At 33.5% G+C, this 144,179-nt stretch overlaps 2 protein-coding genes across 8 annotated transcripts; both read right to left on the reverse strand.

The window, feature by feature from the left end:
- Positions 1–478: 478 nt before the first annotated feature.
- LOC143222828 (activating transcription factor 3-like) lies at positions 479–75,373 on the reverse strand. 3 transcript variants are annotated; one of them, XR_013012515.1, is made up of 6 exons: positions 75,097–75,373; positions 19,803–20,378; positions 15,031–15,138; positions 14,605–14,835; positions 14,236–14,264; positions 479–13,722 (listed from the first exon to the last, which is right to left on the reverse strand). XR_013012515.1 is itself a non-coding variant. In XM_076449908.1 (4 exons), exons 2-4 carry the CDS (start codon positions 20,211–20,213, stop codon positions 14,671–14,673), a joined length of 684 nt encoding a protein of 227 aa, XP_076306023.1. In that variant the 5' UTR covers positions 20,214–20,378; positions 75,097–75,373; the 3' UTR covers positions 479–14,670. The 3 variants fall into 3 exon arrangements, 1 of the variants encoding a protein (XP_076306023.1); XR_013012516.1 differs by lacking the exon at positions 75,097–75,373 and adding an exon at positions 54,737–54,930; XM_076449908.1 differs by having other exon boundaries at positions 479–14,835.
- Positions 75,374–92,752: 17,379 nt separating this feature from the next.
- Positions 92,753–141,977, reverse strand: LOC143222829 (apoptosis-stimulating of p53 protein 1-like). Of its 5 annotated transcripts, XR_013012517.1 has the most exons (12): positions 141,789–141,973; positions 128,169–128,448; positions 114,216–114,409; positions 112,062–112,733; positions 109,447–109,904; positions 102,462–103,120; positions 101,314–101,522; positions 100,984–101,117; positions 100,094–100,260; positions 96,834–97,033; positions 94,055–94,195; positions 92,753–93,750 (listed from the first exon to the last, which is right to left on the reverse strand). XR_013012517.1 is itself a non-coding variant. In XM_076449913.1 (11 exons), exons 1-11 carry the CDS (start codon positions 141,807–141,809, stop codon positions 94,160–94,162), a joined length of 2,847 nt encoding a protein of 948 aa, XP_076306028.1. In that variant the 5' UTR covers positions 141,810–141,977; the 3' UTR covers positions 92,753–94,159. The 5 variants fall into 5 exon arrangements, 4 of the variants coding, with proteins under 4 accessions (XP_076306028.1, XP_076306027.1, XP_076306026.1 ...); XM_076449913.1 differs by having other exon boundaries at positions 92,753–94,195; positions 102,645–103,120; positions 141,789–141,977; XM_076449912.1 differs by having other exon boundaries at positions 92,753–94,195; positions 101,395–101,522; positions 141,789–141,977.
- Between the last annotated feature and the right edge of the window lie 2,202 nt (positions 141,978–144,179).

Consider the following 144,179-nt stretch of genomic DNA (forward strand, 5'->3'; position numbering starts at 1 on the left):
CAGTTAACAATATCCGACACCATAAGGGCTTGTCCGGTTCTTTGAACAAAACAATGGGATTGGTCGTTACCTTTAAAAACTGTTCAGAACGAAAAGTTTGGAACGTGTTCAGCGACCCTGATTCGTACCGTGGACATTTTTACCTGCAACTTGAACATTATAGATAGTTCGGCTTCTGCTAACGTTGACTTAGGTCAAATATAAAATTAATTTAAGAGCATACGGATTGATGGATGTTTTATAATTTTCACTGTCTACTATTATATTATTATTAAACGTTGACATTTTATGTAAACCAAACGTTAAAGGTAATCCACAGATATTCAATAAAAAAGAAAAAAATCGTAATTGATCAATGGCTTCGAAGTATTTACTGATGTTTGACGCTACATGTTAGTAAAACGAAGTAAGAGATCATCAACATAAGCTGAGCCATTAATTCGTAGTGTACCCAAAACAAATAACTACAATATTTCAGCTTGATAAATAAACAATTTTAATTTCTGACATTCCTACAGACAAACAAAACACCAGGACAGGCCTCCTACAGTTTTTACACTTTAAAAATAGTTCTAAGTAAAAGAACAAGAAGGAACCTAATATCCAGAAGAACAAAATCACTTTCACACATATATTAAATGTTTGAACAGAGTAATTAATAACAATTACTGATGTAACTTTAATAATCATACTATAGTTAGTTTATGAAAATGAAAACAAAAAATATAGTAAAACTCTTAGGTGTTCCTTAACTTTTATATTTTGTTTCATTTCACTAAAAATATATAAGAAGCATGGATACTTTCATAAAAAAGATAATTTCTAACTAGAAGTTGAAATAGAATAACAATGGTACTCTTGAATTATTCTAAATAATTCGTGTACTACGAAAAGAATAAAACATAAAATTCAATAAATATATTTTAATAAAGTTTTGTAGTATTTAAGCACCACAGTAAAACTGTGAGGATATATAACGCAGGAAGTTTTATATACGTTTTATTAATAAATATAAATATCAAAGAAAATAGAAATTACTCATTAAAAAAATTAAAATGAATATCATACAGCAGAATTGTTCCGTGTTTTAATTCTGTAAAAGTACAGTAATTTACAATTATTAAGAACAATTTTCGTAGTTTTTGAGACAAATTTTCCTGAGAGACCTTGTGTTTAGACATTAAATGAGTTAGTTTTAGGCATAATTCTATTTGCCATTTTGAATAAAATTAAAATTTCTGTAGCAGCTATTAACTGTATGCTAAATCACTGTTACATATGAAATGCATCATGGTATAGAATAATCATTATTTCAATAGTACGATAATATAAATAAAACTTGTTTTCGGCATAAGAGAAAATATTAATGTCTAGTTGCGATATCCATTTACTCTTTTTCGTTATCAAGCTATAATATGTACTGATATATTTAATGTTAGGGTTACTGACTGACTCTATGACATTATTAATTCTTTGCTTATGTACGCTTTCCATTTTAAGAGTAAATTCCCTGCAATATTTTAAAACTCGACATTTTTATGTATAAATACAGATCAATGTATTTTAATTGACATTAAATAGTACAATATTGCGACTACAGACCAAATGTTAGGAGAAAAATTCAAATGCACATTTATGTTTTCTCTGCAATATGACAGTAAGGTGGACTTTTCCGCATCAATGTAGTTAATGATATTTGTTAATTATAATACATTTTGTTCAATCGCTGTAAATATTATGTTAAACATTTACAAAGTTTACACTTAGATTTAATCTTGTAATGTCTCGACAATATAAAAGTTATAGAATAAGTCTTTTTTATGTCAATTTAAAAAAAATTCTATATTCTTACAACAGGGCCCTGGTTATATCGAAACTATACAACAGACCGAGAACGATCCTAGCAACTTCATTAAAACTATATGAATCTTTTGAGTTTTAATTTAACTTTTTTCATAAAAAGATAATAATTTCTTCTTTCTGGTTGTTTTAAAATCCCGATATTCAATTTATTTCTGCATTTATCCATACACACACACAAAGACAGAATTTAAAAAATAAAACAAAAAACATAGTAACATGGCACATTTTAGATTAATTCCGCGTAAACTAACAATGCAAAGTTATCTTTGTTTTGTATTATAACGTATAAACATTTAAAATACATGTATGTATATTACTAAGATTTTAAAACCTTAGCGTAAATTATTTGTTAGGTTACATATATATATTCTTTTTATTACTTTGATACTCAAAACACTTTAATTCAAAAATAGACTTAACAGCAAAAAGATTGTAAGAATTTTAAAAGTAATATAAGATATAGTTTAAAATAAACATGTGAGAATTATGACTGTGATTATTTTAGAAAACTTTTTAATCACAAGAAGAAATGAGAAATTGTATTTATCTTTAAATAAGCTTCCAGTACCAATGACATAAAGTTACGTGTATTAAATTGAAATAGTAGCTGAATAAATATATTATTACGTATCTTTTTAACTATGTTTCAATCAGCGCTGTGTTTTTGTATAGGAATTTAATTTTTCACCATTTAATAATCGAAATATTTTGTTTTTCCTGGCGTACTCGACAAGAAGTATGTATATGTTCAAGGCTATAAAAAGTTGAGATTTGCTGTGTATATATAAACTCCGAACACATTATTTTAAATTATATACGAAATGTTATCAAATTCGGTGAAATAACGTCAAACTACTTTTCGTTAGTACAAAACAATCTATACATCTCATTGTAATTGTAAAACAAGCGTATGGCACAAACTGACAAGAAAATATATATATCTTTATTACTGTCGCAATTTGAACAATTACTTTTAAAAATACCATAATCAGGAAGGTCAGGTTAATTATAGTTAAAAATGATAATTTTAAAATTCATTAAAATAAATATCAAGTAATAAATTTATAGTTTATGTAAGCAGCTCCTCATTAAACATATATATCTCAGATCCCATACAATACATGTATTTGGAATAAAGCAGTGTAAACGAATATCTGAAGCAAAAGTACCTGAACCATTGAGAACTTAGAAATAACACCTGTCGTTAAATGAAGGTTTTTACTGTGAGAATAGGAGAGAGCACGAAGAGGGACTTCCGTGTTCGTGTATACATATATATATATATATAGAGAGAGAGAGAGAGAGCACTTATGCTACAGCGGCTCAAATGTTCACAAACTTCATTCAGTGAGATTAACACATACTCATGTTAAATGAGTTAATATTATGTAAAATATATTTAGCCTAATAAACTAATGAAATGAAGATTCAGATATTGAGGCATTTTGGTTCTGATATCTAGGCTTATACGGTAAACTATCTGCCAGACAACCAGCGATTGGGGCCTGTAATTTATTCGGTATATGTTTTTTATTTATGAAATTAGAAGCATTCAGGTAGTATGTTTTATTGTAACGTATTAATCCTATAATTTCATACAGCTAAAGCTGGATTAGTTTTCACAATTTGCTTATGATATGTAATTTTGTATCCAAAAGCCTAATTATACATATATTTTACTATAGGATATATTATACATTTTCCACATAAATTTATTTACTCACTTTGTAATTAGAAAGTTAACACTATGAAAATTTTTAGAAAGCTTTTTAAGACACATGTAAAAGTTATATATACACACGTACAGAGAGTACAAATTGTACGTTTGTGACTATATTGATTTCTAATAATACTGATAGGTAAAGATAAAAAAAGACTAATGAATTCGTTTCTTAGATTATGTCAAACAATTCTCTATATTGTATTAGAGATTAACTGTCATAAAATTATACTAATATAAAGGAGAAGGAAGGCATTAGGTTTACATTTCAGTCAGAATTAAAAGATGTCGTGCAAAAACATTTGTGGGTTCCATTCATTACGTTATTTTACCTGCTAATACCTCTTAGTAAATATTTACTTTATTAAGCGGAAATCACACAGTTTGATTAAAGTTTATCACTGTGCATTTAAATACGGAATTATTTATCGTGTGAGTACGTTTGATTATCTAATTCCACACACACGCTCATATATCCAATTACGTAGGTATAGATGTGTTCTTTATGTTTGCAACAAATATTTCTATGAGACAATGTTCAAAGGTGTTAAAATAAAGCTGCACACTATTAGGTATACGATTGTTTTAGAAGAAAAAAAATAATTTTTCTCTTTATCTCATGTGAAATATAATGGCTTCCATTCTTAAACATGTTAAAAAAATTTAGCCTAATGCAAGTTGCAAGCTTAATATGGGTAATAAAATTTAAAGCTATAGCAATATAACAAAAATCATGTTACGGAATCGTTAGAAGTTCAAAATCTTGTATATTTAATAAAGCTTGAATGAGAGAACGATTTAAAGTAAATTACAACTTAATCATACTTGAATATTTTCACATTTTCAGCGTTTTGAAATTTTGTATTTCAAAATATATTAGTTATAGAATGAGCGGTAAAAATCAGGAATGCAATAAAGGTATACGATGGTAAAACTAAAATCGCTATCGTGCGAAAATAAGCAACAGATCGATTTCAACAAATAACTGTAGACTGTAATTCTTTCCATAAAAAGTGCTTTCCTTTTGTAATTACACACTTAAATTGGTATTCCCTAAACACTGGTATAAATTTGTACAATACTTCTCATAACTGGTGAACAAATTTCATTGATAAGAAATATTTTCTTAATATAGCTTCAGTGTGTGAACTAACGCGGTGTTACAATTGTCGCTAAATTAAACACATTTATATCCTGTAGAACAGAAACAATATATATTGTAATATACCTTTGGAGGTACGTGACTCGTACTCAACTTATATATATATATCCTTTTTTCCAAGTTTACACTGTAAAATATTGTCATGTGATAACTCCTATAATATCACAGATTTTTAGGGAATAGCCATAATAGCCATTAAACACTATGCAGTCTAACGTTATACAACCGTCGGGTTCCAAAGAATAGTTATTATTTTTTCATAAAGTAAACATTATTTATTTAACAGTGATTACGTCAAAAGAAGGGAATTTACTATATCATGTCATTATAAATGAAATCAAACTAATTGTATTAAAAGTATCGCAGTTATAATGAGAAAATTGGTTTCTCCATAAATTTTCCACGCATAAAAACGAAACACTTTTTTTCTGTCTTGGATCAAAAACCAGACACGGAAATGTGTTATTTAAAACAACAACAATTAATACTAAAGCTATTTTGCACATTTCTATACAAAACTCAGACTTCTTCCAAAGTGAAGAATAAGTGAAGTACGGAAGTTTACAGCACTTCCCTTGATGTTAACCTTTCTTTCGTACATAATTTTTGTCATACATTAACTTGAATTTGAATATTGGTTTCGTGAAATATTTAAGATGTGTCAAGATTTTAAGTAATAAGAAGAAACTAAACCAAAACTTTTAAAGCAAGAATGACTTTAAACAAATCCTGGTCGTTTTGCATCTATTAAATGTTTTCTCAGAGTAGTGAAACTCTACTTTGTGTTCTATATATATCACCACTAAATACATAAGCCTAGGATTGACATAAAGATTTTTGTAAGGTGTGCATTTACGATATTATCTCATGAGCTACTGCTCAATATATATCAGTGCACCAACCAATCAGTGATGGAGAATTTTCAAAATTAACTTGAAGCTCTTTAATTCTCGTATATGCGTTTGGAACATGACTTAACTACAAGTCGAACTTTAAAGTTTTGTAACAAATATCTCTACATATATTTCTATATACGAGTTACACTTGTACTTCGTGTGTATTCACATTTAATTCAGACTTTCAAATATGCTACTTATTTCTGACAATAGGTGCCAGCACATTCCTTTTTTTTTTTTTCTTTCTAACAATTTTAGCGCAATGTGTTATATGCACTCTGTCCAACACGAGAAATTGATCTCCAGATTTTAAATTTGTAAGTCCATAAATTTATCAGAGACATAATGAGGGACATTCGTTTAGTATTATTTATTATTTATGTGCTATATTCACTGATATCTACTATATTTTAGAGGGTATACTTCATCAACTGGTATTGCATTTTATTCATCCTAATTTGTACTTGAAGTTAAGCACAAAGTTAAACGATGGGCTATCTGTGCTCAGCCCATCACGGATATCAAAACCCGATTTCTAGCATTGTAATCAGCAGGCATACCACTGTGCCACTGGGAAACTTCATCTTAGTGCCACAGATACATATTTGACAAAACACCCCTGTCCTAACTGATCACTTTCTAAGAGATTGGTGATCAAGAGGAGAGGATCATAGAATAAGTCAACTGTTCTAATACCAACCACTAGAGTACAGTTACCTAGCTGGTTAGAACAAGTCGCATTCAAGGAATTCATCCCATTTATCTTATAAGATCTTCTTTATATATCTCATAAGGCATGTCATATCTTTGCAATAGACATATTTATACTCTAGTGAAGCTTTTTAAGTCTAAAATTATTTAATTTTTTTAAGTAAAAGTTTACAGTTGTAAACTCTTTGTTATCCAGAACAAAGCCACACAATGAACCACGTATGCTGTGTCCACCACAGGTATTAAACCCGGTTTTTAAAGTTATTAAACTTCAAAATTACCGTTCAGCCATTGAGAACTGACAAACTGGGAGAATTTCAATGAGTATTGGTGCGTTAATCTTAAATCCACTTTTCTTAATCACATGCAATCAGTACACTAGAACTATCCTGGATAACCAAACAATATTAATTGTAAAGTATTCTTCAATGAAAGTGTAAGAATTAGATTAATTGCTGTTGTTGTTATAGTGCACACCAAAGAATGGACTATTTGTACTCTGTGCACCGTGGAGAATCGAACCCTGTCTTTTAGTGTTTTAAAGTCGTAAACCGATCGCTTACCTACTGGGAGACCATAAGCTTACGTTATGTTTCAAACTTACGATATACATTAATGTAATGTATATTAAGCAGAAGAAATGTTGTTTAGATAAGTCTCTTGTAGATATGTATATATATATTATTCCCTGGGTTGGCGTTCTTTGTTTACAAATTCTAACAATGTCACAGTCATTATCTGTAAGTGTTAAACTTTATATTTGTTTCCGGGTTTTTCTACTATTCCCCTTTCCCATTTATGGAGAAATGAGTACTTTTTTTTCTCAGTAACTCCAATTTCAATATTCCATCTTTTCGACACATATAGGAACATAATTTTTTTGACATTATATTAATAACGCTTTTCGTATAAAAACAAATAAAATGTATTTAACAATAAAAACTATAAAAATATAACTTTCTAAAATAATACAAATAACAACGTTTCTTTATGCTCAATATATTTTCAAATGCTGCAGTAGTACATTTACTTAACATTAGCAAGGTTGAGTTATCTGTTAATATAACTTGAACAACACCTTAACAGTGATACTCAACATTACGAGTTTCCTGTGCAAGTGATAACTAAAAAAACGTATCACAATTTCAATATAAAACAAACTGTTTTTATAACATGCATATTTAAAAGTGAATAGCATCGATTTAGCCTCAGTTGTAAGATTTGTGCCTATCGTCGATTTTCTAAGAACTTGATCAATGATAGGCCTATAAAGTTTGAAACAAACATTCACCGAGTGCATTTTGACATGGTTAGATTACATTGGTCATTTACGAATTTTTAATTATACACTGTAATTACACGTTTTGTGAGAAAAAACAAGAGAGATAAATATTTACAAATAAAATGTGTTTTTGGTGAATATTTGTTTATGCTGAAAATCGTACTAAAAACAAGTTAGTATTAGGCCTGCGATTTAGCTGGCGTAATTTATTAACCATTACAACGCGTCTATCTTTGTTTGGAATTCCCCACCAAACTACTAAAGGGTTATCTTCAAAAGCCGTCTCAAATTTAGAAGTGATAGAATACAAGGAAGGCAACTAGTCAACACCTCCAACAACAAACTTTATAGAAGTATTCAATCAAAAGAGAATTCTAATGCTAAAACAATTTTGATGGAAAATTTTTCTTCTAATGCTAGCATCGCTTCACTTACTTTCACGGATGTAATATCTTTCAAGCGAAGCAATAAATTACTTAATTTGTTTGTTACAATAGTGAAAGATGTATTTTAAGTTCGCGACAGGGTGCTTTTATATTTTCTACATGACCTAGATCAAGCAATAAACATTACGAAATTCACTCCGTGTTTTTTTTGTTGTTGCTGTTCTTTTCCTTTTATCGTTAACCTGTGCACTCCATAAGTATGTGCCTATGATGTCGGTTGGTTGTCTGAAGCTTTATGGAGCAGGGCAACGTGACTATCTGCGCCGTATAGTCATCGTCTATTGTTCAATTTTACGGATTATCAAAAGAACAAAAAATGATAGATCTTATGGGCAAAATGAGAAAATCCATGAGAAGATATGCTGCACATTTCTACATTTAAACGCCTAAAATGTAACTTTTAGTCAACAAAATAATGTTCTCTATAATAGCAATAAACCTAAGCCTACACAATTACCAATCTGGTGTAGTTGTAATATGTATACAAGTATTTTTCACTGGTTATAATTGCGTTCACGTCGAGAGTGACAATTTGATAATTATAACACATATATGTATGGATATTATATAGTTTAATATTATTATTTTGATACGTTAACCAGTAACGTAGGAGGCGAGGGGCACACCCCTACTTTTTCCAGCTATCACACCAATAGTGCATCAAAATTAGAAACCTTACTTTCAGGAAAAACAGACGAATGCATAAAATCTTCTCCAGAGCTTAATAGGTTCTAGCAACTTTGATCTATAAACTTAAAATTTGTTTTAAGACAAACAATAAAATTTAGATATACAACAAAAGTATACAATAGTGCATTATTCAAATTGCAGAATTTCACTTAAACTTGAAATAAAACATAAATATCTACATATTTGAAGCATAAATGTAATCAAATTCTAGCTCTCTTCAAATGCTATTGCACTCAGCACAACTGATGTGCCGAAATGTATCAACTGTTCCAATTCTAACCTACTTCTAACTTTGAAGTCAACAGTACGAAAATGATCTAACTTATAGGCTTAGCCCGTCTACTAAGGGAAGAGAAGGGAGGCCTTTTTTTTTCCTAGTACTGAACATTTGTTTATCGTTTACGTCACAAGCATGTTTATTAAGGTCAAACGGGTAGGATTTGGCAGCACGTCGGTAGGCTACGATATATCTGTTAAAACAGGAGCAGGTGGCATGTAGAAACAAGTGAACAGTTTCACCAGCTTAAGTGTATTAATCAATAGCTTTCAAGTTAGCTCTATTTATGTACAACAACTACGTACATAAGTAATAGCTTCACAAAGTTGGTGCTGTCCTACAAATAACTGCCTTCTAGTTGCACATATTTGACTTATGATAGGTAGTTGATATATATAATAACTACAGAGCTTGGCAGCAAAATCGAGGTTACTCACAAACCTTTATGGATTATATACACTATATAATATTAAAACACAACTTATGCTAAATGGTATATAAAATCAAATTAGATTTGACATTGTTGATTTATTTTTAAAGAATGTTGGAAGGAAACTTGTGTGCTATATTTTATCATACATCGACTTGTAAATCTTTAAATCTGTTGCAATTTTTTAGGAGAAACAACTTAAATAACAATTAACATATTAAAAGTTGTGCCTAAGCCTAAACCTGGACTAGCTTAACAATAATAAACTTTCTTTATACATAAAAAATAATCATGATGCTCTATCATAAATAGTTCTCTTTCGCGCTTTTAGAGTAAAATATGTCATTCGACGAGGAAATGCAATGGGTGTTAGGGTTAGTAAAGTTGTTAGTTTACAGTTTCAAGTCGAAAGGAAGAGAAGAAGTGATCTAAAAAAGTAGAAATTTTAATCTATTGATACACTACCTGGACGTCACAACATTAGAATGGTATATTACTCTATATGTTAACAAGGAATTCGTAACAACAGGTTTGACAATTCGAGTAGGTACGTATTACAAGTGATACAATATTGTCCGTAATCAATAGTGAAATGCAACTATTACGAACATGCTACATATCAGTAATTTTATTGTTATTCAATAAAAATTATGACTCGTGTTATCTGGTTTCGAATAAGTGGCATAGGTTTAATACGTGTTATAAAATTATTTATGTTTACAGAATCACACTTATTCTCTTATTTATATATGCAAATTACAACACTGTTTACAATGAATTATTAATACAACGCTTAATAAATGATAAATATCCAACTAATTAGTTTTCCTGGTTCACGTTGTTTTGTTGAATTGGTGTGCTTTTGTTTGTTTTCTTATAACAAAGCCACATCGGGCTATCTGCTGAGTTCACCGAGGGGAATCAAACCCCTGATTTTAGTGTTGTAAATCTGTAGATTTACCGCTGTACGAGCGGGGGAGTTAAATTGGTTGATTATTGTGTGTGTGTTGGCCACTCAGATGGTTAAATACATAACTTACTGCCGTATATAAATATATTTGTTCTTCTAAAACTGTCTAAAATCGTTTGCTTGCATAAAAGTGACCTCTTCAGTAACAAACACAAATTCTGAGTGTCATTTCGAATATAAATTATAATTTAAGCCTAACTCACTTTATATTATTTGCTGCAAATTTTAAACTTATCCATGAGTTCTTCAAAACTGTTATTACATTGCTTACTATATAGGGCGTATTATGATAATTTTAAAACTAATTATAGTTAGTTGGTAGTTACGAAAAGACTGTCGCACTGCTAAATCGTTTAAGATTGCAACACCAGAATCGTGTTAAATGTGATAATGTAATCTATTTAATATGTTTGAACATTTTAAATAATAAAATAGGTAAATTTACCTAGTTTGCACAATCGTATAATATTAAATAAAATACTGAAAAGCGTTAGAGTAAGAATACCATAAAAACTGATCAAGAAAGTTGTTTTCCAGTCTGGGAATTCCTGTTGACTGTGGTTAGTACGCACAGCAGACTGAACAATACTGCCTAAAATCACTAAAGCTTCTTACGAACATACATATTGTGGTTGCAAGAAATCATGGCGCAGACTGTGCAAGTGTTGCCGAATAACTTATTGTGTGTATGCGCTGGTCACTGCAGCAGACGCGAAAACTCTCCTTTTTTTCAGAAGACTGCTAAGAATTACATTTAAGAAAACTGGTCAGCGATAATTATTCTGAAGATATGAACGCCATGATGTATTTCAACTTCATTGAAACTTGTTAAACGCGCCTGCCTTATAACTGCCAAATAACTGGCTTACGTGACAATTATTTATATAAATATGGGTGCAGGTGCCGACTTCTTTATGCTATAAGTCGTTCGATTATGGACCTGGAACAGGACTAATTGATTGCAGCTGGCTTATGGATATCGAATATGGTGACTTAATTTTGAGTAAGGTCTGGATTATTTGAGGCTTTGCTGTGCTTCTGTTCTTTAATGTACATCTTAGAAACATACAGCAGTGATTGGGGAAGGATATAATTTCACTGTCTGATAATGTTATCGTGTGATGTCAGAGATCTGGAACTGGTCTTTAAAAATTAAATGTACGCCGTATTGGATCTTTAGTTGCAGCTAGAGGAAGCGCCATAAAAAAAACTGTTAATATGTAAGAAAAAAACAAACAAACAGTAGCTTTAAAATACTATAACACAAATGTACTCGACTTATAGTTATACCAGATCATTTATTATGTCTCGAGCTCTTTATGATATAAGGTTTTGCAAAGGTTAAAAGTATGTATCAAAGAACGAGTGAACAACATCATACAGCTAATTTAAAAAAAAAAGCTTTATCGGTTACGTTTTTTAGCCATTATTGAGAGTAATACAATGAATAAACATTATTCCACTAATAAATCTCTTGTTGAGAAAATGAACAAGTGATTTTTGTTTGTTTGTATTGTAAGCAGGTGAACGAATGTCTTCTAATTTAGTCCAACGTCTGTATACTTGATCAAAACTTCAGAGAGTAATTTGTAAGATTGTTAGTTGCCTTTAGGTAATAGAATAACAAGCTTTTATATCTTTGTCGCCAGAAGGAATACATAGCAATTATTCTTACTCTAATGTTCTTATTATATTATTATTTTAACGCTTTTCAGTATTTTGTATAACATTATACAACTATTCAAATTAAATCAACTTATCTGTTTTATCAGTTCAAAAGTACGATACATTAAATGCTACATTTCCACACCATATTTATAGCAACAAACAAAAAACAAATAAAGTTTATGGAATTTTAACCCTTATTTTGTAGTCCTCATCCCCTGTCCCTAATTTCTCGTATAAGATTGTGACCTAAAAAGTAGAAATTTGTAATGGCACACATTACGTAATCAAAAAGTACACATTCAACAATACTTGTGCCAAATTTGTTGTTTTTATCACACTTTGAACGATTTTACCCGTAAAAGCTACATCATACAAACGTTACGATATTGGTAAGCTAGTTAAAAATTTGCTGATGCTTATAATACTGAAATCTTTGACGCCAGTTGTGCACATAACTGTATTATTATATACTATACATCGAATTAATAAAAATTATTTTTCTTTAAATGTGTATTTTATTAGCTTTTGTATAACAATAAATTAAAACATCAAAGAGGACGTGAATGCAAACAAGTAAATACGAAAAACGTAGATGGAAAAAGGTGAGTCGAAGAGGAATGTTTGTAACACACGTTTGTAGGCCTTAAGTAAAACTGAAATTATAGTGATTTCTAATCAGGAGGTTGTAGTTGTTAACAACTTATTCACACTTACTTACACATACACACATTCTTTTAAAATTTACACATAAAATACGTGTTAAAAACTTCAGGTCAGAAGGTTTCTTATAATTAAGAAATAGAGATAAACAAATTCAGACATGTGATTGTGTTTTCAAAACCAAATTATTGCTTAGTAATTATACAGTTAAATTTCTAATAAACTTCTTTTGCTGACATGAGTCGCTAAGATCGTTATTATTCACTAGAATACATAATGTGTCAAAGAAACTTGGAACCACACATCAGAAATTTTTATTTCATGTTGTGTACGAAATTGTCTGATTAAAATCAAACGTTGTACTGTAATATTTACATATTTTTTGGGCACGGGATTTTGATAACAATAACTTACTACAAAAACAAAACAATTAGAGCTCTGGATCACATGCAAGGAAAAAGTAATTCACCTTTCTGACTATTGTAGTGAGGATATTTTACAAAGCTTTAGTACGGATATGATATGTTTTTAATCGTCTTCTACAGGTGAGCCAATCAAGAAAAATAGAAGCTTTTTCGTGGGAATAAGGAATGATTATACAACTATTAAGCTATGTCTTAGTTTCGAGTCATGTCTGTTTATGTGTGGTCTGAAACAAGTAACTAGAATGGAAGAAGACTCAGTACCAGATGATCAAAAGGACATGAAACTCTAAACCAAATAAAATAAATGTTTGTTTAAGATGTAGATTCACGTGGCCCCACACGATAGGACGGCAGTACTAAACTATTTAAGTTAATTATACTTTCAAAGTTAACTTTTAATTATCTAAACTTAATACAAACAGTGTAAATTTAAACACATAACAATGACATCTCTTCGAAATTAAAACAGCCGGTTCAGTCTGTAATGTTGTTATTCGGGAAGTTGGTCCGATTCTTACTTATCTACAGGCCAAAAGATAAACATATATAAACCCACATCTATATGAACAGTACTCTATACCTATTTCCTTATGAAAAATATATACAACAAAGTATATTGTGTAACGTAAGCATAATCTTATGTCGAATAATATTAACTTCTTTGAAATTTCCTTAGTTTTCCAATCGTTGATAACTATTTTAGGAAATATTACTCCTGAATAAGTTATTTGGCAATTTTTGACGTTATAATAATCTTAAACCAGACCAGAAGGTGGGTTCAGGATGAAGTCCAAAGTGCCATCGGTATAGTAGGAAGAATAAACAGACGAATGCTTTTCTCTAGGTAATATAACTGGACGTATAACTATTTACTTCAAACCCAGTCTCATGCCGATCAGTTTTGCTAACCATTTATAGATTGTTGTTCAACGTTAATTCATGGATCAACTTTAAGATACTTAATTTGAATAGAACATAGCTTTAAAAATTTTACATACTCTTCAAGTTATGATATCTAATTAATCATTTTCTTACCAGAGGTCTCCTCGGGAAAGTAAAATCGTCTAGAAAGTACAAAATTAAATTATTTGAAAACCGATGTAATAGAGAAAACGTTAAAAATTATAAGCTAATTCTTAACTACTATACATACTAAAAATATAATTGATTTCATAAGATTCAAAAACATGCCCTAATATTTAGAAAATTCGTTAAATGCTTAAGGTTAGTAAAGAAACGTTAAAGAATAAAAAGGTACAAGGGCTCGATATTAAAATACATTATATATATATAGACCGTCAATATACAATATACATGGATGTGTTCATACAGTTGCATAATTTCTCTAAGGAAAATTAGATCCTTAAAGGTCATATATGAATAATATATATACAAAGTAATAACCTAGAGATGTTCTTCCAATGTCTCACTAATTATTTGAATATCGTATATATTCAACCAAGTCTCGTTTTATTGGTGATGTTGAGGGTATCCAACCTGTAATTGCACGTATGATCTCTGAGGAACAGAGCAATGATGACCGTGTAAAAGTTCCATTAGATGTCGCTTTTGTTCCTCAAGTTCCTGAATTTCCCTTCTAAGAGCAGAGTTATCGGTTTCTAGGTGATCCGATTCCTGTGGAGAGAAATAATACTTCTCAAAATGTATTGGAAAAGAATTACTTGATTTTTAATTTATATTTTTGCTACATAACAATTTGTTTTGAAATAAAATTTAACTAAACATATGGATAAGAATCATGAAGACAAGCTAGTCTTGAAGGTTTTTTCTTTCTTTCTTTCATGCAACTTCTGATACGTTAGTACTCACGATGGCCAACCACTGAGTTCGTTCTTTTTTTTTGTATCGACATTTCGTGGCAGCGACCTTGTTCCTCTCCCGTCGTCTTCTCCTTCTTTCTTCATCTTCTGGCGTTATCTATAAAATCGTTTGTTTTAAATCTAAAATCTGAAACGCTTAGAATCTATATACAAATAATATGAATATGTCAACAGTTTTCAGCTAACATAAAATTACAAATTAGTTGAAAACAAAGAAGTTAACCTGTTCAGTGCCGTAGACGAGATAACCCGTCCAAGCCGATCGGTAACACAGTGCCACGGACGAGTTAATTTGTTCTCAATAATACCTAACTTCAACGCTAGATGTCAGCACCACACTTGCATTTGACCCACTTACAAATTGCTTCACTTTCGATCCAAAATAGCCTCACGAAAAAAGTTACATAATGAAGAAGAAGCATTAGAGTTGTATTGTAGCAGCTGAAATACTTGGCAGTCAACAGGTTAAATAGCTAATCGTACATTAGTGAACGTGAAATCTATTTTATTTGTCACACTACTGCCCAATAGCTTCATTAGTTCTGTAATGAAAAGCTATTAACAAGTTTGTTTGTTTTGAGGTATAATTATCTTTTGAAATCGAGAGGGTTAATGAACCTACTTTTGAATCAAATACTAAATCATAAATGAAGCAGTATATATATATACGCACGCACACTCATATCGAGCAAAATTCAGAGATAAAAGCGTTTTAAAACGACGCTTTTGCAGGCTGTAGAGCTGTGATTTAAAGTTTCATGTTAAAGGTCTGTGATTCCTAAAATTATCATGTTTACAATACGACCTGTTTAATTTCTAATATTTTTGTGCGTAATGCTATTCAATATACTATTGATTTTAATTAAAGTAGCTGAAACGCCGCCCATGGGTGGCTGTCTAGGCCAGTAATTACTAATCGAAGTAATACCTCATTGGAAAAAAAATTAGAAAAAGTAAAAATTTTCTAAAAAAATATATATATTTTTAAAAGTACTGTATGGAAAAAGTGTTCGAATTGTGCTAATTAATTACACGGAACTCATTGCATCAAAATGATTTAATGTACAGATCTCAAAATTTTCACCAATTTTACTTATATAAACTGTGACGTTTTTATATATTAAAAGTGGTGCAACTTTTGCTGAAAACATAAGTTTTTTAAAAACTTCAGATTCTCAATATCACATTTAAAAATTACATCAATAAAGGTATGATCACATTCTCACATACAGTCCTAGTGGAAGTTGTGTTCTTGTTGTTTGTTTGTTTTTTAATTTCGCGCAAAGCTACACGAGGGCTATCTGCGCTAGCCGTCCCTGATTTAGCAGTGTAAGACTAGAGGGAAGACAGCTAGTCATCACCACCCATCGCCAACTCTTGGACTGCTTTTTAACCAACGAATAGTGGGATTGACTATCACATTATAATGTCCCCACCGCTGAAAGAGCGAGCATGTTTGGTGCGACGGAGATTCGAATTCGCCACCCTCTGATTACGAGTCGAGTGCCTTAACCACCTGGGCCTTTCCTGTTGCAAAGACAGTACTTTTGCTTAAAATTATATTCTATTATAAATAATTTTTTGTACATATCACGGTAATGTTTCTAACTGTTTGTATCTAGAATACCCAAAGGGTGAAAATTTTATGAACTTTTGTTTGTGGTGTCATTCAATAGATAACATCGGAGTTTTGGTTACATACATAGATACTGACATAAACGCTACGTCCGTTATAGTAAGGTGAAAAGAAAGATGAGTTGTATGACAGTAATCTAAGAAATAACAAAATTACACAAAAAAAAAAACAGAAAGATAGATTTTGGACAAAATAAATCTTGGGTGAAAGTCGTTTATTTCTTACAACTCAAAATTTCCCTTGCATATCAACCACTTCTTTAATTTTAAGAAAAAATACAAATTAATTGCATTTTTTGTCTTTAAAATTATTACATTTCATATTATCAGTTATAAATGAAATGTATTCATATTTCTCATTTTCACTGTGAATCAAACTCCAAAGCAGAAATCAAAGCGCTGCTATTGAATATAATAACTCCTTTCGAAAAAATTCTGAATAAATCTCTTAAATGATGGTGAAATACTGTAAACAAAGTCTTGTCAATTTCCTGTAGTAAACGGCATCCACGAAATAGCCTTAAATTAATAGTCTGAAATATTTTATCAGTTTTAACATGAAAACACAAGAAATATATATAGAGAGGTATAAAAAAGGTAGAAAAACCTTACCAATGTCTTTAAAATAACAGTTATTTTCATGATCACACAACAAAAATTATAATAACGACTCTGGCTAGGTACAGACGTGTTTAAGAAAACTATATTTTGAGCAATTGTTCATTTGAATGGTACTTTAGATCATAATGAGGCAGACAAGGTAAAAACTCTGATAGTTCGGATAGCTCTTACAGAACTATATTTCAGTTCTGTTTTGGGAAACGTGATAGCGTGTGAAGAACGAAAAGCCTAATCTAAAATTAAACACTAGTGAATAATGAAAATCTATATTACAAAATTGTATTGTATACTGAATCTAGAATTGTTAGTATTGTTAACATATTACTGGCAATAATAAAGTTGTAAACAACTCGGTTTTTAGAGTTTTCGAAATTTTTCACCTAGACAAAACAAGTAGGGGATATTTTCAACAATTTGTTTTGTTTGTTGTTAAGCACAAACCTACATAAAAGATATCTGTGTTGTATCCATATCAAGTACCGAAACCTCGTTTTTAGCGTTATAAGCCCTAACAACTAACAAACTAGGTCAAAGTTAAGATGTAAAATGGTTCTCTTACATATAATACCTATAAAGATAGGAAAACGCGCGACTTGGAGGAAATCTACTCACCGTTGTTTCATGACTTATAGGATAATAATGAGCACTCATGGTTTATGTGAGAAAAAAAGAAAAAAGTTTGTTTTATGTAATGTAAATCTGGTCTTTACTTAAGAAAAACTGTCCCTAAATCTATTTAATTTCTCTCATTAAAAAATTTTATCTGTAAAGTTAATTATTTTTTTATTGTGAAGAATTACCACTAAATAAAATCATCTCTGGCCCGGCATGGCCAAGTAGGTTAAGGCACTTGACTCGTAATTCGAGGATTGCGGGTTCGAATCTCCGTCACACCAAACATGCTCGCCTTTTCAGCCGTGGGTCGTTATAATGTGATAGTCGATCCCACCATTCGTTGGTAAAAGAGTAGCCCAAGAGTTGGCGGTGAGTGGTGATGACTAACTGTCTTCCCTCTAATCTTATACTGCTAAATTAGGGACGGCTAGCGCAGATAGCCCTCGCGTAGCTTTGCGCGAAATTCAAAACCCAAAAAAAACAACAAAATAATCTCTATACAAAATGATTTTTTCTTAAATACATAAACTCTATAACTAAGCCTAACGTGCATCATGTATGACTAACGTAGGAAAATAAGTAACATTCTTTGAGATAAAAATACATGTATTTCCACACAAATATAATTTCTGTTTGCCTTTTCAGTTCGTGGTTTACGTTGGGTATCAAATGTTATCAAACACAGAAACGGACAAGATCGGCAACCAAAGCATAGTTGTAGAGTTTTACAGAGAACAAAAGTTTATATATTAAACGACAATGCTAATCTATATTTTTAAAAAATAATAATTCGTAACAGATAATTACAACGTGGCCTGAATTATGTTTGAACTCAGCACAAAAGAATTCTGAAAGTGACACTTCCAACATAGTTGGCCCTTTGGAACACTTTTATGGGTTATTATATAGTAGAATGATTCAAATATATATTTTATGCCTTAATATGACTTTCAATGTTATATAACAGAACACACACACACATACGGAGAGAGAATGATGGAGAAATGATGACTAAGTTTGTATGTACTTTTACAAGAAAACTGATATTTTTAGTAAACAAGAATATAAACATGTTATACTAATTAAGAATAACCCCATTTATTGTATTTAAGTAGCAATACTAAGCACACTATAACCAAATCTATATACATAACCATTTGTGAATTTATATTGGAATTCGGTTCAGTTAGATATAAGATTTACCCCAATATATAATATATTTTCTGTTAAGTTAATAGAGTTAACACCATAGCACACTTAGCATAAAACTAATTTGCATAATCGTCTATAATTTCACTGATATGGTGTACTTTCTCTAAGTTAATTACGACTTGTTGACATGGAAAATTTGTTGATACACATTAAACTGAAAAATATTTACTTGGAACTGAGGATATTACTATAAGGTTTGTTGTTTTTAGAAATATACGTGAATTTGCAATCTACAATACGAATTACCATTACGTACATTCACCTAATTAGGAAAAAGGCTTAGGAACAGAGATTTGTCAGTCCTGGGTGTATTATTATTAGTACCGATTAATTTTAAGTTTGAAATATTATTTGTATACACAGAACACCTAGAGTAATAATTTTTTAAACTTGGAAAACTATGTGCAAAATGTTTAAAATCAATTTTTCAAAGTTATAAACGGTTGTGTAAACAACGAGATTGTATTTAGTTCAATTAGTAATATTATATCACATTAGTGGCGACATTACTATAATTGCTTGAAATGCGCTTTTGATATATCGTGGTAACGTAACATATTTTACTATAAGACTAAAAGCAAAATATATATTTTGCCTATTCGAAGATTTCATATATATATATATATTACACAGATAGTCAATATAGTACTCAGTTCTTAGCTTTATTTATCAACTTACGCTTTCTTGAGGTGGATCTCTGTATTCTGGCTGAACTTGACCTTTTCCTTGAGCCATTCTTTTGGTCTGGATGGTCACTCTAAGACCCTCCTTTATTAACTGTGAGCGAGTTGCTTGAACACTTGTTGGTGTATGTTGTCGTGGAGAAGATGTACTAGAATGTGGTGAATCCAGGGAAGGGGAACTCTGGGATACAAAATCATGGGGTGATGAAGGAGTTAAAGTGTGATATGACTGTTCATAAACTGAAGTGTGTGTGGTGGGATACTGAATCTCTGGTAAAGGGGCCATTTCTAGCAGGTCATGGTTAGGAGGGACGTCGAAGTGACTTCCCATGAAGTTTTCCTCCATGCAAGATTGATACAAGTTGTTCAGGTCTACACTCGAAGATGTTGGGTCGTAACCAAACATTGTGAATATTAAAATGCTGCACTTCTTGAACGTTCCAGTCTTGCTTGGTCACAAAGAGGAGAGGTGAATATCTGACTGGTAGTTGGTCAAGGATATGTCTTGCTGCTACAACCGCGGGTAACATCAGCTCCGTTTCAGGTTAGAATGGGTTCTTATTTCCGGTAACTGAGACCAAAGATCCATAAATATAACATGTAAAATGTTGATAAACCAGAACAAAAAACAGTAACCAGATACGTCAAATAATCTATAAGTATAATGACATATATGTGCATACTGACAAATAAAAGTAATAAAGTTTATTCCACAATAATTTATACACACATACATATATATATATAAAGACAACGTGTGAAAGTAATATTTCATATAAAAGTTAACTTCTTCACTTCCAGAACCAGTCAAGTTTACAATTTTTTACTTTTGGTAAAATGAGTTACATTTAACATATTTACTGCTCTTCCTATAATATCGAACAAAACCTGTATTGCATTTATTTAAAACCGAGGTATTGTATTATACTTTCAAAGATACGATTAAGTTTAAAATTTATTGGTTTGTTAAAGACCTGAAACAGAATTATCTCAAGACATGAAAATATTAATTGTAGTTTTTACACTTTTGTGTTTTTCTTGTTCCCTAACGGGACAGCAATAAGTCTATGGACTTTTAACACAAAGAAAATTCGAGGTTAGATTCCTTGCGGTGGACGCAGTAAATAGCTCATTGTAACTCCGCTCTAACACAGAAGAAACAAGAGTTTCTTTTCCAATAGGATTATAACTTTGAATAAATAATTTAAAATACGAATTTCATATCTTTTGTAGTATAAAAGTCTACGTTTATAACTAGCAATATATTAGTATCAAATTTTATAACAATGTTATATTAACTATAAACACTTCTTGATCAAACAATTTATAAGAATTTGAGATAACTTGCAAAAATCCCAGAAGAAAAGTCATTTCAATACAAAAAACGTAACTTATTTCTCACAAGGTTCCGTTCGTTTTATTTTCACAGATACGTCAAATAAAAATATAGTTTTTGTTATATGTAGAATTACGGAGCGCGTGCACTATTTAATCATGTTTCATAACCTTATTAAACGTTCCTCAATAAGTTTTTAGTTTAATTTTGGAAGCACAGAAAAGTTTTATTAAGATATCTTGAAGAATTATATAGACCAAAAAGTATGAAAATGTGTAATTTTAAAATAATTTACTTGCTACAGACGAAATTGTTAGAGAATCTTTACTTTCTATTTACTCTTCTCTACTGTAAAATATCCACATTAATTTATTATAAGACACAAAATATGATCCAAGTGGCGTAGTGGTTAATGAATCAGACTACAAGCCTGAGGTCTCGGATCGGGAGTTATAATATCATCAAAAATGCTTTATATATTAATGTGATAGTATGTTACAATAGTGACAGTTAATCAATTAATTAATAGTGTCTGGCTGCTTTCCTTCCATCTGGTCTACATGAGTGTATAAGATATTTAAGTGAACAAAGCAGTTATTCGAAAAACATGGTATCTATGAGTGAAACTTGAAGAATAACTTTATTCAATACATGAAATAACAAAAAATATCTGCTTTTTTTTTCATTTATTTTTCATACGATTTAGGTCATTAGATAAATGTCCGTAAGAAAGTATTCAAATTAGTCACTAGGTGTACATCATACCATACCAATAACTATGTATATATTCTTAATTTAAAACGTTAAGAAAAGCGTTTTGAGATTACGTTTAGTATAGTTTAATAGCGCTTTGCACCATGTACAAACATTATTTAAAAAAAAACAACAACAAACAAACATGGATAAGCAAATTGTGAGATACGATCCATTTCAGATACAGTTTTTTTTTTTAATATAGTAACCGTGTGTGTTTGTATTCACGATGTTAGTAAAATACGTTGATTCAATAAGTATTGATACAAAATGATAAAACCCCTATAACATGAACGCTTTTGAAAGGTGGACCTTTATTCTTTAGTGGCAAACTGAATATGCAGCAGTTTGTCACTGAAGAAGAAAGATTCATCTTCCAAAAGCGCTCGTATATAATTGTATACATCGGGATAAAAGAATAACAGTAAATTTACATTGTCCTGAGAAGACATAAATTAAAAACCTAAATGTTCGTCAATCTACTTTTGACTAACATAGATATAAGAACATTTATAATTTCTTTGACTTGACATGGACAGTAGTAGTCCTTTCGTCTGTCCTAATTGGGTTAATGAGATTTTTTTCAACGTCCTGTGAGCTGACAAAGCTGATTCTTCTCCGACTTGCTCATAACAACTATTATTCGTCTCTAAAATAGCTAAAACTTGGATCAAGGAAAACAACACTGTAACACAGAATAGATACATGTATATAACAACACGTGGGGTAATGAGAAATAACTTAAGACAACATACCCAAAAAAATGTTAGTTGAAAACAGGTAATTAAGATATGGCACAGAATAGCGTCATGTAAAATTAAACAATAACAACAATAAAAAAGAACTCATGAATATTTGTAATAATTAAGAAGGGAGAGTAAAAACTGGTCATGATTAGGTAAATTTTACTTTTCACCTTTTTTTTTCTTTTATCTCTAAATTTGTCTTTATTATCCCATGTCATGTAATCGCCAAAATTATAGTTCACACTAAACACACTTCTGAACTTTGTGTATAATTATAGGCATAGTCGCTTGCTTATACTAGTAAAAGTATAGATTATTTATTGTACAGGTGTTGCTGAGTATCATGGGATCCTTCTCGTGGTAATGATGTATTCTTTAGATCATTTATGTGTTTTTAAACGTTGTAACAAGTTTTATTTTGTCACAAACAGTGCAATAGTTCATTGTAACGCATGGAACTTCGATTTGTTCTGCAACGCAAGAAAAACAAATGTAAGCCATATAAAAGCACTGGATCAACATTTTTACAGACCAATAAAGTTAAAGCATGCATCACAGGGGCAAATAAAAGTAGAAAATTTCAATAAAAAACTTGTGTTTTACACCTTCTTTCTTCTTATGTTTGAAACAGATAGGTTTGGTTTGTTTTGAATTTCGTGAAAAGCAACACAAGAGCTATCTGCGCTAGCCGTCCCTAATTTAGCAGTGTAAGACTAGAGGGAAGGCAGCTAGTCATCACCACCCACCGCCAACCCTGGAGCTACTCTTTTACCAAAGAATAGTGGGATTGACCGAAATAATTTTAACGACCTCATGGCTGAAAGGGCGAGCATGTTTGGTGTGACAGAGATTCGAGAAACCCGAGTCGAGTGTCTTAACCACCTGGCCATGCCGGGCCTGTGTTTGAAACAGCACACACAGCTGTCTTCCATGAATTATACATTTTTAATAGCTGAAGGATCGTTAGTTTTGGAAAGGACTACTTCCTTAGTTTTTGACATTTTTCGCGACTTTATATATATACATTGTTAAAGCGTGGAAAGTACATTTTCTATATGAGTTAATTTCTATTCGTAAACCTAATGTATGAAATAAAATTAACATTAAAAATAGTAGCAGGTATAGGTGTCCAACCTCACATAAAAATACCATTCACCGTGTGCAGCTAACGGAGAAATAGTTACTCATAATCCAATTTTAAGACACCAGCTGGTGATTCAATGCACAGTTGAATAGAATCGGGGCACGAGCTTTATGTGCCAGCGCTTAGAGATGCCTGTAGTCCCAGTGAAACATTATAAACAATAAAATAAATAATAGTGGATGTGTTTTAAGTAAATGGAATTTTCTTTAATTAGTGGTTTATATTACCATAGTTATCTTGGATGTCATCATGCCGTATACAAATACACAGCAACTGAGGGGCTGAAATGCTAACTTCATGTAAAGCTATGTTAATTTATTTTACATTATTTAACTACTTTTCTGTGTCGTTAAACACTGTTTTTATAGCTCACTTTTCTGTATCATTGGATATTTTTTTTCGCCCACGATACACGTTCAGACGTTCTTGGTTTGAATATTTTCTCGGGTTTCACAGGGGCAGCTGCGAGTTCCTAATAAAACTTATTTCTTTTATTTTTTCATTATGTATAATAAAAAATAAACTGTAACGGCTAATTTATTCAAACGTTTAGGCGATTAACAAGAACATTCAGCAATATCAAAATGGCCGTCGAAACATAGGATTTTAAATTGTTTAAGTTAGTAGTGGATTTTGATTCACATGTGTTGGCTTTTCACTCTAGCTAGTATTCTCTGCTTAGTAATGAAATGTTGAATGAAGCGTCAGTAAATACGGAACGTCATGTTAATAATATGAATAAAATTATTATTTTTAAATTAGATTTTTTTAAAGACAAACAACTTAGTGCAACTTACGTCACAGTGCGCGTAGGTAGAACAACGTGTGACCCTTGGACCATAAATCAAGCACTCACACGCGCATCGTGCGTAAGTTGTAAGCAAGAAAGCATTTGTGACTCTGACGGAAGGAGTGCGTCAGCAGGGAAAACTACGTTAAAAGGAGGAATATATTATCAATGGTCAGGTCAGGCATAAACACATAATATAGGCCTAACAAAAGATATAATTAAGTACCTCTGTCATTATGATATCCTTCTGCTTCCAGAGATAAGCCAATCTGATTTCGCTTCATTTTCTTACTGAACTAATAATCTTTCTAGACGAAAAAATCGTGACGATTCAAGCCTACCTTACGACCTTTTTATATCTAATGAACATACCCCCTCATTCAACATAGTCCAGTTATTACTTACATCAATTAGAAAGATAGGATATTCCAAATCCTGAAAAACCATGACGTCTAGAAGTTAATTCACGTCTTTTGTGTGTTTGTGCGTGAAACAATCTATTATAGAGCGGGTGATTTGAAAGAATGGCATAATAACACGTTTTCGAAGAAGGAAATCATGTTTTAAAGCACACTGTCATTCCTTGAATTTTTTTCGAACAATAAGAAAATCATGATCCAAGGTTTAATGTTTCCAGACTAACAATGCACTCCATAGCGACTATAGACATTCTACTTACCACGAACCCATCGTAAGGCTGAGGCTCTACAACACTAAAGATTGAGTGGGCAGAACACAGATAACTTATTGTTTAGCTTTGTGGTTAACAATAAACAAACATACATCTCTAGAAAATGTTTCATTCATATTTTAAATTGTGAATCTCTTTAAAAAAACTAAAATATAGCTAATATCGATTTCTTACAAGTTCCCTTTAGAAAAACTGATTTTGGTTTGTTTTGAATTTCGCACAAAGCTACACGAAGGTTATCTACGCTAGTCGTCCCTATTTTACCAGTGTAAGACTGGTCATTACCACCCACTGCCAGCTCTTGGGTTAATCTTTTACCAACGAATAGTGGGATTGACCGTAAAATTATAACGCCCCCACGGCTGAAAGGGCGAGCATGTTTGGTGCGACCGGGATTCGAACTCGCGACCTTCAGATTAGGAGTCGAGTGCTTTAGCCACCTGACGATGTTAGACGAGCTGCTGTTAACTGTTTGTCTCTAAAATGTATTCAGTTTTAGTGATTCAAGAGTAAATAGACTTTTAAATTAAAAATGCTTTTAAAGCTATTGGAAAAAATATTTTAAAATGCATTTTATCAATTAATGCAGCTCGTAAGGGCTGAAAGCATCAAGAATGTGGGATTAATTTGGTATGAAAGTGGACATATTTTTACGATTTTTTATATTGGTAGTAACAATATGCTAAAGATCAGTTTACTTGAGGAATAAAAGTTTTACGTAACTACAAAAATTTTTTATTTTTTAAAAAAAAAGAGGTATGTACGTTGTAACATTGTTTCGGCTCACAGCTACGCAATGGACTACTTATTTACAACAGGGAATCGAATTTAGAAAACAAGTTTATGATATCACAGAATGACAGCTTTCTAAACAGTTGTACAGGAAGACGTTTGTAATGAATATATATATATTTTAGTAATTCATAACGAATTAATTCATACGTTAATAAGAACGATGTTTTAAGTCGTTTGGAACAAGTTTCTTTGTTGTCGATAGTGTTCAGTCTAATAGCTGTGACTACGTTCTACTGACTGACTTTACTTTATAACAAACTACCGTATAGAAAGGATAGGTTAGTATTAGATCATATATATTGAAAGCGATTCATAAACCATCCACAAAAGTTCTCTGATATCTCAGAGGACGTAACAGGTATGTGGTCGAACGGAATTGTTCTAATTCCAATTTATTCGGTCTTATTTTTTATGAAAATAACCAGATGTGGAAACTTATGAACCTTTGCTAACCTCGAACCCTTTTTTAATATTCTTATAATGGCATTAGGAGATTTACAAAGTTTTATCCCATCGGTTTTAAGGGTAACAAGATTATCGTTTCTAACCATAGTTTTGGATTGTTTTAGGACGTGGTTTCAAAGTTCACTGCTGTCTTAACATCATAATTCATGATGTTTCTTGTTTCCATGAAGACAATGAAATGCTGTATCTTTTTGGGCTCTCATCGTTTAATTATCTTCTCTTAAGAGCATCCTTCATAAGAACATCTGTGACATATAATTTGAATTTCTTTTCGGTGGCATTGCACATAAAATATACAGATGCTAAGCATGTAACGTGTATCACCATGACTTTCATCCGCGGCGACGCACCACTATGCAAGTTGTTCTTGTAAAGCATTGCGTCATCAAGTCCAAGTTTAAATGTTTCACCTTTTGTTAAGAACATGATGGTCTCAGTTTAAAATAATTAGTGAATGGCAATATGTCATTCGTCGCTAACTGATGCGTTTACTAACCTCTGGCCCCTCGGTGGGTCAGCTCTAAGTTTTAGAACTTATAATGCTGAAATCCAAGATTTGATTCCCCGCCGTGAACAGAGCGCAGATATCTATCGTGAAGCTTTGTTTTAAATAAACTTAACCTAACATTTGATTAAATATTTTTTATTATATTATTTTCTTTCTAAGACATTTGTATAACAATCGAAAATATATTAAAATAGCAGAATCAGTAGATGTTCTGAAGGAATATTGGAAAATATCGTTGTAGTCCTGAACATCCTCTACCCATTATTTGCAGACTTCACCCACGCACAGACTTGGGTAATTAAGTGTAATAGTTATTAAGAAACTCTTCATAACACGAATGATTTTTGCTTCGTGCTTAACGACACACATCAACGAAATGCTAGTGCATGTCGCTCCAACCGGAACCCTTGCGGGCTTTGTCGGCCTCGAGGCGGACGCTGCATTTGAACGCTAGTCTGCATGGCGCGTGGGCGCGCGTTGCCCTAGTGACGTAAATGATGACCCCTATACTATATATATATACACACATACATATATATGTGTGTGTGTTTGTAGGTATATATATATATATTACAAACAGACACACATTCAGGCGTGACGATACTGAGAATTTTCACTGTAGTTAAAAAAAAAAAGTTCCGGACGAAATGTCAAAACTACATCATCTCCAAATGAATTTACTGTAACGTAGAACTTGACGCTTTTTCGAAAATCAGCACTCCTATATACACGTAAATGCCAGAGCCTGGTTAGTCCTATCTTATATTTATTTTTTTTATCTACATTTACTTTCGATGCCAACAACATATTCAACGAGGTTGTCGCTAACACGTTTCAAATTTAAATATTTTAAATATTTGTTTTTATTATATCAGAATAAATATTTTAAACTGTAGTGCATGAAAAAGCTGCCTGGACTTTTGTCGCGATTGCTACCAAGTCAGAAACATTCTTTCAACGAAGAACGGTAGTCTATTCGTCGGCCGAGACACAGCATGTCTAGTGGAAACAAAAGTGTATTTGTGTATAGTACGTAATATATAATGTCTTGTAACTTCGTACTGTACTCTGTGTTCTTGTTTTTTTATAAGCATTATTGAATAAAATTGTGAGAGATTGATATAATGTATTCAACATAACTTAATTAAACAGAAGAAATATTTATTAGAGACTGTGGTCTTATTAGAGAGCGTGGTCTTATTACAGAGTGTGGTCTTAGTAGCTTTAAAGCAATTCTACTTTAATTCCGTGATTCAAATGTAGTATTTTCAAGCATTTATTCTTTTCGAATAGATCTTCTATCAGTATATGTAAAAACGGTCATCGTCAGAAGAAGAAGGTCGAAACGTTATTCGCTTCTCTACGTAAAAAAAATTCTCAACCCAAACGAGCCGTTTTTGCATATATATTTTCTTTACAAGTGGGTTTACTCGGCATCACAGATCTTCTATCTGCACATACTTATGTATCGTACAAGACTTATTTTAATAGTGTTATCAATAAAAGATATGTAGATAAGAGCAGAAATACTTGATATAACATATTAACTGCTAACTAGAAGTATCATGATAAAGATAGCTAAACGAAGCACTATATATAAAACCGACAGTTGAAGTTGGAACATTTTCATATTGAGAAAAATAAAATTTGTTTCTATAAAAGTTTATAGTTTATATGACAAAAGTAAAGCTTGTAAGCAGAAATTAAATATCATTTCTCCGTCAAAGCAAAGTTTGTAAATAGAAATTAAGCAATCTCATTGATCTACAGTAAAGCTTGACCCGGGTGTCACTTGGTTAGTACTGTATCTTACAGTCAGTGGTGTTGTGTGTATCCGGGTGTCACTTGGTTAGTACTGTATCTTAGTGTCAGAGGCGTAGTATGTATCCAGATTTCACTTAGTACTGTATCTTACAGTGTCAATGATGTAGCGTGTCTCTGTGCTTTTTTTAGTTAGTTGTGTACAGTACAGTGGTTAGTACTGTATCTTACAGTGTCAATGATGTAGCGTGTCTCTGTGCTTTTTTTTACTGTATCTTACAGTGTCAGTTGTAGTATGTATCCAGTACAGTACAGTGGTTAGTATTGTATCTTACAGTGTCAATGATGTAGTGTGTCTCTGTGCTTTCTTTAGCTAGTTGTTTACAGTGTTTCTATTTTTTCTATGTAAACTAAATTCGTTTTTAATTTCCAAACCGGTGATTCAGTTATTTTAAAATCTGATCAGAAAGTTATCACTATCCATGGTTTATAATATTCAAACTTACGTAAACGGGTGTTCACACAAGTTTTTCTAGGTAGGGACAAGTCTGTTATCGTTGAATGCAGGCCTTGAAGTTTGAATGCGATAATCTAGCTTATTATTTGTAATTTAGTCATTTATATTTAAACACTGTTATCTTATAATAAATTTTAATGAATTATTCAAAAACATTTTCTTCCAAAATTCCAGGAAAGGTGGAACAAATTGCCTCCTCCTGCGGACTCCCATACTTACGTAGTATGTCCTCGAGCAATCATTTTATAGTTTTCAGTTTAGTAAATTTGTATTTCTGGGTGTAATATACACTGTAGGAACACCACTCGGCACATAGATGGCAGTCGTCTATACGAACAGATTTTCGTATATCATGAGGATAAAGGACTGTTCTTAAATGTTACTGGACACATACTTCCTAGAAGGTCGAGGACCCATAAAGAGTTTGGCTGTACTGGGACGTTGTGGGGTGCGCCTTGCTTTTCCTTTAACAGACTAGAGCTTGGAGGCAAAATACTTTTGTCTAAAAGTAACAGGAAACAAACCTGTTATTCTATAATCTCAACTATTTCCCTTCTAGTTTATTTTTAAATCTTGATAAAAACTACCATTAGTGTTTCTTTTCCGATTCTCCTTTTAATCTTTTGAATTCAACCACTGAAAAAATTGATAAAAGGGCACGTACACCTGTAGACATTACTGTATATGCACTAATCTTTCTAACCCTGTCCCTCCCAAGTTTTTCAGTTGTGGTATTTATTTTTTGTATCGATGTGAAAAAAGAGAAGTGTTATAGAATGAATAATATGAAGGCTACATTCCAGGGGACATAGGGGTAAAAACAGAACGCCACATTGACTTATGAGAGTTTAAAAGTAAAGTACTCTTTGTCTCACGTACAAAAAATTTTTTGTTTGTTTTGAATTCCGCGCAAAGCTACTCGAGAGCTATCTGCGCTAGCCCTCCCTAATTTAGCAGTGTAAGACTAGAGGGAAGGCAACTAGTCATCACCACCCACCGCTAACTCTTGCGCTCCTCTTTTACCAATGAATAGTGGGATTGATCTAAACATTATGATCTCCTACGGCTGAAAGGGCGAGCATTTTCGGTACGACCAGGATTCGAACCCGCGACCTTCAGATTACGAGTCGAACGCCTTAACACGCTTGGCCATGTGGGGCCCCGTACAAAAAAAAAGGTAACAAATATTATAAATAAAATACCTGAAAGGTCCTGTAAATCAGGTAATTTGAATAATAGAAATGGCATTTAAAATCTTAAATTGTTAATTTTGTTATCCATATAAGCACATGTGGTTGTCGGTAACATTAAATTTCCGTGAAATTGTAATTTTTTTGCGTAGTTGAGCAAAACTGCTATGATAATAGGAACACAGTTTTTATATTTCAATAGTTTTCTTTGGGTGAGGGAGTCAGTAACAAAAGATTATAACAGCTTCGTGGAGTGTCTTGAGTATTTACCTTTGCAGGGAGATATTTTTCTTATAAATAGTATTAAGAAATTGAAGTTTTACGTTCATATTTTAAGCATTGTGTTTGTGGAACATCTAAGATAAGTACACAACATTTAAAAGTATGTATGAATTACAGTGAAGTACCTTTCTTACCAGTATTTATTGTTGGCTGGAGCTGGCTTAGTAGTTAACGTGTTGGATAACGAATCGAAGAGCCCAGAACTTGAGACATGACGTGGCTGAACATGTTTCGGACTTCCAACTTTAGACGCATTCAAAAGTATGTGTTTTCTTATAGCAAAGCTACAGCAGACTATCTGTTGGGTCTACTGAGGTGAATCGATCTCCTGAACGTAACGGGGGACATCACAAAAGTGAGAGCCAATTCTATTACTTAAATCAAACACCGAACATCTGTTGTGTCGATAAAGTAGTAGATGCGGCTGGATTCCTTAAACCCACTGTTTTTAAGAAAACATTATTTTCCATACTTCTATGTACATTGTTATCTGTCTTGAACAATTGTTTTGGGAGGTTTGAATTTTACCATTTTTGTCTCCGTATTGGATAACTATACAGTCCAACCAATATTTTCCTTAGGAATCTAACATTGTTTAAATACAATGTTATTAAGTACTATAACAACTGCAAAATTAAAATAATGTAAAAACAGCTAACTGTGAGATCGATAAAGTAACAGAATAAACTAAAGAATGCAGATGGTGTGGCATAGTTCAAAATATTTTAGACTTGGCTGCTAACAACATTAAATAGCATGCATAGCACGCGATGAGATCACAAGTGTAATGATAAAAAAACAAAACATCCCCTTATAATTCTATTATAAGAATTAAGATAATGTTCAACCCCAAATCATGCCATTCATGGTAAAAAAGAGCTTGCTATTAGGAAAAACTCTGAAGCAATGGATGATTTCTGTTGTACCCATAGCAGAGATAGAGTCATAATTTTAGCTTTTATAGATCTTTAAGCTTGCTGTAAACTGCAGCAACATTTATCGTACGGAACTTAAGTCGTATTTTTGAAGCGAGCAAGGGATTTATTTGTTAGTCATTCACGACTTTTGATAGAGAAATATTGAAAATAAACGGACTGTTAAGAAATTTATCTTAATTAAAACAACTTACTCTAAATATTTTTATTTTGACGGCTTAATCTACTTCTATTCACGTGGTTATCTACCTCCCTATGAACAAACTTAACCTCACAATATAATCTGTTTTATATACATATATACATACACATGTATATAAAATAAATTGGGGGGGGGTAATTCCTGAAGGTTATACTAGTGTGATAAGCAGACAATCATTAGAACCAACACTCAGCTCACGGGTTCTTAACGACATTCGTAATAAAAAAAAACAAATAAATAAACAAACAAAAATAATCATTATTAGCTTGAGTGAACAGTTCTTACAACACAAGAATCTTGAATTCAATACATGATACTCCGGAAAGATTAATGACTTGACAACAAGAAAGTGGCCTCTTCTTAACGAACCATTTACTTTAGTGAACCGAGCTTATTGTAAGTTCCGCATAGGAATCACCAGAAAAAAAAAAAGAAGAGACACGTTTACGTTTATTCTTTTCGGTATTATTTAAAATAAATAGAAGGACGCTAGATTCTTTTTGAAAGATGTAGAGGTATTATGTACTTAGTGTGGTTGAAAAAACAACACCAAACACCACGTGACAAAACTCGATATGAGAGACTTGCTGTGTTTTGGCGTAAGAAAGTGAATTAGGGTTAACCACAAACTGAGATAATAACTCAAGGCGCTAAGACATTACCATAAGGTACTTCTGGAAAAACAGTGTGATTAACACATACACATTAAAACAAAAACTAATCAACAAGTATTTCTGGCATATCGCACTAAATTATAGAAGTTTAGGCCCTTGATACATATGTAAGATAGTACCTTTGTGATTAAAAAATAGAAAACAAATAATGACAATAAATTTGAATTTACTGAGTACTATTTTATATTTCCAAGCCCAAAGTATTATTGTATTATGGTACATATATGCACATTAATTATATATATGAGGTATTATATGAATATTCACATTTATATGGAAATGTCAATGTATTTATTTGTCATATATATTGATTGACTTATGCGAGTTTGTACAGAGAACACAATCATCAGATCATGTCCCACTTTCTTTTTGAAGTGTTACAAATAATTTCTCTCTACTTTCTGAAAGAGGGAGGTGTGTTATTTTTCAGCTTAGATATTTTTATGTCAATTTTTTTTATGTAAAACTAGTTGTCTTGACAAATGATGTCTACAATAGGACCGTCTGAAACCCCCGTAGCACTGCAGCTGCCTTAATCTTGATACAACTTGCGTGAAATGTTTGAAAGATAAACAGGCACTTGGTTACTGGCAGTTAAGGAAGAAGAAGCAGTTTCGATTGTATTTCCCAAATACCTAAAGTTCTCTTCTTCCTCTTGCAGCTTCTCGTTTATATCTTCAATCTTTTCCCTTTTTTCTCTTCCTTCTGCTCACCATCACTTACATTTTCCTGTCATTCACTTGGAAAGCTCTTCTCTCCAACTTCTCCAGACACACTCTAACTTGCGTTTGTAATTCGTGTTCACTTTTAGCTGTTAGGAGACGAATACTAGCTCCATAGGAGTCCCTTACGGCACTCCTTATTCAAGATGTTGATGACAATGACGAACAGTAGGGGGCTAATGACTGATCCTTGGTTGAGTCTAATGTTTAGTTTGAAATTCTTCGTTTTCCATATATCGTTTTTATGAAGAGGCATGGTAATATCTGACTAACACTAACGTGGAAAAGAGAGCTATTTAATGTTAGGTATTGGAATTGTTGATTCTAACTTAACAGCAGCAGTTCTCTAAGAACCCGTTCAAGAAATACTTTGCTCTTTGTGACGTTTTTTGAGAGTAGACATATATGAAAATTAAGTTACTATAGGTTGTAATAAAATCGGTTTACGTGTGATTGTTGTAACAGATTTTGTCATGGATGATTGTTAAGTAGATCCATCAAGGAGCTACCAGAAGGATTCTGCAATCAAAGGCTTGAATTTTCTGTTGTGCCTTGCAAATTAGGACCAATGGCGAGAAAGTATCTGATAACAAACAGTTCAAATTCAGTGCCATCGTATCCGATACTCAAGCCTTAGGATCTGGGCACTGAGACAAACAAGTTGGAAACTTGTAGTTGAGTTGTGTTGCAAACAGATCTACATGACTAACATTGTACAATAACCTTTCTTGAGAGTCCATTTTCTGTTAAAGATATGGTTCTTCTTAGAAAGAGAACTTACTAGCGCATCCCACTTCCTTGGATTACATCAGAACTATAGACTAACCTGGAAGGAATTTTAACACTTACAGTGTATCTCAAAATAACACGTACAAATATAGAGAATGTGTACCTTCTTGTTTTCTAAAGTATGAAACTAAAGTTGCATTATCTGCCAGAATTAACACTAATTGATTTTGGAATGTCGACAAAATGATGTAGATGGTGCAATACTGCAAACATTCCAAAATTATTTAGATAAATGAATGTCTGAAAATCGATACACATTCCTAAAATGAAAAGTTTAGACGTAGTAAAGAGCCAACACAATCAGATACTGAAGACTGTTCATAGAACGAAAGCTGCTTTGTAAGATGTAAAAGTATACCCACTGTGGATGATAAAAAGTACCTCCGTATTCAGACAATTTACATCTATCCAGCATCAGCAGTACTCCTCAAAAATCAATTTTGTGATGAAATGGATTAGCGTAAGATCTCCAGTAAGCTAGCAGTGAATATTGAAGTGGGCATAATTGCTCCCTGCTCACGGATAGAAAATCTTCTGCTAAATATAGAGTTTCAAGTAACTAAAGAATAAGTTTGGTTGAAACCTGTTGTATCTATACAATAGACGGATAATATGTAGGATCTTACAAGTTGATTCAGAACAGGAAACTCAAATTAGAAAAGGTTTGATCTGATTTCTGTAGATTTACCAGAAATCGTAGATCCTGAAACAAATAAAGAGAATACCTGAGTTGCTGGATGACCTGGTACATGAAAGTAGGCACCCAAGAGATATGTAAAGATTACACAACCCCTAATGTCCCTAATTAAGGATGTTAACAACAAATATCGTAGTTCCATTGAACTAAGATATGTGCTGTTAACATTCATAATTCTGGGAATGAGTAAACTTATTGAATTAATTAAATATATTATTGGTCTTAACTTGCCATCTTTGTTCTTTATCAGATAAAATTTCCAATAAAGATAGTGGCTGTGAACCACTTTACTGCCTGTTTTTTTGTAGCAATGACTATTTCTTGTTGAAGAGCTCTACCATGTTTAGTTATTGAGTGGATAAAGAGAAAGGTGTTACAAGAGAAAACTATTCTATTGAATTTGAAAACTTTTGTAATCAAACGCAGTGGTGGACTTCCTCAAATAATGGAAACCACTTCCTTAAAAACATAGGAGAACTTTTTCACATACTACCTCTAAAGTAAAATATGGACTTGAGTGACAATTCACTCTCATGGGCGAGAAGATCTATATTTAATATAATCCTGGAAAGAATGAGTCGACTTCTACCTCTTCCAGAATAATCCATGTTAGGTTCTACAGCCCTTCCACACACTTGAAGTGAAGACATGACCTTAATCTTATTCCTATTAAGTGTCTTACACTTAAAGACAGGTACAAAAACTGTTAGAATTTAAATATAGAGCCTGATTACTGAAATATTTAACAGAACAATAGAAAAGATTGTAAAGACCTTAGCTTTGAGACAACAAAGTCTTCTCCGTGTCTGAACCTTTTTGGAGCTTTGTATTTTTATCGTCAGATCTATATTAACTAAACTTTGGAATATACCATGTCAAGAAGAATAGGAGATTAAAGAGGCGTCTGCATTTCTGCTAAAGGAAGTAGCTGGTAAATCGTCAACATCCAATCATGTCTTTGGACCATGGGTATTAGTAGAAATATTTTCTACAGCTGAGAACGTACTAAATACAAAATTAATGACAATCTAAGTTACATTTAGTGAAAGTGACCTAAGGTAGATATTCTATTAAACTACTTGTAGGCTTATCCTTTTTTCTCTTAGTCGATAAAAAACAACAAATTTAAAAAAATAAGATAATAGAATGTTAAAGTAAAGATGACAGAGTAAGTTATAAAGTTACCATATCCAATTGTGATATAGTGATTTAAAAAAAAAAAATTATAAACCCATTTATAATAAAGTATATTTATATTGTTTATACCTTTTTAGGCAGTTATTTTCTACAGGTGATGGTGTTTAGAAACACCATCCTGTACAAATCCTGGTCTAAGAATCAGCTTATACACAGTTGGTACTGAGCTGCATTAATCCTGGTCTGAGATCAGCCTACATACAGCTGGCTTTGAGCTGTGTCAATCTTTTTCTGAGGATAAGATTGAAAACACTTGGTATTGAATTATACTAATCATGTTATAAGGATCAGTTTACAGACTTCTGGTCTCGAGCTGTACTAATCCTGTTCTGAAGATCAGTTTACACAGTTAAAGACTTGTCTGAGAATATGCGTATTTTTACAATTAGCTGGCATAGTACACAATTTCTTAAGTGGATCTTAATAGCTTGCTGGCAGGTTAGTTACTTGTGGAAAGAGAAATATAAAAAACAAATAATACAGATTTCCTCTTTTCTTTATAGGGGTTACTTAATGTAGCAAATTCCTTGGCATTCTGGGAATTATAATAGAGTTTAGAAGATTATATTATAACACCAAACACTGCTGGAATCTAAAGATTTCCCTCGGTGATCATGAAGTAAAATTGTCCTTAGTTCTAGAAACCATAACAACCTAGTGAACTCAAAATAAGGAAATAGTTCGTTTTAAATAAAAAGAGCCAAAACACAAAGATGATAAAATCTTCAGTTATTTAACCAAGTATCCTAAACTACAAGCCTACCCTAATGAAGGCTTAGACTAAACTTGTATGTTTTCAAAACAAAATATTTTTTTTAATTGAAATATAAATTTAATATTCCAGTCAGTTTTCAAACACTTAAAAAGCAATTTTCATTATTCGACATTTTATCCTGTTAAAATCCATCATTCGTGGTTTATTTAGTATTGTTTTAGGTATTCTTTTATTGTAGAGTCAAACTTGTTCGCACCTCGTATTAGAAACCTTGTTTGAAATACCGTTATAACACACCTGTTGGTTCAAACTGTCTAGCACATCTAGCGAATGGTTAATCGAGCGAACAATATTTAAACATTTAGAAATGAGGTTCAACGAAACCATGAGGTTATTGTCGGTGAATTTAGGAGCAACATTTAAGCGCCTCCATCTTTATTCCTGCATGAGTCAATAAATGCTTCATACAGGAAGTCACATTCCCAAAGGGCAAAACGTAAAGTATGTGTTTAGCAGGTAAGTTAATAACTCTGTAAGGGATGCGAGCCATCAACGGATCTGATAATTATACTCTCAGGAATCCTTTAGTTTTAAAACATCATTAGACAATATATTTTGGAATAAAAATTTTGAAATTATAACATATACGTTTAATGTAAAATTATTCTAAGCACTATGATGATTATATATGCAAATAGGTTATTATCAATAGCTTTCATGTTTAACGTTTAAATTTCAGTTTTATTTGTTGAATTACCAGCACAATTCGAAGTAAAATATCTTCATAAATACTAATTTATCATATTTATGTGTATGTATTCACGACATAGCTACTAAGATTATTTTAATTGCCTTCGTCCCTAATTCCTAATTACTGATCATGTGGATTGCAGCCATTATTCAGCAGTACCTACCACTCACTATTAACGTTAAGGGGTTAATTATCATTCTTTAAACACATCCGCAGGTTTAAGAGCGAGGTGAAATTTTGTGGTATTGCATGGATTTAAACTCGACTAGCCGGCTCCAAAATCCAGAGCTTTATCAAAAGGGCCAACCCGATCGCATTATAGTTTTGATGAAAACTCTATTTTATTTTAAACTAAATGCAGTTACAAAACATAATAATGAAGACTCTATGTCAAAATAATTATGATAAAATTAAGCACTAAAGGTTCTTACACTATCACTCACATGAATGAGTCCCCCTCAGTGTCACAGTGGTGTATTGGTGGATTTATACAGCTAGAAACCTCGTTTCGATACCCGTGTCGGGCAGAGCACAGATAGCCTATTGTGTAGCTTTGTGCTTAACTCAAAACAAACAAACAAGCACATTAATAATTTGAATTACTTGAAGATTTTATTCTACGGCTAAAAACCAACCCTCTACTACAATAGTTACCATGCCTAACAGTTCTAGAAAAGTCACGCTGAAAATGTACCAACAACTAATTTCAAAGAACGTGAGCTCATAACAAAGAAAATGATAAATTTCTATTCCTTTCAGTTTGTCACCATTTGAAGAATTCGAAATACAAAGAAGCCAGTGATGTTAATTCTTTGGTGTTTTCTGAAAGCTAGCAGATAAACTACGCACTTTTGTTTACTTTCAATGTTTATCAAATCATATAACAAACATGTTGGGTTTCACAATAATTTAGCTTAGTTTTATAAAACAATGCAAGAGCACCATAGAGAGCAAACTCTATATAACCAGGATTGATTCGCGGAGCTAGGCCAAAAATTGAGGGCAGGAGCTTAGACTGGATAAGGCCTGGCCGAGGTGTGCCACTTGATGACTATCAGTGGTTAATATTGGCCACATAACAAGAAATTTGCCAAAGCATGTGCTTTTCTGGGCAAGAAAGTTTACAAGTCGTGCTCAGGAACTACACCGTATTACCTCCTTCTACTGCGAAGAAGGAGGTATAATTACATTTACGTAATTGCTTTCCTTGCGCGCCAGGGTATATAGATGCAGGTAATATAATAAATCCTGTAGCTCAAATATATTAAAGAACAAAACAAACTCGAACAAGTGGTGAGCATTCGGAATTACTCTGGTGAATGGAACTGATGGGAAACAAAACAGTTACATTTTAAGCATATACTGCTTTTGAAATAATCTTAAGTGGCTAATGACAAAATAATACATCATAATAATTTAGAGGGGGTTCTTTCCTTTTTTGTTTTTGTTTAGATTGTTACTTTCAAATACAAAAGTTCGTTAAGTAGAGGAGGCTGATGTTCTTTGTTTTTGAATCTTTTTTTTTTATTTGGATGAACAGTACTGAAAACACACGTAGGCTTAAGTACGTCCAGGTTTTATTTACTATTATGATGTGCCTTTTTTTTAGTACAGTTTCGTTCATACTTTTTGGGTATAATATTTGCTCATATTTGCTCATATAAAATTACATTTATGCAAATGAATATGCATTGCTAGAATAATAAAATTATCAGTGGAATTAGGAATAATGTGTAATATTTCTGTTAAACTTTCGTTCAAATATTTTGCTAACAGTAAGGGAACCCAAGTAATGATTCTATACATTATAATTGTTATATACTTTTTATTTCTTGTGCATTCATTTACGGTACTAATTTGGTTTTAATATAGAATTAGTTTCACTTATTTATAAGCTTTTTTATATCTTTATAGTTAGCTTACTTTTGACAACTCTTTAATTATTGTTTGTTTGGTTACATCATAAAAAGAAACATCCAGAAACAAATTTTACTATTTAATGACGTTATGAAATAACAAATAAACTTCTAAAGAAGCGAAGACATTTTGAAAACTGGGATGCTAATTTGAAAAAAATGATAGATATTTATTCTACCGTTCATATATACCAAGAGATGCATTCTATATATCAGCTACTCATATTACTACAGAGCAAGAGGAAACGTTATGAGGGTTACTAACCCTCACTATACTCTAGGAATTACTCCTATTCCTTGAAAAATCATACTATGAACTCTCGTTAAAGTGTAGAAAAGTAATTTATTGAAGATTTTAATTTTTGTCATGGATGTACGATGACTCAGTATAGATAAGTGAGAATAGTGCAAGAAGAAACTCCGCCCTTCGTGTGTGTCTGTATATATATAATATATACATTACAGACAACTGCAGTTTAAACACGGATTCTATGACTAAGCCCGATGACGTCAACTGATATCCTACTTTATGCGTCACTTCAGTTCATCTGGTTTTCATAATATAATGGTGGGAAAGGATGAGCAATGAAAACTCTAAGAATACCCATAAGTTTCAGTATTATTATTTGATTCCATTCCATTTTCTTGCTTCAGATGTAAAAATACATTTTAGAAATGTGCACACATTTCAAACAGAAACGTTATTAAACTTTTAGCTTGCATTTAATCTGTATATTTATCATCAAGGGGTCCACAAAAATGCCAATAGTTGTGATTTTTTTTTTTTTAAATCACGATGGGCCCGGCATGGCCAAGCGCGTAAGGCGTGCGACTCGTAATCCGAGGGTCGCGGGTTCGCGCCTGCGTCGCGCTAAACATGCTCGCCCTCCCAGCCGTGGGGGCGTGTATAATGTGACGGTCAATCCCACTATTCGTTGGTAAAAGAGTAGCCCAAGAGTTGGCGGTGGGTGGTGATGACTAGCTGCCTTCCCTCTAGTCTTACACTGCTAAATTAGGGACGGCTAGCACAGATAGCCCTCGAGTAGCTTTGTGCGAAATTCCAAACAAACAAACAAATTTAAATCACGTTGTGCTGCGTCGCCGTCACGTGTAACGCTTGACAAATGATCATAGCGACCTGTCTCGTGCTCCTCCCTCGTGATTCTGTCATGTTACATGAACAAACGCCTCGAGTTTATTATGTCTCGAAAGAGATTTCGTGTGGAGGTGTATTCGTGTCGAATGAGTTCCCGTCTAATTAAAGAGGGCGGAGGATGCCGTAGATTGTGTTGATAATCGGTACTGAATCCCCGTCAGCACATAAGTTCTTCCACGACAAAAAGGTTGTGTATGCGAATTTTATTCATATATCAGAATTCTAAAAAAGGATCTTGTTAACTCCACCCTAATTCTACATTATTGTGGTGTTTGCCCCCACTCAGTCAAAACAGTTTGCTCTTAAGTATCTGCCGTCTAATCTTCTCAACTTTAAAAAAATTCATTTTCTGTAAGACACTTTCACACCTTCGTAGCTTGCAAATATTAAGCAGGTATGATTACATAGCACTGAATAGTATAGTAAAAGGTGAAATATGTTCATAGAATAAGTATATACACAAGAGGACATAAAAGAACAAGCTTTCTCGTGTTATGAAAAAAAATAAAAATAAAGAGTAGACTAAATTAAAACATGATAGGTTTAAAAGCTGAAACAGAAACAAAGATAGTTATAATGAAAATTAAAAGTGACAGACATTTAGATATTAACATTCATAAAAGACTGATTTCGAATTCATCTGCTAAACGTTTGTGGGCACATAAATAACTTTATTGTAACAGCACTTTAAAAAAAACAGGATTTGTAGAAAAGTTCAATAAAATTCTAATCGCAGACACTAAAATCTACAACTTTACTTGTATTAAGCTTAACATTGGTCAAGTCTTTATTAAGTACTGGCTATATTTAACAAAGAGATAAATTAAGACTGTAACGTGTACGTTTTTTTTTTTTTAATTTTAACTTAGTTAGAGCTAAACTTTAACGCGCTTCCTACTGTCAATAAATAGGTTTATAATGTTATTTTACGACTTAACGTTAGACCGTTTTAGGAACTCTGATAATATTGTGATATGTTGTTGTACAAAATGTGTACTACAGTATATTTACGTCAGCCTTTTGCTCACATCTGCTGAAATGAAATGCGCACACATACATATTTAGTTAGTAAGGTGTGTGGACATATAAAAACTGGATACTATTACAATAAAAGGTTACTGAAAGTACGAAACGTTCTATAAAACATAAACAAACAATTATACAAAGTTTTAACGATTTTCTTTATGCCTGAAAATCTTTTAACAGCTCTGAGTGTCCTAATGGTCTCGATTTCAAATATCTCAAATGAAGCTCTCTCGGATTCTTTAACTTTGTGGACGACGAGGTGTTTTTAGTGTTAATATGGAAGGAATATACTTAGAATATTTTATTTCTAAGTCAAAAGCCCCACAGGAATGAGTAGTTTTCCCTCTTTTTTATCATTTATGTAAGCAGCATGCTGCTAATAATCAGAAACTATGGTATGTTATATCAATTCGCAAATGATGTTTCTACCTGGAAAATTCCCCAAACATATCTTCATCATCCAGTAAATATACATCTTTAGTAACCAATAATATACATCATTATCATCCAATAATCAAACGTATTTAGAATCCAGGATTTTTTAACGTTTTCTTTTTTGAAGGAAAAATAAATGAGTCATTAAATGGCATACTAAAATACACACCTATCTTTATTTAGATCTCTGAAATAACTTTTTCCATGAAATATGCATGGACAGATAAGAGCTTCACTTCCAGAATGTTTCGTAAATTTCCAGAACATTCTAGAAATATTTTAAAAGAATACATAAGTCAGTAAACAATCTCCTTTGTCATACTTAACAATGTAATTAACCAGAGACTATTTACCCTGATACTATGCTTTGTATACACATCTCGATGCAAGGTTGGTTAAAAGTCAGAATACACGTGCCATTACTCAATGATCAGGAGAAGAAAACATGGATGGAAGAAATCAGTGGATCAGAAAGCTAAAACGATATTGAAAATGTTGAATAATAGTCAGAGTGAAACTTTACTTGAATCAGTATCAGAATATGAAGCATCACTGTGGAGGTGGCAAGGGAGTAACTGTCAAACTAATCGTGACACAGCTTCGATTTTACAGTTGAACTGCAGAGAAAAATGGTTTTCGGTTATTGACAGGCTCTTTTTTGTCTGTTGTTAGTTAAACAGAAAGCTGTTGCTTTTTTTACTGAAGAACGAGTCCCATGTGGTAAAAGTAAGAAGGAAAATGACATGGTATACTGAGGGTCGAAACATCCCCCTGATAGTTCAGTGGTAAGTTTGAGGACTCGTAGCGGTGACATTTGGGATTTTATATCCTTGGCAGGTATAGTGAAGATAGATAGTTGAGTATATTGTATAGATTTCACTCAGAAACAAACAATAAAAAATGCATTCATATTATCTAGAAGCAGATCTCTAAGTACACACTTGCGCATACTTTTTCAGTATTTAATAAATTATATTAAAAAGTAAGAACGATTTTTATGCTATCCTTATAACTTTATTATACACTGTAATATTCAGGTTAAGCATCTATTACCCTGTTAATATCTACCCTAATTTTCAATCTCAGACCACCTGAGGCTAGGTTACACCAGACTCAGTATTGGACTGCTTGTGAGACATACAGGTGAATGTATTTAGAAAATCAAAACTGCTTTTGAAGTGCCGGTCCATGCACTTGGTTGATAAACCCCATACGTCAGTTAAACTCCCATACGTACTCTGGTAGTTGTTATTTTATTTTATAATATTGACGTGTGATTGTATATTAAGATACTTCTAAAGTATCACCTTATTTCATGATGGGCGGAATTAGTAGTTTTGCATCTGACTTCTCCCAGGTCACCGCATGTTGACCCGAAACACGACACAGAACAAAATTGCATCATACATAGACTTCTACAATTTCATCGCAGATTTACGTAAACTTTACGCTTAAAAACATTAATAATAATAAATACATTCTGCTCTTTCTATTGTCACATCTTTGTATTTTCGCTTATCGTTTCATCTGACCGTCAAAAACCTGTTTTCATTTCACTTCAGAAGGAGCTTAGTAACAATACCTGCTACGACGAAAAAATAACAGACGAAGCAAAACTAATATGCACTCCTTTAAAAAAAATTCATGATTGTGTTTTGTTTTCAGTGTGTGTTTTTCTTATAGCAAATCCACATCGTTCTATGTGCTGTATCTACCGAGGGGAATCGAACCCTGCATTGTAGCATTATAAACCCGTAGACTTACTGCTGTCCCATCGTGAGACTTGTCTTCAGTCAGATCCTAGCAATAACAAGAACTTCTGCTGTTTAATGCAAATGAGTAAAAACTAAGAAAACATCTGGTTCTGGAAGCATAAGACGTGATTTTGCACATTACAAACAGTAAAAGCAAACACAACAGAATAACAGGTCTGAAAATTCGTACAAAAAAAATTGAAGTTCACTTTAACAGATGTAAGATACTTCTAAAAACTCTAGCTACAGAAACTATTGTTGCGGTGGTTTTTCTTTAGGGTGTTATTTTAAATTACCTGGTGAACGTAATTCAAAGCTGAGTCCACGTAAACCATAACGAATTAGCTTGTTTCATCCTCAACGTTTTTACAAGTTAGAACAATGTGGAACTTCTAGGCCAAGTTTATCAAATGACGCTCACTGCACTACGCTGATGTCAAGAGTCTAACTTACAGTAGTATCAAAGAGAAAAGTAAGCTCAGCGCAAGATTTTAGCCTAATCAGTAAGATGTAAATAGAAAGTATTTTACTATGATTGGTATAAATGCTGTAAATCTGGATTTACGTATTGAAAGTCCAAAAATTTATAAACTGGTCACTACCGAAGGATTAGCAAATACGTAGTTGCTGTTGTTGCTGTGTTATGTATATATATATAATTCTGCATACTTATCGAAAATGAGTACCTTATCAACGGCATTTTGTATTTTACCCACTATATATCAACGAATTAAATAGGTCTGTGTTAAGAAAAATAAACATTTCCATATTATTAATTGTACAAGTAACGCGAAATCTGTCAGTCATTCGGGTATGTTCCACTACTCCATACGTCAGGCTGTTTAACTTACCTAGTTTTCCCTTCAGGTAAAATTTCACGTCGTTGTTTGTTAAGTACAAAAGATGTATAACGAACTATCTGTCCTCTAGGGATATAGAAACCTGCTTTTCTAGCGTCGTAGGCCTGCAAACTCACCGCTGAGCTACTGTGTGTGTGCGCGCGCGCGTGTGGGGTGGGTAGGTGGGGGCGAGGGCTTATATAGTGGTTTCTCTTTGTATCAAGAAGACATTTGGTTATTACTGGAAAATGTAGTTAAAAGTATTCAAATGAATTTTTTTATTGTATAGCTGTTAGTACACTGTTATTAATGACTACATCATCCTTTTGGTAGTTATTGTTTTCGTTTGCTGATTTCCTGTCAAGGAAGATGCGAAGGACAGATATGATTGTTTTGTTGGATTTTGCCACAAAAGGGCTTCCATGGTTAATACTGCCCGTTTTAGTTTTAATAACGGGATGCGAACATGGAAACATCAAGCTTTACAGTCCGGTACGCTAACTACTAGATTTCGAAGATAAACAAAATTCCAACATAGGAGTTTCATAGAAGGTTGATACCTACGATATTCTAAGCAACAGTAACACTGAATGCTATTTATTCTTCAGTTGGAATCAGTTCTTGTAAAAAACAGATATTTAATAAAAACTAGTTTCAAGATGATAATTACAATGTTTCAATGTGTGTGTTTTTTTTAACAGCAAGTGACGTCATTATGAGTTACAAAGTCAGGCTAAAATACCGTCACGAATAAATTGTAGTGTTATGTATCTACTACGTTCTAAAGGCAGTTATGTACTACACTAACAAGCTATAAATTTCCCTGTCCAGCACTCCCCTTCCGGCGCCTTAGGTCCGCTAGACGGTAAGGAAGTCAAGCTTCAGATGGTTGGTTTCTAGAAACCACCCAAATTCGACTTACCTTTATCTTCAAGTAATATCGTGATGTATAGAAAACATAAGAACCCTTCGTTTTTGGACGAATTTGTATTAAACGTAGAATAATACGCAAATTACCACGTATGTAGTGTTAATTTCTAAGTCGTGTTTTGCATCACTTGCTGTTTGTTAACAAAATAATACTCATGTATTCAACTTCAATTTGTTTCAAGTTAAATTAAAAAGGTCGTTCAACACAGAAATGCCCAATTTATTATATTATATTATATTATATTATATTATATTATATTATATTATATTATATTATATTATATTATATTATATTATATTATATTATATTATATTATATTATTATACAAATCCAGGATTTTCTTTTTGTAAATTAAACTTTTATCTTCCTAAAGGGCTGGCATGGCCAAGCGTGTTAAGGCGTTTGACTCGTAATCCGAGGATCGCGAGTTCGAATCCCGGTCGCACCAAACATGCTCGCACTTTCAGCCGTGGGGGTGTTATAATGTGACGGTCAATCCCACTATTCGTTGGTAAAAAGAGTAGCCCAAGAGTTGGCGGTGGGTAGTGATGACTATCTGCCTTCCCTCTAGTCTTACACTGCTAAATTAGGGACGACTGGCGCAGATAGCTCTCGAGTAGCTCTGTGCGAAATTCAAAAACAAACAAATTCTCAAAGAATACTTGCATTTTTCAACTGTAATAATTTTCTTCAATCTTTGTACCTAATGTGATTTTGTTCTTAGTGAAGTTGACTTCTTATTGTTATCTATGCTTGTTTTCCCTTTCAAATATCAGTCACATGACATATTGAAATTAATCGCAAAACCGCGTGATGTCGCTATGGTATATTGCTAAAGTCGTTTGATAAAGGCCATTATTAATAAATATTCAGATTAGAGTGAAATATGAGTTGTCATTTTAACCTACAAGTACTCCAACGTATGGCGAAGATGATAAAATGAATAAATAACCTCATTATACAAAACAATAAACTACATATTAATATGAAAATAACGTTTGGAGAAAGTTTAAATTAGATTCTTAATTACATCAGCTTAAGTTTTAAAGTTCAATTCCGGCTTAAGATTAGCAATCAACTAATCCTTTGTTACTGTTTATTTTCATTTTTACTAATTTAAGCAATTATAGTTGATTAGTTGTGGTATTCAGTTATGATGATTTCCTACAAATAAGTATTAAGTAATCTGTCTGCAATAAGCAACATTTAAAGCAGAGAAATATTATGCAGAGAACAAATGAACCAGAAACAATTTATAAAACAAAGTAAACATAAGTTGGAGTATAACAAAATTGTCCCTTTATTCACAAATAAATATCATTGTGGATTATTATAGTCGCTCCCTATTACTTTAGCCAATTTTAATGAACACCTGAAATTTTTATTTGGTGGTTGAAGTAAAGGGAAAAAGTTTGCATTAAATTGAAACCAGAACAGGAATCACGATTATAGGTTACTGAGACAAACTTTAGTGTGCACTATCGCACAACTTATGACTGTCTTCGTTAATGACAAATTTCACTATAAGCATTCCCAGTTCATACTACCTTATACAAATGTCTGTAGAACCCCTCGAGTATGCCACGCACTTCAGTGGAACGAAAATACAGATAGAGAGTGCCCACGTGAATAAACGACCACCTAGTGGTAAATCCTATATATATTCATTTGCACAACAAGAGCACATGAGCTTATAAGTTACAAATTACCATTTCATTTTCAGAATAACATAACTGGTTCTATTGAAGCTTTAATCGAGGAAAGAACTAGAGAGGAGTAGTTACTTAACTAGTTTAGTCAACTATTAATTCATAAAGCCGCGGGACAGATTTAATATCATAATGCTTCTAGCCTAAGACATAGCTTCCAGTGGCTCAGTGTAAATCAAAAGACGCTTACAAAGCTAAAAACCAGTTTCAATATCCGTAGTTGGCACAGCACAAATAATCCACTGCGCGACTTTGCGCGTAGCGTCAAACAAACAATTAGATTGTAAAAAAATCCAAAACAGGCCCAACAGAAATTAAGCCCTGTTTAACAAGGCATGGATTTTTCACCTTAGAAACCTGTTTTTAAAAAAGGATTTTTATTTATGGACACACTCTACTCAGAAGGATTCTTCTTAAAGTATTCTGGCTTTTGTTTTATGTGGAGTAGAGCTATTTCAACCTGTTTTATAGAAAAGTTAAACCAGAAAATTCTAAGGGTGACCACGTCATTCAGCTTTTCAAGGGATGTTAATTAATATCCATGTTATTCAAGTTATTATGTTTCAAAGAATTCTTTGTTTTCCCTATTTTCTCATGCATTGTAATGTAACTACACACAAGCTTTTAAGTATAATTAACAAAGGTGTTTGTTGAATTAGAACAGAATATTGTAGGAACAAAGCCGTCGAGGTATGTTTTTGAAAAGTCGACACTTAATCAGCAATACTTGTATTATCCAGATATTCAAAAGTGAAACCTCCTTCCAGGTTTGAATATATATAGTCGCTTACTTAATATTTTAGGCCTAGCAAGGCCGAGGAGCTAGCTTTCGCCGTGTCGGGAGAAGAATCGAAGAGTCTGGGTTCGAGACGTTATGTTGTTGAATCGTCAAATCTACAAGCTGGATAAGTTTCTGAGAAAATATTTACTATATAAAAAATATCTTGATATTTGTGTAATATCAAACAAAGCAGAAAGAGATAATATTAAAGAATACTCTGTCGAATTTTGTGTCTGTATTGCATCATCATGTAGTGATCTAAATTAATTTACGTATGTGGATAATTTTATGGTATTTCGTCGAATTCAAGTGGCCCAATGAAAAATGGTAATTATTATTACAGAGTGTTTTAACTGGTAAGGCACAAGAAGCTTTTGCCATTCTCTTTCTGGTAGATTGTACAGATTATGACAAGGTTAAGGCAGCTATTCTGAAAGCATACATGTTAGTACCATAAGCTTATTAGCAAAAGTTTCAAGGTTACTGTAAGCAAGACAGTTAAACCTGCATGGAATTTACCCACATGAAAGGTTTATTTTGATCAACGGTGGAAATTATGCATATTTGCAACAGCTTCCACAAAATAAGGTAATTACTTTGAATCGGGTAATTTAAACACTGTACAAGTAATGACTTAAAAATTTACTTGGATGAAAAGAAAATTGAAACAGTACAGGAAGCAACTTCTCTTTCTGATGATTACACTTTGACACATAAAACCAATATTCATGGAAAGAAATTCCTGCTATTTCTACCAAAATCTGTACCCGTGTAATTCACTAAATTTAAGTATTCTTTAAAAAAATTCAACTTCTCTAGTTATAAATCTTACTATAAACAAAATAAAACTTCATCAAAACCATCAAGGCCTGTTTGCCAATTTTTGTAAGAACCTGGTTATGTAAGGTCCAATTGTCGGAGTTTAAAAAAGAAAAGGAGACAACATTTAGTCCACATATGGATGTAGTTTCACCAGGTCACCCGATTTTGTTTATTTGACCATTGATAAAAGGCTGATGTAGTTAGGGTGAAATTTAGTCCTTTTATTTCTGTTGGTTTGGTGTCTTTGACAAACTACACTGCTAATCTTATACCCATACGTATTCAACGTAATTCTGGGGCAACTTAATTATTGATCTTAGAAGGTATACTGCCCTTAAATTCGAGTTCTGCTACTGGTAAGTCTGTTATTACTCAGGGTAATTTCGGAACCAGTTGTGGTTTGTTTGTTTGTTTTTTGAATTTCGCACAAAGCTACTCGAGGGCTATCTGTACTAGCCGTCCCTAATTTAGCAGTGTAAGACTAGAGGGAAGGCAGCTAGTCATCATCACCCATCGCCAACTCTTGGGCTACTCTTTTACCAACGAATAGCGAGATTGACCGTCACATAATAACGCCCCCACGGCTGGGAGGGCCAGCATATTTGGCGCGACGGGGATGCGAACCCGCGACCCTCAGATTACGAGTAGCACGCCTTAACACGCTTGGCCATGCCGGGCCATTGTGGTTGGAATATGACCCATTCTGACAATTAAGAGTGTATCATTATTGTTGGAAAACAAGCCAAAATCGAGTGATAGACGTGTATTCAGATGTCGATATCATGGATATATCTTAGACATTTTTTTGGATCCTAAGAGGATCTTGTGAATAGCTGTCCTACTAACAATACATTGGTGAATGACAGTGATGAAGGTGAGTATTTGGTTCAGCTGGTAACGTGCTGTTTGCCAGAAGTAAACTGATTAATGAGAATGAAAAGTATTCGCAAATCTCTTCACCATTTAAATATGTACTCTTAAAGAATGAGCTGGAGAAAGTTCCAAATGGTTGCTTTTCAAAAAGCTCATGACAAAATGTAAACAAATGTACCAGCTTCAGAGGACTGAGCTGTAGCTTATCAAATCGTTGTTCCAGAAGGATATCATTCTGATATATTGAGAGATGCCCATGAAGTTCCCATGGAAAGTTATTTGGGTGACAGAAAGATGTATGACAGAATTTGGGAGAGTTCATTTGACCGAAAATTAGGCAAGGTTTTTCCAGTTTTGTAATAACTTGTCATATTTATCAATTAGTTGGAAAAACCTAACCAGAAAAATCCCGTTTCGTCTTTGAAACCTATCACAAGTTTCGAAGATCACCTCAGTCGTGTGATTATTGTTTGTGCTAAGCCAAAAAGATAACATTTTTGTTTAAGCACCTTCACGTGATATGTAATTTCATACGCATAAGGCTATTTGTTTTGATTGGGTTATGTATTATCATGATTTTTGAAACTGTATAATACTTTGACAATATATCGTATTTAATGCATTGTTATCAATGTATATATAAAACACCTAGCACCAATTTTTAATTCTCTAAAGAGAGACATGTAACGGATTTACTGTTTTACAATTATTTTAATACCAAAGTTTGTTTCAGTTTAATGCGTGTAACGTATATTGGTATATGTGTGCTGCGAAAGTCCCGCCTGTTCTCTGGGTTTGTGGAAGATTTACGATTATGAGAGTCAGCAGTGTATGATGTGTGTAAAATACAAGTGACTCCCAGTATTTTTGTCAACTGAAATTTCCTGAAATTTCGAAAACTTCGCCTAATGAATATAAAAGGTAGCAATCGCAACGCAGAGAGAGACAGTTTTATACTGTTGGTTTCTTTCAGTAAATATACTATAAACCTTGGAAGCTATAACTGTGTTAAACGCTTATTAATCGGAAAATTACAGAAGTTGACGAGGAACGTTTATAGATTTCGAATATTACAAACTGTTTAAAACTTCCGTAAATTAACTTCGGACGATAGTATTTCTACGAGGATCAAACTAGCCGTCAAGAGAAGTGTACAGGTACTTCAGCAAAGAATTAGTTCGCTCCCAGTGAACATCGGTAAAAGTTTCAGGTCCAGACTAGGTAAAAAATTCAGTATTGTTTGTAAGTTTGTAATAACCGTTATTATAAATTGTGTTGTTGTTTGTATATTTTAAAACATACTTCTTGTATTAAGAAAGAAAACTGCGTTTATCAATCTCGTTGACAAATATCATAAATTGAATACACATCGATATCTAATTAACTTCTAAATTCAAATTCAAATTTCCAGCTATTTGAAATTGTAATACGTAACGTAATAAGTCGGAAACTTTTCCAAAATAAATTATAACACGTAATAACTAACAGCCCTATTGATAAGGTGAAGCTATTCTTTCAGAAACGATCCTACAAAATTCATCGCGGTCATACTTGTCATTCAAAACAAATGTTATATTTTTCATTTCAACATTCGATAAATGATTATTATGGATACGTGAACAACCCCTGTAGTTTAAGTAAGATATGTGGGTGAAGTTTTATTCTAAGATAATGTTTACGTACAAACGGTGTGATTGTGTAATGAGAAAAATGAACAGAATTGTACACTCCGTTTGATTCTGACTGGTAACCTAACTTTTCTCTAATTCGACAAGAACGTCACAGCAAGTTTTAGAACAATTGTAGTATCCACGCGGAATTAATTATGTTACATGTATATGGAAATCATAGAAGCCCTAATGTTTTCAAATAAACTCAGAAGTTCAGTTGGCTTCACGATCCCACACAAGTCAGAGGTCGAGGATAATGTGTAACTTTACTCTTAAAAATTTCTGTTTGGTCGATTTACTCCATTAAATAGATAACATGAAACACGTGACATTTCACTCAAGAACTGGATGGTTTCCATTAAATCAATACATGACTCGTCAAATTGACTAACCTCTTCATAACCCTAGGGCCATCACGAAGTTTCAGCGGCCTATTTCCGTAAGTAGTCTCAGGGGAGAAAGTAAATAGCGTACTTGTTGTTTCCTTCTTCATTGGAAAAGAAGGGGGGATAACACGAATCAATCGATCTAGATTTATCTTACTTGGATATTTTGTTTTTTAATTTTCAACTGAACGTCTTGGGTTCTCCACTTTTTTCACACAGCATAACATAAAGTGTGTGAGTGGGGGACTGTGGTACTGCAGCAACAATATTTAAGCATAATCAAATGTAGTTTTTATGAAGGGAGCATTCAGCTTAGGTTCCTTTATGGTGCACGAGCAGCCTGTAGCGTGGGACGAGGTCATAAGGGTCTGGGGGTGCCAGATGTCTCAGGAAACATCACGTGCAGTCGGTGAAAAGGCACAGGTGGTCTTTGCGCGTTAGTATGCCTGTCCGTATATTTGTGTATTAAAACGTTTTGGAAACTATTTTAACAGCACTTTGCGCTGATGGCGTTCAAGAATTCAAAATTTGTTATTACGACGACGTTTTTTTATTTTATTTTTGACGAGGTACACCATTGGATAACTAAAAAAATATATATATTCTTTAACTTAATGTTAGTATCAGAATGTTATAATCTAACTTATATGCCGAACTGAAAAATCTGTTTTCTTTATTTTTGCTGTTGCTTTAGCTGTTTCTTGTTGTTGTTTTTTTTGTGAAGAGAATAGTTTTAATTAAGGGTAGTTTGATTTGTTTGAACGCAAAGGTGCACAATGGGTTATCTAACCTGTCTTCACCGCAGGAATCAAATCCTTAATTTGAGTATGATAAGCTTTCATGTTTACAACTGAGCCATTAGGGGAGAGCCTAACTTGAGGAACTTATACCATAACCCTAAGTGGACACATACTAGGAGCTCATGGCTACGGTAAAAAATAGTCTTGGAGATAATTCATAGCGATTATTACGTAAAATGTTATTTGAATTAAAAGCAAACAAAGAAACAAAAAAGAATAAAAATGGTGTTCAATAATGAGACTAATTATGGAAAGACACAAGAATTACACGTATAGGAGTCACGAGCAGTGAATAATAGCTACAAGTCGGTGAATTTATTAAAGAAACAGAACATTATTGTAGCAAGTACAAAAAGAAAGGGAAGTACAATGTAATAATATATACGTATGCGAGCCTATTCTTTCATACAGAGCAAAACGCCTGTTATTCATGCTGCCATAAGGCTATCAATGTACGATCGTGATATATTGTTTTAAATGCCCTCACAATTCAAGCGAGCTGTTTATTCGTTTTTTACATGAGCTTAAAATATTCATATTATGGTTTTGTAAAGGCCTAGCAAGGAAGTGAGTGTTATATTCAGGACTTTTTAAATGAAAATGAATAAATGAGATCACTCGTGGAATTTAGAAAGACTAATATCAATGAACAGAAGCACAGTAGGTGGTTTTTAGTAATAGCCTTAAACCACAACTTAGTTTTGTATGTGGATCTGAGTAGTAGAAACAACTTGCAAACATTGTATTTCCTCCGGTCATACCCCAGGTGCTAGCACACCAGATTTTTCATCATGGTAGTCCAACGTACGAGTCGAGATCTGCCATTGATAAACCCTGCGCTTTCAGGTGTGAACACATTATAAAAATGAATGTCAATCCTGTCCCTCGATTATGAGTAATTTTGTATGAATGTGACGAGTGCTGCTGATCAGTTGGAAAGTAAAAGTGACTGTTCCGTATATTAAATACTTTAGTTACTGAATTACTTACACATGTTATTACTATGTATTTTGATGATTAGTTATTAATTAAGCTAATGTAGGAGAAAATAACAATAACACTTAACTTCTAAAGTCTTCATCTATTAATCTTAAACGTTTTTGTTATAGCTAACATAGTCAGGTAATTAGAAATAATTAACATATTAATATATAACAGTAAGTGTTTAAAGTAAAGGAAAATACATTAAAGTGATGAGTTTATATATATATGGGAACAAGAAATTTGAATGCACATGCTAAGTCTAGTGGGCCGACTTTTAGACCGGTATAAACCTAACTGCACTATACTGAAACAGTTTTGAACCAAAATAAATAAATGACTAAAATAACAATTATTTCAAATTTAGAGGAGTGACCAGGTTTATTACATGCAAAGAAGAAATGGTTGGAACTGATAATGAGGGGTGGAAAGAAACTGATATATCAGATATATTATTAGGGAAAACAAATACAGCATTAATGTATTTAATCTCCAGCAGTAAAGAGAGAAACAAAGAACAAGTACAGGTTGATAAATATGAATAGTTTCCTTGAGGTAAAAGAAAAATAATTCTAAAAAACTACTTGCGAAATTAGAAAGAACGTGAGAAATAATCATAACTATCTCCAAGTAATTTGAACGTGAAATGAATTTTGTGGGAATTAGTCATAATTTGTTATAATTGTGTCTAAGTTATCAAGAGAGAAGAAAGAATGTGCAAAATAGTTTTTAGAGACTTTTTGTATCATAGTATTTGAAACACTTTGTTAACAGCCTCAAATATATAAGCAAGTTTTAATACGGTCAGTTGATAAAAACAGAGCTCATTAAACCAACTTATTTGATGACAAATTCCGTGAATTATAAGGAAAAAAGAATAATATGCAGATAACGGAAAATTAACAGTTATAAAACATAAATAATGTTCAATTTAGAAAAAAATAAATAACACTCTAGCAATTATTTTGTAATTTTGATAATGCTATAATTTCTGTGTGAATATTGTAACTTGCTGGTTCGTCGCGAGATGCCGCAAAATTTATTCTGCCCTGCAATATTGTCTAAGAAACTAATACCTTGAAAAAAAAAAAAAAGAGGTTTACAGAACACAATTAATTTACTCTTCATTGGCAAGTTAGGATTACTTTATTCATCAGTCCATGCAGAAAAAAAAAAAAGGTTATTCTTACCCAGAAGAATATTTTATGATCCACTACTCGACAAAAAGATTAATCCTCTACGTATTTTATTACATAAGATATGTGTAGCGGGATGTCAGACAGCTTGTCACCTAAACTACAACCAACGCTGATAGCTTGCCGAACAGCCGTGGCTATTACTAAGAGTTCTTCCCGCTAGGACTTTGCGAAGAAAAGTAGGCCCGGTATTTCCGTTTCCTCCCACCGTCATTCCCTCCTATTGGCACAAAGTTTAGTGAATATGTTATACACAATTTAAACTCAAAGCTTATGAATTGAAACTAGTAGAACCGCAGTATGAATCTCCAGCTGGATATCAGCCCAAAGATGGATCAAACCATTAACATTTTTGTTGTTGTGACCAGGTACAACTTTCAGAATTAGCAATGTGCTACTGAGGTTAATTAGTAGTAGTTACACTACCTGTTTCCTTTAACTTTATGAAAAATAAATAAACAAAACACAATTTATAACAGCCTTTAACATTTTACAATAATAACTAATTGTTGAATACAATCTCTAACTTATGGAATAGGCTATGAACTAATGCTTTCTTCTTTTATTTTTATGTTTGCTTAAAAGAGAAAGGTGAGGACATCTGATCGATTAGTAATTACATTAAGTAAATAACTTGTTTGTTTGTAAATTTCGCACGAAGCTACACGAAGTCTATTTACTCTAGTATTCCCTAATTTAGCACTGGAATCGAAGGAGTTAGTCACCGTCACCCACCGCCAACGCTTAGACTACTCTTTTATAAATTAGTGGAAGGATTGGTCATCACATTATAACGCCCACACGGCTGAAAGGGCGAGCATGAGGGATTTGAACTAACTACATGCTATAGTTTACAACATGTAAACGTGCTTTGGAATGGTCATCCTATGAGCAGAGGTGTCAGAGGTGTCGCTACAAATTGACACACGCAGCTTGTGCCTCGAATACCCAGTTGGTGTCTTGAAAAATCAAAATAGAAAACCATGATCGATATCATACTAAAACGTCGAAAATTCCCGTACCTATGGGCCTGAGCCCCGGATTGCTTGTTTGTTTTAGAATTAAGATAAAGCTACACAATGGGCTATTTGTGCTCTGTCCATCCCAGGTGTCAAAACCCTGTTTTTAGCGGTGTGAGTCCTCAGAAATGCCGCTGTTCCGCTGGAAGCTGAGCCCCGAATCTGAAACTCCTCTGCAGAACTTTTTTGTTACGATTAAAAGGCGTATTCATTCTTCTATGTTTATAATAATACAAAAAAAAACAATAATCGCATGTGAGTGAAAATAATTATGTGTATCTTCTGAGAATAGGTAAACTAAGAAATGTTGTTTGCTATTGTACATATTACTAATAATAAGTATAATAACCATATGTTATGTGACGTTCGCAAAAATACTTTGACTATGTTAACTTAGATTTCTTTACAATCGATGAAAGTGTTCTATAGAGGTCTTGCAATGACGATAAATAAAGAGATTAATACATCAAAAGAATTTTTGTTTATATAATTCCAAAAGCGGTGCTGGTATCTATAAAGATAAGAGTGACGAGAACCATTCTGAAAATAATTAATTATATAGATTTACTTTAAGCCTACCTTTAAGTGATCACTTTGACAAAGTTTATTTCCTCTGTTGTCCTAAAACAAAGATATCTAAAGAACAAGTATCTAAAGTACAAATGTGAACGTTCAAAATCCACTAATATTCACATTAACAGATTATTAGAGGGTATTTATGTGTTTTGGAGGCTTCTTGTGAGTAAAAGTAACAGAATACCTGAAAATATGTTATATGGCACACTATAGTCTGAAATCTGCTGAATATATCACCAGTTACTCTTGAAGCTATTAACCAAAAACAGGTTGTTACATATTAATACTAGTATAAACATCTGCAGGAGGTTTTGTTTTATTTGTTTTTTTTTAATTTTGCGCAAACCTACTCGAGGGCTATCTGCGCTAGTCCTCCCTAATTTAGCAGTGTAAAACTAGAGAAAAGGCAATGAGTCATCACCACCCACCGCCAACTCTTTTACCAACGAATAGTGGATTAACCGTAACATTATAACGCCCTAACGGCTGAAAGGACGAGCATATTTGGTATGACAATGATTCGAACCGCGACCATCGGATTACGAGTCGAGTGCCATGCCTGGCAACTCTGTAGGAGGTATATGTTCTGAAGAGATTTATAAACACGTTTTTAATTGAAGTACTCTTCCCTCTAAAGTGTTTAACATCGAACTTGAGGACTTGTAACGCTGATCTTTTGAGTTCTATTCGTGTGGTGGCCATAATGCAGTTTTAAGCTTAAGAAGCAATCAAACAAATTTTACTTTAGCCCTGTTAACTGAATTTCAAGTAAAGTGTCACTTTAAGGTTTAGAATGGTGAGGATAAATTTTTATCTTTCAATTAAGTAGATGTGTAATTTCACTAATCTTTGAGCAGTAAATTGCACACCCAACTCTTCCCTTTGAGAAAGGCCGATAGATTAGGTGAAAGTTTACGAATAAAAATGACACTCAGTCCATAATGGACTTTATTTTTAAAGCTCTTGTGATGTATTTAAATGTCTTAACTTAAAAGTTTTGAAGATTATTTTAAGGAAATTGAACTTTCTCGTCTTTTTTTTTTTTCGTCGAAAACGCTGAAAATATCACAAATTTGCTAAAATTGAGCAAAATCTCTGTAAGAACTTTTAGTAGAATTAGTCTCAAAGAACATTACTGTAAAACATGGGAAATGCATCGGAATTGAGGATCTATAGCAGTCAAGTCGAAAAAGTTGCAGAACTAGCAAAGTAGTTGTTTCACTTCTTGTTCTCCAAGCGGTTCATTTTACAATAAAAATGTGGTACATTAAACGCACTGAATTCAATAATAATCATGAATTTTGCTTGTACAGAAAACTATTCTACATCAAGAAGTAACAAATATATTTAAACTATTTTAATTATGAAATACTTCTTTAATTTAGACTTAAGCGCTTATTCTAACCTCATCATAAACCTTATCGGAAAACGTAAATCAAATCATAATCTTTATTCTCCACATTGTGGTTGGATATTTTATTACTGTACATTTTTAATATTATTGGAATCTAGCCAAAATGCTTAACATTTTAACTTTGATTTGTAGAATTTTTGTTGTGAGGTGCGCTTTGTTCAAGCTCAACTATTATAAATAATTGATCTATCCAGTGTTATGTTCTTAAAAATTGTGTTCGACTAACAGACTAGATACTGTAGCACAATTAATAAACTACATACTGTAACACAAAGTTTGCATCTACAAAAAAGTATAAAATTATGACGTAATATACTATATTTATTTTTCTGGTTTTTACTTTCACTCAATACAGTTGTAAACAGTTGTATAATTAAGCTATTGTGCAATAAATTATGAAACACTATTATGCGAATTATTTTGACTCCTGGATTTTACGAAAGATAGCGTGCTTCAAGTTGAGTGCGCATTGTTTTTGAATGCAATTACATTTTAGGCCATAAAGAGAGGCAGAGGAGTGGAGAAAATGGGTTATATCCAAATAAGCTGTGTGAACTATTCTGCTACCATGCGTTTCTAGAACCTTCTGATGATGCACTTTAAAAAAAAAAAACACTAATAGTACGTGCCCCAAGTATGGTATTGATATTCCAAATTACAGGTCTGGACACATACACCAAATAATTTGTATGATTTACGCGATAAATATTACGAGATTTCCGATGTCATTTAAACCTTATGGTTTGAGTCAACAAGCTAATATTAATACAAAAAAATTATGTTAAATTGAGGGTGATGTATAATTCAATTTATAATCTTTAGTTTTCTATGTCTCATTTTTCTTATGCTTTGCTCCAAATGACAAAAAATGTTTCAGTACAAAAATGAAGTGATGAAATGCAGACGTGATTTCAACATTTGAGAGAATTCCATTATTATTTTATGTTCATGCTTTCTCATTGTGATAATTAAGATAACCACAATTTCATAAAAGAGTTGTACAACTATGCCTAACTTTACGACCATTCAAATGTTGAAAAGTATTTGAAAAATGGTTTTTGTTTGTTTTGAATTTCGCGCAAAGCTACACGAGGGCTATCTGCGCTAGCCGTTCCTAGCTAGTCATCATCATACACTGCTAACTCTTGGGCTACTCTTTTACCAAGGAATAGTGGGATTAACCGTAATATTAAAACGCCCCCACAGCTGAAATGCTTGGTGTGACGGGGATTCGAACCCGCGACCCTCGGATTACGAGTCGAGTGCCTTAACCACCTGGCCATGCCGGGCCTTGAAGTATGGAAAAAACGTAGAAGTAAGAACAAATGGGGGATTTGTCAAGCGTAACTATAAGTAATAGCATATTAAGCCTACGGGTTATTAAGAAGCTATAAAAGAAGCTAGATTTGAGTGACTATCAAAATGTAAGGCGGAAGACGGCATAAGAAAAGAAAGCACTGTGTCAGAGATCATGCATGGTTTGACATAGATTGTTGAAGTGCACGAGCAACACGGCACCTGCTGCCAACCTCATCGATGAAAGCCTATTTTTCTTATTGCTTTGAAAGCAAATAAATCAAGACTATGTTCGTTTAAAGTTAAAACCTTAGGTCACGAGCTCTTCTCCACAACGAAGTGATTTCCGTAATGCAATAAGCAAAAACGCCAAGCACATAAGTAACAACTTGGTGGTGTATTATTATTATTATTGAATTATGATCAATATTTACATTAAGTCATATTTAAACAAAAATGTTCTTTCCAGGTTGTGTACTTTAATCAATATATAAATTTCCTTGTTCATAACTATCACTAGAAGTGGTAGCAGAGCATATGTAGTTTAACAACGTAAATTAACTAAATTTACTGAGATAAATTCGATGTAGGATACGTTATTTTCTTTGTATGTTATTTCCATTTGATAATTTAATCCAATCTGCTTGATTTATTTTTTTGTAAATCTAGAAAAACGAAAACAAACAGAAGGTAAAGATCAAGTCTCCAAAACCACTCCATTTCGGTCATAACCGTGACGTATTTACTTCTAACAGAGTAAAGCTAATATCAAACAACGAGCATAAGCTAACCCGCGCAATCTATTTGTAACGGACATGTACGTAGAGTTTTTATGGAGTTATTTGAACGTATTTGAACTGTTTGTTATATGTACCAAAACTCGAAGACTTGCGCCCAAACTGTACATTCTTACGCTAAGTGATGTTTCATTTCGGACTTTGCATCACGTGTTGTAAATTATCAAAGGTAACTCTTATCGTTATTACAATAAGCAGAAAAAACTCCTAAATTAATAATCGATTTTAAGAGTGAAACATTATAAATGGTAGAAACTTCTGGATTTAATAATTTATCAATATTTGTTTGTTTTCTTATAGCAAAGCCACATCGGGCTATCTGCTGAGTTCACCTTGACCAAAATAATCTACAGAGATCAGTATTAAAATAAGCTCAGTAAATAAGACAACTAGTTTGGTATCCGGTCTAATAAAGAGCATAAAACGTCATAAAGCAAGATATTACAATAACTAGAAAGTACTGTTCTATAGATAATTAAAAACTTTCGTTAATTATAATTTATTTCTTCAATTGAATATTTACAAAGAGACTCAATGCCCGGACTTGCACAACACAAGTGAGTTTTCCCAAGGTGCTTTTTTATATTAAAATCATACAATCAATCCTCCAATATTCAATACATCAGTTTAAAATTAATTTCTACATACCCAACAATAATATAAGGAACCTTTCAGGAATACATCCCAGCATCTAGAAAAGAAAATCTTTAATTTTCAAATACGACCGTATTTTTGTTTGTTTTAATACTGGACTTCATAACTGTGTAGCGGATTTATTGTTATACATTTATTTTAATATCTGAATTTGTTTCAGTTAGATGCATGTGACGTATATTGTTGGATGTATATTGCGCAAGTTCCGCTTGTTCTCTAAATTTCTAGAAGTAAGAATCAACAATATACGTTTTACGAAAACACTAGCGTATCTTCAAATATTATTGAACTTTCGAAAACCTCGCCTAATGAGTATATTGATTTGGTTTTTTGAATTTTCCGCAAAGCTACACGGGAGCTATCTGCGCTTGCCATCCCTAATTTAGCAGGGTAAGACGAGAGGGAAGGCAACGAATATTGGGATTGACCGTCACATTATAAAATTCCCACTGCTAAAAGGGCGAGCATGTTTATTGTGACGGAGATTCGAACTCGTGATCCTTGGATTACCAGTCGAACGCTCTAACCACCTGGCCATGCAGGACCTGTTTAATTGAGTAAAGAGTTGTTTAGATATGTCTCCCAATCTTTTAGCTGCGGCAGAAATTTTAGTCTCTTTTACATTTTTGAAATTAGGTAGAAAAACAAACTTCATTTCTGCCGCTTTATATACAATTGTTTGTTTTTTGGAATTTCGCACAAAGCTACTCGAGGGCTATCTGTGCTAGCCGTCCCTAATTTAGCAGTGTAAGACTAGAGGGAAGGCAGCTAGTCATCACCACCCACCGCCAACTCTTGGGCTACTCTTTTACCAACGAATAGTGGGATTGACCGAAACATTATAACGCCCCCCACGGCTGAAAGGGCGAGCATGTTTGGCGCAAAGTGGATGCGAACCCGCGACCCTCAGGTTATGAGTCGCACACCTTAACACGCTTGGCCAGGCCGGGCCCAGTGAACTCGTAAGCTTTACGGCAGTAGACAAATCAAGGCTCTTTTGTTGAAGCTTAGCACTTGTATCATCAAATCTTCGAATAATTTTATGTCAAAACACTGTCATAAAAGTAATATATAACGTTCTCATTTGATTCATCAAAGCAGCGGTTTAATTTCTTACTGTTTATCTTGCCTCATAGAATATTCTGTGTTATTTTGTGCATTATTTACTTTACAAATTATTTTGTGAACCAGTAGCATTGATGTAAAGCAGCAGGACTAACATAGAAGGACAGTCGACAGCAAAAAACAACAAAAACGACTACACAGGTGAGGGATACATTATTTGTTTTTCTTATCTATTCTTTCTTTACTATTAAAATATAACTAAAAATATCGAACTTAGAAACTTTTAGGCTAAAGGTTCAGTTGAGTAATATAGATAAATATAATGATGACAATAATAAAAGTATTCTTCAAGGTTCACTCGCTAGGACTAACAGCTCATGAGTAGCACGAGCTTTATGTAACTTGGTTAATGTAGCATTTTTCGACACTTTTTTATGACACAAGTTTTAAAAAATCACGGTTCAAAAGGCAATAAAACAATACAATTAAATTATAAACAGAAGTATACGGCTAAGAAGTTTTAAACTGTTTAATGTAAAGAAATGGTACAATTTGAAGTCAGTCTAGAAAGAAAAATGGTAATTTTGATTTATTTTGTATTTTTTATTGTTGTTGATGCAGTCTGTATTAAGTAAGAATAGAACAAATAAAATACAAAAATATATTAAGAAAAAGAAGATAAACCCTCATCTCTTGGGGATCTGGCGAAACTGCACCACAGTTAAGGCGACACTGATCATATGTAGTGTTAGCTGTGGAACCTGCATACTTACGCATCAGGATTAAATTTCGGACTTTCTCTCTTCTGAAAGAATGTAGATTCAAAACACTTATTATATAGTTCTGTGACAACGAACCTTGTATCCCTGACTTATTATCCAGTGAGTAAAATTATCTTAACACCAAGCCAATACAATGAACTTTACACTACAATGTCGATTGGTATATTTCTATTGTTTGTATTTAAAACGAGAGCAAATTTTTAGGCACCACTATCCCCTGAGCCCTCGCTAATATTACCTTTTAAACTTTTCATTTGAGGTTGTATTAATCTATTATGAACCTTCGAATGTTTTTATTTATTCATTTTGACTCATATCGTGAAAAAAAATGACTATCAGGCCCATCATTAATTTGGCCAGTACAGGTTTTCTAATGCTAGTTTTGTATATTCCTTTTCTAAATGATGTTATGTCCCATTACTAGTACCTAACAGCCAAGTATTGCTACTGTTAGATTAATTTTAATCAAACGATGACCTTCTGGCGGGACGTTATTAATTTGTGTGTTATGTGTGTTATTGTAGGCCAAATATTATACATATGTGACAATGAAGTGAAGAAACATTCAAATTTAAACTCATGTATAATACTCATATTTTCATTGGTAGACATTTATCAGCCAAAAAATGAACTTATAATTTTGTATCAAGCTGTAGTTTATTTTTCGACGTGTCTATTTCCACTTATATAGCAAGCATGCACAATAAAAGCCTTACTTTATAATCATAATTACGGGTTATCAGCATTGAAGTAAAGCTACCAAACTTTATGCAAGTGAAAAGTGTAAAAGTTAATTTCTTTCAAAGGAAGTTTTTACTCAGCTTGCGAATGTACCCATGCGATTAAAAGCCAGTGGTTTAGGACATTTAATAAATCGTTTGTGTGATCCATTTATTAATTTGGAAGAGTCATTGTTTCGTTCTATCTATGGCTACGTTTTTACTTGGTTTATGGCTATGCATGCAGAAAACTGCCTTGATTATTCAAATAACATTTTATTTTCTGTTTTACTTTTTTTACCATATGTAGCCGTCACTAGAGCAATGAAATCTGTACAACTTAAAGAAAAACAACTTGAAACACCTACGTCATTCCTAGTTGGTTAAATCATACTTAAAAGGTCCAAATATAAAAATCTAGGAGATATCATAGGACAAACAATCAAATTTCTCTCAAATTATACAGGATTAAAGTTCTAGGGTAACGTAGAGTTGCTTCCAACGCCTCTGTAAAATGGAGTTTGAATGCAATAAAAACTATTAAAACTTTTGGAAAGAGAGAAGTAAGCCAGAAGAAAATTTTGTTTAATCACAATAAGTTGTTGTTAAATACAGTTTCTCAGAATTACTTTAATAGCAATAAGTGAATTGTATTTTATTTATTGCGTTGTCAGTCTGTAACCCTTGAAGTGCCTTCACCCTGTGTCGAATTCTACAACTAAAGTTTTGCTGATTGTACTACTTGTTGTATAGAGGAATGAAAATATATATCTTCCATAATCACGCTGTGTTGCTCCACCTTACTGAAAGACATGCAAACAACAAAAGAATTGAGAAAAGAAACAGTTGATGGTAGAAAATTTGTCTTTAAATTTGTCTAGCATGACCCAATGACGTATCTTTAGGCATGTATGCATACGCACAACTGCTCATAACTTTATTTTGACAATAAACTTGAGAAAACGTATCTTTTCACGTTGTTTTTCAGCTCAAAGTTTGATCCACTGCGTGGAATCGTATCTCAAAGTTTAGTGTTGTAAATCCATAAACTTATGTTTTTTTATGTGGCATTGAATAGACTCAAGATTACTCAGTCTGTCCAGAATAACATCATCTAGGTGAGAGTTTGTTAGACTTTGAATATAAACAGTCGTTTGATAAAGACTTAGGTAAAAGTGTTCCAGTAGTGGGAATTTCTTAATTACGTATGGATAATATTAAAAAAAAACTGGCGAGCGATTATAACAATTAAGTTATTTTCTGTTCATTTGATTTTCTTACTTTTGCCAAAAACGATTGAGAACAATAAAAAACGAAACAAAATTGTCTTCCTTTCTAAATTGTTTATAAAAATCTGTGCTTACGTTAATGAAATTTTTAAGACATATAAGGCAAACGTTATTGTGTGTATTTAAAATATCATTGTTATAAAATGTTGACATTAATCCGTCAAAGTGTCCTACTAAGACAGCGGTTAGTCTACGGATCTACAAGGCTGATCTCAGGAGTTTGATTCTCCTCGGTGGACACAGCAGTTAGCCCGATGTGGCTTTGCTATAAGAAAAACGGACATTTGTCAACAAAACAGAAATTTCATTCTTATAATATATCTTTCATTTCATAAAACAGTTTTTTTTTCAAATGTTCAGTGTAATATAATTCGTGAAGTATATTAGAACCGGGATGGGTTTCAATAGTAAGTTTATTACAAACCTTGAAGTAACTTGCATTTCAATTTATTGATTAAATTTATTGTTCTAAAAAAGCCAATACAAGCTTTGAGAACAAGAAGTGTATAGCCGAAAGAAATCTTACAATTAGAAGTCACCCTCCCAATTTGTTCTGTCATAGTAGGTTGAACTTAAAACAACCTGTAGTAGTAGTGACACGTAAAAAGCCCAAGTAGCGTAACATGGTCATTTTCTGGAGAAAATTAGTTTTAAAAACATTCACAAAAAATGAAAAATGATTATTAATATGATATCCATTGCCCAACTTGAAGGAAGTGGGTTTTTATTTTTGTGCAGGAACACTACATTATAGAAAAAAATATATTTCTTAGAACTAAATATCCATTTTGGGGGAAATAATTTCTTCACTGAAAATCGAGAAAAATGGGAATTACATATAAATGTAATAACTTGCATAATTTTATTTGCGTAAAATACGCAGCAACTAATTATATTGTGAAGAAGTAGTGTTATGCTACATACAATCGTACTTGGGGCGAGATGAGACGAATATTTATTCAAAAATCGCACAAAACTATTGCCGTATATCAAGCTATTGTAAGCAACCTGATTTCTTTTCTTTTTGTTTTATTTTAGGAACAGACGTGTGAAATACAATTAGTTATCTTCAGTATCAATACAGTCAGGTTGGACAGACGTGTGAAATACAATTAGTTATCAATACAGTCAGGTTGGATCACATTTTGACAGTAACACCTCGGCATTCTTCACAGGTGAAATACAATTAGTTATCAATACAGTCAGGTTGGATCACATTTTGACAGTAACACCTCGGCATTCTTCACAGGTGAAATACAATTAGTTATCAATACAGTCAGGTTGGATCACATTTTGACAGTAACACCTCGGCATTCTTCCCAGGTGAAATACAATTAGTTATCTTCAGTATCAATACAGTCAGGTTGGATCAAATTTTGACAGTAACACCTCGGCATTCTTCACAGGTGGGAAGTTTTCAAAACCACAGCTTTCAAAGCAATATCTTTTACGGTTACATCTAATAACCTTCAATAAAGAACTGGGCGCATGTGTCATATCTGTCAGATTAAGGACCATTTGATCATTGTATAAAAGTCATTCCAAGCTTAATATTTTAGTATATTCCTTCCTGTTGTCTGACTTCGAAAATAAACCTACAAACTGTGCAATTCAGAATGTTGGACGAGGCCTTACGCGCGGCCTTATTTGATGCAACAATTTATCACAAAACGTGCTCTACTGAATATAACTGAAACAACCATATCCTTTTAACAAACATAATAAAGTACTTTAATTAAATGGCATTAATAACTTGATTTGTTATTGTTTCCTCTGTTAAAACGCTTGTTTTAAGTATTTTTAAAAGGTTCTGACATTAAAACGGTCAAATTTCTTCTCTTCCTTTATGTAGTTTTTACAATATCTACCAAAAGGTCTTTTTTCTAAATAAAATTTTCTTTTCAGAATAAAACCCAGTGGTGTAATGAAAAGTTTATAGTGACCCTTGTCATAATTTCTTAGACAACAGAGGGCACCAAGCGGTGAAGATCTCATACTCAACAGGCTCTTCATGAGCAAGTTGGGGACGTTTTCGTTTAGAAAAAAATATCTTTTTTATACCGGTTTTATTAACTAGAACTGAAAATTTTTATTTCACCAAAAAGAAGGCATTTCCCACATTCCTTTAGAGTTGGGGCTTCGAACAGAGATTTAAAGTGATAAGGTGACTGAAATCTGTCAGCATATCACGAGCTTAAAGCCAAGCACAAGAAATATGAAAGTCTCCAAATGATACACAGAGGTATTCAAGTAGTGTTTAGAACCAACTTGTTAGTTATTGTGTAGCACGTCGAGTACAATATTATGCTTGTAGCTACTTTTAAAGTGTTTCTGTCTGCTTATCCTACTGCTGACTATCGTGATGCTTTGACCTTCCTTACCGAATCGCAGGTGAAATCGTTCATATCTCAGTTGAAAGTTAAATATAAAAAGGTAGTAACAAAAGCAGTTGGCAGTTGATTAATTAATGATGCTGAGGATCTGCCTTTATTGATATATATTGAACTTGCTCCTAACGAGTAGGCCTTAGCACTGTGTAGTATGGAGACTTGAGAATACTGTATTTCACTTTACAAAGTATATCGATTAACATAAGAAACTTGTGTCAAAGTTGTTTAGTCCACAACCACTCTCTTTGGAAGTTTCTGGATTGAATTTACTCTTAATATTCAACAAATAGTGTAAAGACACCTATTGGCTTCTGAACGACGCGTTAAAACCTGATTTACATTTTTTGCGAATCAATTTTAAATAAAAAAAAGCAGCGCTAGTTACTTAAGACTGTTTTAAATTAGTACTAGATTGAATACATACGTATTACTGGGAAAAATTCTGCAGTTCAACTCCGTTTAAATTAAGCAGCAAAAACAAAACAAACAAAAATTGTGTATCATTTCAAAACCACTAACGTTCTAGCAACTTTTATAATCGCATATTTTTTTAATTTACTCCATATCTAACTGCATTACAATATTGACAACTTTGAATTTTATAATACTTTGCACTCCTTCTATCCTAATAACACAAATAACGAAACAAAAGTGATTTTCATTCTAGTAATTAATCTTGAAAGAGTATACGTTTTAAACACACAATATAATTGTAAAACGTATTTTTTAAATGTTTTAATGCCACATTTGTGTGTTTTAATAATCATGGGACTATAACAAGACACTTCACCTTCGTAAAATTTGGAGATCTGTTTGTGAACTAAAACTGTAGCATGGTACATAAAGCCAGCTTCTGCGAGAGAGTGACAGCGTGTTATACGTTTGTATGTTGGGCGATCTGAGACAGCTCTATTACTGGATATAGAGGGGAGTCGCAAACAGCCAGAGGGTTTTCTAATACTCTGAGAATTTGGTTATAAAAGACGCTTATTGTCAAGTGTAAAGTAAGTAACTTATGATTAAGTTTTTGAAGTGTCGGGAACAGCTTCAACTTTACTTGTAGAATCTCTAAACAATGTCAATAATGGCTATAAAATCTGTAACATTGGGAAGTAGACGTCAGCATTATACACACGCTGCATTATCCCATAATACTGAAGCTTGAAATCTATCGAACCAAGAGTTATTTTAAAACCAAAATAGTTGTTGACAAGTTTAAACAGAAAAGCACTTCACGTCTTAGAAAATAAGTCTGGAACATTTAAATTCAACTTAATGGTGTTTTTATCTGTTTTACGAAAAAACGTTGTTGGTAGTGAATGTATTATCTTCAATTAGTTACTTACTACTAACAGTGCTCGCTTTCTAGGTACTGTCAATGTCCATTTATTAAAATGTTAAGTATTATTATTTATAACAGATATGGCAGAAGTAAAGAGAAAGCTGTATATTGCTCTCAGATTGTACCACAAAAAGGAAATACATGGCGCAGGTAAACGTTTGTTTTTGCAGTTTTCTTTAAAAACACTGTTTATAAGCCAAAAATAAAGGCGTTTATTACATATTACAATTTTAAATAGACTGAAAGTGATTTTAATTTCAACTTAGAAGTTAATTAAATGTAGAGATGTATCAACTTTGTGATGTTTCCCATCAAGGTTGATGCACACAGTTTTCTTTCTTAATACAAACATATTTTAATATACAGACATCAATACCATTTATAATAACGGTTATTACAAATAATGATTTATATACAAAAGTTTTACAAACAAATTATAATGAGTCTACTATCCGATTTGAAACTTCCTTGCTATCTTATCGAGGGCTCACGATGAGCGAATTAATTAATTAATTCTGAGTTGATATTAGCACAATTCAAGTAACGGGAAACTAGCTAACTCTTAACACGTGAGTTTTTTACAACTGAAATTATACAATGTTTGCGTAGTAATACTAACGTCCGAAATTAATTTGCTGAAGTTAAACCGTTTGTAATATACGAAACATATAAACGTTCCTGGTCAAATATCTGTAGTTTCTCGATTAAATCACAGTTGTTGCTTTCGAGGTTTATAATATACCAACTATAATACACCAATAATATATACGGTCTCTCCACGCGTTGCACTGATTACCTTTTATAAGCTTGAGAGAATAATTTCTAGAAATTTCAGCTATTTTTATATTGGCAAACACTAGCATTTACATACACATATAGTACATTGTTGATTCTCAAACTCGAAAATCTTCTAAGCATTATTGAATAGACGGGAATTTCGCAATACGTATTTAAAAATACAAGTAACACGCATTTTTAAATGTAAAAAATATTTAACCGAAACAAATATCGATATTAAAATAAATATATGATAGCAAATCCATCACACGTTTCAAATATTAAATTTTTGTAACTTTTAATATGTTACACAACATTCCATTAAAAATAATAGAAATTTTATCCGAACATTTATAGCAATCTTTCAGTAAATTCCTAGTTTTTGTGGTATTCTGCAAAAACACACATTTAATCCTTAAAATTTATGTGGTCGATTTCTTGCAATTCTTGCATTTTGTACGAGCTAGGCCTAAAATTCCACAGAGTGATTGAACAATAGTCAACGTTACCCAAAACATGAAAAAGTAGCTTATTAATTTATAGTTAAAAGTTTATTTACATTTTGAAACAAACCAATAGATAACTAACAATTATTAAACACTTTTAACCAAAAGACGATAAATTAATAAAAACGTTCACTTGCTTTATCTAAAGTTTACCGAGAAAATTTGATCTTTAAAACATCAAATTCTTTTGACTTGTTAAGAAGCAAACTCCTTTAACAAGATGGTGAAACATTAGTATTAGGACTATTATATTTTTAAACACTACGTTTTTATCAAGTGCCTTAGGAACTTTTAAGAACAAGCAGAGTTTATAATAATAGAATTCCAACCTTACAATATTCGTCATATCCGTTGTTGATGACGCATTCCACTCAATCCAGAGTTTTTCATGCCGGCTGAGATACAACGAACACAGTGGTAGTTGCCGGAACACTATTTATATAAACCATGACCGATCTGCACTCTGCATATTACAGGGAATAGAATTTCCAAATTTTAGGGTTGTAATTGTGTAAACGTAATGCTCGTATTAAAAATATAGTCAAGTCGCGTTCTCCCATGTGGTCTAGTGGCTAGGATATCTGGCTCATTCAGGAGGCCCGCGTTCGATTCCCGGCATGGCCAAGCGTGTTAAGGCATGCGACTTGTAATCTGAGGGCCGCGGGTTCGCATCCCCGTCGCGCCAAACATGCTCGCCCTTTCAGCCGTGGGGGTGCGTTATAATGTGACAGTCAATCCCACTATTCGTTGGTAAAAGAGTATCCCAAGAGTTGGCGGTGGGTGGTGATGACTAGCTGCCTTCCCTCTAGTCTTACACTGCTAAATTAGGGACGGCTAGCACAGATAGCCCTCGAGTAGCTTTGTACGAAATTCAAAAACAAACAATCAAATCGCACATTTTTGATAGCATATAATTTATGTTAACGGTTCTGAAATACACTGTCATTGTTAATTGCATCTTTGTGGAAAAGTTAAATAACAAAATTTTGATATTTTATACATCTTGGTTGTTAAGCAGTATAAAGAAGACTTTACACTTTTTCATAAAAGTTAAGAAAAAACGATCTTTGCACTTAGGATATATATTTTTATTTATACTAGCGTTTCGCCTTTGCAGCTTCTTCTCGATTAATATAACTTATTTATCTGGAGAGTAAAGGTCGTTTTTTTGTTAACTTTTATCGAAAAGTGTAAATCCCCCAGTGTGCAAAACAAATTTTGAGAAACAACAAAAGTCTTTAAAGTGATGATGTTTGTTTTTACACATCTTGGTTGTCACGCAATATAAAGAGGACTGTATAGTGATGACTGATTTTTAAGTTTTAAATCACGATAGATGTTTGTTTTTGAGAATGACTTTAAAAATGGGAATTATTTAATAAAATGTCTTCTACCATACACATTTCTCATTGGGTATCGCAGTTTCTAAAATATGTTAATAAGATCTTCTTTAGGCAAGGCGAAGGCCGTCTAAACAAACATTACATTATAAATATATGTGTCTAAACTTATGATATTCACTAGACGTGATAGTGTTTATATTATTGTTATTGTGGTTCTCTATGAGATGCAGAAGAATATTGGTATTTTATTGATCAAAACATATTATTTTTTTCAATGAAGATTTGGTGTTGTATGTTGCTCATAGCAACACGAGGAATATTTGTGTTAATCGTCCCTAATTTAGCATTGAAAAACTATAGAGAAGGCAGCTAGTCATCATCACCCACTGTCAACTCTTGGGATACTTTTTACCAACGAATAGGGAGATTGACTGTCACATTATAAGGCCTCTACGGCTGAAAGGACGAGCGTTTTTGGTGTGACGGGGATTCGAACTCGCGACACTCGGATTACAAGTCGAGTGCCTTAACCAGCTGGCCATGCCAGGCCCATAAAATAAATGAACAACATGCGTTCATTAAAATTGGGCCAAAGATTAAATAACGCGTTGAAGATTACATATAAAGGTATTAAAATAGTTCTAGGCTCGCGCAAATTATTTTGCTTTTAACATTATGTTCTCAACTTTTTGTATTTTATAGAATCATGTTAAAAATACTGTATGAAGATACTTTATCGTAAAATATTGTTTAGATGTTGTTTAAAGCTGGCACGTGTGTTAAGAACAATTGTAGAAGTCGGCGGTCGCTTTTGCATAAACTCTACTGCTTTATAAGACGTCTTCATGATATTTTAGTCGGCGAAAGTACACTCACAAATTACACATATCTGTAAATCATGATGTATATGAACATTTTAAGGTTTAGGTGTAGATATAAAGACATACTTTGGAATTATCTAAATTTGGTAATTTGTACAAAGTTTCGTCGTTATTTTCGAATGTCCTCGTAAAGCTATTTAAGAACTCTACGCTAGTAGTTCATGATTTTGAAGTGATAGACTAGACAATGAAGTCTGCTACTGTCTATCTGAATAGAAGGATTTTACTGAAAATCTTTATAAAGCATAAATCGGCCCACAGCGATGTTTTGATTTTTTTAGTGATAACGTAATCCGAGGGTCGCGGGTTCGAATCTCCGTCACACCAAACATGCTCGCCCTTTTCAGCCATGGGGTGCGTTATAATGTGACAGTCAATCCCACTATTCGTTGGTAAAAGAGTATCCCAAGAGTTGGCGGTAGATGGTGATGACTAGCTGCCTTCCCTCTAATCTTACACTGCTAAATTAGGGACAGCTAGCGCAGATAGCCGTCGTGTAGCTTTGCGCGATATTCAAAACAAACCAAACCAAATTAACGAGATGCGGACGTTGAAAGGTATTGGTTTGAACTTCAAGCAAAGCTACACAAGGGCAATCTGCGCTAGCCATCCCTTATTCAACAGCGAAAGACTATAGAAATGACAGCTAGTCATCATCACCCACTGACAACTCTTGAGCGATTCTTTTACCAATGAATAATGGAATTGACTGTTACATTATAATATCCTCACGACTGAAAGGACAAACATATTTGGTGAGACGTGGATTACAACCCGCGACAGAATTCGAGTCAAGCACCTTTAACTGTCGGACCACGCAAACGATTAGCCACAGTGCGCTAACCATTGGCTCTTTCGGACCAGTACACAGCTAAAGATATGTTGAATATACTATAATTTTTTAGAATAAGGTGTTTTTGTACAAAATAGTTATATTAAAATTCACAATACTATAACAATTTTTATATACTATCTTGTCTATTGTCAAAGAAGCATGATAATTATTTGGACAGTGTCCATAACAGGTACGGAAACCATAATTTAAATTTACAAATTTTATACTAAACTAAAGGAATTATTAAAGTTTATACTAAAATATGGAATATTTTAAGAAAGTGAAACTATTTATAGTTAAGCACAAATCTATATTATGACCTATCTTTGCCGTGCTAATCATAGGTGTTTTAAACCCGTTTTACAGCGTTATAAGTGCGTAGACTTTCCGTTGTGCCACTGATGGACAGAAAAGCAAAACAGAGTTTTGATATATAAGGCTATTTATTAATAGATCATATCTTAAACGTCGTTAGTTGTTCCTATAAGCTGAACAATTATTAAAAGTTTTCTTAACGTATATGTAACGTATCTATTGCAACATATTAACTGTTTACTAACATGATACTTGCTAATTTTCGCTCCTTGTACTTCGTCAATAAAGTTGTTAGCGCTATCTAATTCTGACATTACATGTTTCTTCACGTGACATATTTAAAACTTGTAAAAACGTGTATTTTTATTATAAACCTTATTTCCCAAGGTCTGTTTTCTGTCGCGCTCCTTCCGCGTGAAGGTAATGTGAAGAGAACGAGGACCTCCAGTTTCCCACACTAGCCAATAGGGTTTGGTTCGAATTTCGCGCAAAGCTATGCAAAGACTATCTGCGCTAGCCGTCCCTAATTTAGCAGTGTAAGACATGAGGGAAGGCAGCTAGTCATCACTACCCACCGTTAACTCTTGGGTTACTCTTTTACCAACGAATAGTGGGATTAACCGTAACATTATAATGTCCCCACGGTTGAATGGGCGAGCATGTTTGATGTGACGGGAAATCAATAGGATTAAAGGTGTTTTTTCTGACTAACAGGATTTTGTTAAATTTAATATTTTAACTTACACGGATCGCTATAAGAAATGGGAACTTTGTAACTCATGTTCGCTATTTAACTTACTCTAAAAATACTTACTTCCTTACTTTTCTAATTAACCACACACATTTATAAAAGTCTGAAAAATTGTTTACAGTTAATATGTTCTTTATATATTCATTTAAACTATTTTACGGTGTAATGTAACTCTGCATTTGTCGCTAACGGATTCCTTACGGGATATATACGTTGTTGTATAATACAAAAGCTATTATATAACCATAAATTATAAAAATAATATACATTATTCTTACATTTATGATAATGATTTAAATTAGAAAACTGTTTCGTTGTCAGTAGTAACTTCTGTAAAACACAGAATATTATACTTTCACAGTTGCTCTAATATTTGAATAGCTTTGAATAAAAGTGTTTTTACCAACTTTTTAATAATTTCATTTTAAGTTACATAACTCTATTTCACTTTATCGTCGTTTAAAGTAAGTTCGAAACATTTTATTATTTGTGGGACCGTTCAGGAACGATCAGAGTTTATGAATCGAGGAAGAAATACAACTGCGAGAATAAAACGTACCTGACGTAGTTTCATTAAACGTTTCCATTGAAGGGGGCCCCCCGCTAGTACAACGGTATATTTCCGGATTTACAACACTAAAATCAGTGGTTCGATTCCCCTCAGTGGGCTCAGCAGAGAGCCCATGTGGCTTTGCTATAAGAAAACACACAAACACACACACCAGTGAAGGGGGAACCCAACTTTTTATGAAGTACATTGGAAAGTTTGTTTGTTTTTGAATTATCGCGTAGAGCTGCACAAACGCTTATAAGCATAGCCGTCCCTAATCTTAAATTGATAGACTAGAGGGAAGCAGCTAATTAACAGCACCCACCGCTATCGTTTTGGCTACTCTTGTCTAACAGAACACTCCTATACCACACCCATGCCCTAGTATACGGAGTGCGTTTTTGTGGAAACAGGATGTGAACCATGCTAGTCGTTAGGCCACACCTGGCCTAGGTAGGAGCGACATCTGTAAAGAACACAAGTGTTATTAAGTTTAGTGAAATTTGTTCTTCAATTACGGTTTGCAGCTGGTGTGTAATATCATTTTACATGGAAGTATGAGTTTCTTTAAGAATACCCATAAAATAAGCAAAAGTCACAAGTTTTTAATTGTTTTATTATTCGTGCTTACAGAAGTATAAATTACAATTTTGTTTTATGAAGCTATAGCTAATAAATTATCTTAATATACACACACACACACTGTACTTGTGTACTGCACTTGTGTACTGTACTTGTGTACTGCACTTGTTCTAATTGAAAACATTATCGAGATTTATACAAATATCTGATTATCTAATGTTTACAAATCCACACAAACTAATAAACAGTAATTTAAGTGCTATAAATTTAACATATGTGGATAGAAACGAATCTAATCGTTCAATGGAGATTTGCTGGAGTGAATGAGTAAGACACGTACAGAATTACTGAATGGTAAAGTAAAAAAAAAACGGAAGATTATTTCGGTTCATTTGAAGACTACTTGAATATATATATATAAAGATTAAATAAAACTGGTACGAAAGATTAAAGTCAAAGGTTTTTACTTACCGTGTAGGAAACAAAGAATGTCCTAACTTCTGGTTTGTTTTGATTTGCTGGTCTCGACAAAACATGCAATTATGGAAACATATATGCATAAGTTCGATGATCTATCTTCGATAAACAAACGAAACGAATAGGCTAATTTATGAAACAACTACTTGTCTGTTATTTAGAAATATGGTAACAACGTAATAGTTTTTAAAAACTGTGCAAACCACGTGCTTGTGCTAGGAAAACTATAACAGTCCAACGACAGGATTTTACGTATTTTCACTGGTTATTAAACGTTGCTTGAGGGACTTATATACAACACAGTGTGATGACGTCACTTTTCAGTATAGTATTGGTTAAGAGTTACGTGGGGCGCACGATTATTGGTCGAAACAGAGTAACGGCGCGCTGTATGATGACTTTTGATCAAGATCTCTGCAATCGTGCATGGTTTTCAAGCGCTTGTTAGCTTCGTATTTGAATTTATTAGACATATTCAAACTGGAACATACGTTTCGGTAAAGTTTCGGTCAATTGTTATAAACTTGCCTGGTAGTTGGAGTATTAAATATTCACTCGTTAGCTTTTTAATCGTATTACTTGTTAATCACCAAGTTAAACCACACAGTTAAAAATACAAATTTAAAACACGACTCAAGTAAAATTATGTGAGATTAGGGAACTAAAATATTGCGAGCTCATAAATTCAAAATAAGATAAAAAAAAAGGACGAATCAGTTTCAGTTATAAATACTAAATTATAGAGAGCGCTCGACAAATGTTTTATCCATCCACGTAATAAATAAATTTCACACCTTAAGTGTGAAAAAAGGTGCGGATAAAAGTATTGAGCATATAATTTAAAGGAATGAAATCAAAACTGACAGCCAGACTAGAACATACGCATATAGTATTGATAAGACTTATGTCAAATATTCATTCAATAGTTTTTAGTTCAACTTAGGGTATGATGGTGGGCGAAAATGTCAGACCGGTAGCTCATCTGACTTTGTGCGTAGAAATACGTAAAATGAGTGGCTTTTGTTGAATAACTTTGCACACGTGAAATCTATTTAAACCAAATTTGACATATAAGTACGGGTTGTTAAAACCTATCAGAGTACCAAATTTGGGAAAAATCATTTAAAATGATTTGATATAAAATTTACGTATATTCTATGTGAAGGGAAAAAATCAAACTTTGAGGTTTTACGTCTTGTGTACTTTTCTTTTTAATGAATGTCTTGAAATGTGGTATGTAAAGTAAAAAGGTGAAAAGTTGGTAAACTGTCATCACTCCTGTAAATAACACACGTGTGTTGTGCAGCTTGTTTTTACCGCACGTCACACTGCCATGTGTAATATATATTTGAAGTGTGTGTCTATATCCGAAGACTTACTGCTGTCCCACCAGGGGATTATGTTTGAAATAAGTTAAATCTGCGAGTGAAGCTGCCAAACAGAGGAATTATAATGATATTTATTTATTTTTTGGCAGACCTGTGTATCAGCATACAATCATTGCATCATACTAATAGTTTTACGTCAATTATCTAAATAGTAACTGGTATTAGTAGTGACCAAAGAGTAAGCTTTACATTTTATTACACTGTCACTTATGCAGGAGATAAACTAATATGCTTAATATTTATTAGTTATTTTATGATCTCACGGGCTATATAAAAAGAACGAATATATTTAGTTACATTATTTTTAAAAGTAAATATGTAACGTTAACTTATTTATATAACAACAATTACGTTTAGTTCCATCGCAGGTTTAAACAACAAAGGTGATTCTGAATAGAATATTAATCTTTGAAGTTGCGAGAAAAACAAAAACTTATTTATCTAACATAGCATAGTATGTAAGCAGATGACATAGTTGAAATAAAACTATGAGAACAGTATTTGTAATAACGAAAAAAATGTTGGATTAATAAAGCCAACTTAATTTATTTTAAATATTTGAATCTAAATTTGTATTAAACATTTTGGAGCCTCTCTTGTATTAAACTGTCTCTTTACCAAGCACAATGATGTCTGTCTTTGTGTTAAAACTGATTGTTATATTGGCTCCCTACCAAACACAACAATTCTAATGTATGTATGAAACATAGATGAAACTTAGGTTAGAAAACACAAAAATAACTACAGTGTAGATAAATAACACATCAGAATGTTTATAATGGGGAGAATACTATTATCTACTGCCACCTCAGTGAGGTTAACAACGCTGAAACTACTTTCAGTAACCATGCTGAGCACAACACATGTGCTGTTATTTCTTTGTGTTTAACGGCAAACAAGCATTTAGTGCCCTCTAGTGAAATTACTATCCATAATATATTTGTATGAAGCAGAAAAACCTGTATAGATTTTGATAACATACTCTCATAATGTTTAATGTTTGTGTAAAAACAAAACAATATAAAGATTTTGATGCGTCATAAACAGTATGTTATGATAATCCTTTACAGAATAAGGTAGTAAGACCGTGTTACAAAAAATCCAAAAAACACTATTAGCAGTGACGCTCATTTTAATAACCATGAGGTGCTGCATCATATTTTGCTCAAATCAAAATTTAAACTTTAAATTTCTAGTAATCAATATGATTGTACAGTTAAAATGACAGTTTTAGTTTCCGTTATGTCTTTTATGCATTGATAAATAATATTGTTAGTGTTTTAATGCTTGTTTGTTTTTGTTTTTTTTTTTAATTTCGCACAAAGCTACTCGAGGGCTATCTGTGCTAGCCGTCCCTAATTTTGCAGTGTAAGATTAGAGGGAAGGCAGTTAGTCATCACCACCCACCGCCAACTCTTGGGCTACTCTTTTACCAACGAATAGTGGGATTGATCGTAACATTATAACGCCCCGAAGGCTGAAAGGACGAGCATGTTTGGCGCGACGGGAATGCGAACCCGCAACCCTCAGATTACGAGTCGCACGCCTTAACACGCTTGGCCATGCCGGGCCTGTTTTAATGCAAGACTGCCCAATGGGTGATCTGCGCTCTGTCTACCGTACAGAATCGAACTTCACATTTTAGCTTTTTAAGCCTGCAAACTTACCGCTAAACAGAAAACGATAGACATTAAAAAATTAATGTAACTTGCTACATGAATGTGAAGAGGTTGAATACGTTTTCAAGGAAGGTATTTTACATTAAGTATTAGAGATACTCTTATGACAAAAATTTCAGTTTCATTTCCTTCCTCTATAAAAATAGGTTTAAAATCTCACTTAATACGTATGTGTCGCAGTAAGTATTAATCGATTTGGCGTATAAATTATGAAAATACTTGTTTGTTATTTGTGCCAATAAAACTTGTTTGATTTATTTATAAAAAACAAACAAACGCAGTTGGACTAGAGGAGTATAACCGTAATCAGGCCACATATGTGATACGACATCATGCACTAAAGAAGTTAGCGCCAAGCATGTTTCTAGGGTATGAATGTCGTCATTAAGATTCTTAAATATGTAGTAAAATTTATTTATCTGTCTGTCCTTTCGAAAAGAAAATTGTAATAACTTCATATTCTAATTTCTATAGCATGCTGTAAAACCCCTAACATGCTTAAGGAGAAAGCGTAATACCGGAAATCCTTGTTTTTATACGACGGCGTGTGTTAACTGGTGTCTGGGTTTCAGTGGCGGTTAAGTACAACTGTATTACAAATTGGAATGGCATATGTAAAACTTACTTCTCAGAATTCTTCATGGTTACAGAAAATAAATTATCTACAATATTATACTCGAGAAAAATGAATAAAACTAATTACACGACATGTATTAAAAATCTTCAAAGTGTTTATATTTGTGGCGATAAAAGAAAATATTAAGCATGTTCAGATAATAGCAAAGTTTTCCATTTTTATGATTGAAGCTGATAGTTAACTTGTCATACAGGCACCTTCAATGGAGTTGCTTGTGTTATTATAATTTTAACTACAGTTAAGCCTAACTATTGTGCAGGGAGTTGTTAAGTATAGGTTACCGAGTGCTGCTGTAATGCACGATCGTAAAATAATCATGTAAAGGTGACCTTTACCTTTCGTGGCTTATTTATCATAGGAAACAAAAGCAGGTTGTCAGAGGTAAACAATGTGTTGAGATTTCAATAAAGTTAGTTCATAAATCTTATTACAGAACTGATCTATCTATCTAACCACCTGCTTAATCCCTGTACATCTACTGGAGTACCTGTATCTCTACGTATACTTTTTTATCTATCTATCCACTTACAAGTTAATATTTCCTCTAAGTATCTGTCTATCAGCCTACCTTGCTCTTGCTTGTTTACCTTTATGTTTGTGAATTCGTTTGGTTATCTGTCTATTTATTTGTTTAGACAATAGGTTTGTTCTGTTTGTTTTTTTTAATTTCGCACAAAGTTACTCTAGGGCTATCTGTACTAGGTGTCCCTAATTTAGCAGTGTAAGACTAGAGGGAAGGCAGCTAGTCATCACCATCCACTGCCAAATCTTGGGCTACTCTTTTACCAACGGATCGTGACATTATAACGCCCCCACGGCTGAAAGGGCGAGCATGTTTGGCGCGACGGGGATGCGAACCCGCGACCCTCAGATTACCAGTCGCACGCCTTAGACAATAGGAGGAATAAGAATGTATCTGTTTTTCCCATTTTGTATCTGACGTAAGCTACGTCTTGTTTGAAATTGTTTTTATTTCAACTTTCATATGTACGTTCACGCCCCTCACATACACACTCACACAAAACAAAATTATCCACTGCTCAAACTCTGCGGGAAAAACTTTCAGGCCATCTATATTAGCTACTTTACCAAGCTGAGTACATTATATTAAAACAAATTTGAATATGCAAATCAGCATGTCATGTGACAGCCACAGCCAATATAATGTTGTATTGAAACGGGATTTATTAAACCTATGTTTGTAGGTAGTGTGGTACCACTGAAAATTGATCAGTTTTGGAAACGGTGTTTAAGAGAATTTCAAACTCAAAATAATAATGTACTCAAATCGTAAAAATGTTCACAGATCGTTGATTTAGAATTTCCAAGACGGGGATACCTGTTGCACTTAATAACATTGGAAAACAAGAGGATAAAGGTCAACTTGGGGTACCTAGAACATCTAGAAAGAGATTTGCAAAAAGCCATACCCTGGCCGCGGCAATAAAGTGCGATGTCAGGTGATAATATGCAAACATGGAGGTCAGTAACAAAATCCAACCACGAGCCATAATCAAGAAATATCCCCATCTGGAAACAAGACTAAAAGTATATTGATTTATCAAAATAAGAATTCTAGTCACATCTCTCATTCATTCGTTGCATACCTGAAGCAAGTGAAGAATGGAATGTGAATTCATACTGTTACAAAACATGACATAATGTTCATGTCGTCGGAACATGTTATGCAATCAAACTGTTGAAATGGGCGCTGAGGAACCATTGTTCTCATACACTAGATGGATTATGGGAATCAGTAGAGAGACAAGACAACATTACAACGAAGAACTCGGGAATGAAAACTACGTTGCAGGTATATTGTTAAAATGCACTTTCATCAGACAAAGTGTGATCAGATATGGCGATTTGTAATATAAAACGTGGTAAATCGTTTCAGTACACCGTGTTCAACAGTTATTTTTATCTCCATAATACCCTACAAATGTGTTTTTCCTGCTGCCTCTTTTAATTTCTGTATGAAGTGATTGTTGGTTTTTTAGCTATTTTAACTTGGAATTAATAACAGCACTCTGCATTTCAGTCTTAACATTTTATTATACAGTCATCAGAAGTTGAGAATTAGGTTTAGCAGTCTAAATAGATTATTATTATACAGTCATAAGAAGTTGAAATTTACGCTTAGCAGTCTTAATATATTATTATATAATCATAATAAGTTCAGATTTAGGCTTAGCTTACATATTCAATTATTGAGCAATAATAAAAACAACATTGTCGAATTTGAATACATAAGTAACTGTTGCATGTAATGTTTTATGCAGACGAAGCATGTTATATTGATTGGTAGACTGTGTGACATTACATTACAATAACACTGACAGTAATATTTAACACATCTTTTTTTTTTTACATGTCTTATAATATAATTTCCAGTCAGAAGAAACACAGTGACATCTCGACCTTGTGCAATGTACACCACTGACGATAAGTCCATTTGCTCAATACCAGAGTTTATTCACTTTGTTGGAAATATGATAGATAAAGCATTATATAACACAATAACGGAAAACAAAATCCAGAAGACTCATACAAATAATGTTTGTCTAATATTTTATGTGTTCTCTGCCGATCCGATGAACTCTGTTGTTAACGAATGGCCACGTTGGCAATGGTCTCATGTAGACTGAATAATATATTGTTTGCTCTTACTGATGTGGTACTCTCAGATTAATCTGCTCCTCGGAAATAGAATTACGTAGACCTACCTTATATTGCGAAGATAAGCAATATACATCGCGAAGTAAGTCTCCATCTAACTATAGTCTCAGCAAAAAAAAAAAAAAAAAAAGACTCTACACAGAGGTAATGCAATGAAAACAATATTCATGTTAAAGCCAAAACCTGCAGAGCACGTACTTGTGTTACGACACTAGACGATTCCCACCTACCTAAGTTCGTGAATTCACTAACTAATGTTCTTCCCTCGAGATGTATTTTTCACGAACTAACTGGCAGTAGACTGTTTAAAACCAACGTTTCTTACTTAACGGGAAACATCGAATTCACCGTAGCAACTAACGCTAAGCACGTGATTTATCACTCTCATTCAACGTAAGGGAGGCCGTAACGTTTACCCTACCAGTAAAGGATGCTATTATCGTTGATTTTCTTGTTTGTTTTAGGGCTGTGTGTTTTGTCCACAGCTGTGAATCGCACCACATAGTTTAGCGTTGTAAGTTCGCAAACTTATCACTGACCCACTGGAAGACATTGACTTTCTTGCACAATTTGTAGCAAGCATAACAGTAAATCAATCGCGGGTGGAGCACGTGTTTCCTCGTGGAGAACGACAGTGAAACAAATGCAGCTAGAACGAAGCCAACTGTTATGTGGAAATTGCATAGACTACGAAGAAACTAAAATTATTTTAAAAATTTTGTTTTAAAATAAGAAGGTATAAATTACACAGTGTGTGTGCATACTTCGCTAGAACCCTGGAGTATAGAGCTGATAAAAAACATTAGTAAAAAAATGTCTGAATGTGATGCATTGTCACAAACCATCAGCCATCAATTTTTTTATTTCGTTAGGCTAGGTGATTGAGACGCACCACTTGCAATCTCAGGTCAGGAGTTCATGGTCACCCTTTCAACCATGGGGTCGATATAAGGTGAGGTAAATCTTGCTATTCGTTGGTAAAAGAGAAGTCTAAGAACTGGCGATGGGTGTTGATGACTAACTACCATCCCTATAGTCTTTGACTTCTAAATTATGGAGGGCTAGCGTAAATAGCTCTCGAGTAACATTGGAAAATATTAATAACAAACAACATTTTTATTTAGTCTTAGATTGCGTGCCTGGATGCAGTATTTCCCGAGGTGTTTTTACAGGATTCACTTAGACTTTCTTCCTCTCGTAGACATTCATTACAACTGTAAACTTAACTTGTAAACAGTCAGTTTAACTGAAAAATTAACTCGAATACAATCCACTGAATTGAAACATTAACTTATACACTCAGTATAAATGTAAAATAAACTTACACACTCAGTACTACAATTGTAAAAGTAACTTACAAACATTCGGTACTACAACTGTAAAATTAACTTACACATTCAGTACTACAACTGTAATATTAACTTGCACATTCAGTACTACAACTGCAATATTAACTTGTAGACACTGGAAAACAACAATTAGTATCAGGTAAAATATTAACTACACAATAATTCCTTATGTACTGATATGAAGTTAATTACATGTTATTATCCTTTTAGAACGTGCCGCCCGCGGGGGCGTTTTGGCTCGAAGATAAGAGGCACCCTGAATTGATTTTATTAAAATACACTTTAATGAACAACTGTATAACAAGACTAGTTTGACTATATCTCCAGGATTAATCGGTGTTATCATTTTTAACCTTGATGTTTTTGCTGCTGTTTTAAATTACACTTGTTTTCAAAGAGCAATAAGCACTTTAGAAATATATTTTCAATAGCAAAATTTCCAAACAGTTAATTGCGTTTTGATTATTTTTTTTTCAATTTAATTGCCAATTCTAACAATTTTCTGTAAAGTGGTTGTTCTGTATTTCTACAACTTGCTTTTTGCACAGGAAATAACTAAATGGAGAATAACCTCAAGTAGTGGCTCTTAACTTGTCCGAAATTTTAAACCGAATTACAGAATGTCGCTTCAGAGAAAATCTGCTTTTCAAATGTATTTGCCTTCGGCAACGAACGCAACAATTGCGTAACATCCGGTCACATGCCGCTATGAACTAATGTATATTTACTGAGTATTTTATCACAGAATCTCTCGGAGGATTAATTTTTTTGTCACTTTGAAAGACGGAAATAAAGAATTTATGTTCTAAACTGTGTTTATTTAGGAGATTACTCAAAATATGAACTTCTGCTCCTCAGATGAGATGTCATTTCCAGATCCAGAAGCAAAGAAATAACAGTGAAATAAAATAGATATTATTTTATCTATTGAATTCATCTTATTTATTTATTGTTTCATTATAAAATAAGTAAGCTATTATACATTTTTTTCCTCTCTATTACATGCTTATATTCCTTAAGTGAATTTTTACAGCAACTGCTTTCCTAAAAAGATTTCACGTAAGTGTAAATACGCATGCTCAATTATCTATTACTACTAGGTTTCCTTTTATACATTAAACAACTTTTTATTTTCTTTCAAATAAGAGTAATTATGCTACTTGGTATCACTAAACATTGTAGTGCTTATTATGTAGGAATGGACCAAAAATAACAGCTCTCGCATTCAATCAGTTATTATATGATGCTTAACAATATGCTAAATTTGAGTTGTAGCCGATCTGAGCACCTAATTGCCATTACCGAGGGTTTCACAGCCTTTGAGACTTCCAATATCAGTGAAAAGTATTGCTAAAGTGAAGAACTGGGGTCTAGCAGAAGGAGCCAAAGCGTTCGATTTCTTTTTTCTTCCCCCATGACAGCCAAAATACCAGTGAACTTTTTGTAATGACTTTAGTACCAGAGAAAAGCATTTTAAGAACACTTTGGAACAGGTTGTTACTAAGCGTGATACACGGTAGTGAGCTGAGAAAATAAATGACTGCCGAATTCTTCAATCTATAATGCTTACAAATAACTGATGAAGTTGAGTTACAGTTTTGTTTGAGCACCTAACTACCATTATCGAGGTTTTAACATATTGTATAACTGTAATATTATCCTATTCTTCTATTATACATATTATTTTTAGAAATAATAAAAAAGGAAAAATATCTACTTACTAGTGAGTGGCCCCTCAGTGGCTCAGCGGTATGTCTGCGGACTTACAACGCTAAAATCCGGGTTTCGATACCCGTTGTGGGCAGAGCACAGATAGCCCATTGTGTAGCTTTGTGCTTAATTCAAAACAACAACTACTAGTGAGTGAGTTCAGTTTATAAGATTGTTTTCCATATTTCATAAATAACAGTTTCATTTCTTGTCGTTAGATGGCATCGTAAATTTATCGTGTAACGAACGTTTATTGATTTTTTATTGCCCCTACATGATATCTGCACAAACAATTTCAGTACAAATAAATAAATAAGTAAAGAAAAATCTAAATTAATATTAAAGGTATCAAGGAGATTAAATATTTATGCATCTGTTAGATCTGCCCACATATTATTGATGTCTGAGTTTAAAAGCACTAGTTTCTTAACTCGTTAACATCAGCCCCGCGTTCCGGGGTACTTGTACCGTTCTGGAGGTACCATTACACCTCCACTGACCCTCACTGTAATCCATGATTAGATAAATTGACAAAACTGATATTATATTGACAATATTCAAATTATTATGAATTATTAAAATAAAACAAAAGTTTACTTACCAACCTACTTTAATGAAATTGTTTTTAAAAAGTGGAACAAGTAAAGAAAAAAAATGCAAAAATTAAGTTTGATGTAGTGATGGTATCAGCAAAAGGTACAGAAACAAGATAAAGATGAATACATAAAAACGTATAAAAAATTCAATATAAGTGGACAGTAAGTACTGAGTAAATCTTACAAGGTTACAGCTACTGGAAGACTATATACTATTCAGTTCAAATAATTTTATTCAAACGTGAATATGACCGAAATTCAACATTTCTCGGAACGATGTGGCTACTTATGTAGTGACTTTTATGTGGCTTTGTGTATCCATCTCCACCTTGTTTGTCTCCTGTGTTAGCATTGCCATCTTTACATCATACTTAATGTTTTCAAAATTTGTTTTATTGCTTGTAATATCTGTAATAATTTATACTTTCATGGCTGCTTGCTATTTAATAGAACCAACCTTATTGCTTTTAGAATAATCAAGTTGGAGTTTATCAAGCTTAAACAATAAGCTACTTTAATTCTATTGTGTGAAGATATTAAAAATATATAAAAAGAATTAAATAATTATACATTTTTATCAAACATATCGCCATCTAGATTGTATACAAATAACTAAATAAATATAATCGATGAAGGTTAAAATTTTTGCAGTCGGTTCAAATAATAATATCAAAAGTAAATTTACACACACATAACTTACGATAGTATATGGAAAAAAAATTGATAACTATAGTTTAAATAAAAATAACTTGAAACTAAGAAAATCAAAAATGCATTTTGCCACTTGGTTTAATATGTAATATTAGCTTTTGTTAGTTTGTAGGAAGAAACAAACTACTTTCTGGTCTCTCGGACGATTTTGTTTAATTTCTGTTATTTTATCGTTCAATCAGCTTCTTTATTCAAACATTTCGAGTTTCCATAAATATTGACTCAGTTAGCGACGTTATTAATATAATGATGTTTTGGATTAAATAACAATTATTGGATACTGTAACCAATTTAATATAAAAAACAAACAAACCGGCAAATAAATAAAAAGACAATGTATTTGGGTTGGGATCATATTCACACTGTTGTGTAGAAAACGTTTGTTTTTGAATTTCGTGATAACCGTCCGTAATTTACCAGTATAAGGCAGCTAATCATCGTCACCCACCGCCAACTCTTGGGTTTTACTTTTAACAATGAATAATTGGATTGACCAAGAATTGACATAATTATGCTTCCACGGGTGAAGGACGAGCATGTTTGGTGTTACATGGATTCGAACCCCTGATCCTCAAATGGGGAGTCTAAGGCCCTAGCCACGTGGACGGTAGAAAACGTTTTCAGCTAGTAATAATTTTATTTTTGTAAAATAATTATTCATTCATGTTCAATATTTTCTACTAAAATTAGAAAATCTCAGTAAATGACTTTGTGATCAATTAATTTCTTAAAGTTTCTTAATACAAGTCATTATTAGTTCCATAGTTTCTATTAATAAATCTTTATTAGAATTTAGTACCGATATTTCATGATAATGTTGAACAAAATATGTCTAATATTTTTATTACATTAATTTCCTTCTGGCTCATACTGTTTGTATTTGTTTAGAACTTACATGACATTCTGCAAGGAAGGTAACTAGTCAACAGTACCCACCGCCAATTCTTGGTCTACTGCTTTGTAATCTAATTTGGGATTTGATTATCACTATTATATTTTAAGTATGAAGAGTGGCCGCGTTGACCGATAACATGATCTTATGCTTTAATTAATTTTAGTTATCAAGTTTACTTATTTTATTCATCTATGTAGCCATCTAACGATTTATCCAAAGTACTTAAAATTCTGTCTAGGACATTTAAAATTAATATATAAGATTAGATGTTTGGATGCAAGATATTTTATTTTTAACCTAAAATTAAAATACGTACAAAATCTATGAAACATTTTACACAACTGGATTTTGCACGCTTGGTAATATATGTCAATATTATTTACAATAACGCTTAGAAATGTTTCATTTTAATTGTTTAAAATTTGTTAATTTGCCCAATATATCTTGTATGACCCATCAGTCGTATTATTTGAAGGAACAAATCAATCAGTATTTCTTTATTTGTTTTACAGGCGTCTGATAGCAAATAATAAACCATTATTTAAAATCTCTCTTATCACGTTCTTAAATATGTGCGGTACGGGTTAACCATATAGAAATATATAAATTCAGGTACGGTTTTGGATTTCGGAGCTAGCTAACCGGGTTCGAACCCATGCCATATGATAAGATATTTTCCTATTCAATACTGTGGGTGCGTCACAAGAATGACAGTATGTCTCTTAACATGTATTATGGAGGGTAGCAAAGCCTTAGAAGTTTTGTCACAACTAAAATACATGTACGAGTTGCATAATACATTACACTTTAATAACAGCATGGTGTACAGTCTTTTCTCTCAGACGGCCTAAGCCACTGGCGTAACTATAACTACGTATGTCCTGACTTACGAGTTGGTATAATGACAAACTTAATTCTGTACTTTGTACGGTGTGTTTAGTGTTGATCTTCTCTTTACTCAAAAGTATGTAGGTATTGTATACAAGTGTGGATTCAACAAGTGGTTGAAGTGGAACGTAAGCGTTTGATATATAACACTGGGGAACACTTTTTCAGTAACTTTGAGTTGCATTGGATATTTTAACTGATTCTGAAGGAGTTTTAGGCGCTGATTTCAAATCTGAAATTAGTTTTTCTCTACAAGCTCTAGTTTGTATGCAATTTGAGGTTAATGAAATTGTACAAATGTGAACTTGCGTAAACCATGTATAAGCATTTTCACGTCCATATATATAGATAGCTTCTAATATTTTGATCATTCTTCTTTTGTTTCAGATCAAACACGGCTTCCAAAAATAAATATCATTGCAGAAACAAGCCTGATGCCTTCTGCTACATATGTGGATGCTACACACTCAATCGTCAGAGACGTAACATATCCTCGTTCGTCAAGCGTGCCTACAAGGCATATTTTGAAGTTCATCTTGGTGATCAAGACAAGCAATGGGTTCCTCATGTTGTGTGCCACAATTGTGAGGAAATGCTTCGAGTCTGGACCAAAGGAAAACGCAATGGTCTGCCTTTTGGTGTTCCAATGATTTGGCGCGAACCCACCAACCATGTAACTGACTGTTATTTCTGCATGGTAAACACAACGGGTGTTGGGAAGAAAATACGACATAAGATTACGTATCCAAACATTCCCTCAGCTATTCGGCCTGCTCCGCACTCCGAAGAAGTTCCTGTTCCAGTTTTCAAAGGCTTGCCTTCATTGGATGATAAAGACATTGGACATGATACAAGCGAACAAGACAGTTGTGACAGTGAATTGTCAGAAAAGTGTACACAATCGGAGAACTGTTCTTCAGACACTGAACCTTTCCCCGTCCCCAAGCCTCTTCCCCAGGCTGAACTGAATGATTTAGTGCGGGATTTAGGTCTTTCAAAGAAAGCAGCAGAGCTTTTGGCATCAAGATTATAAGGCAGAAATCTTGTTGATCACTCTGTTAAAGTATCATATTTCAGAAAGCGTGACCAGCTTTTAGTGACCTTCTTTTCAGAAGACAGACAGTTTGTTTACTGCCATGACATCCAAAGGCTTCTCAAAGAACTGGGTGTACCTTACTATAGTCCTGCTGAATGGAGACTCTTTTTTTAGACAGTTCAAAACGCAGTCTAAAGTGTGTTCTTTTACATAATGGGAATGTTTATGGAGCAGTACCTGTCGGTCACTCAGTGCATTTGCGGGAAGACTATGATGATATGAGAATGGTCATGGACTTATTAAAATATCATGAGCACAATTGGATCATTTGTGTAGACTTAAAGATTGTCAACTTTCTTCTTGGACAACAGAAAGGTTTCACCAAGTTTCCATGTTTCCTCTGTATGTGGGACAGCCGAGCACGAGACAGACATTGGGTCCAGAAGGACTGGCCTATTCGTGACACCCTTGAAGCAGGCATGCCAAATATCATACAAGACCCAATTGTAAGCAGAGATAAGATCATCTTTCCTCCTCTTCACATCAAATTAGGTTTGATGAAGCAATTTGTCAAGACACTGGAAACCGAAGGTGAATGTTTCCAACACATCATCACAGCTTTACCAGGGTTATCATTTGAGAAGATCAAAGCAGGCGTGTTTGATGGCCCACAGATTCGAACCCTAATTCGTGATGATCAGTTTGTTGCTAAGATGACCGCTTTAGAAAAGGCAGCATGGTTATCCTTTGTGGCAGTCGTTCAGAACTTCCTTGGAAACAATAAGGCGGAGAACTACAGTGAACTTGTGAACAGAATGCTCCTCGCTTTTCGTGATCTCGGGTGCAACATGAGCATCAAGCTTCATTTTTTGAACAGCCACCTTGATAAGTTCCCTGACAACCTGGGGGGCTGTGAGTGACGAACAAGGAGAACGATTCCACCAAGACCTAAAGGTCATGGAAGAACGCTTCCAAGGGCGCTGGGACAAAAGTATGATGGCTGACTACTGCTGGAGCATTAAACGAGATTGTCCAGATGAAGTGTACAAACGCAAAAGTTACAAACGCAAATTCCTACATGAATAAAATACACAAACAAATTGATAAGCTATTCCTATAATTTCCTACAATAACGAAAAATTAAAAAATGAATAAAAATGTCAAATTGCATAAAATCTGTAGCTTGCAGACAAAAAACCGACTTCAGATTTGAAATCAACACACTCAAATTGACTATAGAAAGGTCTTTTTTTAAATGCAACAAAATGAGTGTTCCCCAGTGAATTTATCAGCGGGAATAGGACAACTATATACCTAATACTGCTAACTAGCTATTCCTTATAGATTACAAGTGTCTGTTACTCGTAATTTTATTCCTTAGTAATTAATGTTACACTATAAATCAGTGTTCACTGTATAAGTACTATTTGCTTAGTGTCCACTTCACTTCTCGTGTAGTTTGTTATTTAAATGAACATTTCTTAGAATCTACACATCTCTTTATTGCGTTGAACTGACTTGTAGTTTACGCTCTGATGACAGCCCTTGGTTAGTCACAATTTCCAAACGTGCTAGTGATATTACAAGCATAATTAAATAATACCTTATAATTTGTTTTAAAATACCCTGGAATGAAGCTATCTCATGTAAAATAGTAAATATTTACACATCTTTTTGTAGTTCAGCTCACATTGAAACATGCCATTACCATTATGTTTTGATGTATCAAGAAAAAGTGGTTCATATTCTACTCTCAATTTTATATAAACACTTCGGTTATTAAGATGCATTAAACAACATGTTTTGACTCATAAAAATACCTTCTATAATACATACAGGTGTGGAATCCAGAAAACAATATTCTAATCACCGTTTTGATTAATATCGAAGGAACTTATTGACGAGTGATGATTATAAACATTGCCGCTCTATCTGACACACTGTTCTTAAATAAAAAAAAAGGTTTTCATTGGTGGTAAATCTCGATAAATTCTGAAAACCATATTTCTTTTATTTTATTATCATAATTCTGATATATACGATCACTGTCAGTTGTAATGTATGTTCCAAAGAAATTCTGTAATATTTCAAATACAATTTTTCAGTTTTAATAAATTTCAGAAAAATAAGGTTACATAAAGATTATTAATAACAGCAGTGATAAATTTGTGTAATATGTCTAAACATATTTATGTTTTATAAGTTTAGCAATTAATTACTTAATACAAATTTATTATAATTCCTAATTTTATTGTGAATTATAATTTTGGCACATAAATTTAACGCAGTTAGAGTTGTCCCTGTTGAGTAACCAACTAAAGTTACCGGTTTGGTTTGAATTTCGCGAAAAGCAACACGAGGGCTATCTGAGCTAGCTGTCTCTAATTTAGCACTGATAGTAGCCCAAGAGTTGGTAGTAGGTAGTGATGCCTAGCTGCCTTCTCTCGTCTATTTTTCCAACGAGTAGTGGGATTGATCGTCACCTTATAACATTTCACGACTGAAAGAACGATCATGTTTGGTGAGACGGGGATTCGAACCCACGACCCTCGAACTGTGAGTCGAGTGCCCTAACCACTTGGTCATACCGATCAGATTTTTATAAGAAAGGTCCATCTTTCGAAAGTTCTCAGTTTACATGGTTTCGTATTTTTTGTCTTCAATTCGTTTTGTTAACCTTACATGTATTCCTAAGATTATGAGCATAACTTGTATATTATACATCAAGAAGAAATATACGATATGATTATACTAAAATATAAAAAAAAAAATATTTCGTTTTCCATACATTAATGTATATAAATAACTAATTATTAATCCTGTGTCCCATTCCTTAAAACAGGCTATACAATACAACTTCCATTTCCCAGAAGTAGCTACGCTTATACTGTTATTTAAAACACTCAGTCATTTGAGCTTCAAACAAGTCCATCCTCAGGTATTAAAACAAGAGTCATAAAAGTCCACTAATAAATATGAATTACTTTCCTTCAGTGAAAAAAATTCAGCATTATTAACACAAGGAAGCCAATTACACCACCACCATCTCCATATCTATTAAAATGACAAACTTAATACTGAGTCAGCCAAGTGTGTAAATGATTGTGATAAGTCAGGGATCAAGTTTACGTACGTGTGCGGGAACACTTGAAGAGCAGGATTAGCATAGTTTAAAGTTGAGTGCATTCTACTCGTTTAAAAGTTATACTAAAATTTTGAAACATTGTATGAGTATAGACGTATTCAATGGTTTTCTTCCACGATACTTGTTCTTCCAAACGTTTAACGGGTGATAAATTTCTATCAACATCAAACTTATATAGGTAAAAAATACAAATGGCATTAATCATCATAATTTCAAACGTGGTGTCACGTTAGAATCGATAATAATTACAATAAAATGTAAATTATGATATGATTATCTATTTGGAATCAGGAAGGAAACGTTTAGTAATATACATATAGTTCTATTAGTTCCAAATTAGGGACTGAGAGCAGAACTATCACGTATACATTAACAGTAATAAAAAATAAACATTTTAATGGTGAATGAAGTTCCTTAATAATTGACTAACCATAAAGCTGAATTCCGAAGATACAAAACTTTCGGTTCAAACTAGGCGCATGTATATGGGTTTTAGTCTAATTTGGTTTGGTTTTCATTTTATACAACTCGCATGACTTGTATAAAAATGTGTCAAACATATGTGGTACAACAAATCAACTAGAGACCACGACATATTACAAAAACGTTTACTATAAGTTTTCAAAATCACTTCAAACCAAAAGAGGGTAAATATCGAGAAACAAGCAAGGTTAATGAGACACGTAAAGACAGATGAATAATAATAACGAAAGATTAGTGATATTTGACTTTTTAAACCGTTATGAGTTTAATTAAATAACCAACATTAAAGTTGTGAAAAGATGTGTTAACTTCTGTTGTAGTTTGCGGATGTAAGATAGTAAGCGAATTTATATTTTCATTGAAATATTAGAAGAATAATGTTATAGATGACATATTTTATCACAAGAACAGTTATCAAATGACTTGAATTATTGACAAATAAATACACCCTCTAGACGTTTGACAATAAAAATTTATTCAAATGAAACAAAAATAATTTCTACAGATATGTGCTTCACAGGTTTAACATTGAGACACCAATGCTTATGTATAAGTGCAAAACCATGCGACTTTACTAGCTATGTATAAAATGCAAGAGCGTTCTTTAATGTGAACCTAATTAGGAATTATGATTGTAAGAACAAACAAACAGAATTAAAAATAAAACTGGTATCACAAAAGTGGTATGAATTTGGGAAAACAAACTTTCACGTGATATGCTTTTCAGGTGTTTCAATTTGCCAATCTATTTATAATTGAGACAGTTAATGTTATGGTACTCGAATTAGTGTTAGGAACAGTAAGCTAACACGACAGAAAACTTAAGTCTGTAAACCGAAAAAAAACCTTATATTACTCATTAACATTATTACTGAGCTCTGTTCCTAATGTTTAGGTTGCGAACTAAACGTCTTACAACTACTGCGTTCAGAGTCGTGTACTCCACACCATATGTAGTTAAATTCATGTGTTACAGTATGCGGGATTGTTTGTTTTATAAGTTATGCACAAATTAGAACTTTCCATGGAGTCGAACGTAAACTTTCGTAACACGCGAGAAAAAATATGCTATTAAAAATAGGAAAGGGTTTGCTTTTAAAATTTGATACTGGACACTGTTTGAAATAACGATAGACCTGCTCCTAAGAATGTACAAGGATATGCCTCAACACGTGAAAACGTAAACCTTTTATTAGTATGGAGAGTAAGGGAAGATTACCTTACGATACTGTCAACTTATTAACACTTTTCATACAGTTAACGCTCAGTAACAAGCTGTAAAATTTAAATTTCTAACTCCTGCCTTAACTGACATTTTTTTTTATAACTGCTAAACTCGGAAATTCGAAGTAGTGGACGGATAACATTGGTCTTTCGTGTAATGCACGATAGACAACATTACAAGTTCCTTCACAACCTGTCCATATCGTCTGAGCTGGAGAATAGACGAGTCTATATACAAAAGGACATATATTTAAATATTACGTTCATGTAGCCCTATGTAGCATATACAACCGTAATTCGTTAATTATACAGATCTTTTAATGAAAGTTCATTTATGAGAGATGGACAGAGAAAAATGTTAACGGCTTATAAAAAATTGTATTTTACAGATATTTACAACACCTTCAAAGAAAACATGTACGTCATAGTTAAATCCATTGTGTTCATACAAAAGTAGCAAACAAAAACAACCAAGTTACTATAAAACTACTATTTCCAACAAAACTTCTCTGAGTAGAGAAGACAGTGGCACCTGTTGCTATGACGTGTTATGATTACTTCCTGTAATCTCGTGTCGTTCGAGACTGCAAGAGATTCATCTGAATAAAGTCGTTTCATCATATTAGGCTCGTTGCTCTTAAGTAACACGTTTTGCTGCCACTCTTGGATATAGCTGGAAAAATTAACATCAAGTATTTATCTAAGCATACTTAAGCCAGTGAAAATTTTTTTCCAACAAAGAACTCCCAAAATGAACAATTGCTTTAAAAAATAAAACCATATAAATAAACATTATCTACGATGTCAGTGCATTATAAAATGATAGTATTGCTATCTGTGAGCAAAATATTACATTTATAACTAGTATGATTTATTTCAATCGATTATTTTGTGGCATTATATAACTGATAGTAATTATTAATAGACCTTTGTGGGTCCTGTACAGATTACATTAAGAGGAACGTAATCGTATCTCCATAATACACTTTGTTTGACGCTCTATAGGTCGCTTGTTTGTGCGACATCACAAAATGACCTCATGAATTCTGGTGATCAAGCCAAAAGTTTCCAGAGCAGTGACTTGTAGGAAGAGATAAGAGTTAGAATTGAAATGCTGACTTTTCACGTTTCCGATGGTTCTGATTTTGAATCCACAATCAACAAATTAAGAAAAATGTGTGGGGGGCATAACAAATTGAGATATGTTAGTTTTCGTTACTTGAGCAGCTTTAACACTCCTACGAAAAGTGGGGCCTAATAGGCCCCAGAGCAACTTGAAAGATTATTAATATTAGGCTAATAATTTTGTATTTAAATGAAATTGCCATTTAAATCCATTAATGAATGGATTAACGAGATTCCCACTGTCCCTATCTACTATCTAGCGAAACCACAGCCAGGGGAACGGGCTTGGAGAAATCAGGACTAGAAACGTCTTTTCGTAGGAGTGTTAATGGTTTACGATATAAATTTTATAACATCATACTGCATATATAAATAGAATTTCAGATAATTTTTTGTCTCTCTTCGTCCAGCCTAACTGATTAGTTTTATGATCTCACAAGCGACTTCTTGGGCAGTGATTGTGAAAGACAAAAAATAAAGGGACAAGTTTAGAGGAATGCGAGCAGAAAAAAAAAAGGTTTCAAATAACGTGATTCTTATAATAAATCTTAGTTCTGTTGGTATTCAATCAGTTATATTCTATGGTGTTAGCATTTACGTTGCGACGTTAAATGTTTTTAATATTGTTGCCTTTAACACTACTGTCAAGCGCTATTTCTCTGTGTGTGTATATGCTTATATACCATTTATACTCTTCAAAAACTGTAGAGTATTGAATAATGAATCTGATCAAGTATCATAACATTCTTCATATATCTAAATTAATTTAGTTTACTATATGGTGAAGTAAAACGGGATTAAATCCACAACATTTGTACCTGTTGAAAAGTCATACACGTACAAAAGAGGAGGAGTTCTTTCGAACCCCCTATTTTTATGATTTAATAAAATATGCTTATATTTGTTGATATATTGACGTTTTGTTAGACGTTTGTGGATTTTATATGAGCAGTCACGCAATTGTTTAAGTTATATATGTGATGCAAAATTGTTTCCAGATTTAACCTCACAGCACCAAGTTTTTACAAATTTTCTGGGGGGCATGCTCACAGATCCTCGTAGCATCGTTTTACATGATGATTGCGCTTTGCACAGTATATGTAGGTTTTTAACCTCACAAATTAGTGACCCCTTTCAAATATTTTTCGTATGGGCTTGGCAGTGTAAATGCTTGACGAAGAGCATTTGCTCAAATCGTCATAATATTGTGCTATTTTAACCGTATTTTAACACTACTTGTTAAAGTCAAAATCTGTATTTAATATAGCACAAATTTAAATATACTGCCAATGCAATTTCTTAATCACCAAGAAAGTAAGTAATCACCCCCCCAAAAAAAAAAAGTGGACAGCTTCATAAGTTTAAGCATTAACACCTTAAACTGACTCTTGAATTAAAAAAAAATTAAGTCATACATCAAAACGCAAACTAACATGGCAGGGGTTTAGTTTAGAGAGAAAGAGAGAGAAATCAGAAGAATTCTCTCTCCAACTGGGGTGTTCAGGAACGTTGTGGTTCCTCTTCGTCCCCTTTCGTGGAAGGTTATTGAATTTAGCTGTTTTTTTTTGTTTTATTTTGACTCTTTTTGGGTAAAGGAGTGAAGTTGGTCATAATTAATATTCATGAGCGAGGCAAAGGTAGCACCGGAGAAAACAGTCAGAACTCGTCCCGAACTCAGTCATACATCACTGAGTCACTTGGGGTATTAGGTTAATAATGCTAACTTCAGTAACTAAGTCGTAGTGTATTCGTCGTACAACAAAGCTATGAAATTTCCACTTAATACTGTCACGTTCTTTTCATGATAAGTTAGCACTTATTAATATATTACCGTTTAATACCAGTCTGCTATGAGAATAGTTAAATGATTATTATCAGATGATTTAAAGTAACTTTATTAGTTATAGGGGATTGTGTGTGTCTCTGTGTGTGGGATATTAAATACTAGGATTTAAATATTCTTTGATAGATTGTTTAGGCAGAGTATTCATGATGAAACTTTGTAGAATGGACGGCAACTGCCTGTTGTGGAGACAAAAGTGTAGAGAGCGACGTTTCGAAAGTCTTCCGCCAGAATAGTTTTGGTTAATCAAAGTTTAAATTTGATTTTAAAATAAACCAAACCCTAGATTTTAACTAGAAAGAGCATACATATAAATATACATGTATCCTGATATTTCACTTACGCCTAGGAGATTTCTAGGAACATAACCTTCTCTATCGTTATGACGACACCACCACCATTCCCTCTCCTGTTCATCTCCTTTTCTCAGCACGATGATCGTGTCGCCATCTTTGAACGACAATTCATCCTGATTTTGTGCATCATAATCGTATACAGCGTATACAGCACCTGCATTTAAGATACCAAGTTTTTCCTGAACACCTTCGAAAGAGAAGAAAAATATTTTCATTTGTAACGTTGCATATCTTGCTTTCAATCTAAATATTTGCAGTTCAATTTTTTATTGTAAATGTATTGCGAGTGTGAAATCAACAATAAATAATTCAATTATTTTAGTTAATTCAATAGATACAAGTTGACTAGAGGCATAACTAAAATAACAGTAGTAGTTTTAAATGCTGTATTTGGATTTTATTTAGTTTTAATAAATTGCATTACTTTAAAAAGTACCCTCGAATACGTATATTTTATTTATATCGCATATATTTGAAAGTAAAACGTCTAAACAGATTGATGAACATTAAAGTTTTAATACTGTTAATTTTTTATTCGTGTTTTTAACATGAACTGCTTGATATTTTTTGCATTAGGTCGTAATAATAAAACACCTGTTAAAAAAGCTTCAATGATAAAGCGGATTATTGGTAGAACGAACATGTAATGACTATAATCAATGTACTCAAGCTGTTAACGGTCAATTATGTGGTAAAACTTATCTGTACAAGTAGATACGTAAAGAAAGCATAGCTTTCCAACTGGCTCAGTGACGAAAATAGGGTTTCGATACTCGCCATGGTCACAGCACAAATAGTCCATTGTATAGTACTGAGCTTAACCATAAACAAACAAAAATGTATTTAATTAGGGACACTGATGGCCATACTGATTTTTAGTTTAGCTATAAATACATAGTTTACTTTGATCCAAAGTTGTTATTATTACTATCTACCTCCATTTGATTATCAGCCTTTTAATTAGTTTTATTAAACTATGTCAGACGTTGTTAGTGTTTATACTTACGTTGGACGACATATAAAAAACGACAACATAAACTGAACATTAAGTTCAAGTGTTTCCGGATTGATAAAGTCTCCGTTTTTAAAGCGTAACCAGGAAAGTGGTCAAACGACCACCACACTATTCTAAAAAAAGTTTTAAAGGCCCACTGTTTTCCGATTTATTTTCAAATAAACACTTTACTATAATTATAGTAATTATAGGTATTATAATTTATCTCAGATGAATCTCCGACTTATTATGTTATGTATAATGAATTAAAATTGCCCGAAATTTTAATTTAGAAGTCAATTAAATGTCAGTATGTATAAAATTTGCCAACAAGATTGATACACAGAATTGTCATTCTCAACATCAATATATTTTAATACATAATAAAAAATACAATTTATAATAACGGTTATTACAAATAATGGTTATATACATTAGTTTTACAAACTTACCAACGATAATGAGGTTTTGTCTGGTCGGGAACTGAATCTTTTATCGACAGTTCACGGAGAGCGAATTAATTCTGTGTTAATACACAGGTACACTTCTCTTGGTGGGGTCCCCCGCTAGTACAGCGGTAAGTCTACGGATTTACAACGCTAAAAGCAGGGGTTCGATTCCTCTCGGTGGGCTCAGCAGATAGCCAGATGTGGCTTTGCTATGATAAAACACACACACACACACACACTCTTGGCGGGAAACATAACTTATAAGCTCGTTTTTCACCCAGGAAGATATTTAACGTCTTCGAAGAAATACTAACATCCGGAGTTAATTCTCAGAAGTTGAATGATTTAAAATGATCGAGATCTATAAACTATCCTGGTCAAATATCTGTAGTTTTCCGATCAATAAGCGTTTATCACAATTATAGCTTCCGAGGTTTATAGCATACTGACTATAGCAAACCAACACTATTAAGCTTTCTCTCCGCGTGTTGCGATTTAAACATTTTAAGGCGAGGTTTTGGAAAGTTCAGTTGGTCCAACAATACTGGTATAGACACACACACATAGTTGATTCTTACGCTCGAGAGTCTTCTACGAATTTAGAGAATAGGTACGGCTTTCGCAATAAACGCTTAACAATATAAGTTACATGCATTTCTAAACATATATTTAACTAAAAGAAACATTAACATTAAATACATATTTGAAAACGGCTGGTATGGGTTAAAATAATTATACATTAGTAACTCCGTCACATAACATATCATCCGTTTTTATTTTTTGTAGAACAAAAGGCACGCATCTTTGTAATACTGATTACGCTCCTGATTATGCCTTTTTAATAAATAGGTTACGTTATCATCTACGTTGATGGAATATTTCTTTTACATGGTATATCTAAAATGTGTAACAGATTGAACCATACAAATAACGTTAGTGTCACTTGATATTTCAATCTCATTTACATCGAATTTAATCCTATTATGCAAAAACGATGTTTCTGGTCTCATGCTATTCTTGGAACTACTCTTTCCACAACCGAATGTGTTCAGTTTAGTGTCATGATTTAACTTCACTACTCAATACTGAAGTGTGAAATGCTTTTCACAGACCCTTCACGGTAAGAAAACTTCAGTTTCCAAGACTACGTTTAACTATATCAAAGGTGCAGAAGTCCTTTGGAGTTGCATCGGGAGCCTTGGCCTATATTGGCTGAAATGTAACTATTACGATTCCACATTCTTTGGTCGAATCACATACCAAAACAGCTTTTAATTTCTAGATGTAACTGAAAGCTTGGAACGTTTGGCTTGCAAGCCTTATTCATTGCATTGTTAAGAGTAACAAGAAATAAGCGCAGTTTCATTGAAGAGGCGTTTTGGTTTGGAAGGTTATCCTTCGTAACCATAATTTCCATTTTGTGGATTAGAATGTTATTGTACATTGAAATGGGGAATGGTTTCAAACATCGTTGCTATCCGATATACGGTTTTTTCTTTTGATTAAGAACACAGCAGGCTTTCTTCTTCATAATTTATACCCTGTGACGTTGCATCGTTTAACAATATCATTTCACAAATGTTGTTCATTGGGCAAAATCCTCAGGCCATAAATTATCAGTAGTAATTTTGCATGTTAAATGTTTGAAAATTCGCAGTGAACAAAATAAATAAGTGCTAAATAACACGCTTGTGGCGCCACTACATTAATATATACAAATCGTGCTTTTTATTATGCTCACCTGCAAGAAGGGCTGAAAAGGTGTCCATGGTGTGCAGAGTACAAATTAACAATATCAACTTACTATAGAGAAATTCGGAACAGCTATCATAACCCTCTACGTCCTCCTCACATTTTTCTGCAGCAGTGTCGTTGTCACTGAGTGTAGTGGCAAACACACAAGCACCGTGCTCCACTAGGAACCTCACTATTTGTTGGTTGTTACAAGAGGCTGCACAGTGTAATGGTGTCCTGTGGAAACATGTATGGTGAAACTAGAAGTATGCACACTTATTACTAAAATATTCTGTCAAGATATTTTATATTTAATAATAAATGTATACTATACTTTTTATTAATCTGTTTAAACACATGTAACATTTACAGATTAATGCAATCCCAACAAGGACAATTTTAACACTAGAAAAATCGAAAAGCGTTTATATCACTGCTTAGTACCTGCAATAAAATATATTTGTAAGAAATCCGATGTAAATTGTCCAAATATGTTTGAGTGATTGACCCTAAATCCCAAAAAGTATGTTTTCTTGTGAGCTCTTAACAAAAGGCCAAATGAGTAAATACAACTTTTTTACATGTTAATATGTTGGGCACATAAAAATATTTATTTGTGCCAACTTTGATTTTGGTTGCTATAAATATGACAGCACCGGAGTCCAATATATAGATATGTGTTGTTGTGTTTTTTGTACTTTGACCCCATAAAAGTCTTGAAAATGCCTAAGTAAAGAAAAAGTCAATCCGCCAAGAAATGAAGGAATAACGGTCGTTTGTAAAGCGTTTGAAAGATGAAAAAAATAGAAAAAACAACATGTCTACCTGGGGAGGCATACTAGAAGGTAAAACTGTCAGGAAGAAGTATGCGTTTTTTTTAAACAAGAATTTACTGGATGTACAAATAAGCACATCAGAAGTAGGTGTGTATATATGGAAAAATAGGGTATTATCACTCACCAGCCATCACTGTCTTGAGCGTTGACGTCACAACCAAACTCCACGAGATATTTCACAATTTCAAAGTATCCAGCACAAACAGCATTGTGAAGAGCTGTGATACCTTCGTCATTAGCAGCACTAGGGTTAGGTACCTGATGCAAGATCAAGTTAAATTACGTGAAAGAAGCGCTACAAGGAACTACTGCTTCCTAGAATTAAGCTAAACATTTAATAAAGTATAAAAACACTTGCCTCGACCAAAATTATACTAAATACTCAAATCGTTGAGGCTTACGAAGCTGGAGAATAACTCGCTATTCATTTTCTGTATACCCTACGTTTTCTCACCTCTTTCGCAGTTCGTTTCACAAGTTCTAACTCTCCTTCTAGTGCAGCGTCCAGTAATAAGGCTAGAGGATCAAAACTAACCTTCCGACACTTCTTGTCTGAATTATTCTTCTTCAAGTTTCCTTTCTTTGCTCTCCGCAAGGCAGTGCTATTATGAATGTGTGGATGTCCGTGTCTGTTGTGTCTATCCAGAAGAGTATCAGTGCTGCCTTTTGGGGTTTGGTTACAAAAGAAATAATATTTTATTATTCTAGAGTCAAAAGTTTATAAAATAGGCTAACTACTCAAATAATATACTAATTATATATATGTATTAAAAATAATTATATTTTAATGAAGTTAAATAAGTAAAATCATAAGGAAGGACTGCGTCAAAAACAGAAAGTCCAAACCTTTGAATAATTATATAATTTGTTTTAACTAAAAAACAAGTCAGAACAAAAACATTGAGGTGTCGTTTTAAACCTATTTATTGAAAACCATATAAAATGTGAAAAAATTAAATTTTTTTTGCTTATTCGAATATAATAAGGAAGAAAATCCTCATAATTAAAAAAAAATAATATTAATAACTTTGTTATATACAAAATTTATCACCTACTTATGGTAGTGTTTACCATTTAACATAGATATAACACAGACTAACCGCTGTGTCTTTGTTGTTCAGGGTTGAACTCGTGAATTCTTAATGAAGAACAAAATACTATATTTGGGCAAAGCACCAAATCTAATTACGGTTCAACCAAAGTTTGTATATATGGTAAAGCCACTAAAACAGTCTGCCAGTTTCCCTAATTTTGAACTACTGATCAGAGTGAAGTTAACCAGTTACTAGCATTCTACTAGCCACTGTTCACGGTAAGAGGCTGACTTTTACTCTTATAACGCACCCGCAGTTTAATTAAAATGGTGGGAATATTTTGTGGCATTGCAAGGATTTGAACCCGGCTAACCATTTCCAATATCCAGTATTCTACCGCAATCACAGTCAATCCAATATCGGTTCAGTCAAAAATAAAAACAGAATAGAAATAATCACCTACCATTAACATATATATTAACATAACTGATCACCTACCATTAACATATATATTAACATAACTGATCACCTACCATTAACATATATATTAACATAACTGATCACCTACCATTAACGTTTACTAAACCATTGACTGAGTCTCTGTTCTCATCTGTTCGTACATTGGTTTCCCAGTCTAATATGGTGTTTCCATTGAGATGGTCCAATGGGTAGTTTATGTTAATTGGAATCTTTGTGTTTTCATGATTCCAAGATACTTGTTTAACAGTCGTATCCTGATCTTCCAACATACCTATGTCCATGACGCCATTTCTAGACTGATCCTTGGATCGGTTCCTTTTACGGATGTGCCTGTTAAGATCAGATGAAGATGCGATGTTTACAGTGTGTTGGGGTATATTATTAGCACGGCCGTTACGACTCGTCCAGTTTGGTGAAATTCTTTCGCTAATTCCGTCTACGCCTTGTCTTTGGATGGTTTCATTTTGTTGACCTTTACACCATGGATGGTCAGTGCCTGGTGGTGGCATTCTAATAGTTAGAGGTTTTGTTTTTAGCGGAAGTTTTTCTCGCCTTGGCTCTTGTTCCGTAAGCAATGAATTACTGCTAAGACCGGTGGAAGATAAATTATTATCTTTGACGTTATACGATTTCGAACGAGATGTTCGTGATGTATGTTCGTTGTGATACAAGTGTTTCATTTCTTTGGCATATTTATCTAGGGATACTCGCCCAACTCTCTGGGCTGTCTGTTGCTTGAGTAAATACCTACAGTTTAAAGCAAAATAATCATTTTTAAACACACACAAAAGCTAACTAAATGAAAACCTATCTACAATTTCATCCAAGATTCTGATGATTTGCAGAATATTCGTTAAAGTTATACGAAAACTCGAAGAAGTAACTAATTTTGACCGTGGTATTGCATATCAGTACACACGTTTAGTTAAGGAATAACTAAAACTTAGGTAGTAAATTCTATAAATATAATAACAAAATGGCAACGACCTTTCATTACTTCTAAATATCAATAACGATAGTAAGAGGAAAAACAGCAACATTCAAAATGCAAAATCAGTTTTACTTTGCCATTAAGCCATACAATAGGCTATATGAACAGTATTGTTTGTTTGTTTTCGAATTTCGCACAAAGCTACACGAGGGTTATCTGCGTTAGTCGTTCCTAATTTTTTAGTGTAACACTAGAGGGAAGGTAGCTAGTCATCACCACCCACCGCCAACTATTGGGCTACTTTTGTACCAACGAATAGTGAGACTGACTGTCACATTATAACGCCCCCGAGGCTGAAAGGGTGAGCATGTTTGGTGTGACGGGGATTCGAATTCGCCACACACAGAACGAGTGGAACGCCTTAACCATCTGGCCAAGCCGGACCATATTAGCTGTAATCGCCGCGATGATCGAACGCTGAATTTTAGCGCTATAACCTTATCACTGAACAAAAGGTTTTATTTCTGAAAGGCATCTAGAAAAACACAAAACGTGTTTCTTTTAACATTATTCTTTTATCAATGTTTGTTTATAAAAACCTAGCTCGCATGTTGGGAAATTAAAAAGTGTAAATTTTTATCAACTGAAAAGGGCGAGTTTGAAAAGTTTATACAAATTTCCCTCTAGTCTTACACTGCTAAATTAGGGACAGCTAGTCCTTGCGATGACTAGCTGCCTTCCCTCTAGTCTTACACTGTTAAATTAGGGACAGCTAGCGCAGATAGTCTTTGTGATGACTAGCTGCCTTCTCTATAGTCTTACACTGCTAAATTAGGGACAACTGGCGCAGATAGTCCTTGTGATGACTAGCTGCCTTCCCTCTAGTCTTACACTGCTAAATTAGGGACAGCTAGCGCAGATAGTCCTTGTGTAATTTGCATGAAATTAAAAAACAAACCTAAAATATATTTAACTTACTATAACTGTACTAATTTCACATGTATTTCATTATGAGATATATGAAATCCAAGTTAACAATAGAGTCCGAAAAACAAAGAAAGTAGAACAAAATGTTGATAAGAATATACTACTCAATCATTAATTAAAACCAATTTCGTACTATAGAATGTAGTGTTTACTGTACTGAGGTATTCTTTTATTCACAATATCTATCACATTCACTTGAAAATTTTTTACATGCTGAGATCAGCTTTCAAGATCGATAACATTATGCATTTTTTCTGCTGTATGTATGGTGGTTGAAGGTATAAGGATTACATCGGCAATCTTGTGTAAATACAGCAAATACATTCCCCCAGAAATGGCTTCGTATCGTGATTTAAATTATTCTATGTTGCGCCCTCTGCCCCCCAGTGGCTCAGCGGTATGTCTGCGGACTTACAACGCTAAAAACCAAGTTTCGATACCCGTGGTGGGCAGAGCACAGATAGCCCATTGTGTGGGTTTGTGCGTAATTCAAAACAACTTGCGCCCCCTAATGGCAGCTAATTAAATTAATTGTGCATTAGAAACTGCTTACGCGAACTAAATATGACTCTTCGTTAAAGTTTTCAAAATATGCGAACGTAGATGTTAACATACTGTTCTTGTTATAAAAAGTAAGAAGTGATTTGAATGATTAATTGAAATTATGTCATTTCACGTTTCCAAAAACAGTCTAGGTATAACTGCGAAAACGTTGCACGGATGTAATCATTTGTTTGTTGAATATTTACAAACTTGCTAATTGCACCACATATACTGATTGTGCATACAATACTTTCGCTGTTTTCTATGTATTACAAAAAGTAACTCAGGTTTAAAAGTTATCTGACTGGCGGTAGTTAGTTAGCAGTATTATAAAAGTACAGAAATTAAACGCTAGTTATGTGTTCAAAACTATAAACTGCTATTTTAAAAGTTAATATTAGCATCAGCGCAATAAACTGACAATAAAACGTAACCGTATACCATAAGTTAGAAATATAAAAAAACAAAACAGTAATATTTCGTTAGGATTAACAACAATATATTGTACGTATTGTACAGACTGTTTCTACGAACCAAGAAAATAAACAGAATGTTAAATATAAATGACTTTAAAAACTACACGTATTTCCTAACGTGCTTTTAAAATTTATTAAACAATGCCTTTGAGGGAAAAGTATATAACTGGTAGACTACACAGTAATCTGCAGATTAAAGTAATTATAGTTTTTGGGTACATCAGTAATAAACTTAGGTTTAAATGACTAAAACTCGAGGCTCGACACTGTAGTTCGCACAGCATAAATAGCCCATTGTATAGTTTTGCCCTTAAAAAGTCTAACTGAAAGTTTTGAAAACTGCAATTACATGTAGAAGCGCTATTTGATTACTGCTCTGCTCAAAAGTTTTATTAACCTATTTGGAACTCAATAGATGGCGCTCATCCAAAAATAAGAAATCAATTATTAGTGGAAATCACGCAAATGGATTTACGTGAAAAATCAATTCTAAAAATACGTAAGTTAAATTCATACGATGGGCTTTTACATGCCATTATACATGCGCTTTTAGGGCAGATGTTTTATTATTACACTAAAAATTGAAGTATATTATTTATGTATATCACTAGATCCCTTAGGCCAAGTGACACAGCGGAATATCTGCGATACTCAGTAAGGAGAATACAGATAGCCTGTTGTGTAGTTGTGTGCTTAAACTACAAACAGACGAACGAATATTTCAGTTTGAAATAAACATAATTTTCGAGAATAACTTACAGCCCATTCTGTAACTCTGCGTTTTATTACAAACTCTTTTTCTCCTAGAGTCTGTTCCTTTTGCAACGCTACATCTGCAAAATAAAAACTCGGGGTGCAGATAGTAACTACTTTGTGCGGGAAAGGAGCTATGTGATCGTGGCCTTATAGGCCAAAGTGACCAATATAGCAGTTTTTGACAAACAAGACGAACAACTGGTCTTAAAATGAAAAAGCCGATGAAGGTCGAAACGTTGTTCGCTCCTCTACGTAAAAATTTTTTTCAACCCAAACGAGCTGTTTTTACATATATATTTTTCTCTACAAGTGGGTTTTCTCGTCATCATTCAAGAGGACTATTATTTACGTTTCGTTTCTGAGTGAGAACTTCTAATTATTCTATACCTGATCAATTATATGTTAATTTTAAAAATTTCGTGGGGCCTTCATTTGTGCTCTTTATTCTACACATTCGTGTCTACTCTCTCACTTCATTAAAGTAAAAGAAGCTTTCTCTCGGACATGCACGTATACTCCCTTATTTAAATAGGCTCGCTTCAGCCATATCTTTTGCTTTGCTTGCGTGTACTCGCAAGAATCAGCTATACGATGACTTTCTAAAACGTTTGGTTTCGGCAAATTTTCATTTATGTTGTGTTGCAATAAGAAGAGAGTAAATGAATAATTCATTAAATAGAACGATAATAAAATCAGAATACGCTTTAACGACACTTTATTGCACAGCAGAAATTAGGACACCCAAAAGGTAGGAAATTTTGTTTTGGAAACTTGAAATATCATGAAAAGCAAGTGCAAGACGCTGGAGCAATGTACAAGGTTTTCCTTTGATTAAAATAGCTATAGCTAATTTTTGTTTTTTCGCACATGGTTATTTTTGCTTATTTTAATCAAAATATTTAATTAGGTAAATAATTTTTTTGCAAATGTTAACAATGAACATGGTTGATTTAATCAAAACAACTCAGAACATTTAAAGCCATATTCATCCGGATACAATTGGGTAATCTGCTAGTTAATGATACACTGCTGGCCAAAATCTTAAGGCCAATGAACATAAAGAAAAAATATGCATTTTGGATTGTTAGATTCAACCACTTATTTGAGAAGAGCTTCGAAAGATGAAAATAAGAAAAGGGAAAATGAAAATAAAAAACAATTTTAGCATTTAATAGGGAAAATGTGAACACAATGAAATTAGCCTAAATACTAGCTGGTCAATAGTTTAAAACCATACTGAAACAAAGCGTTAATCGGTAAACACGTAACGAAATTTAGTCATTTGCGTTCAACATCTCCTGTGCTACATTGGGTAAAAACACGGCAAAGGCAAAAAGGTTGACAGTTTGAACGTGGCAGAATTGTCGCACTGCAAAAGCAAGATCTCTCTCAACGTGCCAATGCTGATGAGATTGGGCGAAGTAAAACGGCTGTTGCAAATTTCTTAAAAGACCCTGAAGGATACGGAACGAAAATTTCAAGTAAGTGGCCCAAGGAAATTTCGCCGGCGTTGAGCAGGAGGATTCGTAGGGTTGTCCGGCAAGACACCAGCCGATTGTCGAACCAGATTAAGGCCCTTACAGACGCAGAATGCAGCTCAAGAACAATAAGATAGTATCTACGAGAGAAAGGCTTTAAAAACCGTAAACGTCTTCAAAGGCCACGCCTCCTTCCATGCCACGAAACAGCTCCGTAACACTTTGCTGAGAAGCACCAAACATGGGACGTAGAAAAGTGGGAAAAGATTTTTTACTCTGATGAGAAAAAAATTAACCTGGGTGGTCAAGATGGCTTCCAACGTTACTGGCACGATAAAGATATCCCACCAGAGACATTTTCTGGGGTGCTTTCTCATTCCATGGAACAATAAAGTTTCAGGTTATAGAGGAGCGTCAAACAGCAGCTGGCCACATTGGCATGTTGGAGAGAGCATCCTTATTGATTGAAGGCTCTCGCTTGTGTGGAAATGATTGAATCTTTAAGCAGGACAACGCTGCAATCCATAAAACCCGCAGGACAAAGGACTTTTTCATGGCGAATAACGTAATTTTTTTGGACCATCCAGCGTGTTTGCCCGAACTGAACCCCATTGAAGGTGTTTGGAGGTGGATGGCAAGGGAAGTATATAGAAATGGACGTCAATTCCAAACAGTGCATGATCTTCGTGAAGCCATCTTCACTACATGAAATAACATTCCATCCAGCCTTCTGCAAACGCTTATATCGACCATGCCAAAGCGAATGTTTGCTGTTATTCGCAATAATGGCCGTGCAACTCACTACTGAGACCTCTTATTGGGCATTTCCTACCCTATTTAGGACTTTATCTTGGTATGGTCTTAAACTTTTGACCAGCTAGTATTTAGGCTAATTACATGGTGTTCACATTTTCCCTATTAAATGCTAAAATGTTTTTTTATTTTTTTTACTTTTCCTTTTCTTATTTTCATCTTTCGAAGCTCTACTCAAATAAATGGTTGAGTCTAAAAACGTAAACTGCATTTTTTTCTTTATGTTTATTGGCCTTAAGAATTTGGCCAGCGGTGTATGTAATTGAACTATGTCATATGATTCCGTTTAGGCAGTTTACATTCTACAAAACTAACAATTCCACCACAAAATAAAATAAAAACGAACTGAAATATGAAGAAAACTGCACTGCGAATCTTTATTTATTAAATTGTTATTGTAAGAACTCGTTAATATTTTGACTTTACAGTTTCTGTGACCATCGGGAAAAAGAATAACTACCTTTAACATTAACCCAAACAAAGTCTACCTCATCACACTTGGATAATACAGTAGACTACCTCGGTAGCTGCAAAAGTAAAACAGCTTGTTTGTTGTTATGCACAAATCTACATAGTTACCCATCTATGCTCAGAGAAGCACGGGTATCGAATCCAGATATTTAGTGCTACAAACTCAGAATTGTAACTGAGCCAGTGAGGACTAAAATAAAATAAAAAGTGAATTATATTATCTATCTACATATACGTGTGTGTATACTTTGTCCTTAAGTTGTAAAATAAGGTACATGTATTGAAACTGATTACAGAAAGGATTTTAACGAAGAAATAAATTTAAGAAGAAACTCCCTGTATGTTTTAAGATCACTATAATCTTCCTTGTTAATCTACACACACGATTACCTCCTAGAACTTCATTTTCGACAAAATCTGAATACATCAACTGCTAATGTTTTCAGACAAAATTTCCTTTTAAATGTATTAAAGGGACAAGACGTGTGAAGTTAGCATAAGACAAGTCACCCCCATACAGTATTTGTTAGTTCAGTGCCGCTGTTCTAATGTATTCAGTTGGAAGTCTTCCTTTCAGTTTAATAAAAAAAAAACTTATTCGAGTTGACGTGATCGCACCTGATCCCATTGGCGTTCTTGTTAGCCTGGTTCCCAGGGGCTTTCAAGGCAGATAAAGTTGAGTCTAATGAGTCTAAAGATGTTTCTGCATATCCTCTTGCTGAAGATGAATTGCTTTCAGCAAGCTGGTGGGTTTGTCGAGGCGGAGGCACGGGTTTCACTGGGAGGGGAGGAGAAAAATACTCTACAGTAGAGGGGGTGGTCAAACTTGTTGTAGTTGAAATGTTGCTAACGATAGTTTCTCGTGCTGATATACTTTGATGACTGTCTGGGGAACCGGTGTGTCTTGAACTAGTCGAAAGTCGAACCTCCGCTCGTGGGGTAGTTGACTGAGGCTGAAGGATCACATCTGTCCTTGAAGGTGAGACTGGTCCGAGTACAGAGTCTCCTTGACTCCCTGATAGCGGGCTTAGTTTGGATAAATTAGGTGGTGGTTCACTATTGGTCAATACTGGATGCTAGAATGAGAAAGTTCTTGAACTTGTAACATAATGTGAAAAGAGTTAAACATTTTACCAGATACAGAAAGATAAAATTCAGGAAGAAACATAATTATAATTAATTTTAAAGCATGACTAGAACAACGATCTCACACTTTCAGCAAACTAGTAAGTAGAATTACATCACAATTCCAAGTTAATATGCTAAACTATTAATTCAGGTTCTTTATCGTAACAAACAATGATGCACTAAAACAAAGTGTTGTAAACAATTGACTAATGTGTTAACTATTTGACAGGAATACTGTAGTAACATGTGAACAAGCCAGTCGAGTTCAACACATAACTACACGAACGTGTGAGAGCAATAACAATCATATTCAACTATAGAAGAAAAAATTTAAGAACTATATGACAATCACGGATCATACTTAAATACTGAACTGAAGAAAGAAAAATAAGAATCAGGCTAACGGGTGAATTGTAGAGACAAGTATACGTATCATCATAAACTTGAATTACAGAAACAAATATATGAATCAGTCTTTACTGTTATATTGCAGAAAAAGTATAATAATGAGGCTTAACTGGCGAATCGTAGAGAAACTATAGTTATCAAACTTAGCTAGCAAACTGCAGAAATAAGTTTATTCCTAACTGTTGAACCAAAGAAGTAAGTACAAGTATCATGTTTAGCTGGCCAATGGTAGAGACAAGTATAAAAATCAGTCTTTACTGTTATATTGCAGAAAAAAGTATAATAATGAGGCTTAACTGGCGAATCGTAGAGAAACTATAGTTATCAAACTTAGCTAGCAAACTGCAGAAATAAGTTTATTCTAACTGTTGAACCAAAGAAGTAAGTACAAGTATCATGTTTAGCTGGCCAATGGTAGAGACAAGTATAAAAATCAGTCTTTACTGTTATATTGCAGAAAAAAGTATAATAATGAGGCTTAACTGGCGAATCGTAGAGAAACTATAGTTATCAAACTTAGCTAGCAAACTGCAGAAATAAGTTTATTCCTAACTGTTGAACCAAAGAAGTAAGTACAAGTATCATGTTTAGCTGGCCAATGGTAGAGACAAGTATAAAAATCAGGCTTAAACTGGTTAATATAGAAAAAAGTATAAGGTTTGTTTGGAATTAAGCACAAACCTACAAAGTGGGCTATCTGTGCTCTACCCACCACGGGTATCGAAACCAGGTTTCACGCGGTGTGAATACGCAGATACTGGAGGAAGGGCAAAGGTATAAGGTTCAAATATAACTGTAGAAATAAATATAAAGACGAGGTTTAACAATTCATTTGTAGAAAATAGTGTAAGAATCAGATTTAACTAGGCGATAGTAGAAACAAGTATAAGAATCGTCCTTAACTGTTGAACCAAGTAAAAAAAACAGTTTTCTTCAACTGCAGACACAAGTATAAGAATACTTAATTTGTAAATTGTAAAAACAAGTGTGAGACTTCTGCTTAACTAATCAACTGTAGAAAGAAGTATAATTGTGTAAGTATCAAATTTAACTCTTAAATTGTAAATACAAATATAGGAATCAAGCTTAACTCGTCGACTGTGGATACAAGCATAGGCTTAACTGGTCAACTGTAGATACAAGTATAGGAATCAGGCTTAACTGGTCAATTGTAAATTTAAGTATAGGTATCAGGCTTAATTGGTCGACTGTGGATACAAGTATAGGCATCAGGCTTAACTGGTTAACTGTAGATACAAGTATAGGTATCAGGCTTAACTGGTCAATTGTAGGTAAAAGTATAGGAATCAGGCTTAACTAATCAATTGTAGGTAAAAGTATAGGAATCAGGCTTAACTAATCAATTGTAGGTAAAAGTATAGGAATCAGGCTTAACTGATCACTTGAAGATTCAAGTATAGGAATCAAACTTAACTGGTCAATTGTAGAAACAAGTATAAGAATTATGCTAAATTGGTCAACAAGACATATTTCCGACACTCGTGTTTAATTCACAAACCCATGTTTTGTAGAGACATTTCTGTAGCTGAGAGGATTTTAAAATAGATTTCAAGTTTGAGTTTTAAATGATCAGAAAAAGTTGTATTTATGCCGAAGAATATTACAGATCTAACAGAAAAGTTTAAAACAAATCTTGAACAAAACGTGAACACTAAAAAAAAATGGTCTTTACTTACACTATTACAGTTGGAAGCGCTTGAATTTACTTGAATTATGAAACTGCCGTTAGTATTGCTTTGTCCCCTTGTGGGTGGAAGCCTTCGCGGAGACAAACAATAAGGACGAAGGTGATGCGGAGGTGAGATAGGCTTTCCAGGTGGTGGTGGAATGACATTTTGTTTGGTGGGTAGCTGGTGCATAGAAGCTTGCTCGGTGCTAGATGAAGAGGTTACAAAAATAGTTCGTTGGTGGGCTTTATCTTCTATCGACTTTGGTCCGTCTCCACTTTCCTCAGAATTATTGATATCTTTCTCAGGTTTGACCGTAAATTTAGTACTGTTAGGCAGTATCTGATATCTTGAATTGTTAGCAGGTTCACTTAACTCTACGATACCTTTTCCTCTCCTTAGCGGAACTTCCAGGTCGTCTTGAATACGATCAGGTTTTACCACCACAGCAATAAGGGGATGCGTTTTGATTGACCCGCGTCTCACATGTGCTTGTTTGGCTACAGAACCAGCATGACTCTGGCCAGAGAGTTGGTGATTTGCCATTCGCTTCCGGTGGAGACGTTGCTGTAGTTCTGCAATTCGTTGGTCCATTCCCGAAAAATTTTCTTGAATTTTAACGAGTGATTCCCTCTTCTGTGCAATCCGACCATTCTGCCCCTCATTAAGCTGCGTTCGATACTGCAAATAAATGAGAGTAAAAAAAAAGTTATCTTTTGAAAGTCTATACTTTACACTTTAAATAATGTGGTTTACAAAGAAGTGGTGATGTGTACACACTGGTAAAGTGCCAACTTCTTTTACCAAGATACAACAGCGAAAATATTCATTGATAAACGCAACTACGTCACGTTACATATAAAATTTGATCAAAATTCTTTATTCATTAGTTTTGTTTTAATTTACATTAGACTAATCAGGATGACCAGAGATTGACTCTACTAATCTTTTACTTAATCTTTAGACCAATATAGATCCTTCTTCAGACTTCAACAGCTCATTACAAATGTACGAAAAGGAGCCAACTAAATTATGTGTGATATTAAATTTTTGTTCGTTTTATTATTTCATAAAAGACAATTTAAAGACATAAAACACCAGTTTCTGTTGTATTTGTTTACACAAAAAGGTTACTGAATATACTAATTTAAAATAAATTTGTATTAGAAAATAATGTTTGTTTGTTTGTTTTAAAATTCGCGCAAAGCTACTCGAGGGCTATCTGCGCTAGCCGTCCCTAATTTAGCAGTGTAAGACTAGAGGGAAGGCAGCTAGTCATCACCGCCAACTCTTGGGCTACTCTTTTACCAATGAATAGTGGGATTGACCGTCACATTATGACGCTCACACGGCTGATAGGGCGAGCATGTTTCGTGCAAACGGGATTCGAACCTGCAACCATCGCAATACGAGTCGAACGCCTTTACACGCTTGGCCATGCCGGGCCAAAAGAAAATGTACAGCGTGTAAATAATTATAATTTGTGACACGATTAACAAGACAAAAATGTATAAAACACGTTTTGAATATTCAGTTACATTGGAATTGAATATGTTTCGAAATTTCCATATTTTAAGGTTTCATTTTTTCGATAGAAAGTTTGATGATATTCAAACCCTGTTTTGAATAGCAGGACGACAGCTACAAGAACAATAATATCGGATTACTGTACAAATGATTGAAATACTTTTTATCCTATCGTCATATACATGCAGCGATTCAAATGAGATATCTTCGCTCTTGGTTAGGTATTAAAAAAAAGTATTTGATCCTTACTTTGGATGTTTTGCCGCAAAATATTTGGAGATTAGCGAAAACACCAAAATAAATATCACACTGTCAAAGAGTATATCGAAATGTACTCTTTATACTTTCAACACAAGCACAGACAAATAAATACATGGAAGACAATAAAGAGCAAAAAACATAATGTGAGAAAAAAATCATTCGAAAATTATAGTCGATGAGAACTCTTTCAAACAGAACTTAGAAGCTGCGAATACATGTATGCTGAGGTAATGACAAAATTACTGTGTTGCAGTTGAGGTGGATGACCCTAAATCAGGTTCTATAGGAGCTTTTATACTATTTAGAAATTATTTTCCCTTTGCATAAAACAATATTCCATGAAAAAAGTGCAGTACTTGTATGAAAGGTGCTCACCACTAACTCTCTTTTAAGTTTCTCCAGCTCCAGTGCTGCAGGCGGGGAGACGTTGTTACTGGTTTTAAGTCCATTAACATTACCTCGTCGTAGTTCCTCCAGTTGTCGCGTGAGGTCCTCCACCTTCGCCACAGCCAATGATAGTTCTTTTTCTTTCTCATTAAAGAGGGCTCGGACAGATTCTAGCTCTGCGCCTATATAAACAAAGAAAAAAATAACAATCAGTTAGAGTTATATTATTTTACCCTTCGTGGGATCGAACCTAATTCCTCTCGTGCACCAAGTGAACGCTGTACATTTCAGTTGAAACTACCTATTCGCAGTTATTATGTGTTGTTTTTAAGAATTCGTATTTTCTAGCCACTATAATATTTTTTTACTCATAAACAAGACCCCTTTTAAAATCTCATATCAAAATCGTGGGGCGACATCCAGATGTTGTTATACTGCAGTTTGAGATAATTTTATGACTCTGCATGGGTTGGGATCGAAATTGGTTCCTCTCGCACATCAAATATGTAACGTGTGTGTGTGTGCTTTTTCTTATAGCAGAGCCACATCGGGTTGTCTGCTGAGTCTACCGAGGGGAATCGAATCTCTGATTTTAACGTTGTAAGTCCGCAGACTTACCGCTGTACCAGCGGGGGACCAAACAAGTAATACTATATCATCTGATAATAAATCATTTTTCCAACAACTTAAACTACTCGACTACAGTAGTGAAAAATATGCTTGAAACATAATGTGAAGCACATTATTTTATATTTAAAAACAAACTTTTCTTGCTTTTAAAGATAAATTACGTTAAATAAGTTACTTAATATCTATAATAAATATGTAGAGAATAAAAGCAAAATGCTTTATCTGAATTTAAAAACAAAACAAATAACATCGAATTTTTATGAAAAGTTTTGTATCGTATTTTCTATTTATGGTAATATTACTAAGGCTATCTGCTGCCGCTCCTTCGTTTGGACTGTTATATTGAAATCATTAGGTAATCAGCACCCTACCGTTTACTATTCAAACTAAGGTATTGACAGTAGCTCTCATAACACGCCACCAACAAAGTGTAGGTGATATTTTGTGGTTTCGCACGGATTCGATAACAGCTCGTCAACTTTGAAGCCTAGGGTTGTATTTTCAGGGTCAACCTTCGCCCAAAATGGGCTATATGTAGTACATATACCGTGGAAAAGCAACCCTCAAACTCCAGTACTGTAAGTCCAAAACCTGTCCCCAGGACCACTGTGGATCTGTCCAATATAAATCATTTAAGAAAAAACAATGTACAACTCAGAAGAACAACACTCAAAAATAAAACGTATGAAATTGATTTAGCAAAATAAAGAAAACTGGAAAATCAAAAAAAGTATTTAAATGGTAAAACAAAGATGAAGAAGGAAAAAAACCAAAAAGATGTGTGTCCCTAGATTTAGGGGACTAAAAAAAACAACAAGTGCACAGGAAAGAAGGAAACAAAAGTGAGAATTGTACAAAGGAGGAAGTTGTTTTCACTTTGAGTTCTTAAATCTAAAGATCTGATTTCCTGCGTTATAAGAAACTGGGAAAACATTTCATCAGGAAAAATTCCAAGTCAAATAAGCACAACATAACCATAGAAAACACCGACATACTAAGTAGGAAAACAAATACAAACTAACCCAGAGTCAAAGAAGCCCTACTTAAACAAGAACTCAAACTAAAAAAAGAGGAACACCTTTATATCACCTCTACTAATAAGTAACCTAACATCTAACTGCAACGCCCCTGTTGTACACGTTTACACTTTCGTCTCTAAGATATGTGTCCTGAAACGGTTTGTTTGTTTTGTTGTTTTTTTTATTTTGGGCAAAGTTACACGAGGGCTATCTGCGCTAGCCGTCCATAATTTAGCAGTGTAAGACTAAAGGGAAGGCAGCTAGTCATCACCAACAGCCAACTGTTGGGCTACTATTTTACCAACGAATACTGGGATTGACCGTAACATTATAACGCCCCCACGGCTGAAAGGGCGAACATGTTTGGTGTCACTTGCAAACTCTCTTTGTTAACCTGAAGATGATCTAGGAAGGTGGAAACGTTGTTCTGTACTTTATTTTCATTAAAGTTCTAATACCCGTACTAACTGTCTTGAGAATACATTAAAACATCCAAGTATTTTAAAACCTGGGATGGATGATAGATACCGACAGCAATTTTCATATATTTGTTTATGTAAACTATTCTTTCTCTTTTTCACTTTTTATATGAAAATTATATTGGTTTTGATTTTCAAACTATATATAAAACTAAACAATTTAACAGAGTCAAGAATAACAAATAATGTTCTGGTTTCATTTAATGTTTTACGCTTTTGCAAATACAAGTTAATTGTTTGTTAGGTACAGAGTTTTTATGTTAATGTTTGAAGAATTAGATTAAGTTGCTGTTAAAATTCCGAAATGTTCTGGGGAATTCAAAAACTTGAAAATAAAACATGTTTTCAATACAGACTCGCATCATTTGAAGTTAGGGCTCGGTAAGGCCAGGTGGTTAGAGCACTCGACTCGTAATGTGCGGGTTCTAATCCCTATTACACCAAACATGCTCGTCATTTCAGCTATGGGAGCGTTATAATGTTACGGTCAATTCCATTATTAGTTGGTGAAAGAGTAGCCCAAGAGTTGGCGGTGGGAGGTGCTGACTAGCTGCCTTCCCTCTAGTCTTACACTGTTAACTTGGTTACGGCTAGCATAAATGGACCTCGTGTAACTTTGCGTGAAATTTAAAACAAACAAACAATCATTTAAAGTTAAGACTCTTAATTCAATAACAGGAATACAAGAATCTGCAAATATCTACAGAGGAAAATGTTGGGGTCAACAGCAAGCAAACCATGGCTACTTGAAGATATTAAACAAAACTGTTCTCTGGGACCTTGAAATATTAATACTTTGTAATATTTTGTGCATTAAGTTTTGATCATTATTTATTAACAGTTTTTCTCCTGTGGTAGATAACCTTTGATATCTTAGTAATTTACTTTTCTATAATAAAATAAATCTATGTAAGTACAAATATACTACATTTTGACTTTAGTTTAATGTCCAATGTCGCACCTGCCAAGCAGTCGCTATTTCAAACTCCTGTCTTTTCACTGGTGTGTCTGACCTTGTTAAAAGAAAGGTGACATTTTCGGAGTTGCTGGCCTGACATTCACGTGGGAGAATGAAAAAGGTCATCAATCATCAAATAGTTCAGAGTGGTTAAACTTAGTGGAATGACACATGTTTCTGTCCTAGATTTAGTTAGCGTAGTGTTACATAGGGAGATTTGACATCAGATATAAATATAGATGTTTCGTATAATAAAGGACAACATCTACATGTCTTAGTAGAGATGAAGTAAATTTTCGTCAACTCTTCAGCAGTTATGAATATCTTGCACACGTAGTTCTTTACTTGTGCAGTTCTTTAAGTTTTTATACAGTTCTTAACGTGTTTTTTTCATCTGCTGACCAAACCGACAATAATTCTACTATAATGGAGTTACATGCATGTACTAGTTAATTATTTAAGAAATAATACCTTACTTCTTTAAACACCATATAAATATATCTAGTTCATACATGATCCCTAATATACTTTCTGAGTTTATTTGTGCTACAATTTTCTGCGTGGTTTACCTAGCTCTACTGTATATGTATGAAAGTGTTTACGTTTTGATGCAAATGTGGTTTATTTTGCGTGGTTTAGACAGACGTTTGTTAAGGTGGCTACAGTAATTAAGGAAGCATTTGGACTGTCACACATTCTTTCTGGTCAAGGAACAAAAATGTTTATAACATTGTTGTCTCTCGAAAATATGAGTTACTTTAACAACACGATATAGTCTTTAATTTATGTCAGTAAACTGTGCATGTGAAATGAAATATCGACCATATACGATTAAAAGAACGAATATTTTTACACCAACTACTATATTCTTATAATCAAAAAAAGTAACACAATTATACATACACCTGTTAACTCAGCATGTTCTCTCTGTAATTCCTAAAATTCACAGTCAGGGGCAAGTTTCAGAAAAAAAGGTTACATAATTTGGGGTCATGGGATCGCTAAAAGAGTAACGGTCAAACGCTACTGTTGTTTCATACAAGGGTAATCTTTATGTAACTGAACTGCAGAATATCAAACACTATCAAATGGTTACAAATAACGTATCCTGCACGAGTTTTTTTTTTCGTATTCTACCAGAGAGAATAACTAAACTCTGGAGGAAAAAAAAAACACATTCGACTAGTCAACCTCCCTCCCCCGTTAGCCTAGCATTAAAGTTTGAGAGCTTATAACACAAAAAATGAGGTTTCTACAGCTGCGGTGGGCAGGGCACAAACAATACGATGTGTAGCCTTCTGCAAAACAAACAAAAATTATATCAGAGGGTATTAGACACTCAAATATGAGGAAACGAACAAGCAACAAAAACAAATAAATCACGTTTACGTCCTCTGGGTAAGCGAATAGTATAATTAGAAATTTTAATAAGACAACGTTTAGTTTACATAACAAACATTAATAAGTGTTATAGTGTTAGTTGTCAGTATAATGCAGCGTCACAGCTTCAAATGTCGCTTACTATGGAGTTATAGCTTTAAATGTTAATCTGCTAGAGAGTTATAGTTATAGATATTAGTCTGTTAATCTATTCTATTAATACAGCTTTAGATGCTAGTCTATATCAGTATTAAAGAGTTAAGTTTGGTCTACTCTAATTTTACAGCTTTAGATATTAGTCTACTTCAGAGTTACAATCACAGGTATGTCTAGTGCAGCGCCATCTTTACATGGAGTATACTCTAGATGTTAGTAATGAAAATATTACAGTTTTAGATGTCATTTACTCTACTATTACAGCGTTAATTGTTGGTCTACTGCAGTGTAAGAGCTTTAGGTGCTAGTCTATTGTTACAGCGTTAGTTGGTATAGTGTAGCGTACAAGCTTAAGATGTTAGTCTACTCTAGTAGTCTAGTTTCAGTGTTAGTGTACTATAGTGTTGTTGGATACACACAACTGTTTCACTTGAAGTGTAATGCAAGCGTTATGATTAAGATAGTTTAGAAGCGATATTTTGCGCTAAGTTTTTTTATGTAACTGTCTGCAAATCATGCGTTGTGTAGTTCAGTTGTTGTGTGTTAAAGATTGTTTACAATGATGAGATTACCGAGTAATGTTACCAGAACTTTCCGAGTTTCTCGTTGGTTTAACTGAGTATTACTGAAATAGAATATCTAGTATTGCGCGGAATGTTCTAGACTGCTTGATCGTGAGTTTAGCAATAAAGTGTGTATAGTTGCAATTTTTAAAGTGAAATTACCATACTCTTTCGTAATAACAGAGTAAAGAAGAATAATTCGTCTTCTCAACAGTATTCTAAAGTAACTGAACCAACCTATGTGGACTTAAACTGGATTAAACTGAGGTAACTAACAGTGTAACGAACTTTCGTATCTATAATTTGTTTTTAATATATCATTTTTAAAAGAAAAGGGCTGTGTTTGTGTTTATAGCTGATAATTATCACTAAAAATTCAAACACCTACTGCAAAGAATCTGGCTCTAAAAACCTGATAAACCTCTCCTTTATACGTAGTTTACTCTAGCTTTACATGAGAGTCTACTCTACTATTATAGCTCAGATCGTAGTATACTCCAGTATTATAGGTTTAAGTAGTAGACAACGAGAGAAATGTAGCTTTATATGTTAAACAACAAAAGAGTTGTAGCTTTACATCCCATTCTACTGGAGAATTAGACGAAATTCTAGAAGAGAATTATAGATTTAGACAGGTAGAATACTTTAAAAGTTGTTTGTTTGTTTGTAGTTAAGCACAAAGCTACACAATGTATTATATGTACTCTGCCCATAAGGGGTATCGAAGCTCGGTTTCTAGGGACGTAAGTCCGCAGACATACCCTTGTGCCACTCGAGGGTACTTCAGAGCCACAGTTTTAGGTTTTAGTATACAGCATTATTACAACTTCACATGTCAGTACACTCCAGTTATAATTTTAGATGCTAGTATACCCTAGTGTTACAGCGTATATCCTAGTATTACAGCTATAGACTTTAGTCTATTACAGCGTAGTCGTTATACATAATGTAATCAAGTATTGCAACTTTAGATTTAAGTCTAGTCTAGTATTGTGCTTTAGGTGTTATTCTGCTGTAGTATTATCACTTTAGATGCTAGTCTACTATGCCAGTGTAGTCCAGTTCTATAGCTTTATGTGTCTGTCTATTAAAGCATCATCTTCATATGTGGTTTAGTATTATAGCTTCAGATGTTAGCCTGCTCTAGTATTACAGTTTTCGATGTTACTCTATTCTAGTGTTATAACTTTAAATGGTAGTAGACGCCAGCATTACAGCTTTAGATGTTTGACTACTAAAACATTTTCGTTAAATGTACTTTGCTCCAGAATTGCAGCTTTAGGTGCCAATTTACTCTAGTATTTGGGTTTTACAGGCTATTCAACTGTAGCATTACAGCTTTAGATGTCAGTCTACTCCATTGTTATAGCTTTAGACGTTAGTAAGCGCCACTACTAAAGCATAATACTTATATGTAGTTTACCCTAGTATTACAGATTTAAATTTTATACTACTCTGTTATTACAGTTACAGCTTTAGAAGTTACTCTATTCTAGTTTTGTAGCTTTAGTTGGTAACAGACACTGCTATTATAGCATTAAATGTTACTTTATTAAGCCATAACCTTATATGTAGCAAATACTAGTATTACAGCTTTAAATATTAGCCTACTTTAGTGTTACAACTATAGATGTTTTCATTCTAGTGCTACAGCTTCAGATGTTAGTCGACACCAGCATGATTTTGTTTATTTGTTTTGGAATTTCGCACAAAGCTACTCGAGGGCTATCTGTGCTAGCCGTCCCTAATTTAGCAGTGTAAGACTAGAGGGAAGGCAACTAGTCATCACCACCCACCGCCAACTCTTAGTCTACTCTTTTACCAACGAGTAATGGAATTGACCGTCAAATTATAACGCCCCCACGGCTGAAAGGGCGAGCATGTTTGGCGTGACGGGGATGCGAACCCGCGACCCTCAGATTACGAGTCGCACGCCTTAACACGCTTGGCCATGCCGGGCCCACCAGCATTATACTTTTAGATGTTAGTCTAATGCAGATTGAACTCTAAATGTAGTTTTCTATAGTATTAGAGCTTTAAGTACCAATCTACTATAGTATTACGCTTTTACATGCTAGTCTACTATAGTATTACAGCTTTAGATGTTAGTCTACCTTTGTATTACAATATTAAACTTTATTTTACTACAGCGTAAATTTTTTACATGTAGTTTACTCTAGGTGTTATTCGATTCTAGTGTTTTTGTTTAGATACTAGTCTACTCCATTATTATAATTTTCGATGCTGGGGTATTCTGGTGTTACAGCTTTATGTGTTAGTCTATTAAAGGCATCAACTTCATATGTGGTCTACACCAGTATTACAGCTTTGGGTGTTTTTATTTCAGCGTTATAGCTTTAAATGGTAGTAGATGCCATTGTTACATCTCTACATGTAATCCACTCGGATTGGTTTGTTTTGACTTTCTCGTACACTACACCAGGGCTATCTGCGCTAGCCGTCCCTAATTTAGTGGTGTAAGACTAAAGGGAAGGCAGCTAGTGGGCTACTCTTTTGCCAACGAACAATGGGATTGACCATAACATTTTAACGCCCTTACAGCTGAAAGGGCGAGCATATTTGGTGCGACGGGGATTCAAACCCGCAACCCTCAGATTACGAATCGAGTGCCTTAACCGCCTGGCCATGCTGGGCCATATGTTGGATTCTCTGGTATTACAGATTCAGATATTACACTATGTAAGAAAATTTTTACTTTTTCTTGTTTCTGGGCAGAAAGTGTTATTTCCCAACTGCTTATGTCTAAAGTAAATGAAAAAAGACCTATTTTTCTTTTCAAACTTTGTTTGTGCGACCTGGATAATGAAATTTTCAAATTTACTCATTTTTCAGAACATTCCAGGTAGTTTCATTGCTGAGTACCTGAAAGAGGATTTTCTCGAACTTACAAGAATTTTCAAGAACTTTCTAGAATGTTATAGAATTTACGAAAATTTTCAAGAACCTTTTAGAATTTTCTGGAACTTTCCATAGTAAAATATATACAGGGGCTCATCACTCACCACTTCAGTTTAGTTCTAGCTAAGTGAACACAAAGACCTATCAAGAAGCTGCAAGCATTCTCCAGACGCACTCTGATATGTATGTGACCAACTTATCAAGACAAGAGCAAAATGTACTCTGTGACAGCATCTACTAAAATGTGTGAAGCCTACAAGACATATTTCGGCATGCCTGTTAGGGATCAAGACAAACCCTGGGCATCTCATTTTACCTGCGAACATTGCAAAAAAACTAAGACGGACAATTTTGGCTTGCTTGAATAGTAAGATTTTATATTATACAAATTCCAGACCTTGCTTCTTGGGCAACCAGAAGGCCGAAAATTATGGGGAACTGTTGAGGCTCTGGTGAAGAACTGCGGCAAAATGGGCTACAGGATGTCCCTGAAAGTCCATATCCTTGACGTTCATCTTGATAAATTCAAGGAAAACAAGGGAGCAAGGCGAGCGCTTCTACGAAGATATAATGGACGTTGAACGCCGCTACCAAGGAGTGTTTAACGAAAACAATATGGAAGACTATATTTGGGGGGCTGATACGTGAAACTGATTTACATTACAGTCGCAAGTCTCGAAAAACTACTCACTTCTAAACATGTTTGTATAACGTTAGTATAAATACATGTAAATCTTGATTCATATGTTGTTTTATTCAGACCTTAGGTAAATGAAAATGTGCAAATTTGCCTGTTTTTACATAGAAAATAGGTTAATTTCTAAATTGCATTATCCAGGTCACAAAAGCAAAGTTTGAAGGGAATAATGGTCATTTTCTGTACATTTATAACATAAGCAATTAAGAAATAACACATACTATCCAGGAACAAAATTTGTGTTACATAATGTTATTGTACTTTATTATTACAGGTTTAGATGCTAGTATACCCCATTATTACAGTTTTCGATGCCAGAGTGTGCCAGTGTTACAGATTTAGATGTTATTCTATTCATACATAATTTGTAAATTTAGTCTACTCCAGTGTTATAACTTTAGATGTTATTGTACTACAGCATCATATTTATAAGTACTCTACTTTAGTATTACAGCCTTAAATTCTACCATACAATAGTATTACAGCATTAGATGATAGTAGATGCAAGTATTAAAAGTTCAGATAACAATGCAGTCTACCTCACAACATTAAATATTGTACTTTAGGGTGATGTAGTCTACTGTAATTTTACAGCTTTAAATTTTAGTATACACTCGTATTACAGCTTTAGATGTAGACCACTAGTGTTGTTTTTATACGCTAGGTTCTGTTCGTGTATTACAGCTTACATCTAACTTACCAGTGTTATTGTTTATGATGCTAGTCTGTATTCGTATTTTACATCTTTACATGTAATCCACTAGAGTTGTTTTATATGCTAATCTCCACTCATTCTTTTCGAATTTAGATATATTCTATTATAGTTACTATTTCAGATGGTAGTCGCTACTCATGTTTTATAGAACTAAATGCCTTAGATTCTTGTCTTTACTCTCGTGTTGAAGCTTTATACGTAGTCTTATAGTGTTATTGTTTTAAATACTAGTCTCTATTAGTGTTATAGTTTCAGTTGTGTTATTGTTTTAGATGCTAGTTTCTACTCTTGCGATAGAACTTTAAATGTACTCTATTAATGTTACTGTTTTAGATTCTAGATGTAGTCTACTATATTTATTATTTCAGATACTAGTGTCTATGTGTTATAGCATGAGCTGTAGTCCACTGGTGTTTTTTACATGCTAGTTTCTATTCGTGTATTACAGCTTACATCTAGCTTACTAATGTTATTGTTGTAGATGTTAGTCTTAACTAGTATTTTAGAGTTTTAGATGTAGTTATGTTCTTTTATACGCTAGTCTCAACTGGTGTTTTACACCTTTAGATGTAGTTGTTCTTTTATACGCTAGTCTCAACTGGTGTTTTACACCTTTAGATGTAGTTGTGTTCTTTTATACGCTAGTCTCAACTGATGTTTTACACCTTTAGATGTAGTTGTGTTCTTTTATACGCTAGTCTCAACTGATGTTTTACACCTTTAGATGTAGTTGTGTTCTTTTATACGCTAGTCTCAACTGGTGTTTTACACCTTTAGATGTAGTTGTGTTCTTTTATACGCTAGTCTCAACTGGTGTTTTACACCTTTAGATGTAGTTGTGTTCTTTTATACGCTAGTCTCAACTGGTGTTTTACACCTTTAGATGTAGTTGTGTTCTTTTATACGCTAGTCTCAACTGGTGTTTTACACCTTTAGATGTAGTTGTGTTCTTTTATACGCTAGTCTCAACTGGTGTTTTACACCTTTAGATGTAGTTGTGTTCTTTTATACGCTAGTCTCAACTGGTGTTTTACACCTTTAGATGTAGTTGTGTTCTTTTATACGCTAGTCTCAACTGGTGTTTTACACCTTTAGATGTAGTTGTGTTCTTTTATACGCTAGTCTCAACTGATGTTTTACACCTTTAGATGTAGTTGTGTTCTTTTATACGCTAGTCTCAACTGATGTTTTACACCTTTAGATGTAGTTGTGTTCTTTTATACGCTAGTCTCAACTGATGTTTTACACCTTTAGATGTAGTTGTGTTCTTTTATACGCTAGTCTCAACTGGTGTTTTACACCTTTAGATGTAGTTGTGTTCTTTTATACGCTAGTCTCAACTGGTGTTTTACACCTTTAGATGTAGTTGTGTTCTTTTATACGCTAGTCTCAACTGATGTTTTACACCTTTAGATGTAGTTGTGTTCTTTTATACGCTAGTCTCAACTGATGTTTTACACCTTTAGATGTAGTTGTGTTCTTTTATACGCTAGTCTCAACTGATGTTTTACACCTTTAGATGTAGTTGTGTTCTTTTATATGTTAGTCTCAACTGATATTTTACAGCGTTAGGTGCTAATTTCTAATACTGTGTTATAATTTTAGATGTAGTCTACCATAATTACTGTTTTAAATGCTAGTCTCTACTAGTGTGTTATAGATTTGCTTTTATTCTATTGGTATTATTGTTTTAGAGGCTAGCCTCAATTATTCAGCCTCAATACAGGCTGAAATAGCCTGTATTTCAGCTCAGATTTAGCTTATAAATGTTATTGTTCCAGATTATAGTTTCTATTTGTGTGTTATAGTTTTAGTTTTAGTAGAGTCATTTTCCGATGCTAGGCTCTACTAGTGTGTTAGAGTTTTAGATGTATTCTACTAGTGTTATTGTTTTAGATGCTAGATTACACTCGGGTGTTGAAGCTTTAGGTAAAATGAGCTTGATGGTATAGTCACCGAAAATAAAACCACTTCATTGAATTTAACGAACTTGATTTTTCGTGTGTATAACAATATTACTCATACCTCTGCTACAGTAGGAAGCTGAAGGACTTTTTTTATTATGTCTTGAAGTCACGCAATTATGGTTATATTGTTGCATTTTAAGAAGTTAAGGGATTCTGTGCAAGAATAAGAGGTAAGAGGAAGTAAGTGAAGTTCTCTAGAGCGGTAACTAAGGGTATTGTGGTACTACTTGTTATATTGTGTTACTACTTTGAACCTTTGTGATTAAATTAGACTCAACTATCGTTGTAAAACCTTCATTCTCCAACAATCTATGTGAATGATGCTGTCTTTGAGAATGACTGTTTTTGACAAGATAAATACAGATTAATGATAACTTTGCATTAGTTTATCATTTTCACGGAACACTGCACAAAGGATTGTCTGTGCATAACCGTTCCTGATTTTGAAATGATGGACTTGAGGGAACGTAGCTAGTCAGTAACACCCATCATCAACTGTTGGGAAGCTCTTGTACGACGTTGCTGTACTGACAGACACTCTTATTACGCACTCATTGACAAATAGTTTTATTCTCGCGAATCATTAATCTCTGGATTCACTGTCAGATCATACTAACTCAACAGTGTGAAGCATTTTTCAAACACCGTAAGAGGTACCCCTCCCCCAGTGGCACAGCAGTATGTCTGCGGAGTCGTATCGCAAGAAATCGGTTTTAGATACCCGTGATGGGCACAGCAGAGCACAGATAGCTCTGAACATTTTATAACTTTGTGCTTAATTCCAAACAAATAAGAAAAAACCGTAAGAAGTTTACCAAAGCCTGAAAATCGATCATGTTGAAAAACATAGTGATAAAAAATTGATCAGGATATTTCTTTCTTTCACACTAAGATATTCGTAGAATGATTGTACGGTAGACTTCTGAACAATTTTTATTGCAATATTTCTAACACAAGTGCTCGAGTAGACTGAAAAATATTAAAACTAGTCCAAGACACTTATATGTTTTTAATTTAAATGAACTTTACTTATAACAAACAACAACTAAAGATTTGATGTACAGTCATATTGTGAGCTTCATCATAACCTGGAACCATTGTAAACTCGACCTTTACATCATTACTGTATTTATCTATTCTTTCTTTACCATTATAGCCTTATGTCCAATCTACCTTGATCGATACCATCATGTGCCTATGATCTTGATGAAAATGGGCTCTGGTTTTACGGTGAAAAATCTCGTCATCAGTGGATACAACAGATATAGGGTGGCTATACATAATATACATATTTTCCTTTGCTTTCCTTCATAAAATTCTTAGGATTACATATGACCAGTGTAACTTTTATCATTATCACTATTCTCAATGCGACCTTGCACACCGTCTTAACATGTCCACTTTTAGATGGGGCTGGCATAGCCTGGTGGTTAAGATTCTCGACTCACGATGTGTGGATCGTGGCCATAAATCTCGTCCCCGAACATATTCGTCCTTTCAGCCATTGGGTCGTTATAATATTACGGTCAACTTCACTTTTCGTTGGTAAAAGAGTGGTCCAATAGTTAGCAGTGGGCGGTGTCTACTAGCTGTCTTCCCTCTATTCCGTCACTTATAAACTAGAGGCTGATAGCGCAGATAGTCCTAAAGTATATTTGTGCAAAATTTAACAAACAATAAATACTTAGATGGATTCAGTTATTTTGGTCAGCGAGACAATGATATAAAACGACTTTGTTACAGGTGTACTCAAAATATGTACTGAAATATACTGTACTTAGATAATTGGGAAAACCACATATTTGATGTTTGCTTTTAAATTCCAAAAAGTATATATAAAAAAGAAGAAAAACACAAAAAATGGCTTAATATATTGAGGTTGTGAACACAGAATGTGGAATGATATTAAACTTGATATTTAAAAGTTAAAACAATATCTAATGAATATATTTAGATATACTAAAATGGAGAATAAATACGTTCAAAACCGGATATGAACGAGCGATTAATGTTGTGAAAGTAGACTGACAGTGCTAAATAAGCTACTTAGAAACCCAACTACGATTTTTTACTAAAATAAGGTGTTTGTTAGACTTGGCACCAGCCACATGGAACCATTGGGCTCCACGTTAATTCGAAATTTTCATACATGAGATTTCCAAATGTAATATATAAAAACAAAGTTTGGTTCAATTTGACAAAGAAAAAAAAGATAATATCGGAAAAACTTAGAAAGTTTAAGAGGTTTCAGCTAAGTTATATATTTATAACAGTAATAAACACTAAAGTTTTCTATTAGTATGTATGATTAATTTATAAAACCATACCAAACATACCAAAAGGTTTTAGAACTTCTACTTCCACGAATTACATAAAAAGTAAGTTGAATAAAATCTCAGAGTAATAGTTCAGAATATGTATTATTATTATTATATTTACAAAATCAACCAAACATTACCTAAATTACCATTATTTACTTGATGATGGTCCACTTGGTTTCGCAGCGCCCTCAATCGACGAAGTTTTTGCTCTTGACCTTCTACCTTTTCTCGCAAATGCGGCAGTCTAGCTCTTTCTGTTATTTGTGCCTCCCGATGGTGTTTTATTTCTTGCTGTTTCAAAAATTTTAGGCGTTGTTCTTTGGCCACTAAGAATTGTTGTTGAGTTTCAATTTGTTGTTGCTGACGTGCTGCCATCTGGCGGAGCTCGGAAAGTGTCAGTTCCGCCCTTTCTGGCAGCTAGGAAGAAAAAAAACGCATTGCTTGAATACAAATGAGTTTTATAAGTTGTTATGACACCAAACGTGCGTGCTTTCGTAAGTAAATATAAAACACGCACTAGTATTTTTGTTAATTTACCTCAGATGTTACACGATTTATGTGACCTGCACATTACAATATAAATCTTGAAGTGTCAGAAACGCTGAACACAAGAAACGAATTTGATCTTGAAATAACTGAACGATAAATGAAAGTTTTCCAAAGTCAGATCACACTTAGTTTGTGAGATAACAACGCAAAACGGTTGGAAATTCGAATGTAAATTACATGTTCGATAAATTGGCTTAGAGAGAGAAGGGATGTGGTCCAATTAATTCTATGAACTCCTACAAGGCCAAAAATATAAAGAGATAAAAATATTCGAAAATATTTATTTTTTTTTATTTTTTTTTATAGATAAGCGGAACAGGTTCCTTTTCGTCCTAGTGAAACGTTAGGCAACAAAGCGGGTATTTGGGTGTTGTGTATAGAACAGAAACTTAAGAAACATTCTTCCACGGTTGTTTTTACTGAATGCTCGTTTTAAATACATATAGAAGAAAAATCTCAGTGCACTGCAATATTTTAAAATGAAAGTGATTACAACTGTTTATGTGCTCATAGAAGTTTCATAAGACAACTTGCACTTGTTTGTGGAAAATTCCGAAATCCAGTTTTATTAAATGCAAATTATTGGGCGGTACCGCAAATTTTCAATGTTTATATAACAGGGAAGGTTCGAATTAGTTTCTTAAGATATCCTGAAAATCAACATTCCTTTTTTTAACTGGAATTAAAAAGTGCTGTTCGTAAATATTTAGCGTTAAAATATATTTCACTCTCATACGACTCGTCCTCCAGTGGCACAGCGGTATGTCTGCGGACTTATACTGCTACAGATAGCCTTTTGTGTAGTTTTGTGCTTAAATATAAAACAAAAATAAAAATCATACCGTTTATTTTTACCCATATATGTTTATCGTTAACTCAGTTTCATGAGATAGCAAATCATGTATTTTCCACAAGTTTTTAATGGTAGAAGAATGCGAACAGATTGAAAATATATTTTTGTCTTTATATTTCTACAATAGTGTGCCAAAAGTCAGAATAAAAGTTATATTATTAAACTGTTTATCCTCGACTGTTATTTATTCATACATGAAACGGTTGGTTGTTACGGGTTTTTGTGCAAGACTACAAGAGAGCTAACTGTGCATAGCTGTCCCTTAATTTTAACTGGTATTATAATAGGATTTAATCGTCACGCTGACCGCCGCAAAATAAACAGCGCGATCTTGCAGCAACGGAACGCAAACTCGAAACCCTCAGCTTCACAATCCAGCACGTTAACCCTTGGCAACGCTCAGCCTATTTGAAGAAAAAACAACAAACAAACAAAAAATGAAATATTACTCCTTGATTACTAGGAATGTCAGAAATCGACAAAGTTCAGTCTTTAAAATTTTAAACTTCTAATTTTTGTGTTTTTTATTAATGTTGTAATGAGGACGGTTTAAGAGCGTATAGGTAATACATTGAATTTAAATGTTTCTTATATAAGACTACAGTTAGTAGAATTTTTTGGTTTTTATTTTGTGCTTGTGCAATGTAAGGTGGGTCACACACTTCTTACGAACTGAGTAACATCTGGAAACTAACCTTTAGGAAAATTAGGCTAACAGTGAGCTTCAGAGCAAAGGTTAATTATCAGCACTGAAATGTCACCGTGTTTTGGAATAAGCGATCATTAGTATTTCGTTATTTATATTACAAAAAGGACAGAAGTTCAGAGTTTACAATATTGACGTCAACGCCACAGCACAAGTTCAATGACTTCCGAAGAGAACAATATTAATGTATATCAGAAGAGGAGATTGACCAGTAATGCTGTTCCATCAGTTTCAATGGTCGTGAGAAAATCAAATTTTAAACTATTTGTTTTTTCCTTTCCTTGAAACAATGGTAATTTTTCACAGCATAGTGAAGTTTGGCAACAAAAACAAAATACACACACAAAAAACTGTTGCTTGGTAACGTATCTACTTTGAAAGATGCATTCTCAACGGTTGTTGAGGATACACACGTGATTGTAAGTTAAGTAACAGACTACCCCCGTGAAAACGTAAGAGGAAGAAAATGGTCTGAAGTTATTGTTCATTGAAGTGTGAATGTTGTATGCTTAAGTATGAATGGGAAGAATTTCATTTTTTGACATTTTAATATAAAAATAAACGATAACAAATAATTGATATTTGAAAGATAGAATTCTGATATAAGTTATACGAAAGAAAAACAAAATAAAAAAATGTCTGATTACATATGAGCTGACGTCATCGTTGGTGTTGACCAGCCTGCTTCTGCGTAATGTAAAAAGATATTTGTGACTTTTAAGTCATGACGAAGTCACATGGTCACTTCTGATATAACATCATTTAATTTTTTTTTCTTTATCAGCTTTGATGGGACGTTTTTTCAAAGTCACAAACAAGAAAACAGATCGTTTTAGTGAATTAGGATTCGTTGCTTGAAAAATCGTAACGTAACAATATTAACGACATTACAATACATTAAGTGGTAGAAAACACAAATGATATTACAATAGAATCAGCAGTACAAAACACAAACGTCTTTAACACCTAACTTGAAGCGATAGAAGCTTTAAGCTCGTGAAATATAAAGGCTTATTTCAATTCCAAGCATTTTAAAAATTCCTAGTTTATTTTTGTTTTATTCTATGAAAAAAATATAAAATTATATAAACAAAATATGTTCCCCAGAGTTTTAGACCACTTGATATTACTCGTTCAGTTAAGGTTGACAACTTTTAAAATGTAAATAATGTAAAATGTTTGTTTTGGTACCCTATGATTTTCTTTCAAAACTCGTTAAATTTCAATACTCATTTATTTCTGTATGCAATATATTACTGATCAGCCAGTTATGGCTTGGCTTCGGTTAGAAATAACCATTAACATCTGATATAACAAAAGAAATTACAACAATTAATCTGTCAAATTTTCCAGTTGCACCAACATGGTAAGTTCAAAGAAATAACAATAACTGTAAGCGAAATATTTTTATTTTATACATGAGATAATTCTATAAATTACTCCACTTGAAGACAAGGCCATAGAATCTTGCTTAAACTCCAAACATGTTGTACAGTTTATCACATACGTACATATATGTATACATTTTTATGTATTATACGTATGTGTAGTAACTTCAGTTTCTACGATTTCCAATGGTAGTTGCTATTAAGGCACTTTTTAACTTAAACTACTACTTCTCTATTTCTCTCAGAAACTGTTAAATACCTTATATGTCGAGTTGACAAATAAATACTACTACAAAATGTAAGTTAATGGAAGTGTTTTGGATTATCCAGCAAAACTGATGTATGTATATATTTATTAGAAGTAAACAAAATTCTATAGTTTCCTCGTCATATTTCAGATTCGTGAACTGCAACAATGTTATTCCTAAAAATTGTTTTCCATGATATACATTTCGATGCATAACAAATCGAAATCATTTATCATGCTTCTGTCGCGATGTTACTTTGGTTGGTTATTTAAGCAAGAGAACAAAAGCGCTACGTGAACTTTTATTGCATCTGTGCACCCACAGAACATAAGTATTTTAGTAATTGTGGGATCAAAGGGCAATGGATGACCAATGAGGTGGCAAAATGTGTGATACAGAATGCCAGATATATCACACTAGTGGTACCTGAAATTATCATTAATAAATACTGTGTGATATTTTGAACGTCAGGCCTACACTTCTATTACTTCAAAGTGTTTGAGAGTTGTGGTTGCCATTAATGATTGCTGTGTCATTAGTGGTATACGGTTCGTCCTTCGATTGCATGCTTTTGTAAAAGTTCTGCTGAGTTTTAGTCTCGTTCGAGGTTTGGTAACTTAGCACAGTCCCAGTCTTGAGCTAGCTAGATGTAGAAAGTTAAAAGTTCGTGGTGTAGAAGGTAAAAGATAGACGTTCAAACTAATATTTCACCTATAAATTGATATTTATTTCAGTTAAGTGATTTTCAAGCACTTTTAAAAACTCTGTCAGGTAAAATATCAAACGCACAGAAATTTATTTGAAAGATAGGTTGGTTGTTTTTAATTTCGCGCAAAGTTACTTGAGGGCAATCTGCGCTAGCCGTCCCTAATTTAACAGTGGAAGAGTAGAGGGAAGGCAGCTAGTCATCACCACCTACCGCCAACTTTTGGGCTACTCTTTTGCCAATGAATTGACCGCACATTATAACGCCCCCCACGACTGAAAGGGCGAGCATGTTTGGTGGGACTGGGATTCGAACCCGCGATCGTCGGATTATGAGTCCAGCGCTTTAACAACTTGACCATGCCAGGCCTAAAGATATAGGAATAAATATACGAGTAGTTCACGAAAGTATGCTTAACAATGCTGCTAATAATTAAAGAAGCACAACAATTCTGTACATCGAATTGAAAATTAGGAAGACCTCTGTTGTTAATAATTTCAAACACTACTTTTGTGAACTATTTTTAATTTCCTTTTTGTGTTTTACGACTTTCGATATTTAAGAGGATGATTTCAAGCGCATTACTTAACGATGCCAGGTTAACTTGGCTGAAAGCCACGAAGAAGAGACCAACGAATCGTCTGCTTTTGATCTACATGGAATATATTGTGCACAAAACTCACTAAACATATAAAAACAAAGTGAAGTAAGATCTAAAAAACTGTTAAACGAACACGTAGAAATACAGTGAGGAGAAAAATAACACTAGTTACACCTAAATAATTCAGTTTAAATCTTTGCTGAAAATAATGGTATAATGTTTTGGTTATAGCTCGGAACTAGTACGTACACTTGACGTACATCCATAAGGTGTTCACGAGTAAATAACACCAAAATTAAGATATATTTTTACTCATCGCTTTTGAAGTTCATATGCCATGCTGTGTCGTAGCCTGTAGAGTACATAATTCTTCTCGTGATTCATGGTATGCGCACGATTTTCTGACGTGATTTTAATGTCTACTGAGTGACTGACAGACAATACACAACTGTATAGTGGTGTAAGAGTAAAAACAGGTGATCTCTCTAGGTGGCCTTTGTCCCCAGTTCGGGGAAGTTATAATGAACCACATAGTGCTTACGAATTTACTAAGATCTACGAACAAAATTTTATGGAAATTAGGTTAGTGAACTTTCATTGTAAGAATTTATAAAATATGAAATATCTTTAGCTACTTTTACTTCTCAGTGAAGAATATTAACTGGATATGTTAACTTTTATTTTACTGGCTGCCAAGTAAACAGCGTAGTTCAGTTCTTTCTCTTACATCGATCCACAACGTACTTGTGGGAAAGCTAAACATAAGAATACCATAATTGACAAATACAAGTTCATTTTATCTTACAGCTACATCGAAAGAAAATTTACTTAAGTTGAAAAAGCCTGTAAGAAACCATAAACTTTGTTATGCCTCGCAAAACAAAGATTGATTTACTATAGTTTTAGTGCGCGTTTCCTGGGTAAGATGGCGTTGGACACTTGTTTAGGAAGTGAATAATTTAAGTTACTTGGAAAAATAGCTAAAGCGGCTGGTATCACTTTCTATAACATCCCGACTATAAGTCTGTCCGTCAAAAAAATGACGGATTTTTGAATTTCGCGCAAAAGCTACCATGTGGATAATCTTGACATTAAATCTTTAAAACTTAAAGTTAGAAACTGGGTTTCGACACGCGTGGTGGGCAGAGCACAGATAATCCATTGTGTAGCTCTTTGCTTAATTTCACACAAACAAACGTTTAAAGGTAAGTAGCTGAGTTTAATCAGTATGATGAATTAATTTGTTGATATTCATTGTATCCTTGTAGTTACTTTTACCATCAGTGCACTTTTTGACACTATATAGTAATTGCATTTCTTTCTTAATTTTGGTTAATATACGACACAGTTTAGGTTTGTGACGGTTAGCTTCTTTCTAGACAATAGTCAGTGCCGGATTTAAACACTAGGTGTCTCTAATTTAGCAGTGTAAGACTAGAGGGAAGGCAGCTAGTCATCGCCACCCACCGCCAACTCTTGGGCTACTCTTTTACCAACGAACAGTGGGATTGACCGTAATATTATAACGCCCCCACGGCTGAAAGGGCGAGCACGTTTGGTGTGATGGGGATTCGAAACCGCGACCCTCGTATTATAAATGAATTACAACCCATACGACTGCATGGGGGCCTCAAGCCCAAAGTAAGGAGTTTCAATTTTGAATCACCTTAAGGAGAAGGGGTTCTCCAGCATCGCAATATTGCATGGAGCCAACACAGGATCTAAATTCGGCTCTGATAATAATAGTAACAATTTAATAGCAAAAAAGACACTTGCACACGGATGAATGCATATACATCTTAAATATAAGATTATTAATTTTTTTAATTTAAAAAGGGGAAATTGTGATCTTCAAAAACTACAGAAACAAGATGGCTGAAAATGAAAATGTAATCACAAATAAAAGCAAACAAACAAGCTTCAGGTTTGAAACAGTGTTGATATTATTTCCTAAAGCTACAAATTGATATTATTGACTGCTAAACGTAGTATTGGATATAATTTGATATCAGCCATCATTATGATTGCCAATCCGATGCTCGAAACTGAGCTTGGTGTTGTCTTTTAAACTATGGCTTAAATATTTCTGTTGTGAGAGACTAGCAGAAAACAATAAAGTATCATGCGTGAAATGAAATATTGTCAGGTTATATGAATAGCGTAAGGTCAATCTAGTGAAAGAATAAATTTTAAATTATTGCACGATATTTAACTAAACGTCTTTTTCTATACGATTTACACATAAAAACCAGGAAATAGAACTAATGATTAAGAGTTCTTTTTTTTAAAGAACAATTTGCCTATAAACAGCCAGGAAGTAAATATAGAACTCGTGAATTAGTATTTCACACCGATCGTATAAAACCTAACCATGTTGAGACATGTTAATACATGTCCTGTATGTCATTGTTTCTTGACTTCATGGGGGTTTAGCAACGTACTCCTAGCAAAGTGCTCTCTGGTTCCACTTTGTGGAACTATTATGTAATCATCTCTGGCGTCACGTTCGCCTGCAATGTTGTCCTAGCAATGAGCACCTTTATTGCTCGAAGTCGATGCACAACGTGTTGCACCGGTACCGCTCTAACCATCAACAGCCTACATATTTCTGTAACGTGGCCGACATCGACTACGCAGTGCTAAAAAAACAACAACAACAAATACACAAAAATTTGTGATCCAGTCAGCATCGTCGTGTCCGAAAGGGCGGGAGCTCTATACATGAACAAATGATACGAAACATCAATATATTTGCAACAATAAGTTAATAATCGCTATGGTACATGTGTTATAACCTCTCACATAAACATTAATTTACATCCAGGGCCTGCACGTATACTTGTAGCTCCATATAAAGCAGAAAACTAGTTTTATAATAACTGTGTGTCAACGATTATACAGCTACTGTTATTTGCTAGTTAATCAAATATACTTAAAAACCAACCTACAAAACGTGCAATGATGCGTTTAGTAACATTGCAATATTAATAATATTACAATACGCACAGTTATTTTTGCTGCAGTCTGGAGGAACACTATTAAATAACAATAACAGAAAAGAACAAATGGGCCATCCATGTTATGAACCACTACCATGGTTCATAATAATTAACTGCAAATGATGGCTGAAAAGAAGTTATTTTAATGCAATTTGTAATAAATAATACTAATAATAAGCAATAATCAGTGGAAAGTTATAATTCTATAAACATTTTTGCTGTTAATAATAATCATGAAATGACTGGGATTTTAGGGTACAAAATAGAAATCTCTTAGCTAGACATTTGATAAGCCTGTACATGTTCTATTGAACTTCTAGTGAAAAAACAACAAAACTAATACATTTTTACCTTTTCTTTCAAACGTAATTTATTTTATCATTCTTCAGACCCATTTGTTAGAAAGTTCATGGACTGAATGAGACCAAACTCTTTGAGTTACGATAACAATAACTTCTTCGTAGCTTTACATGTTAACACGCATTAATCACCATGTTATTTCTCTCTTCAACTCATCAGTCAGCATCTGTTGGTCCGTTGGTGTCTCAGTTGTAAGCTTGAGGACTTATTAAAATTCGGGGTTTGATTACTGTGGTTGGCATAGCACAGATAGCTAAGTGCATGTGAACAACACGACTACGAACATTGTTTATTGGACGTTTCGAGTTACACTTGTTCCACATTAATTACGAAATTTGTTTGGCATTCTAAACTGTTTAGATCATAGAAACTTGTACGTTTACGTGTACTTCACTTAGCCCAACAACAATAAAGCATTAAAAGAAACAGCAACATAAACTCTAAATTAGAACCCTTCTTTGATATAAAATACAAGGTGTTACGGAAATAATTTCCATATTTTAAATTTTAATAAGAACAATATTACTAAGCGTAAATAGGTGAAACTTTATACGCATAAGTTTGACTACCGGGTTTTTGATGCTATTAAATTAAGTTAATACATTTTATTACTTACTATTTGTAATTAATTAATTACACTTAGTTATAAAATATTAAAAACACCAAAATGATACTGTCTTGATAACAACTAAAGTTGTATAATTAAATAAACATGAAATGTGTCAATACGCTTGGAAATGCTGACAATAATCAATGGAACATTTATCACGAAACTATTATGCTAATAAATATTTCTGAAATGATCAAATATTTGCTTATTAATTAATAAAAATATACTTTTTTTAACTTTATCGTGAACCTCACAGTCCAATCGATACGTATATATGGTGTCAGTAATTTACAGTTAGTAATAATGGAACACCACAGTCATTACTTTCTCGTAAGGCTAAAAGTATCAAAATAACTTTTATACAATTTGGTCTGATTGCTGTTAAGCACCAAACGAACAAACCAATACTATTCAGAACATTGTAGTTTACGTAAAAAAGGAACAAAAGGTTTATATTATCTCCCAGCAACAAACAGAACCAAACATTATATTGAATGTACGTATGATTAAACTCACCTCACGACACAGCAATAATAACAAAGAAGTGCGTTTGTATATTTTAGTATTTACTTTTGATCAAAGCAAGTGTGTGTGTGCGCTTTCTTATAGCAAAGCCACACCGGGCTATCTGCTGAGTCCACCGAGGGGAATCGAATCCCTGATTTTAGCGTTGTAATTCTATAGACTTACCGCTGTACCAGCGAGGGACTGATCAGAGCAAGCTACATACTTAGAAGGAAACTAAAATCAACCTCAAACAAACAGACAAAATGGCTAAAAAATTAATTATCGGAGTTCGGTATATAATGATACACGAAAATCCACTACCGATATTTATAGATACATAACTACATACATGCAGCACTGGGTAACGTTACATTATTTATAACTTGTTACTTTAGACGACAGTTACGTCATTATTACGTATATTTTAATTTGTAATAACGATTTATTGAATGAAAATCTATACAATAAGTAATGTCTGCTTTACTGATTTTGAAACCCTTTAATGGAATGTTTTAATATTTTCATGTTTTTTGGCGGTCTACATAACATAATATGTAGAAAGTTGTTCAAACTATGCACATTAACAACACATTAAAAATTAGTATTACAAATATATAAGAATACGGTCAAAACATGTTATACAACATGTTAACTGGCACATACGCTACAAAATAGTAGCGTATATATAAATACAACTGACACATGTTACAAAAACATGTTAACCAATGGTACATACTACAGTATAAGTAGTATGTATCAATACAGTGAAAACATACGTCATGAAATGCATTAACTAGAAATACACAATGTAAGATAAGTATTATATCCAGAATAGAGAATGCGAATGTTACTACACGCCTTAGTGGTACATAATACAAAACGTGTTACCTGTTGTTACATGATACAAACGTGTTACCTGATGATATATATCGTACAAAATACGTCAAGTACAAAAATTAAATGTTGCCTAATGAACTCTTGTATTATACGAAAGGTTTCGTCAGCACTGGGTGTGTCATATATAGTGTGACGAACACATTATTATATATATAATTCTTTTCTTTTACTCGTTAAATTTTCAAAATTACTTTAGTGGTTTTTCCAGTTCACGCTGTGGTTATTTAACCTCTGTTTATTCTGTGTGTTGCACAGCCCCTGTTTGTGCTGTGATTATTTGACATCTGTTTATTCTGTGTTGCACGGCCCCCGTTTGTGCTGTGATTATTTGACATCTGTTTATTCTGTGTTGCACGGCCCCGTTTGTGCTGTGATTATTTGACATCTGTTTATTCTGTGTTGCACGGCCCCGTTTGTGCTGTGATTATTTGACGTCTGTTTATTCTGTGTTGCACGGCCCCGTTTGTGCTGTGATTATTTGACATCTGTTTATTCTGTGTTGCACAGCCCCCGTTTGTGCTGTGACAAGTTGACGTCTGTTTATTCTGTGTTGCACGGCCCCCGTTTGTGCTGTGATTATTTGACGTCTGTTTATTCTGTGTTGCACGGCCCTCGTTTGTGCTGTGATTATTTGACGTCTGTTTATTCTGTGTTGCACGGCCCCCGTTTGTGCTGTGATTATTTGACGTCTGTTTATTCTGTGTTGCATGGCTCCCGTTTGTGCTGTGATTTTTGACCTTCTTTGGGAACAAAGACATTAGGTTGCTGCTTCGTGAAGTGTTATAAATGGAAGTCAAATTGATAGAAATTACACATGTAGTTAATAAGCTTCTCTTATTAAATATATAATTCACCGTGTTTGGATTTTATTAAACAGAGTTATCATGAAATTTATATGCAAAAACGGCTCGTTTGGGTTGAGAAAATATTTTACATAGAAGAGCGAACAACCTGACGATGACCGAAGAAGATCGAAACGTTGTTCGCTCTTCTATGTAAAATATTTTCTCAACCCAAACGAGCCGTTTTTGCATATAAATTTCTCAACAAGTGGGTTTCTCGACATCACTGAGGAGTTATTATGACCTTTCTTAAATCAATTTTTCTTACTTAACTTTTAACCTTGAAGCTGTGGCTTTCTTGTGGTAAAGGCTGGATATAATATCCTTTAGTGACGGTTTACCTATAACATTAAAATTTCATTTCAGTCACGCATATACAGTAGTATCATTACGTCAGACATATGCACGAGAATCTTAAAAGAAACTATTGTAAGAACTGATACCGTTTGGACTGATGACGTCACTGTGCAATAAGTTATTATTCTCACAGACTCGAGATAAAAACGATATAATTTGCTGACTGTGTTTCCTCTCTTTCCTTCGACGAAATCTAAGCGTTTAGAGAATTCAGTCCCACGTTTCTTACAATTATAACGAAACAGAACGACAGGTTTTTCCTCATCGCATGTCTACATACCTGATTAAACACAGCTTATGCAACTTCGTTACTTCCACAGAATAGCCTGGTATTCTTTTTGTGCGCTGTCTTTATTTTGCGGGTGGGTTTAAAATCGACATAATAGTTTAAGACTAAAATGTTAAAGCTGCGCTATCAAGGTAATAAATCTGAGTTATTATCTCATCTCAACAGGAAAGGCGTCCTGTTTTTGGCTGTTTTTTTCATTGTTTAATGATTTTCCACATTTTTAAGTGCCATAGGAGTTTAAAATTCCAAGCTTTACTGATAAATTATGGCACAATTAGTTAAAGTACGTATCTACACAGTTTTAAAAATTACTTTCTCTTAAGAATGTACAGGCGTAAAAGACAGTGCCATGCGATGCCAGTTGGTGGTGCAAGGTGTAAGAAAACGTGTTGTACGCTCAGAATAGCATTGGTACAAATTCTTAAAAGAACATTTAAATAAATTAATCGATTTTACTTAAAACAAAACGCGTTTTGAAATAAAACAACAACATTAAAAAACACGAACTTACAAGCAGATAATTCACGTGTTATTCTTACAAAATGACAAATAGTACAGAAAGCCCTCTATCCTGGAGTATCAATAGTGCTCCACTTTACCCCATGAGGTACTTCTACTCATCATCTCTGCCGAAATGTTTTTATTTTTCTTATTCTAATAAAACATCCTTTTGTATTCAATAAAACGTGGATCTTTCCTCCACAACACCAGTCTTCCAAAGTATTCACCTTAATTCTCGTCAGAGCATTTTGCGAAACTGTGAAATCATGTGAGGTTTATGTAAACTATCGTTTTTACACATCACTTCATGAAGTTGTAAGGCTTGCTAACACTATTTATATCAACAAACTTGTTGTCAGGTGTCACTTCGTGAATTTGTAACATCTGCATATTGCACTTCTGGCACGTAGGCTTTCACAAATTTGTAGCACCTACTTACACTAGGTTTATATAAACAATATTTTGTTACCAAACCTCACTTCAATAGTTTCTAGCTCCTGCTAAGAATAGATTTATATAAAGCATTTCTGGCACATGGATCTTCATGAATTTATAATAGATGCAAAAACGAGTTTAACATAAAAGTATTTTTGTCACATATCACTTGTAGCCCCTTCTAACATGACTGATATATATCACTTCTTGGCTTTCTAACACCTGCTAATTAAAACTCTAGACACATTTCTTGCTTGTGATTCATGTTTAAGGTGTCTGATTAAAAAAACTAGTTTACAGAATACTCCTACCACAGAAGAACAACGAAGATTTCGATATATATCATTTATTCACTAGTTTTCAGAATATATGTTGTAATTTCTAAATTACTTACAAATGTTTTTCACGAAAATGCCATAGTAACTTCCATAAAACTCCTAATATATATTTTTAATATTGTTTATACAGCTGCTACACAGAAAGCTATGAGATGTGTAATGCTAACATTATACAAATCATTACATTTTCGTACGATACAGGTACACATGTAATGTATCTACTTCCTCCCGTAGACCAACAAAAAAACAAGTTTAATTGAATTTTATTAAACTTTTTACATGTTTGAGTCTGCAATGATGTAGTATTATAAAAATGTCTGGATTAACTCTAGTTATTGATCATTACACTTTATATACTGCGTGATTTCTATAGTTAGAAAATATATGTATAGGGTAGATTATGCAGGAAGCACACTCAACCTAACCTTTAACCTTGTAAACTAACAAAAAATAAAGAGCATATATATTCGTTTTTTAAATACCGTGTAGTATGAAATATTCCAACGAAAGTACGTACAGTTATAGTTATATATAGTTAGAGCACAGCGTGAATACACCCTCTGTAATTTACCTGAGTCATGAAAACACCCATCTGACTGTATGTAGAATGTTCTCCATAGAATGGATTCGTCCTCCCAGAAAAATCACCGATTCCTCTATGACAAAAGAACAAACACCTCTGTACATGATTGGCGAAGTATGTCTACGATGCAGACAATTAAGTACACAGACAGATAATGTCGTGCACGAACTGTCCAGACTACAAGAAAACAAAGAACGAATGTGATTCTACTGGATTCACAAAACCCAAATGCGCGAGCCTAGTGTTGGAATTACACCTGCCTCCCATGCTGCACGAATGGTAACAAACATCACAGTTGGTAGAACAGCATTAAAAGAACGCGTATACTATATGGTATTAAACAATCACTGTATTCGAATATATTTTCAATAACAACACTAAACGTTATTAGTTTAAATAAGTAATACCAAATTAGGCTCACTTTTATATTGTTTTCGTCAACGAACAAAAAGGATAAATAAAACTGGTTTCATTGCCTTTAATATATCAGTTCCAGGTTTTCCTAAAACCCAGTGAATTCCGTTTCCCATTAAACAATCTTTTGATTTGTTACAGGAGTTCCAGGTTTTCTCGTTTACAAGTTCCCTAACTTAGTGAACCATGCGTAAATTTGTGGTAAAACCTGTCTTGTCCGTGCAACTCGTTTTATATAATGTAATACATATGAATAAAACGTACCATTGTGGTTTTTAAAGCAGTCCTTAACAAAGAAGCTCAGCTCTATAAAACAAGAATTAATTTATTACTATTTGACATAATCTGACACATTTATCTCCGCCAACGATTAAATTTACAAGGTTTAAAGATTAATGTTTCGTACTTTTTAATAGTCATTCATAAGGTGCATGTTTCTGTGAAACTCTGCTCTTGTTATGCAAACAGAAGAACCGTATTGTATACCTGAACTAACGAGAACCTTCGTCACATTATACTTACCAAACATTCTATTAAATATATATATAAAAAAAACACCCTTAGAAGTTATTATACTCGAGCTTAGTAATCAAATTTTCGGTAAGTATCAATAGTAATAAAATAATAAGAGAGATTTAGTAAAAGAAAAAATAAAGCAAACGCGTTTTATTGCACATTTTAGGTATACGAAAACGTATTACAGAGGTTCGTTTGTCTGAAGTACACTTTCCTGTAAAGTTCATCTTAGGTTCAGTGTGTAAAACATATTTCGCTCTTAACTATACACACGTTTTTATAATACAAAAATGAAACAGAAATATTATTTTTTTTTAGTACTATACGGTTTGTTTGCTGTCGAGCTCGAAGCAACACAGTGGGCAAATTGTGCTGTGCCTACCACGGGTATTGAATCCTATCATCTAATAGTAACAAAAAAATATAATCCTATCTTATTGGAAAAGCCAGTTACTTAACCAGGAGAAAAGACTCAATATTTAATTTGGAACTAACAAATAAAAAAAAATGGCAGTTTTGAAGAGAAAGTTTAAAGAGTCGGTTTTATCTTATATATGTATTGGGAGCAGTAGCGTCTCTCTACGGTTTGAAAAACTACGCATACACAGGTAAAACTTAACATTCACTTTTAGAATAACAGGAGAACAGACATGATAATGTTGATGCCAGATTTTATTCCTCAAGTGCATATACTACACAAAATTGTTAGTAATTAATCACACCACGTTTCAAAATGTGACGTAACTTTAATAAAAGTTAATGTTTACTGTATTCTATTGTTTGCATGACAGAAACGATCGACAATTACTTTTTGCAGTGGGTGGAATAATTATCTCAGAGCTGTGGTTTTAAGTAAAACCAAGAGTGCAACACTATTACACTTTTTAAAAATTCATTAAATAATATACATTTATAGATTAACTGAAACGTTTCCCTCACTGCGGACGGGTACTTTTGCTTGTACAGAATAATAGGCATAAACGTTAGGGATTGTAAAAACAACTTTAATAGAAATAACTTGTATTACTTGTGAGCACTTTATGTAATAACCTTTAGTAATATTTGAGTTTTGTTAAACTGGCGAATTCACGTAAACAAGCGACGTTTATAATATTAAAATTAAATACGGAGCTTATTATTCCATTCATCACTTGTTACACAGTTAAACAACAATAATAGGTTCGCTGTGGTGAGTAATGACAACTTAAAACACCATATATGTAAAATATTTATGTCTTTTAGAGATTTTCAGCACAAAGATATTACCTTGTGGCTTGGACGAAAAACGTTTATTGGTTTCCAAATGATAATATTGTTAACTGATAAACAATCGTCAGCTACAGATTTATTGAAAGTGTGTCATAGTTGAAATAGCTACCTATTTCACTCTTCTGTAATTAGTATATAATATTCTTAAAATTCATCTATATTCTCGTGCAGGTGTTGTGC

Source organism: Tachypleus tridentatus, chromosome 8 (assembly GCF_004210375.1).
Source record: "Tachypleus tridentatus isolate NWPU-2018 chromosome 8, ASM421037v1, whole genome shotgun sequence".
Lineage (NCBI taxonomy): Eukaryota > Metazoa > Arthropoda > Merostomata > Xiphosura > Limulidae > Tachypleus > Tachypleus tridentatus.

What these genes read in the sequence shown, in the direction of transcription:
- LOC143222829 (XM_076449909.1), bottom strand. Translation starts at nt 141,809, where the DNA reads ATGGGTGTTTTCATGACTCAG. An exon ending in AAGAACGCCAATGGGATCAG is followed by an intron (nt 103,121 to 109,446) that starts GTGCGATCACGT and finishes TTTAAACTGTAG; the next exon opens with GTATTTACTCAAGCAACAGA. An exon ending in TGAAACGAACTGCGAAAGAG is followed by an intron (nt 101,118 to 101,313) that starts GTGAGAAAACGT and finishes ATCTTGCATCAG; the next exon opens with GTACCTAACCCTAGTGCTGC.
- LOC143222828 (XM_076449908.1), bottom strand. Translation starts at nt 20,213, where the DNA reads ATGTTTGGTTACGACCCAACATCTTCGAGTGTAGACCTGAACAACTTG. An exon ending in GAGATCCACCTCAAGAAAGC is followed by an intron (nt 15,139 to 19,802) that starts GTAAGTTGATAA and finishes ACGATTTTATAG; the next exon opens with ATAACGCCAGAAGATGAAGA. An exon ending in GAACTCAGTGGTTGGCCATC is followed by an intron (nt 14,836 to 15,030) that starts GTGAGTACTAAC and finishes TTCTCTCCACAG; the next exon opens with GAATCGGATCACCTAGAAAC.